General features: G+C 39.8%; 6 protein-coding genes across 10 annotated transcripts; 3 read left to right on the top strand and 3 right to left on the bottom strand.

Annotated features, from left to right (window-relative positions):
• Window positions 1-23,914: 23,914 nt before the first annotated feature.
• vri (nuclear factor interleukin-3-regulated vrille) lies at window positions 23,915-34,110 on the top strand. The gene is made up of 2 exons (XM_028319970.1): window positions 23,915-24,155; window positions 31,898-34,110. The coding sequence occupies exon 2, from the start codon at window positions 31,943-31,945 to the stop codon at window positions 33,029-33,031; it is 1,089 nt and encodes a 362-aa protein (XP_028175771.1). The 5' UTR covers window positions 23,915-24,155; window positions 31,898-31,942; the 3' UTR covers window positions 33,032-34,110.
• Window positions 34,111-38,979: 4,869 nt separating this feature from the next.
• Window positions 38,980-49,372, bottom strand: LOC114364022 (protein THEM6). The gene is made up of 5 exons (XM_028320001.1): window positions 49,197-49,372; window positions 45,471-45,637; window positions 43,404-43,618; window positions 42,820-43,008; window positions 38,980-39,887 (listed from the first exon to the last, which is right to left on the bottom strand). Exons 2-5 carry the CDS (start codon window positions 45,634-45,636, stop codon window positions 39,759-39,761), a joined length of 699 nt encoding a protein of 232 aa, XP_028175802.1. The 5' UTR covers window position 45,637; window positions 49,197-49,372; the 3' UTR covers window positions 38,980-39,758.
• A 1,972-nt stretch (window positions 49,373-51,344) lies between these two features.
• On the top strand, window positions 51,345-54,450 carry LOC114363986 (uncharacterized). Its single transcript, XM_028319959.1, has 2 exons — window positions 51,345-51,607; window positions 52,522-54,450. The coding sequence occupies exons 1-2, from the start codon at window positions 51,424-51,426 to the stop codon at window positions 53,070-53,072; spliced, it is 735 nt and encodes a 244-aa protein (XP_028175760.1). The 5' UTR covers window positions 51,345-51,423; the 3' UTR covers window positions 53,073-54,450.
• On the bottom strand, window positions 53,761-96,304 carry LOC114363984 (uncharacterized). 4 transcript variants are annotated; one of them, XM_028319958.1, is made up of 18 exons: window positions 96,168-96,304; window positions 93,947-94,111; window positions 92,429-92,516; window positions 91,881-92,018; window positions 91,056-91,226; window positions 88,174-88,322; window positions 87,654-87,779; window positions 86,719-86,907; window positions 84,707-84,805; window positions 83,480-83,659; window positions 80,804-81,051; window positions 78,920-79,086; window positions 61,410-78,172; window positions 58,695-58,799; window positions 57,894-58,032; window positions 56,945-57,171; window positions 55,475-56,457; window positions 53,761-55,131 (listed from the first exon to the last, which is right to left on the bottom strand). In XM_028319958.1, exons 1-17 carry the CDS (start codon window positions 96,252-96,254, stop codon window positions 55,489-55,491), a joined length of 20,010 nt encoding a protein of 6,669 aa, XP_028175759.1. In that variant the 5' UTR covers window positions 96,255-96,304; the 3' UTR covers window positions 53,761-55,131; window positions 55,475-55,488. The 4 variants fall into 4 exon arrangements, with proteins under 4 accessions (XP_028175759.1, XP_028175757.1, XP_028175756.1 ...); XM_028319956.1 differs by lacking the exons at window positions 91,056-91,226; window positions 91,881-92,018; window positions 92,429-92,516; window positions 93,947-94,111; window positions 96,168-96,304 and adding an exon at window positions 89,855-90,023 and having other exon boundaries at window positions 61,410-72,263; window positions 72,357-78,172; XM_028319955.1 differs by lacking the exons at window positions 91,056-91,226; window positions 91,881-92,018; window positions 92,429-92,516; window positions 93,947-94,111; window positions 96,168-96,304 and adding an exon at window positions 89,855-90,023.
• A 2,130-nt stretch (window positions 96,305-98,434) lies between these two features.
• On the top strand, window positions 98,435-113,875 carry LOC114364006 (rho GTPase-activating protein 190-like). Its single transcript, XM_028319982.1, has 15 exons — window positions 98,435-98,456; window positions 98,790-99,001; window positions 102,371-102,483; window positions 105,138-105,282; window positions 105,699-105,904; window positions 108,493-108,735; window positions 109,194-109,294; window positions 109,478-109,565; window positions 110,658-110,785; window positions 111,515-111,680; window positions 112,347-112,456; window positions 112,865-113,051; window positions 113,199-113,315; window positions 113,551-113,694; window positions 113,822-113,875. Exons 2-15 carry the CDS (start codon window positions 98,938-98,940, stop codon window positions 113,873-113,875), a joined length of 1,866 nt encoding a protein of 621 aa, XP_028175783.1. The 5' UTR covers window positions 98,435-98,456; window positions 98,790-98,937.
• Window positions 113,876-118,916: 5,041 nt separating this feature from the next.
• On the bottom strand, window positions 118,917-123,782 carry LOC114364025 (uncharacterized). Of its 2 annotated transcripts, none has more exons than XM_028320005.1 (3): window positions 123,124-123,782; window positions 121,951-122,166; window positions 118,917-121,105 (listed from the first exon to the last, which is right to left on the bottom strand). In XM_028320005.1, exons 1-3 carry the CDS (start codon window positions 123,164-123,166, stop codon window positions 121,071-121,073), a joined length of 294 nt encoding a protein of 97 aa, XP_028175806.1. In that variant the 5' UTR covers window positions 123,167-123,782; the 3' UTR covers window positions 118,917-121,070. The 2 variants fall into 2 exon arrangements, with proteins under 2 accessions (XP_028175806.1, XP_028175805.1); XM_028320004.1 differs by lacking the exon at window positions 123,124-123,782 and adding an exon at window positions 122,824-123,075.
• Window positions 123,783-140,481: the final 16,699 nt, after the last annotated feature.

Here is a 140,481-nt window from a genome sequence, read left to right as displayed (position 1 = left end):
AGGATAATTTGTACTATCTGTTATTTTGTGTTCTTTGGAGCTTTATAAAATGAAACAAATGAAATGCTAAACTTTATGAAGTTTGCCTGACTTAGTATGAGTGTTAAGCTACAGCGATGGGTGCGGGTTCGAACCCCACAGGAAGCAAAGTGAGGATGCTGGAAGCATGAAGATCACAGTTATTAGAAATTAATGCCAATTTGTAGTTCAAAATCATTCAGCACCATCACCAGGTAATTTAATCCCATCTGCAGTCGACACTCTAATTTTTTTACCAGAGGCAAATGGAGGACTTCGTAGGTGAATATAAATATGAATTCCTCCATTTTCGTAGGTAGGTAGGTAGTGGGTGGTGTAGGCACCCACGATGGTCAGGGTAGGCGAGGCAATCATAACAATCTTACATTTTGTAGTTTCTCTAGCATTATTTCACTATTATCTTGACCAAGTTCTAATACTCGAGATAGCAACAAATATCAGACTATCAGCTCCCAATATTATGTAATCCTGTATCAAGGCAAAGATATAGAATATTTATATCGAAGTTTATCTGCATTACATGATTCGACAGTCTCGCGGGTGTGTATTGTGATATAATATGTAACGGAGGTAATATACAAAATATTGTATGTAAATCAATAAAATAGAGATAAGTCTATCATTACCTACAGCTAGAGTTTTACGCCTGTATTCACAAACATTACTATGAGGTCTCACAGTGCGCGTGGACGCACAGGGTGACACGAACCAATCACAGAGCTCTAATCAACGCTGTGCGTTTGATATGCTGCTTCACTTAAGCAAGCATCGTTTGTGAATAAGTACCTGAAAACCAACCATCTTGTTTATACTGTGAATTTAGTTTACTGAAAAAAAATATTGTTATTTTTAAAGTTTTAAACAATATAAGATGCCTTTATCTGAATAGATTAATTAATCAATTAATTGAATTGAGGGCGCGCTCTGCTTCTGCTGAGTAAACCTTTGTAAACGTTGTTTTTTCTTGTACATAAAAATAAGTCTTAAGCTAATCTGTACATAGTATTTTGATCTATAGTTATCTTACATTCCTAAAAGTTTATGTAAAATGGTAATCAAACGGCTGAAACAATTCTTATCAATTATTGATGAGAACCTGTGGGGACTTCCCCATTCAAAAGTCGCAAATCTTATCTGGGTTATATCATTTATCATTTTGAATTCAATGCCGGTTTGATTTTTCTAGTAACAAACAAGGTTACATCAAGTTAATCTTGTGACCTCCTTTTTCCTCAAGGATAATTACATTTTTTTTTTTTTTTTATGCTAGACAAGGCAGGTATTTGACCGCAATCGCACCTGGTGTTAAGTGAGATGCAGTCTAGGATGGTACATATCTGCCCTGTAAGTGCCTATTCACTCTCGCCTTGAAAACGCCCGGATTATAGTGTTCAGGAAATACAGCAGCATACATACAGGTACTTTTCTAGTTGTGAGAGCCTACATACTCTCCTACCTATGTAGCCTTCCACTAGGTGGACTGACGCTCTGGTGGAGGTCACGGCAAGCACCTGGATGCGGGCAGCGCTGGAGCGGCCGTTGTGGAACTCCTTGAGGAAGGCCTTTGTCCAGCAGTGGACGTCATTTGGCTGAAACGTTATAGCGAAAGACTTATTTAAGATAATGGTAGCTAACCTGGTGCCTTAACCAAACCAAGCCGAAAATTTTGCCATAGTTCGTTCTTTCGTTTGTTCGTTTCAGCCAAATGACGTCTATTGCTGAACAAAGGCCCCCTCCAAGGATTTCCACAACGATCACTTAGAGTTTGGAGGAAATGTCTTTAAAGAAATCCAATACTTACCTCAAAAAAACTTTAATAAAAAAATTAAGCTGAAATTAGTAACTGCCTTTTCCTTGAAGTCGCACAATTAAGTCCGAATCGTACGGATCACGTTTTTCTTTTACAAAACCCTCGATTATATAAGGCCCATCGAATATAGCCCGAAAACTCCGACTTATATAACTTGAAAGGTCTCCCGGTGTGTTAGTTGGATAACAATTAAAAATACATTTTCATAAACGTATTGTACATTATTCTTTCAACTTTGAGCGCCCTTTGTGGAGGAAACGTGACCGTTATATCATGGTAATGCAACGTTATTTTTGCTTAAAAACGTGTTAATTATAATAAGGGTAAAAAGTTTTGAGCTAAATTGTGTCGGGTCTAACTTTTTGTTTCTTAGAATTGTTAGTTTTAGCATGGAAATAAGAAGGTTGGGTAGAGACCCGTTTGTGGCAACTTTACCTTTTTTTATCACTTAAGGCTGATTTACACGTGTTAATAGTTAACTAAATTTTAAATCTGTGTCAAAACATATTACAATAGTCAAGCTCTTGCTTAGTATTAAACTGCTTGCCAAAACGTGTCAAGTAACAAGCCCCTTGTTACTTGATACGTTTTGGGGCAACTTACCCGAAAAATGTAGTTAAATACTTACGCAACTTAACTACTTAATACGTGTATTTATGGTTGAAAGGAAGAGTTGTGGCGAAGTGTAAGCCAAGTGCTAAGACATGATCAAAGTCAAAGTCAAAACTTTTATTCAGCATTTAGGCCCTTTCCAATGCTTATACACGTCCCAAATATAGCTTGCCCTACCACCGCTTCGGGACAACATATGGGCTGGTGCTGAGAAGAAGTGGCGGAAGAAACTCAGTCACCTTTGATCGTTTAAAAACCCAACCAGTGCTGGCCAAGTTTGTCTTAAGAAACAATGTTTTCTTTTGAGTTACCTATGTATGGATTTTGAATGTAGTAGCTACCTATGCGAAAGAAGAAAGATAAGAAGCACACATCTCGTAATCACTTAGGTACTTATATGTGAGGTAAGTAAATAAATATTATTCACTTAGAATTAAATGAAACTTACTTAGGTACATGACATATCATTTTCATTACATAATATCGTAAACAGCTGTGCTATTGTTTGATTCACCTCTAGGTATCTGTTTTCTTGCAAAATGATCTTGAATTTATTACCGCGTTATAATGAAACAGTGTCGAGTAGCATTAGCATTTCTAGGTATATTACGTAAGTATTTACATACAAGTTTTTACTAGTGGATATGCTTGCTTATCTGTAAGTTTCGATAACTCATTCATGATGCGAACATCTAGGGCATTGGTTCCCAAAGTGGGGGGCTCGAGGCCCAAAGACCTTTATTAAAGGGGGGCGCGGGCCGTCTGTGTACTTAAGTATAAAAAACCTGCGACCGCTGAGAGAATGCATTCCACACTGCTCGATACGAACAATAAATAATCTTGACTGAAGGAGGGGGGCGCGGAAATTTTTGTATGGTCGAAAGGGGGCGCGTCTCAAATAAATTTGGGAACCAATGATCTAGGGACTGGAATTCGTTGCCTGCTGCTGCTACCCTCGCTCCTGAACACTATAGTCCGGGCCTTTTCAAGGCGAAAGGGAACAGGCACTTACAGAGCAGATGTACTCGTACCATCCTAGACTGCAACTCACTTTAAATCAGGTGCGTTTGCGGTCAAATAAACACTACGAAAACAATACCTGCCTTGTTCTGCATAAAAAAAGATTCCAGTGTCGTGATATCCATAATCACGACCTGTGAAACCAAAAATTCTAGTTTAACAGATAAATTCCTTCGACTGTCTAAAACTATATTATGTCCTATTTTATTTACTAAAGTAACATTTCCGTATTTATGTTTTCAGCTACCTACTTTTGAAACATAGATTCCGCAAAATCTGATATGCTTACAAATGGAAAATAAGTATGAGTTGTAAAAATATAATTAAGAATTGCTAATTTCATTGTGACTCGCAAAATAAACGAAATTTAATGCGTAAATTGTAAACAAATTCGATAAGTTTACCTACTCCTTAGGTAAGTGTGAGAAAACTCGGCATTTAATACAAAAAAAAAACTTAAAAACTAAGTACATTTAAATTTTTTCGCTAAATTAAAGTTGTAGGAAGGAGCCAATATTTCAATAGACTCTCTCTAGCCTAGGCGCAGACCACCGATTTTTGTCGGCCGATAGTTTAGCCAGGCAGTTAATCAGTATAGGCATTGGGCATGTATGAAAGTGCGCACACTACACCGATTAATTCTTCATAAGGGAGAGTCCGGTAATTTGGACCAGTTTTTTTCAATCCCATTTTACACATAGTTTTCTTTTGTTTTTGCTAATGTTCATGGTATATAATTAAAGAGAAATTATTCAACTTACTATTTCATAGGTATTAATCAACACAATTGTTGTATATTTAGCACAAATCTACAAAATACGAGTTCAGAGCTTCGGTCCAATTTAGCCAACCGGTTCGATAATTTGTACCACAGGGTTACTAAATTGAATTTCAATAAATTTCAAGCCTATAAAAAAGTATGGCAAAATATTATACGATACATTCTTAACAAATTGGGTAACGAAAAGGAACAGTAGTTAATAACATAAACAATCGATATTGTTTTACACGTTATCACGATTTTGAGTAAAAGTTTTGTAATTTCAATTATCGTAACTCACACTTGTACCTAATCTACTTTGCCAGTCTTTTGCTTTCATTTATTGTAAGTCAAACATAACTACGCTATTATAACTTCAAAATATGATTTACTAAAAAAAATTTCAAAATCCTTTGGTAAAGTTCCATACAACTTGATGTGGTACAATTTAGCCGACTAGGTGATAGTGCTTTTAAAAAATCGGTAAAAAATATAGCTTATAAATATCGAAAAATGTTTCAAATAATCGTAATCCACACTAATTTACGCTCCCAAATAATATATTAGAAACACCCTGTGATTAAATTTAACAAAATTACAAACTAAACATGCATTGTCAAAAGTTACTTGAAAACAATGAAAAAATACTTTTCAAAAAAAAACACACGTGTTCGTTGTCACGGAAAAAACCACATGGCCGATATTAATTGAATTTAGTTGTGTATCGCTGAGTGTTACAATTACAGACATTCAATAAATACTTTACGAAATATGAGGGTGGTACAATTTACCCGTCGGTACAATATACCGAACTCTCCCCTACAAATTTAAATCGGGCCCAACTATCTAACTAAAAATCGGTGGTCTGTGCCTAGGCTAAACATCTTTAGATTTGACTAAATATTATTAAAAACAGCCTGTCTGAACATGAGACTACGCGAAAGGACCACAAAATCTAGACGGTTAGGGCAAGCCATTGTCCAATAGCCATTTTCAATATCTTCGTTAATGACCTTCCGTATTGTTTTATGTATTCTACGGCATACATGTTTGCTGATGATCTTAAGATATCGAGAAGGATTGATACCCTTAATGATGCTCTACTATGCAGAATGACATAAATAAGCTCTTAGAGTGGTGCACAAATAATGATATGGAGCTCAATATTAAGAAATGTTCACAGATAACTTTTACCCGTAAAGCTAATCCTATCAATTTAAATTATTCTATGAATGGCTCCTGTTTAAGGGTAGGTGGACTGCGTCCGAGATTTGGGAGTTCTTATTGACAAAAAATTAACATTTGTCCCTCACATTGACTCAATTATCCAAAGAGCATCTAAATCTCTAGGCTTCATTATAAGGAATACAAAATCTTTTCGAAAAGCAGAAACCAAGGTTTTACTCTATAACTGTTTGGTACGCAGTATACTTGAGTATTTGATGCTGTATGGCGACCACATTTTGCAACTCACAGCCTTCGAATAGAACGCATCCAGAAACGGTTTTTATATCATCTAGTGTACTCCTCGGGTGTGGCCAGGAGGATTAAGGGATATACGTCACGACTTAAACACTTTAAGGTCAAAAGTTTAGAAAACAGAAGAACCGCACTGGATTTACTGTTTCTATACAAAATTCCAAGCGGTAACATTGACTGTCCTGAATTGCTGTCGAAATTTAATTTTAGAATTCCCTTCAGATACCCAAGGAAACCTATAAACCTATTAAGTCCTCCTTTCCGAAAATCCGTGCTAGGTTCGAATTCCCCGGTTTCGAGACTCTGTAAGCTTCATAATAAATACTGCGACCAACTATCCCTATTTTGCACATCTATCCACAAAATTAAGCGTCAGATACATCAGTTAGAGTTTGCTTAATTTAATCCCTATATTTTCCATATCATAAAAAAAAAATATTCACTATTAATTGTTGCATTAAAATTTACTTAGATACCTACACTCTTTAACAACTCACTTATGCATGTGGTGTTTACCTACTTATAGTTGTACACTTAGTCCTAATAATTGTATTTGATAAACTAAAATGTATTAGTGTAACAATGTATTGGTGAACCAAATAAATAAATAAATAAATAGTGGACGTCATTTGGATAAAACCACAGATCACAGAAACTAAAGGGAGATGTAACAAGGGGGCGGGGCCGGTTTCGCAGCAATATGCCCAAACTGGCCGTCATAATGTAAACAGTTTATAGCCTGACCAGGAACATAAAAACCCTCGCCATGTTGCGGAAAACTAATGGTACTAATTTCTTTTAATGGCAACAGTAACTGAAAACTTCATTGATATGTCACCTTGCATGTCAGTCTATTGTTGTCAAAGTGTAAACAAACTTTATTTTAAATGTGTGCAATTGATTTTGTGAATTAAATTGCTAAAATATTTTTATAGTCGTGAAAGAAAAGTGGTTCACGATGTGTTAATGTATTTGTCGAAGAGAAATACTAAGGGTTCGGACAATATTTTCATTGAATAATGTTTCCGACAAAGGTTGTCAAATTGACTGACATGTTTATCGTATGGTACAGTCCACTATGAAAATTAGCTGTAGTCTGTTTCAACTACCTATTTTAAAGTTTTTTTGTCACTTTCTAAGTTTTGAATTTTATGGAATTGGGAAAGAAGTACCGAGTTTGAAGCGTTCATGAGCAGACATTGCAGTTGAATATTCATGTTCTGAATTTGATTATTGATTTTGATTACTTTGTGTGTGTCAATTTCTAATGCGACTCAGCGCATTAGTTGGCATCTCTCTATATCTCTATGGTTAAAAATAACGAATGATTTTACGTATAAAATCTAGATAAACATCTTAAGATTTGACTAGAAATTATTAGAAACAGCCTGCGGTCTGAACTTGAGAATACGCGGAAGGATCACAAAAACAGCCAGAACTAGACGGTTACGTAACCAAGGTCGCGTTGCGCAACCGAAACGTGCGCGCGCGCACGTGTTCTGAGCACGCGGCGTGCTTGTCTGGTGGATGCATTGTTTATCTCTAGCGAGCTGTTATTGGGTAGAGGTCCAGGGTTCGATTCCCATGTGTAGCACAAGCTGATCCTGGCTACACAGGAGTTGCAGCGGTGGGAATAGTCCCTTAAATTATGTGTAGCACTCAATTAATATAAAAAATTATGAGGAACATTGAGCTGTAGATGTCTCTACCTAAAAAGAACTCAAATGATTATATTTTGTGTTATTTTATCTCTAACGAGATGCAGTCTGTTCTATGGTCCTGGGTTTGAGTTCCAGGTGAGGCAAAATTAATGTAGTGGAAAGATTGTGGCTGACTGGCTGTAGGGTAGGTGTAAAAATACTTCGGAAAATCAAAAAAGTATGGAAAACTTAAATTAACTATTTTATGTTTTTTAACATTCAATAAGTAAGGGTAAACTTAAGTCTTCGTCGCTTTAGAATATTTATGCTATTTTTTAGCTTTGGATTTTGAAAATACCTACTTGCAAATATAATATCATTCTGTATGTACATTCTTGTTATTGCCCGTGTACAGAATGACTATCAGGAATAATGGTTCAATTCAAACGTAAATAAATTATACTTCCAGAACGTTCTTGGAACCGAATACGTAAGCTTATGTAAGAAATTAAAGTAAACATATTATTGTTATAAAATATTCAACGAAAGAAGCATAGAAGTAATCAATAGTTATTACGTAATAAGTGGAACGTCGACAAGGTGGACAGACGGCTTCTTATAGGTAACAGGAAGGCGCTGAATGCCGGTCGCTACCAACCGGCCCATCTGCAATTAATTGTGGGAGGCTTATCTTCCGCAGTGGACGTCCTGTGGCTGAAATGATGATGAATAAATGGAACGTAAGCTATCTTCAGGCTGGTTTTGAAGTCAAGAGCACCTCTTCAGCAAAAAAGAGTTTCCATCAAAAAACCTGTTTTTGGCAGAGTAGAAAAGGACGAGCATTGTACCTGCGAATCTCGTAAAAGGCGACTGAGGGACAAATATACGAACAACAGGCTTTTCCAGCCCGTCTGGCCAGCTTGGGGAGTGTAGGCCAAATCCTTCATAACCTTAATTTGCCTCTTGTAAATTTGAGAGGGTCGTTCTCCTGCAAGGGAGACTTCTTCTTCTTATTCGTTACGCTCTTGGCAGAGCGGTCGTAGTCACGTTGAGGCGTTGTTCACATCGGTTGTAGAGGCGGATACAACTCTCCGCACGATCTCCCGCCATCTCTCTCTATTGGCAGACTGTCTGGTGCAGTCACATACGCCGTCTCTCACTGCTGATTTCATTAAACTTGTGACCTGCCACGCGATCAATGGAGACTAAATGGCCTAATAATGATAATGTAGTGCGTTTTCTCTCTTCAAATCTACCTCCACGTTTTTTCCCTATACTTTAAATGTATTCAGAAATTATTTTCAGTATTCAGCGTTTACCGACATAAACAAGGTCGAACAAGGATTTTTTATAGAAACATTCGTTTTCCTAGACTCACATGGCCAGAGTTTCATGTTTCTGAATTCACGTGAAAAACACATTTGCAGAGGCCATTCTCAAGGAATTCGTTTATGTAACTTGAATACAGGATGCAGTATTGATACTGGACACTTAAAATTAGTTTAGGTTTTTATTTAGTAATAGTGGTAAATATCTGCACGCGTTTCATTTATACCTTACGTAGGTACAAATAATATTGTAAAAAACGTAACACAATAGTGTCCGACCGAAACTAGTTTTACGACCGAAACCGAAACCGAAAACGAATTTCGGCAACGGTGTCTATTTCGGCCGAAACCGAAACCGAAACTTCCTTACAAGGCTCATATTTTGAGGGAAAAGTAAAGAAAACGTTATTATAATCAGACAGTCTTTATTGTTTTCTCTTTAAAATGCATTAAAATTGAACTTATAAAGCGCCTTTTTACTCTAAAAGGTATCAAATTATGTTTTAAAAAAGAAAAAGAAGGATTTATAGTCTAGATTTTTTTTAATTACCTACCCGCAATATTCAGGACATCTACATAACCCGTCCCATGGTCGAGTCTTTTACCTTAATAATTTCTCAAAACAAAATTGGTAGTACCAGACTGTCTGACTTGTGTGATACTAACTTACGTAAAATGAACTTTGAAACTCTGAATCCATAATATTATCACCATGAAATGCACTATAGTCATTACTAACTACCTAACTAATGTTTGTTTACGTATAGCATTTGCGAACCAAAAAAAAATTTGTAGGTTAGATTAAACTTGATTAAACTTCTATCAGTCATATTGATATTTTTTTTATGTTTACTGCTCTTATGTTATAACGACATAAAACGAGATAAAACTTACCAAATTCAAAATAAATCACTCGAAAACTCGCCACCACAACAAAACTAACAGCAAACAAACAAGCGAGCGAATCACGACATTGGCTCTGATCGAATTTATTCACTCATTCAACGCGCCGAACATGACCGATAACAGTGCGGAAACTCCCGAATGCACATTCGGTTTCGGTCGTAGTTTCGGCAAGTTTGCCGCCGAAAACGAAACTAAACCGAAACTCGTGTTTTTACCGAAACTCAACCGAAAACGAAACCGAAACCGAACATTCGGTCGGACACTATAACACAACTTTCAAAAAAGATAAACTGAAAATCCGTGTAAGTACATCATTCGTTTCAGCCAAATATCGTCCACTGCTGGACATAAGCCTCCCCCAAAGATTTCCATTGTCCTGCGCTGCCCGCTTTCCGGTTCTTCCCGTGACTTTCACCAGATCGTCGGTCCACCCAGTGAGAGGCCTGCCCACGCTACGTTAAGTCTTCCGGCCCGTGGTCGCCACTCGAGAACTTTTCTGCCCCAACGACCATCGTCTCTACGAGCTATGTGCCCCGCCCACTGCCACTTGATTTTAGCAATTCTGCGAGTAAGTACATAGCTGGAAGAATTAATGATTTGTGCACTATAAATATTTTATTCAATATTATTTTTATTATCAAAAGAAAATAGCACAAACACAACACCGATAAAGGATTTTCTTTACCCAGAACTCCTTATCATCTATGATTTAATATGTCTGCAAAAACAAGCTGTTATTCTGCACCTTATTTCGAAGCAATAAGGGCTACAACAAAAGGCTGCTTTTGCGCAACTTGAAAACTATTGCGACATTGTTTCCATAGAATTGTATGGACCACGTGTCCTTATCATTTTATCAAGGTAACGTCTGTACTAACATAAAATGAAATAAACGTTTTGCAAAATAGGCAAAGTACCTCAACTTCGAACTCTTATGTTATTCTGATTAATTTCGTTGCGCGTCCAATGACAGTTTAACTCTCCCCCGGGACAAACTTGACCTTCACTGGTTGGGTTTTTATTGGCGGTCAAGCTGTAGATCCTGGCTACACAGGAGTTGCAGTTGGGAAAAGTCCCGATGCAAAATGGTTCTAAGTGACAAATTAATGAGTTCAAAGAACATTTAATTTTCTTTTTTGTTTTATTTAAATAAGTTATTTTTTAGATTCTTTGTGGGAACACGGATCCTTAATGGGAAGGCCATTACAAAATGGTAAAAATACTTGTACCTATCTATGAATTTTTGCTACTTCCTGATACAGAGTATCTTATAAAATATTCTACGATTATAAATATTATAATAATACAAGATGACGTAAAAGCCTACAAAATGACAAAGTATGACAGACAACACGAACAGCGTTTTTTACCCGACTACGCGATTTTTTTTGTCATACTGTTTAAAGCAGTGTCTTTAAAATACATTAAAATATCAAACCTTGAAATAAATAATAATTTTACTATTGTCTTCCTTTACAAGCGGCAAAAACACATCATTATTTACATTATTAATTATGCTGTAATTACAATATTAACTGCATTAAATAACTTATTTCTCTCAATTACAACGATAACAATTAATAAGCTCCAAATGTAACTTTTGGCCTTTTAGTGCAAATTATTACTACAATAAGTCAATCAACAAAAAAATTTAATGTTCATTCCAAAACTTAAAGAAAAATAGCAGCTTATTTAATTTTAATAACTACTTCCCAAGTAAAAGTTATTAGTGAAAATTGCAACACATCGAAATTGTTACGAAATAATATTAGCTACTATCGGTTAGAATGTGATAAAAGAAAACATGTTTATCAGTTACTCATGCGATTATCGAAGGTCGAAAAATAACTTGTCATTTGTTGTCTGATGCCCACAACCTTTGTTATCACATTACCTGTAGGTATTTTAAGTAATAATTACCTATTCCGTTATCCGCTACTGGTGGATAACCATATACCCCATTTTGCGGGCATTGGGAAAAACAATTGCGTTATCCGGGAAATCCAGCGCTACTAAAATGTTGCTGAAGTCGCTGACATAGCCCGGATAAGCTAACGGGACTATTCCCACCTCTCGTTCCCACCGCTGCAACTCCTGTGTAGCCAGGATCTATAGCTTGAGCGCCAATAAAAACCCAACCAGTTGGATAAGCTAGCTGAAGTGGCAATGGGCACATAGAGCGCAGAAATGACGGCCGATGAGGCTGCAAGGGTTTGGAGTGGACGACTTCACATAAAGGTAGCAGGAAGTCGCTGGATGCACGCCGTTACCAACCAGTCCATCTGGAAATCATGAGGGAGGCCTATGTTCAGCAGTGGACGTGGCTGAAATGATGATGGTGAAAATGTTGATGTTAGCTTTTATAGTGGACACTGGAAAGAAATAAATTGCTCACTATTTCCCTCAATGATGAATCGAAAAAAAAGTAGTTGATCATACAAAAGTGACTAGTAGATACTGCCCGCGACTTCACAAGCACAGATAACTAATAATATGCTACTGTACAAGTGAAAATAGTTTGAATATTTTTTCCAGTTTTACCAACATTTTTCTTTGATGCTCGGCTTGTAACTACAACTCTAGCTTTTTAGTTGGAAGAAAATCCGATAAATAAAAAATACAGTAGTCGAATGACTCAAATCGCAAACAAAATAATCCAATTTTCAAGGTCAATATTTAACTAAAGAAAGTCCTGAGTCACAGTAAACAAGCATTTTCCTCGGAAATATCTCAATTTGTATTGATTCACACATTTTTGCTTCCGTTTCTAGCAATTTCGCGTGACTCATCGGCTTGGCGCCAAAACTAACGCGACGTATGAATCGCCATGTTGTTTATTTTTAACTGACTGCAAAAGCGAGGAGGTTCTAGAATCTAGATCCACTATGTTTTTTATAGTTTCTACATCGTTCTTAGATACTACAATGTTAGACCAATTTTCACACCTGGCAGCCCCAAAGTAAACAATATGAAAGCATTTTCTATGAAATTCGAAAATATTGAAAACTTACCTACTCAAATGCTCGCTATACGTGATTGTCGCCACGAATTATATTTTCAATTCTTTTTTCGAAAAATATTACGATTAAAAATAATTACGATAAATTTATATTGAATTTATGTAATATTGTTCTATACATTTTATTACAATTTTTGGCAACTGTTTGCAATTTTTACCTTGTAGGTAGTCTGGATTAAAAACTCTTCAAACTCGATAACTAAACCTATTCAAACAAAGAATAAATTCAGGGAAATAACCGACTTATGATATGGATAATAGAGCAAACAATACAATAATGTATGCGTATTACGTGAACATATCTTTTAATCTTTACCGCGTATTGTTATGACCTTATTCATAGTAGGTACATGTTCGTACTTGTAGTAATATCGGTGTTTATTACTTACTACTTACTTTAAAATGATGCAATTTTATTTAGTCACTAGCTGTGCCCGCGACTTCGTACGCGTGAAAACCCGTTTTCGCAACATTTTTCATTGTTGTTCTGCTCCTATTCATCGTAGCGTGATGTTGTATAGCATATAGACTTCTTCGATAAATGGGCTATCTAACACTAAAATAATTTTTCAAATCGGACCCGTAGATCCGGAGATTAGCGCGTTCAAGTAAACAAACAAACTCTTCAGCTTTATAATATTAGTATAGATTTTTTTTACACGTTGATAAGGTAGAAAAGACAGTGACTTTCAGCTGGTGCAATGGCAGTCCAAGACTGCACTCACTTGACTTTCTTATTGTGCTACCCTTTCGATTCGATCCCTCTGGGTGGTATTATATGGTGAGACGACACATAAAACTATCCCCTAGCTAGACAAATAACAGTAACGTCGAAATCGCTTCATTAAGCTTTTTCTAAAAGAAGCGATCCCGAAATTATACCCCCTTAATAATAAAAAGCAGCCAATCTAGTTAATTGACATATTTATAATGATCTGTAAAAACGTGACTTTCCCAACTAGAATCGCTACTTGACCGCCTATAAGTACGTAGCATGAAGGCGCTGGATGCAGGCCGCTACCAACCGGTCATCATGGAATCATTGGGGGAGGCCTATGTTCAGCAGTGGCCGTCCTGTAGCTAAAATGATGATGATGACGACATAAGATTTGTCAATGTTTACGTTGAAGTATTGTCGCCTGTAAGTAAGACTTAAAAAGTACCTTTAAATTATTTAACATACCACCTGTGAGTTATTCAATACATTTTTTATTGTTCAGACCTCATTAGTATTACTAACTAGCTTTCCGCCCGCGGCTTCGCCCGCGTGGAATTTTGTCTGTCACAGAAAAACTTTATCGCGCGCGTCCCTGTTTCAAAAACCGGGATAAAAACCATCCTATGTTCTTTCCCGGGACTCAAACTATCTCTATGCCAAATTTCATCAAAATCGGTTGCGAGGTTTAAGCGGGAAAGCGTAACAGACAGACAGACAGACAGACAGACAGACAGACAGACAGACAGACAGACAGACAGACAGAGTTACTTTCGCATTTATAATATTAGTTGGGATTAACGGTGTTTTGTGTAAGGAAAATTATATTTTCCTTGTTGTGTACACCTTTTATCATATTAGGTAGCTACATAACAGATTTTATGTTTAGACAATTGGCTAATAAATTATACATAATATTACTAAGTTAATATTGTAAATGCGAAAATTTGTGAGTATGACTGGATGTTTCGCAGGTAAGTACTCATCCAAAAATGAAGGATCGGATTTTGGTGAAACTTTGCAATGTTACCGATTAAAATAAGCACATGGCGTGTTGTCTATTGTACCCATATAAAAGTAATATTTTTCACCAAAAATACCTCTTCAAGTAATTTAGAAAATCACATAGATTCTTATTAGGTGTTTTTTGTCGACACCCACGTAGACAAAGTCGCGGGCAAAAACTAGTTATCTGATAAACCAATACAATTATCCTGTTTACGCTAAAACACGGCAAATTAATTAGTGAGCCCATTTGATTGCCAAATCATGGCACAAAATAATAATTATGTATTATACAATAATACTGTGCTAAGTATTTACTTGTAAAATACCTACTATACCTACATAATATTCAAGTTTTAAAGTAGTACATCTAACTGAAAATAGTGAATTTAATAAATATTTGTCTATTATATAGGTACAAAGTATCAGCCGTATTGGAGCTCAAAAAAATTATAACCGCTGAAACAGCGGTGCCTGAAGTTTCAGATACCTATCTGATGAATAACGCTATCTAACAAATAAAATAATATGCCGTATATGGTGACTTATCTACTAGATATCTCTATCCAAAGCAAGTGAAACCAAATGTGCGATAGTTGAAAACAATCAAAAAGCCGTTATTTGTCATTGAATTAAAAATGTTTCCAGTTTGTAATTTATTAAAATGATTACTCATAATTATCAACATCATTAATTATGTAAGAGTACATACAGCGTATTACATAAACCGATTCACTTCGTATCAAAGTTTGTTTTAATGATTTATACATAAGTCATTATGTATTTAGCCGCTATCTACTAACAAAACAAATAATGTATAAATAGCTATCATTAAGTACATAATATAATAAGTTGCATAAGTTTCAAAATAGGTAGGAAACAGACATTTTGTATGGACAGTTACATTTTCTGTATTATTTTTTTTAATTATTAGGAATAATAAATCTAAATTTTCATCATGAAGCAGGAGGGCGCTGGACGCAGGCCGCTACCAACCGGGCAACATGGAAAGCATTGGGGGAGGCCTATTTTCAGCAGTGGACGTCCTATGGCTGAGATGATGATGATGATAATTATGTAAATTTTATAATAATGATGTTAATAATGATGTTCTAGTTTTATTTAAAAGTAGGTATATTAAAGATTTCTGTTGAGTATACATTGTATGCACGATAGTTTTCTATATGCTTTTTGCAGGTTAAAAATCTATCTAAAAAGATTGTACACTCTACAATAATAATGAATAAATAACGTATAAACATTTATGTACTGAAACTCGATTATCACACAAAAATTTGTCCGCAGCGAGCATCGAATCCACTACCAAGCTAAACTTATTCATGCAATTGGCATGCACGGTACTTCATTTATCAGTGCAGCCAAATTGTACATGTTGTGAAACCTACTGTAATCAGTGGTGACGTAATACACCAAAATAGATTCTGACAATGAAAAATTGTATTACAATAACAACATTGTTTATCCAAGAATTACGCGTCTGGATTTTATTGCACTTTTATATTTATTTTGTTGTTACAGTTATGTAACGGATGAAATTATTGTCTCGCAGAAAAAGGCGGTTCGTAGAAAAATATTTACTATACCTGTTTTTGCGTAAATACGAAGATTTTTAATTTCATCTTGATTACCGTTAGAAATACGCCTTTTCCCAATAATTCGGTTTCTTTAAGAAATAATGTAGAGTCATCAGACCATCATCATAGGTGTGATAATGTAGGTACTTACTTATTTTTGTATATTATCTAAGCACTATAGAAGCGTGGAACATCCACCTACAAGATGGACAGACCTCATAAAGGTAGCGGGTACGCGCTGGATGCAGGCCGCTACCAACCGGTCAATATGTAAATCATTGGGGGAGGCCTATGTTCAGCATTGGACGTCCTATGGCTGAAATGATGATGATAATACACCTACACCTTGAATGGTGTCACCCTAACAGAAGTTAAGGAAGTCAGAGACTTAGGCGTGATACTTGACAGCAAATTGAAACTCACTGCTCATACGGAGAAAGCAATAAGAAGCGCGGCTCGTATGCTCGGTTTTCTGAAAAGAAATGCGAGAAGTTTCAGAAATATTCAAACTAAAAAGATTCTTTTCAATACCCTTGTGCGTAGCCATCTGGAATTCGCAAGCGTCGCCTGGAACCCAGTCTATAGTGCGCCATCCCAGAGCATTTTTTTTTAAATCTTTGGACAATTTCACACAGCGCCAGCTAGCCCCAAAGTAAGCAACTTAATGCTTGTGTTATGGGTTTTGAATTAGAACATTGAATCTATACAACGAGCATTCACGCGCTATCTTGCCTTTTCAACTCCAGGTATATCCTTCAGGAGCCCCTACAACCAACGGCTATCATTCTTCGAAATGACAACTCTGAAGAACCGACACGCGAAGGCAGACCTTATGTTCCTTCACAAAATTTTAAGCAACAAACTTAAAAACACTAATCTTCTTGGCCAAATTAAAATCAATGTCCCTCACAGATATCCTCGATACCCTATACGCAAGTTGTTCAGCATACCGAAGCACAAGACTAATCTTGGAGTACACTATCCCATAGCCAGAATATGTAACCTGTACAACGAAACGAAAAACATAATACCAGATATTGACATTTTCAACGATTCCTCTACCAAATTCAAAACCAAATTAAACAATCATTTTCAGCCTTTCAGTACACTCGTGATAGGAAAACTTTATTGCTTGACTCGTTGGTTGTAAAATTCTTAGTGTTTTGTATACACAAATAATATATTTAATAAGCTGCAATGTTTTGGAAATTGTTGTGTATACCTGTAATTGGCAAACATATTTAAACTAAAACCCTAATATGTGTTGTATACTGTGAATGTCTTAAATGTGTATTGCTGTTGGTGTACCTTTATCAATAAATAAATAAATAAATAATGATGTCCTACTATAGATAGGCGAACTCTTCCTATATTCTAAAAAAAAAAAAAAAAAAAGTATATAAGTAGTATATCCGTTAAGCTAGCACCCATAACACAAGCATTAAGTTGCTTACTTTGGGGCTAGCTGGCGCTGTGTGAAATTGTCCAAAGATTCATTTATTATTATTTATTATTTATTCTTCTGATTACTTTCGTTCGTCCAATGACAGCTTAATTTTTTCCCGAGACAAAGTTGATCTTCACTGGTTGGGTTTTATTGGCGGTCAAGCTGTAGATCCTGGCTACAAAGGAGTTGCAGCGGTGGGAACAAGTGGTGGGAATAGTCCCGTGACCCAATAGGTCGTTTTGATCGAATACCCTGCTTTTCGGGTACTATACTAGGTAGGTACTACACCGATCTACATGATTACGTACCAATCCTAGCTATCTTGTAAACAATTTCGTGATGTACCGACCGACATTCCACATAATATTCGAGTGAGATAAAATGTTCTGAGACAAAAAACATTCCTTTAGCGGCATGCAAACAAACCAAATGTTTACTAAATCACGGTCTTTGTCTAACTCATCTATTCACCTATTGCTGTTGACCTAACAAACAACATTGTATCATTGTTACGGTCAGGGCTGTGGAAAATGAATAGCTAAAAACATGAATAATATTTTTTTAATACTAATCCCTATGTGATTGGTTTAAATCCAAGCACAATCAAAAATATTTGTGTATTTTCACTTAGTTTCAGATATGGTATGTCTGGTACGTTATTTTTATGGAAATACCGACGTTAGACGTCATAAATCTTGTTTTTCAAAGTCAACCGACCCCTGATGTTTTTAAGACTAATATTGTGTGGTGGTTACCTGAGAGTGGGTTACTATAATATTATGGTACGATGTCCTGTTACATTGATTTTTGTAGCGTCATTTAAATAAATATTAATGTCAAATGACAATATCCTATTAATCTCTACTTCAAAGAGTTAATTTTTATAAATAACTCGATAAAAATACGTTTACTATCTGGTTAATTACCAAGAGATAACCCTGCGTTCTATTCTCGCTGCATTGTTATCCACTACTAGGTCCTAGCCCTATTGTGTAAGCCCTAGTACCAAGGGTTATTCAAGATCTGTAACGATCTGGTTCATGCTACGATCCGCTAGTAAACTATTACACTATTGTCCTGCGTAGATAATGCAAGTATGTATGTCATGTATATTTGTATATTTCATCATCAGGAGGAGGAGACAGAGTTATAAAGGATAGAGAAGCTATCGTAAGCCAAATTCTTTCTCCATATTTTGGTAAGAACGCTTACAAAGTATATTTTTCTCGCGTCCAAACCATACCACAACGGCAAAGTAAGGTGTACGGATTGCAGTATAGTTCAGTTGAACAGGTCTAATGTGTAGTTTCTACATATTATTGATGGGGGGAGATGACAAAATAACCTGACCTGACTGAAAACCTAACCTTGACTCTGGTAAATACTTAGTAGAGGGTCTTGTCATGTACCCATGTCGTCACGGTTGTAAATACATGAAAACTATTTTCATAACTTTGAAAAGAATATTATTATTCCTATTTTAGTTAAGATAACAGATTTTTCATGTTCCCTTTGCTAAAAAATCTTAATAACATTAGTAAGTACCTATTGCTCTATATCTATGACATCAACTGTTAAATCATTACTAGCCGCTTAAAAATCTATTTTTCCTCAAACCAGTTAAACAATTAACGATTCTGCTATGACCTTTACTTAGTTATGTAACCGAACAAAGATATTATAAATTGCGTCAAATACCTGTTTTGTTGGAATCACGTGTGTCTAATGGCAAAACACATTAAATAGCTCACGTGTCTCGTGTTTATATACATATCCCAACTAATCCCAACTAATATTATAAATGCGAAAGTAACTCTGTCTGTCTGTCTGTCTGTCTGTCTGTTACGCTTTCCCGCTTAAACCTCGCAACCGATTTTGATGAAATTTGGCATAGAAATAGTTTGAGTCCCGGGAAAGAACATAGGATAGTTTTTATCCCGGTTTTTGAAACAGGGACGCGCGCGATAAAGTTTTTTTCTGTGACAGACAAAATTCCACGCGGGCGAAGCCGCGGGCGGAAAGCTAGTACATATTATATGTTAACCGTGTTATTATGTTGCACTAATTAAGATAACGATGTAATAGGGGGCTTTATGTATCCCAAAATCGTAAATGGACAGAGAAACTGCATTCAGGAGGATTTGATGAGTGCTACTGACAACGTCACTCTTGTGGCAGAGTTTTGGGCTGACACTGTGTAGGTTTATTGTCGACACGAAAAGAAGAAGAAGAGAAAATAATGTATGTGCCATTTTACTCGTACCTATATTTATTTAGTTTTATTATTTACCTACACAATGCCAGCATCATGTTCTGTAGAACATGATAAATTCTGAGCAAGAGCCATTTTGGTTCAATAAAATAAGTAAATTATTTTATGTTTGCTTAAACTATTTTTCTTTCTTTCTTTCTATTTAATTTTAACGTATATATATATAGGTACTTTATTGATAAGATGGGCTTTCAGACGATCTTAATCAAATTATGTGATTGCATGTTTGGATGAATACACTTTATGTAATCTAAAATTCTTTACAAATACTTGGAACGATTTGATTTATCATGGAATTACCATACAAGTGTATTACATTCGTGTCACATCATATTAGCCGTGTTGTTCCAAAATATGACCACTACTACCCTTCCCCTCTTCCCGTGAGTATTATAAGAGGCGGCTATGGGAAAAATATGGGACAGTTTAACTTTCCCCCGGGACAAACTTGACCTACACTGGTTGGGTTTTATCGGCGGTCAAGCTGTAGATCCTGGCTACACAGCAGTTGCAGTGGTGGGAACGACAGGTGGGAATAGTCCCGTTTTTGTGGGACAAACATGTGAACACCACACCTATCCATCTGGCTGGAATGGAGAGTGTAAACCATATCCTTCATTTGGCACTGGAAAATTGTAGAGTCGTATTCCTGGTTTGGAGACTAAATAATGATTTTATGATGATGATATCGAAAAATATGTTCCAGGATGAAAGTAATGGTGCTCCACAAAATGTAACTGCGGTATAGATGCAGCATAAGTTACAAAAGTTGCTCCGAATTAAGCATTGTACAGTCAAGTCAAGTCAATCCCATCAAAAACAATACTTGGCCTGGACTTGGTATTACATGGATCTCACAACTTTTTACCGTAGAACAACTGAGTTGCGAGACTTGGTTTTTTTGACAAGTATTGTTTTTGATGGGATCTCATTTCTTTTTGTATTTTGTAGACAGCAGTTATGTATCTAGAAAACTGGACCGAAATTGAAAAATTTTGCTCGACTTGGCGGTTGCACTACCGTGCCCCCAAATATTTTAGTTTTTCCTTGATTCATACCACAAACACTACTTATATTCCAAATTTGAAGCTTCTAGGTCTGCTAGAAGTGCCTTAGAATTTTGATGATCGGTGAGTCAGTCAGTCAGTCAGTCAGTCAGTCAGTGAGTGACAAAATTAAGTAACTTTGACCCGTTATAATTCTTAAACTACTGGTTCAAATTGAATGAAATTTTAAATATACCGTGTCTTTACAATGCCTGCATAGCTAATGAAAATTCAGCCTTCTAGTTTTATCCACAACGAAGTTACAGGCGGTCGAAAATGGCCTGAATTGCTTCGAGAAAAGGATGGTACGGCCGTGCCGCTTTTTTGCTCGACTTGGTGGGGGCACTGCCATGCCCCCAGATAGTTCATGACACCCAAAGTAGCCAAAAAGTTGACAACACAACCTTATTCCAATTGTAACAAAAACGTGTTGCGAACTTTCTGGCTGCTTTGAATGTCACAAACTACATAATATTTGACGGTGACTGTACTCTTATAGCACGTTTCTAAACCAATTAAACAAAAATAAGCTTAATTTCAATCCACGAAACACTAATGATTAGACAGATTACGTTGAACACACGTTTCTGTCTAAAACTGTAATCTAATTATGGTCTTATAGATAAGTTGTCGTCTTACGTAATACAGCTATTATAGGACTATAAGCTGTACAAAAATAACCTGTTTGTATTAAAGTTGATATCATTATGTAACTAAGAATAATTAATGATGACTTGGAAATGGAGTAAGTAAAATTCATCTCTAAGATGCTTTCAAAAGGATCGATTTCTGTTTGATAGAGCCTAAAGACTAATTTTAGTTTAAGTTGTAAAGATAAGTGTACTGTGCTTGCTAAAAATAAATATTTTATACAGAAATCTATACCTACGTATCCATAAATAAGATATTTTTAAATTCGAAATAAAAACAGATTTAAAAAAAAGATATTTTTAGAAACATGTCAAGCTAAGTCGTCGTAGGTTACTTCTTTTAGTACTGAATATTTTGCATATAAATATATTAATTAGTATGGGATGTCGTCTGTATATATTTTTGTAGAGTCCCATCCAAATCACCTGATAAAAGGTTACCACTGTGAAACTACCTCCAAATGAAAGAATTTAACCATTAGGGCCTTACTATAAAAAAGTTAAAGACATGTTGATTTATATAATTTAAACAAGTGTTAAACGGGCGTTTTACTTTTATAAGCCCCTTATTGTTACCATGAGGGATTGACGGGATTTTGCAAAATGTCGTAATGGCCGTAAAAGTACCAATAGTTATTTACGTTTGGAAGTAATGAAATTATTTTCACAAATCTCTAAAAATATTATGCCACCAACGTCAAAAAAACAACGGTGCAAGTAAATCAAAAACCTTTATCTTTAATCACGATCTATTGCTGAAAACCGCATTAAAATCCATAACATAGTTTAAAAGATAAGCACACAGACAAACGACTTTGTTTCATGTAGAGAAGATACTAAAGCCAGCTGAAAACTCTACCGCGGTAGCACGCGAACATTATATCCGTAGCCTCTTAAACAGCTAACGCCATCTGTTGGCAACCATTTTAGACAACGCTCGTAGTATGAAAACTGAAGCGTAGCAGTTTATCCTTTATTGTTGAAACATGTTGCTGTATTTGAGTATTTTAAGACTTATTTTTAGAAAAATATTGCTAAATGCGCATGAAACATCGAAAACATCAATATTTAATTTAAAAACTGTGTGTATGTTTTAATACACGCAATAAAACCTAAAAAAGGTCTTAATCAAACAAAAGAACTACACCAATATTTGTTTTTTTAATTCGCTGAATGACGTCAGAGCCAAATAATATATAATTAATACAAAGTGACCTTTGAACAGGCATTCGCACTCCAAAATGAGTCAGATTATAGTTTTTACATAACGTTACGTTCTGCTTTGGATCATTATAGTAAGTTGTCTATGACTCACTCTGGTATAGTTTGTTTCTTCGTAACAATTATATCCGGTCTCCCCGTTCATATGGGAATCACCTCACCCCTTTTGTTATGGTTTTCATGGTATTGTAGAGTCACTACTAAAATTTGTGGATTTTTGGCACCGTCAGTTGTTTATTGATAAAATCATTAGTCGTTAATGTTGTTATGGTGAATCTATAGCAGGTTCGATTCCCAAATGAGGTCATTTAGATGATTGCTATAGAAGTTATGCTAACAGCTGAATTTCAATAAAGTAGAGCGCTTTTTTGCTACATTGTAATTTAAGTATTTTTTCATAAATATAAAAAAAAATATTGATACTGAATTACGGAATTTCAGGAGTCTTCACTTAAAAGTTCTAGGGTTAATCTTTAACCACATACCAAAATATACGACCTACTTTTTTTCAAGGTATCAATAAAAGCTACTACGTCAAAATCGCGAAACCACATCGTAATATCGCAAAAAGTATTGCAATATCCACAAATTAATATCCCAATAATGAAACTGTTGCGCGTGTCGTATCTATTACGGCGCGATACGCAACGCTGTGGCGGGCGTTACGATATCGGTTGCCAATTTCCAAAATTTGCTAACTTGGTACACACGCTATATATATATTTGCAATAAATAAGTCCTTGGTAAATGCAATATTCTTACTAGGTGGACCGACGATCTGGTAAAGGAGCCTGGATGCGGACAGCGCAGAACCGTTCATTGTGAAAACCTTGGGGGAGGCCTTTGTCCAGCAATGGACGTCATTTGACTGAAACGAACGAAATTCAAGTTTAGCCCAAAACTAGAGAAAGAGGGCAATGACCTTTGTAACAATAAAAAATAGGTAATAGTTGATATTACGTTAATCAATAACCAAAAGCATTAAAGAAAACCCCACCTTTGCGAAAAACCCCTGAAACAAAACAATTTGCGCAAAAAAAAACAAAAGATAACAACTAAAAGAGACAAAATAACAAAAACACACCGAAATTAAAACATTGCGCCATCAAAAAAGCTGTTATCAATCAATATCATTCGGGGAACACAAAGCGACAAACACATGACTCAATTGCGAATTAGCTAAAAAATCGGACGCTACATTGAGTCAATATGCTCGTGATTACACGAAGTCGGGGTAAGTTACGTAAATACATTACTCACACCACTAAACTCACGCACACATCAGCAAACACTCACACCTAGACGTTTCTGCGCGTGTGTGAGCACCGATCCGCGAGTCAGTCGACCCCACTACAAAATTCAGTCGCAAGCTATCCTTAGCTCCGTGCAGACGTGCCCAACCAACCATTGGATATTCAATTGTGATAGTGAATTTCGACACGTGAAGTGGGAGTGAAACTATTATTTCTTAAACTATTGTGAACTACACCTGGAACGGTTATTGTGAATTTTTTGATTAAGTGATTATGACATTGTACCCACTATTTGGATAATTCCGGATAAGGAGTACATAAACACCGCAAATATTTTCGTAAGTATCCACAATTGTTTGGATTTTTTTACTATCACGTGTGTAAATAATAATGGAAAATATTATAAATGAAAAGAAGAAAAATTATCTTGTAAGAAATGAGACGGTTGCAAAAACTTTGAAAAATGAAAAAATCAAAATAGGATTGTAGATAAAGCAAAAATAATACATTTAAATTCAAATCTATTCCCATAGCATAAATGATGCTGGAATGCGCATAGTAAAATTTTAATTTGAATTTTGAAATAGGAATAGCGAAGGCATTTCTTTTTAAAATTCAAAAGTTCTGATTCCATTGACCGCTGAATATCTGGCTGGAAATAAATTTCAATGAGTGACGAATTTGTTGAATCAGTCGTCCTATCGTGAACCATCTTTGTGCAGTTCAAAGAATTGTTTTTTCACTCGCACATGTCATTGACTTCTTTCGTCAAATTGTGTTTACTCATGTCTTCGGGTCTCGTGCCAAAAATTCGTGCTATCATCATTATATTTGTTTAACTTCATGAATGTTCACGTTGCGTCTCGAAGTCGCAATTCTTTGTTTTCCTTTTACGCCTTGTTTATGCAGAATTTTGTTGTTTACGAATAAATTGATTTCAGTAAAAATTCCTTCATGATAAGATTGTAATTTTTAAACAAAGACAACCCGGTTACGTTCAGGATTATCAGATACGTTGGCAATTGTTTATCGGGCGTTATGTCACGATGATTACATTTTTATTTTCGGCCAGACAGTCATTAAACGATAAAAAGTTTAGTTTTTAAAATTGGAATTTTCGAATGTCCGGGCTTCGCAATTTGAATTTGAAATATTGGTTCGGTTTAATTGGCTCGTGTCGTAAGCAGAGGCTGGTACGGGCCAGTCTGTCGCAAACAATCGGTTGCTCAAGCCCCAAGTGGTTCAAGGTTCGACGTCGGCGTGCATTCGCCCGCGGATGTGCGGAAACTACGCTACTGGAAATTGGAGTTTATTCACCTGGTAGACATTTATGGATATTTGCCGAACTTAAAAATGTAGAGTTAAAAATTTCGCATTACGAACAGAAAAATATTTTCTTAACAATTTAAGGAAGAAATTTTTAATTGACAATCTAGAAAAACTTTCAAAAACGATGCATTAAAATCTGCTTTTAAAAATTCCTAAAGTTAATAAAATGTTTTTTTTTTTATTTGTCCAAATTAAAATAACAGAAGATATAATTTTAGAATTGTTGATATTTAAACAATTTCCGACTGATAAGAGTATGAACGTTTGTACTTTGTTCTTACATAAAAACTTATTATATCACGAAATGTTTTCGCAGAATTATGATATAATTTTACGTCTGAACAATATTTTTTCGCTTGCATTTTTATAGCTAAAATCGCAATAAACAAAATAAAAGTAGAAGACAAAAATAAAATCTACTTTACTATTGAAAAAATTATTTCGATGGTTTAAAAACTTAATTAAAAAACTAAAACCCATAGACCAAAGAAATTTAGAAACTTAACTTTTCTCGAAGCCCCGTATATCTAGAAGATTTGCCCTTTAAACCTCTCCAAAACCTTAAACTAATCTAAGAACTGCGCAGTCAACATAAAAGAACTTAAATATTTAACAACGTACCATCCTATAAAAGTATCTCCCAACTGTAGCATCTCCATCAATTGTAATAAGGTCTTATTTTGCAACACAATGTACTCTGAAGAACTGACGCTGTACGCCGCGTTACAGTTCAAAACAAATGCCGAGCGGGCGTGCACAATCGATCGCCCTGCAAAGGTCAGTCTATGTCAACGTATGACGCAACGCGTTGCGCAACGGACTGCAACTACCCACATTATCGAACTACCCGCCAAGGCCACTTCCGTGTAAAATTCAACAAAGCACAAGAAATGCATAGATGATGTAATACAGGAACCGCCTCAAGGCTGTCCGGAAGGTAGTAAGGCCGTATGCATTTCGAATCATGCATGGCGGAATTCTCGCTACCATCGTGACCCTGGTTCAGATGCACGCAGATCACGAAGATGAAGTCAGATGCACCTGCTTAATAACGTAGAATTTAACTGCGAGTATTTATTTGACTTCGAAAAACGGACTATTGTTAATCAGACAAAGAATTTTCTACAGCTTTACGCTCTTATCCTTTGTATACTTGTAACGCAACACACACGCTACGTTACGTAACGTTTACGCGCAATACGTTTTCATCGAGGACAAGTAAAGATAACTTGACCCATTTTTTTATCTCGCCCGCGTTACTGTAACCTACTTACAGCGTGTGTGCTCAACCAATTGGGTGGAAGTGGGCCGACGTGGCCCTAACTGTACTTTGACAGATAATGCTAAACCAAATATGACTGTGTGACGCAACATCAAACCAATCGATATTGATTATCTTCATGGTTATACTCGTATAGCAATCGATAATTCCAACACTAGACAAACAGATATGAAATATATTAATTACGGGTACAGTTATTGCGATAACATAAATATAACTGGGCAATCCCAAATGAGTCATTTACTGAAAAATCTAAAAACAAGCAGGAATGCGACGCAAATCCTGTTTACGAAGACTTCCTAGAACTAAAACAATGTATTTACGTAACAGAGCTAAATTGAAACTAGAGCAAACAAAATAGGTTAAGTGTTTCTTAATAATTTTGTAATTAGCAGGTATGGAGCAAGGTCGGCAAAGTGGAGCTGTCATTGTTTAACGATTACACATGTTTATCAGTTTAATGCAGAGAAAACCTTAGAGAAAGAGGAAGGGCCTTGACACGTTTTGTTGATCCACGCGGAGTTACAAAACGAGACCTTGACACCAAAGCATTATCGCGGCGACCGATAGAGGCCGCCCCAAAATAAACACATCCCGTTAATTAGGTCTTACGCTCAACGCGAGCGAAAAATCGGTCAAGTATACAAAAATTACAGCAAAAACGCTTGAAACGCTTCCAGAAATGTTGACCTTAGCCAAGCTAACCTTCCGAGACAAAATATTACACAAGGAAGGAACGCGTCAACGCATCTAAGACAAAACATTTGCCGGCGCGACTAAGTTTTCAAAACATTCGCATCTTTACATAATCCATAGACAATGAGCATTTGGCGCCAACCTACAACTGTCAGGTGAAGAGTGACGAGGCGGCAAACTTGTTATGACAAACTGCGCGTCGCTGCGCATATATTATGAGATGAATGGCTAAAGCTAAACTACTTGTTCCACTGAAACCTTTGCTGGCCAAATGTCAAATCAAAGATGGCGCCGGCCTGCTTTTCCCGCGAATAACGCCGGCGGCGTGCGTGGAAAGTTACCGCTGTACTACTTTCTCTACTTTTTCCAATATGGCCGCCGGCTTATACATTACTATTTGTAGAAAGGTCAAGAGCATTGCAACTGCAACGGTATAAGCATAATCGCTTAACATACAGCGCGGTGTCATCGATTGCCTTCGAATTTAAAATTCAGCACCCGCTGATAATTTAAATAGCTTCATTATACAACGTACACTATTCAAAACATTTCCGTTTAATACCGCAAACGTCCGATGGACGAAAACATGTATTTTTAGACTATGAAGCAAACCTATGACCTAATCTGACCGTTTCGCTGTAATCTTTAGAATTCCAAGCACAAAAAGAAATCCTTAAAATTTATCACCAGAAGCATTATCTTCTTGCATTCTTGACGACATTATTGCATCTCTCGCGAATGATACAGAAATTGATGGGGTTATGTATAAATAGACAACAATCGGTCAAGGGCACGTCGATTACCGTTGATTGTCAATTAAATTTCACGTTCTAGATCACGTTGTGGTTATATAAAGGGGCGGGGGGGATGGGGGAACGTGCTCGCGTGTTACGCAAGCCAACGTGATGGGGGCACGTGTGGGCCGCCGCGTGACGCCAGCACGTGGACTGCAGGACGAGCCGAAGGTCACGGACGCACGGTCTAGCCTAGAATCTGCTGATAGCACAGACTACAGGTGGCTTTTTGAGAAGGTCAATCAACGGATCGACTGTACCTATTTGGAAAAAGATCCTGGCCCCCTTAGACAAAACGCACTTTTTGATCGAATCGAAAATCGAATCCGTCAAAACTCCATACAAAAAAGGGGCTTTGCGACCACTTTTCGACTGGTTTGCGATTATAATTTGCACTTTGTCTAGACCCACTGATGATGTGTCAAATAAATCCTCTAAGGATTGCCAGACAAAAATTACAACAAACACACCATCATTTGTTTATGGAATAAATGACTATGGAAGAATAGTCATAGTCATAGGACTATCATCGTGTTTTTATCATACTGTTAAGAATCATAATTAGTTTTATCAACAAATCGGGAATCCGGTTTTGTAAATCACCAATCTGAAGTGTTTCAACAACGATTCGTAACATTTCAAATATGTGCTATTCAAACGCGTTTATCAGCAAAATGAGTCAATGGCAAGCAACCTGATAACAGGTGTAACGTAAGCTACTACATTTTTATGAGAACGATATAATTCCGACAGAAATTATATTTTCAACAATACAGTTCTATTCTTGGTTATCTTATGTTTAATAATAATAACTAAGTATAGCGTTACCTAAACAGGCCTAAAAGGGTACACGAAACTTGGAACAACTCTGAACAAGTTTCTCGCAATTTGGACTCTTATAAGGCTTCTGATTATAAGGCAGGCAGATTGTTACGCGACGTCACGTGGACCTGAAATGGTAAAAAGGCATCTAATTATAGTGCCGGTCGCAAGGATTGAACACGTGGCCCGAGCACTCGACCCATCACGTGTAGTTACACATTAATGCACATAAATACATCTTTACATGTGAGAACAACACATGCTATTCGTAATACAATTTGTTATTGATTTGCTACAGAGAAATCTCGAGTGAGTGTTGCAATGTGATCGAAATCTAGTTTCGAGCTGAATTTAGGAATCGATTAAGCAATACTTAGTTTTGAAATATATGCAATAGCGTTCTCAGCTATTGAGAAATGGTGTCTTGCAAGGAGCACTATTTAGACCACTATAACAATTAATGAAGACAGTAAAACGACTCGTTCTATTAATTATTGTGTTTAAGCTATCAAAACGTTTGGCATATTACACAAATGTGTATAACAGTAACATTACTAAAACAAACCGATCAATTGGAAAGTAAATAGAGCTTAAAAACCAGTTAATCCATTACAAAGATTACACACATCTTAACCTTGAACGGGCAAATAGCTAACTGCTAAAACGGTGACGAAACATTAATAGCTGTTTCGTAACAGTATTACGGGTTTTGGACGCAAGTGATGAGCGTCAAAAACGGTTTTTCGGATACCGTACGGTCCCAGATTTCGGGTAACGGTAGGCGAGAGTACCTACGATGATTAGTGATAACTGTCGATCGTCAGAGCTGTGATTGTGCAACCGTTAGCTATCGACATTGGCCGTCGAGTGGGTCAAGTCTGCTAGAAATAGTTTGTAATGACTCACTCATATTGAGCTTTGCTCTATGATAATCTAATTGAAGCTTCCAACTCTAGTTTCAACAACATTGTCCTAGGAATAGCAATCAGTTTTCCTGTTCCAAGAATTATGCAGCAGATTGTCTATGGTTATCGCTGATGCTAACCGTTCGAATTAACCGGTGTTCAACTGTCTGTTCCGCGAAGCGTCACACCGTAACGGACCGGTGTTTTTAATCAATTGCAAACAAAGCATGAGCAAATCGCTTTGCTTTTAAAAAAAGAACAATTCTGTCATATACCGATTTTTTTTATAGACAGTCAAGAAAATTCCCAAAATTTTTTATCGAACATCAGTCAACCCACACAAAGATGGCATAAAAAACATACTTGAAGAGATGTTAATAAGCAACGGTACATCATGGTAATATCAATGTAACGGAGTCCATTTAACTGTTATGCTGTTTCAATGTGACGTATTCCATAATTTATACAAAGACGTCATCTTTATTGATTCTCAATAACGAAACGTTGGTACCTTCTTATTAGTATGACATCTCAACGTCAATATCTTTAGAGTCAATGAGGGCTATCGTTTTAGCGCTCACCAGTTGGCGCCACTGTAGAGTAAGGTCCTGTCACTTGCTAGTAGCGAAGACAGTGGCGCCAACTGGTAAGCGCTAAAGTGGTAGGAGGACTATCGCATTTGCACTCATCAAGATGGCGCAACTGTAGAGTAAGGTCCTGTCAATCGCCAGGGGTGCCAACTGTTAAGTATAAAAACGATAGCCCTCATTAATTGTTTGCTTTTTTTTATCGCTACGCGCCTTTCCCAGAATTTCCATGTTACCACGTTGCGGTACCCGATCTCGCATCGGTGTCAGTGGGGCGGAGCGCCCGTTACGCTAACTGTTCGAACCGCGGTTAATTGCGCGCGCGAAATGTCAGTGGAGCTTCAATTAAATGTTTAGAGGCCACGGCGACGGATCCAACAGTTCCACATTTGAAAACTGACATGTGAACCATAGACAAAGAGTTCCACGTTTGAAAATTTCACATGTAACAATAGACTTCAATTGACTGATTGCTTTTTTTTTCATAGAAAGCGACAGTAGAATATTAAAGGGTTAAAAAGTGAACTCAAGAAAAAATCTACACAAATTAGAATTCACAATAGGAAATGGCGCGCAAATATGTATTTACAATGCGAAACCGAAAAACAATTTAAAAATCGTCACAGCCTCCTAAATACCTCCTTCGAATTTCATATCGAGGTATTCGTGAATAATCTCGTATAATTTGGCCGGTCACGTTTGTCTATGGCGGTTTAACGACCAAAAATAAATGCAAATCTGATCTTAAAAGTATAAACTCAAATTTAGAAAGAACTCTCACGTTGTTCGCATGCGCACCGCGTGTAGAGGAACGTGATCGCTTTTTTTATGCACTAGTCACTGGCCAGTGCTGACATTGTTTAAAAAAAATTAAGAAAAAGTGCATTCGAATCGGTTATCGCTGCAACAATGGCCGCTTTATTAGTGATTCTTCCATTGTTTTTTCGCGGATAACGACTTGATTTCGATGCTTTTCGCTTCCAACTTCCTGCCGTTGTTTGACACAACCTGTAATTGCTAGCTGAATTAACACAACTTTACTTAACCATTGCCAATTAACGAAGACAACTTACGTAACTGAGGTTAACGACATAGTTTAAATCTATCGATTGGCAATCGAATTAAATGTTGCTAACGTCAATCTGATGTTTCAGCACGTCAGGCACCACGTTAGGTTCCACGTGAGCTCGTTGCGAAATACCAGCTCTGAAACTATGTGGATTGTTAACTAGTACGATTGTTAATATTTACAAATGCTAGCACCAATAGTCCAAATACCAAACTTATAACAATAAAATTTTGAACTACCAGTAACATCCTTCGATTGCAAATAATTATTTAAGTGAGCAGCCAAGCGCTAACTTACTAATAGGAAGTTACTTTTGTAACGGAAGAAATCCGGTGTAACCTTAAAATTGCATTTGTGTAACTGCTAAAGGTTAGGAAATATTTATTAATGAGTTTAGCAAACATGAAGGGAGTAAAAAGCGTTTAATGTGGCAATATGGTTTCACAAAGGTTATCCACGTGCTTGCAGCACTGCGCTGCAGCGGGATGTTGCGCCAGCGTTTTTGCAACCGTCTCGTTTTGTAATCGCGACATCATTTAGACAACTGCAACCGTTGCGTTTTTCTGTAACGCTAATGTTACGTTTCGTTGTTACAGAACCACGGTGAAGAGTCGTGCGGACCCGGAGTCGTCCGCCGCAACATGGTCGCCGAGTTCATCCTGAGCCAGCAGCAGCTGCTGGGCGCCGGCGGAGCCCCCCTCGGGCCCGCGCCCGCCCCCTCCCGCGCGCCGCCGCCCCCCCGCGGCCGCCTGTCCGTCTCCCCGCACTTCCCCATGGACCAACCGCCCATGAACGGAGGCCCCAACGACCCGGACTACAACTTTGACTTCTCCAAGCGCAAGGAGTTCTTCGGCCAGCGCAAACAGCGCGAGTTCATCCCCGACAACAAGAAAGATGACGGCTACTGGGACCGCCGCCGGCGGAACAATGAAGCCGCCAAGCGCTCCCGCGAAAAGCGTCGCTTCAACGACATGGTCCTCGAGCAACGCGTCGTGGAACTCTCCAAGGAGAACCACGTTCTCAAAGCCCAGCTGGATGCCATCAAGGAGAAGTACGGCATTTGCGGCGAGACCCTGATCAGCATCGACCAGGTGTTGGCTACCCTGCCCACGTGCGACCAGGTCTTATGCGTCACAAAGAGGAGTAAACTCTCCAGCAATGCGCTGTTCCCGCCTGCGCCGCCCCCGCCACCACCGCCGCCGGCGTCCCCTCCTTCCCCTCCGCCGCAACGAGCGCCTGAACCCTACCCTGAAAGGCTGCCCGCACCCGAGGCGTACTACCCTCATCCAGCGCACTATGAGCCTCCTGGTTCGGTGCTCAACCTGTCCCGCTCGCGGCGCGCGCCCTCGCCCTACGAGCTGTCCTCCCTCTCCGGCTCCGGTGACGAGACGGCCGAGCAGTACGCGCCCGAGAACAACTGCCTGCCCCTCAAGCTGCGCCACAAGTCCCATCTCGGCGACAAGGACGTCGCCAGCGCCCTCCTCTCGCTCCAACACATCAAGCAGGAGCCCGGGCCTCGGTCGTCGCCGTCCTGGGACGGTGAGGGGTCCAGCGATGAGCGGGACTCTGGTATCTCCCTGGGCGCTGAATACAGGCCGCAGCGACCCGATGACAGGATGGTGGAGGAGGACGATGCACATTTGAAGGCGGAGCTGGCGCGGCTGGCGACGGAGGTGGCGACGCTGAAGAACATGATGCACCAGAACAAGGCGCGCGCGCACGAGCACTGAGCGGCCGCGCCGGCGCCCGGAGTCAGCCGACAGCGCACCCGCGCCCCCCGCACGCCGCGCCCCGCGCCCGCCGCGGATTGATGACGTGCCGATCTTGTTCGTACAAACTGTCTCCTACCCCTCCCAGTAGAGTTACCACGTTGTAAAGAGAAGATATATTGTAACATATTGTGCAGCTGTAAGCGGCTAAGTCGCAACGCCTATTGTAATCCTTCCTAGTAGTTGTATGTGGTCGATGTTGTAGGGTAGAAGATGGCAGACGGACCCTGTTTGATATGAGACTAATTTCGTTCGGTTTAAAGACTTTTCGAGCAGATAAAACTTGTCTACTCAGTGATAGATTTAAAAAAATGCATTTTTAGTGATGAGCTATGTATGTATATGTATAAGCAAGTAGATCTGTTTCATCTATTCGAAGACTCGTTAGTGAAAATCGATGGCTAAAGACTACGTTCTTATAAGTTTAGATTAAGCTCGCTGTAAGTAAACATAAGTCCAACATAGATTATTTATAAAAATTAATGTATAGTATTTCTCGATCAGATTGCCCGTTAAGTTCCAAACCAAAAAAAGTAAGGATAGGTCCTTTTAAACTTGAAATCGCATAGTTGAACATGTAACGCAGATTTTATTGACTAATAATCAGGATAAGATACCAGTGCCTTTGACAATACATACCTACCTATTAATAGCTACCTAAAGGAATATTTTTGTACATTTATTATAAAAGATGGCGATTTCATTGAATGGATACCATGTAAATAAGTCAGTCTTCGCTGTGTATCGGCGAGCTCTCAGCGCGCTAGCTAGAAGTTCTGAGCGCGTGTCACTTAGTGACTTGTGCACATAGTAAGCGCGCCAATGCACAGCGGGCGTTTAAATGTATTGAATCCTAAGAAGGCTAGTTCGGAAGTATTTAAGTAACTCCTTGACACCCCTAAAGGGCATGTGATAGGACTGAAGGGAGTTTAACTAAGTATTTATTTATTATTCGGACCGAGAATGAGGATTTTACAATTTATTATCTTTGTATAAGAAACACTATACGATATGAATAAATTGTGTACATTACAATTAAACATGAATTTTATTTCCCGATTCCCTTCAACTAAGTTCACTTTAGTAACTAAGATATCACAATACTACCTATTTAATCTTTTAAACAAGTAAACTTTTTATTAGTTACAAATATCTGAAATCTGAATATTAAAATTACACTAAAGTGAACTTAGTTTCTGAATAGGTACACATTTTCCTACTCACTCAGAATTTAAAAAAATCTCACTCAGAATTAAAAAACAATTTAGACCTAAAAACACAATTTTCATCAAGTGGTGACAAACCTGGTGTCAAACTTAATGAGCCGCTATAGGCGTCAGATAATGGCTCAATTTGCCCACTAGCTTAACGTGCATCCATGGCACCAAGCCTAAAACTATTATAGGTACAAACGATGGCACCTCAACCTAAGCACTGTGGCGGCATCGTTCAAGTAGAAAACCTTACTATGTAGGATCAAAAATTGATATTCTCATGTGCTGTCGACTGTATTGACCAGAATATGAACAATTGCTTAGTAGTACAGAGTGAGTACCATTCAAGATCGAACCCAGAACCACTAACTCGATAGTCTAATATTGATTGGTAGAGACAAACACAAACTTTATTAGTATACTTCATACCAATGAACAATAAAAAAAATTGACTACCTAACTTATCGTGCTAAAGAAGAATCATCAGGTAAAAGTCTGACGGAGCACGACCCTCTCCAATTTACCACAGGCAAATGGAGGATTCCTATGGCAGAAATGATGATGATGATGATGAATGGAGGATTTGGCCTGCACTCTCCAGGCTGGCCAGGGATTAGGGAAGTCTGATGTGTATATACTTGTCTTCAACCTTAGCTAAAAGAAGTAAACTATTGAAATAAATAATACGATCTAATACCTACACGTGTAGATTCAAAATCAGGCGATTATTGCTAACCGAGCTCGGAAAATGTAGAACAATAATTCTAGACATGATAATCAAATTATCTGTAAGGTGTGAATGATTCACCCTCTTATCGAATGCACGTATGAGATTATGGGATCACATAATATTTATCGGCAGTACATCAGACTTAAAATGCCTTTTGCAAAATATAAATATTGCAAAATTCCAGTAACTATACAAGATACCACAATATTTAGCTTGAAGTATTTGTAGTATGTTTAAAACCCGCCATCAACATCTCCAACCCGCCTGCCAAGCGTGGAGATTATGGCAAATCCCTCCACCATAGTGGAGGAGGCTCATAGTCCAGCAGTGGACTGTAAAGGGCTGTTGATGATGATGATGATGATTTGTAGTATGTAGAATATCATAATACCTTCTCACATCTGCAAAAAAAGATTCTTATTATATTTTAAAGGAGCTGTATGCAGGCGCTGCTACCGCTACCAACCGATCATTATGGAAATCATTGGGGGAGGCCTATGTTCAGCCGTGGACGTCCTATGGCGGAAATGATGCCCTTTTCAGGGCACATTCTTAGTCCCAAATACATTTTGCTCTACCATCACTTTGAGACAATATATCAGCTGAAATGCTGACTCAACACTGCTGATAAGAAATATCGGAAGAAACTTATTTACAAACGATTCTTGCTTCTTCTTGAGTGAGCAAATCGAACAGCGTTGAATAAGTAGAGCTCTGTGATTGGTTCGTGTGAGACCCTGTGCGTCCACGCGCACTGTGAGACCTCATAGTAATGTTTGTGAATAGGGGCGTAAGTCACCTTTGTCAACCTTTTGTGTCATCTTTTTAACTTGGATCACCTACCACAGATAATATAATAACTAATTTAATACGGAACCATTGGTGTGTGAGTCCAAATCGCTCTTGACCATTTTTTCTTAGTAGTCTGGTCCACCTAACGGTTGTTAAGAAAGTACCTACATCTTTTATCACACACAATGCCCACATCTGCCGTGAAGTGGCAGACCAGTATGTTTTAAGTAGGTGAATTTGACTGAAATGAAGCTTGCTATTACTTAAAGACTTATACTCAATACTGTCTATTCTTGAAAAATATCTGTAAATATAGTATTAAAATCATAAACATAATGCATTTTGTATGGTAACGGACACTCTTTCATTGTAGTTTTCGTGGCAGGTCGTTCATAACAGTTTAACTATCGACCGGGACAAACTTGACCTTCATTGGTTGGGTTTTTATTGGCGGTCAAGCTGTAGATCCTGGCTACACAGAAGTTGCAGCAGTGGAAAAGGTGCCGTAATGTTCTATTATAGTCTGAACGTTGACAAAGTTGTTAGTTAGGTAGGACACTCTTTAAAATACCCTAATGACTGTGCGGCTAAACTTATAAACCAAATTGGTTAACCATAGGGTTGCCAGAATCTGAAATAAAAATCTAGTATCCATTACTAAGCCGTGTGGTGACGGCAGAGTAGAATACATTTGACACCAATTCTTCCTGCGGCGCGCGGGTGTCCTAAGAGGCGACTTAGGGACTACACTTCAAACAGAAAAAACATCAATATTTTAAAATGCGATCTCCAACCTGCTTGCCTAGTGTGGGGATTATGGAAAACCCTCCACTATAGTGGAGGAAGCTCATAGTCCAGCAGTGGACTGTAAAGGGCTGCTGATGATGATCCATTAGGTACTACATAAGTAGGCACAGCAAAAAACTGATAATATTTTTTACAAAACAGAGCTCTCTATTCCTCAGTCTATAAACCAGTCACAACAAAGTTTTACATAATTATGTAAGTACCTGTCTGTGAACAGATAATATTTTTATCGACTTAATTTATCCGTAGTATAGAAGTAGTTATCGATTCTTGTAAGTAATCGAGTCAATTAAACGTTAATCGGTTACAAACAGATTACAAGTATCTTCAATATCATAATCCGTTTCCTGTAATGTCCAAGAGTTATCCAACTGAGGCCTTGACAGTCTTACACAGATATTACATCACAAATAATAATTTAAATAAACATTTTAAAAAGACTGAAAAAGTCAAGACAAGTGTAAGTGATCTATGACCCATGTATAACTGATTCTGCATGACCCACTAATGAAAGAGAAACAGCCATGTCCGAGCAAATCCGGACGTGTGGCAGCCCTAAAGACAAAGCTATCACTATGAAGAACTAGCGCAGGCAAACACATCAGATGTATTTTATCATGATCCGGTCACGAAATGGAAGTTCAAAATTCCGGACATGTCCGAGCAAACCCGGACGTGTGGCAGCCCTAACCACAGAGCTAGCACAATGAAGAACTAGCACAGGTAAACGCATCAGATGTATTTCTGTCTTGACCCGGTTAAAAAGAGATTTGTCACCTGCTATTTTTATGAAAGAATTCGCATCACCTCAGCAATATCGCCAGTTAAAAATACACTAGGTAGGTTATTTTTAAACCGATCACGCAGTCTTCTCCCACGAGTCATTTAACGAATAAAATAAATCTTCGTATACCTCGGACACTATCAAAAGTAATTCCTTGAAAGTTAATAATTAGAAAACGTCCATTTTAAATTAAAAACGAAAAGATCTTTTCTTTTGTTTGTTGTATTATCTTTTTACTTTCGAAAAAAATTAGTTAAGATTTATTCGTTCTGGGTTTTTTTGTGTCTTAGAAAAATTCTAAAATCTTTACTTATTTAAATTAAATATAAGATTAAAGACTTCAGTTAAATTATGGTTTTCAAAGAATCCCTATTTTAGTACATGATTAAAGCTTCAATATCCTAAGAGCTTTTTAAGAAATCAGTACAATCAAACTAAAATAAAATTCCTCATAACTTGTTTAAACTTTATTACATTAATAATTAAATACAATGTTACACATTTATAGTTATATACAGTAATCGTCATACGCATCACAATTTATACATTTTTGTCAGATTATCAACTAAAATAATTTCATAATTACTCACACAAAGAATCATTTCCAAATTATTTGTGAGATGATGAAACAAAATATTTGTTACGGCAATACTTTTTTGGTGCCAAAAATCTCCGATGTTATTTTGTGAGTCAGTTTAACTACGAGTAAGTAGGTATGTTGAACATGCCCGGAAATTTTAGTAATATAGTAATTAATAAACAGCAAATGAAAAAGCATAAAAGCTGAATTTTGTCGTCAACACAGACTTCACATGTTTTTTCAAAGTCACTCACACCTATTACTAATCAATGCTTGTATTCCCACCTGTGCCATTAGCTTTGCTCTGGAGGAAACCTTAACTTCGAACTCCTACGTTCTTCTTATTATTTTCGTTGTGGGTCCAATGACAGTTCAACTTTCCCCCGGGACAAACTTGACCTTCACTGTTTGGATTTTAGTGGCGGTCAAGCTGCAGATCCTGGCTACACAGGAGTTGCAGCGGTGGGAACGAGAGGTGGGAATAGTCCCGATTTTATTTATAATCAAAATCCAGCTTATGCACGGAAAAAACTGACATTGACAAAGCTTCACGATCTTAATTAAGTATACTGCATAAGCCATGTAAGTAATTGAGTATTTCTTTCTTCTAACTGTCGTGACCGAAAAATAGATTGATACAAAAAAAACAGACTGAATCTATGCTTTGTTTCTTCACCGTTCATACGAATAAATCATTTACTATTTTGTTACTCATTTTTATCATTATAGATCAAACAATTAGTTTTGTGCTGTATCATTTTGTTCTTGGTTTAATTTTAGAAAATAAAAAAATATCACACTTTAATGTTCTCGAAATCACTGTGACACACAAGTGTTATTATTCACAAGATGTTTTTAGTGATTACATATACATATTCATGTTTTTTTTTAAATTTTTTTTTATGCATAACAAGGCAGGTATTTGACCACAATCGCACCTGATGTTAAGTGGGATGCAGTCTAGGATGGTACATATCTGCCCTGAAGTGCTTATTCACTCTCGCCTTGAAGAGGCCCGGATTATAGTTTTCGGGAAAGACAGCAGATTCACAATCTGCATCTTTTACAGAAAATTCTTATCATTATTTTTAGAGAAAAATCATTAATGTCATACGTAGGTACTTTTTCAGATAAAAATAACCAAAAATTAATGGAAATAAGATGCAATTGTAAATAAGTAAAATAAAAAAATAAAAAGCACAATAAAGTATTAAGCAAAAACACACCAACAACATTAAACAACGATGTATAAATAAATAGGTTTCACTAGAATCATGGTATAGGCACATTGGGATAGTACTCATGTCATTACGAGATATAAAAATAACATGATAATAATTGATTAGAACTAGAGAGATGAAAATCGATACTTAATGATATAACATACAAGATAAACGTTATTTCTGTATCGACATCAAAATTATCATTACTAGTACTAGTAATAATTTAACCGAATGATCACACCACCTAGCTATCTAATCAAGGCATCATAAAACCAGGATGTAAGACTTTGTACCCACTTTGATAACTATTGTAATTTTGTAAACGACCTTGTACTTTGAGCTTAGAACACCTATAAAGTCACACATAAGCCACTTGGTTATTTATGTAGCTTTGATGTCGATACAGTCAGAGCACGACCGTTCGCGTCGCCGTCTACATTTCGACTAACAAAAAACTCACTGCCCTAGCGCGGACACCCTCGTGCTATCTCACTCGCTCTCGCGTGCGTTGGACGCGCGAGTGCGAGAGCGGAGATCGCTGGGGCAGTGAGGGTACTCTCACTCGGTCACCGAGGTGGGGATGACCTCGCCGCAGCTGAGGGGGTGGGATTGGAGAGTGGGGAGGGGGGCGTTGGTCGCGCGAAGTTTGGCCGAACTGAGCTCGTTGCTTTGCACCCAGAGTTCCAGCTGAAATGAGAGAAAGATACACTTGTTATACTTTAGTAAACTTCAATGAAGAAGTTTTACGCGACATATGAGCCTTAAATAAACTGCAAGCGGGTCATTCCACCGGCCAAGAAAATCACGTGTCCGGGGCCAAAAAGTACCCGAATATCATAATATTTTAGTAACAAATATTTTTATCTAATAGTATAACTTTGGTTCTTGTTGTTAAACCACAGAGATAGTTAATAAAAGTTAATTAAGTAATTTAAAAAAAATCGTAAGTCGTCAAAAATTGATTACCACGACGTGTCCGCGCTCCCGATTTCAGAACAAATTTGCTCGTATAAATTAATCCGTTATTATTACCGCTTTCAATGCTTATGTAATCGATTACTGATTAAATAAACATTGATAAATTAAATACGATATAACTATATGACTAAAAGGTTTTGTAAAATAACTATTTGAAGTTGTGTCCGGGCGTTAACCGTGATTACCCCGACACGTCACTAATATGCGCCTACGTCCCTAGCTACGCAATTTAGAAACGAGCTCTATCCTCCCCCGTGAACCTTTAGTGGTGGCCTGCGTGCCGAGGTGATCGGTAATGCAACTCGTCGCAGGATTTCGGAGTTATCGAGATAAGAATATGATTACCCCGACCTTGGTTCAGTGCACGATTGATTTAATCTATCCTATTTTTTTAGGTTTCTTTACATGGAAAGTTCTTGAGAATGTACAGGAATAATGGTCCATGTAACCGCATTTTTGTGTATTAAAACATATGGGATTCAAGTTACAGATTGGGCAGGGCTCAGGATAAACCTTAATTTTTTGACTACCCCGACCTTGATTACCCCGACTTTTGTCACCGAGTAATCAATAATACTGTAATTTTACTAATGAATGATTAACTAAATAACGTTTAATAAGCAAAATTACCCTTTACTAAAATGAAATCCTATCTCCTATTAGGGTGAATATCCCAAACACGTTTTTTACGCGGCGGAGCTGAGAATCGATGGGAGAAATGTAACTAGAGCGATGATTTTTTTTCTGTTTATAGTTTATACAGCGTTTTACACGATAGCAAAGTCTTCAGGACAATAGGTAGTTATTTTATGTACTAAAAAAATTTTCAAAGACCAAAAATCTAATAGCGGTGGCGCGTCCTAACTCTATTTCTACTCATAAATTGTGTTATTCCTTCTTTCTCGGGGATTCTAGTAATTTAAAAATAGTATAGCCATAAAATACATTAAATAAGACTTCCAAATGATATGAAAGAAATGTGATATTTCATATTTTAAGTGTTTTAAATAGCCTTTCAAAACTGTCCCACGAAAAAAAGCAATTACAGTGGCTCAATTTCGACACTCTCTTACTTCTCCAAAGAAGCTTTGAGAGACGTAGAGTTCTTCTTCCCTGCATCACTCAACTGTGTCCTCCTGATCGGGCTATAAAGACTTGCGACTTGTGGTATTGTTTTTCCAGCAGACCCGTAAATATTAGTATCAGCGGCACAGGAATACAAAATTTTTCAATTTCGCTGGCAAGTGTATGAGTGAAAGCTACTTACTTAGATGCTAAACGACGAACTTTTGGGACGCTGCCACGAAATACCGATCTTTCAGCAGAATAAACGCTGCAAGTGGAACTGGATCGGCCACACTCTCCGAAGGGACCCCGATCACATCCCCAAGCAGGCTCTAGATTGGAACCCCCAGGGAAAATGCAAACGTGGTCGCGCCAAAAAAACATAGCGGCGCACTGTTAAGACCTGGAGCGAGATCAAACACGAAGCTCAAGACCGAATGCGATGGAGGACTGTTGTGGACGCCTTCTGTCCCATATCGGAGACATAGGACATTGAGTCACTAATATTATATGTATAATGTATATGTATGTTTTTTACTCTTTTACGCAACAACTACTTAACAGACTTTGTTGAAACTTTACAGTATTGTCGTTTATACATCAAAATAACAAATGGCTAGTTAATATAACATTTATTTTACCATAACTTAAAAAAATCCTTAGAAAATAAAATATTTTGATTTATTTTTGATTACTCTGACTCCCAACTTTGATTACCCCGACCATGAAAATTTTGATGTCGCATAACTTTTTATTCCTGCTTGCTACAGATGGGCCAATATAAAAAATATGCTCGTAATAATGTCTATTTTGAAATGTTTTACCTAAACTTACTCTAAATTCAAAAATAAAAAAGGTCGGGGTAATCAACAAAATAATCCAGATCCGGAGAATGACCGAATTGCACATTCCTCAGTTGAAAATCAAGAACCCAGCCATTATAACCTAACAGTTTCATGACGCCCTAGAGGAGGCGCTAGGGTGCTGGCGTTGGTTTCGGGCCATAAGAACCGTAAATAAACTTCACGCAAGTTCACACGCATGCAAATGTTTCTTAAACCACCAGATTCTAGCCTCACAGTTCCCTACAGCCGTAAGGAACGTAGGTTTTACCTCAAGAGGCATCTCAAAGAGGACCTGGCCTGGATGCCCCCGCACATTGCAACTACAGATGATCCACGATCGCCGCTAGCTACTGCTGCTAGAGCCTTAAAAACTGCTGGCACATACCTCAGAAGAAAATCCAATAGCCCCCAGTATTCTAACCCCAAATCACTTATATCTCACCATGCCCAAAAGGAACTACGTCTTACCTCAGGAGGCATCTTCCCAGGTGCCGGCCTGCATGCTCCCGCGCAGTGGATTCCAGAAGAAACTAGGTTTTACCTCAGGTGGTAACTTTCCTAAAGCCAGCTTGCATAGCTTTCACACAGTGCAACTGCAGCAGCAATGATGCGATGCTAGAACCTTAAATGAACTGCTGGCACAACCTCACGAAACAACTTATGAAGCCAGCTTTCTAGCCTCAACATAAGATCTCCAGGACGTCAGGTCCTGTACTAAGACTAGGCTTTACCTCAGGAGGCATCTTCCCAGGAGCCGGCCTGCATGCACCAGCGCAGTGTAGTTGAAGAAGCAACTCAGCAATGGCCGCCGCCGACGTGTCGATGACGCGCTGCCGGCACACCGCCACCGCGTGCACGAACCCGCCGGGGCCTATGAACTCGTGCTCCATGAAGACTGTCTTGTCGTCCCAGTATATTGCCTGGAAAGGCATGAAGATGGTTGATATCATAACCACAGTAACTGCCAGTTGTCTGTCTCCTGTCAGGCCCTTGCTAGAAGAAAGACGGGCTGCAGCTTCAAAATTATACTGTTTAGTTTCCCAAATTGTTTTGAGAGTTCAGCTTTCATCTGGGACTATGATATTGGCCCTGGTGGTCAAATTATAAATTGTATCAAGTAGCAGTGGTGAGAACGAGAAGTGGTACTTAGTGTACCGTAGCCCCTCGGTAGACCGACGATCTGGTGAGGGTCGAGGGTAGCGGCTAGATGAGGCCAGCTTAAGACCTGGAGATCCTGGAAGATATTTCATCTAGTCCTCATTTAAGATTTACAAGATACTCAAGAATTTAGAACTTCAGTAGTCTGGACACTTACCCTGGAAGTAATGGTGAACCTGGTGAACGGTTTCAAGTACCGCCGGTATCTGATGGTAGCCGCTGCTTGCACCACAGCGCCCCCTGCCGCCTTGATGTTGGCATAGAGACCAGTTCTCTCATAGAAGTCCGCACGTGCGAAGTCCAACTCTCGCAAGTAACGCGCGTTGTTCATGTGGTAGAGTAACGTGTCGATGTCGTTAAGGAGACACCACGCTGGAAGAATTCAAATTCAAATTAAAAAAAATTATTGCATATTAAGTGTTAATATGCAATATTTTTTTAAAAAGCACTTTTAAGGGCAGGCCTCCTACTAGGTGGACCGACTCCGTGCATAGTAGAAAACCTTGGGGGAGGCCTTTGTCCAGCTGTGAACGAAGTGTTTACGATTGGGTCTTAATCTAATGAGATTAAGAAGATGGTGCTGGTTGAGTTTAAGAGAATAAATATTTAATAAATGCAAGTGGTAACCCATCAGGCCTGCAAAGGAATGTAGGCCAAATGCTACATTTACCTCTCGTAAATCGGAATAGTAGTTCTGTAGTAGAGACTACATGACCCGAGGATGATGTTGATGAAGTTGCAATAACCTAAAGTATTTTCTGCCAATCTGCACTGGTTACTGGATAGGCTGATAGCGTGTTCAAATGTAAGTCATTGCTTACAAATAGATGGAGGGAGACCAATCCTACTAGATGGGATGACACGATTATTAATATTTAATCGAGAGGGTTTTTTCTATAAACGACCCGTGATTAGTGTGTGAAAGGTGTGATTCTGGTGCCGAAATACAACATCTTTTTGTATAGAAATAACGTGAATAGCCCAATGATGTCAGGTTCGAGGATTGTTACTTCGAATATCATCACCTTTTTAACGAGAGGGTTTGTCCTCTCGTGATGTCCTACAGTCAGCGTCAAATAGTTCGTGACACCCAAAGTGGTCAAAAAGTTGATAACCCAACCTGATTTCAACTGTAACAAAGACGGGTTGCGAACTTTTTGGCTCCTTTGGGTGTCACGAAATATTTGACGGTGACTGTACCTAACCCTAGCAGTTACTTATTTAGAAGACCAATAAACAGTAACTAAGGATAAACAATAATATAAAAAAAATGATAATAATCAAGCCATCCGTAAATAAATAAACAATAATAGGAAACTATACCAGTCTTTATTTACGTCGTTATCGTCGACGTGTAGTCTTCGTGTATTATCATTTTGTAATGGCTATGAAGAAACACAACACAATAGTTGTAATAGTAGTGAACTAATAACACCTTCATACAACAAAAACATTACAAAAGCGGGCTAACGACTTGTCTAATTAAAACTGTGGCACAATAAGTATGTAGGCAGGCATATGTCAAGGTTGTGTTTAATACAGATTAGTGTAATCGGTGTGTTATCCAAAAATTTTAAACCATTACTTGCTTAACCTACAACGTTTGTTACAGGTATTTAGTTAGTCACATCTTATTTATTTATTTATTGAGGAATACCAACAACATTACATACACAAAGTAAGCACTTAATTATAGGAAAATCTATAGAATCCACTTGCGATTTTTTTAAATCGGCCATAAGCATAATTTCATGATTCGGAACAACCTGTTTCTAAGGCTTGTTCATCGAAAAGTAGCTAAAGACTAAAAGAATCGTAGTACCTATAGGTATTATAAATTATACCTAAATAAAAATAGTAATAGTTTCTCCTAAAGCAAAAAAAACCTAGAAAATCAGAGCAGGAATTTGAACTTAGGGTCCTCCACTGTTCTAGACAAATCAACGCGCCATCACACAATTTGCAACCCTAAACAATTAAAAATAATCATCAATATCATCATCATCAGTTTATTAAACGTCCCCTACAGCTGCTCAACCATCTCTAATTTACCAGGCGCAAAAGAAACATTTTGCTTGACAGGCAGGCTAAAGATCGCAGTAAAAAATCATCATCATTTCAGCCATAGGACGTCCACTGCTGAACATAGGCCACAAAGGCCGGTTGGTAGCGGCCCGCATCCAGCACCTTCCTGCTACCTTTATGTAGTACATAAAATACTCACAGTGAACCTCAGTAGTGTCCAGAATGCAGGCCTTCTTCCTGAAGTACCTGGCCTTAGCCACGGTGTACATCATCCGAGCGAAGTAGGCAACGTCCACGGTTCCGTAGAGTAATAGGGCCCCCGCAGCCACGGCGGCACCCCATCCTGGCACGCATACGGTCCACATTCTGTTGGAGATACGACAAATGAAGTAACAAAACAAAGCTAAAGGCTGTGTCTGTGTTGCTCTTACTTAGGTACTTTAACTATAACTAATCTCAAAAATTTGTCAAACTCCATACAAAAAACACCGGTTATTGATAATTACGGTTAAAGACAGGTGGTGCAACTCAACCTAAGTCTCTATGGCCCGGTTTTCACGGAACTAGTTCCAAGTTCATACTGGCAATCATTGCGTTCACGCAATCCTTTTCAAAGGATGGAAACAAGATGTTTTAATGTTCGAACTTCGGTCTAAATCATCATCATTTTAGGCACAGTCTCAGGATGTCCACTGCTGAACATAGGCCTCCCCCGATGATTTCTATCGCGCGGTTGGTAGCGGCCTGCATCCAGCGCCTTCCTGCTACCATTAAGTAGTCTGTCCGCCTTCAGTCTAAATATTTGTGACAAATTAAATAAAGTTCACCACTTTCTGTCACTGAATACATACGAGAAATAATATTAAAATATTGCTTTGAACTCTACCAAAATTAGAACCTAGAGCTCTTGACTGGAACTTTACGAGTACATAATAATTAAACACTGACCCCCCAGAGTTTCATAAAGTTCACTTCAAAACTTTCTTCACAACACTGTTTCTCTGGTAGAAGGCAGAATATTATTATATTTTATGAAAATACAGTTTCAGCAACCTTTCGTAACGCAAAACTAATTCGCGCGTAGGTTTTGTATGTACTGCTGAAGTTTGGGACTGGCATTTAGTCTACAAGCGAACGGAGTTAGGTTTAAGTTTGATTGGGGGCATAATTATTACTAAATGAATTACAAATTGATGTGATGTGATACATAAATAACTTTAAAATGATGTGACATTTAGTAAAGTAGGATGCGGGTCTAGAAAAGAGCGATTTTTTTATTTTTTGTCACTTAAATCCCCATTTGTAGAGTCAAAACACGGCGTAGTTTTAGATGTTACGTTATTTCTTAAAAAAAAATATCGAAACTTTCCCGAGATACTAATATCCATAATTATGAATAAATAAATCTAATCTCAGGAAAATATTTAGGCATTTTTATACCATTTTTAAACCTAATTTCGACTCTGGTGATTTTCCGACCGTAACGATCACACGTGCTGAACGTCTGTTACAATTTTACTTAAAACCGAACCCGAGAAAGTCCTTGAATGTTCTAGACTGACTGAAAATTTTCCTACTTAACCGATGCTCCTTCACTGGGAAAATTTGTTTGTAATATTATGCTTAACCAATCTAATTCAGCAAGACGGATCAGCAAGCTGAAGTGGCAGTGGGCAGGGCACATAGTACGCAGAACTGACGGCAAGCAATTCCAGCAAGGTTCTGGAATGGAGGCCACGTACCGGAAAACGCAGTGTGGGACGTCCACCCACAAGGTGGACCGACGACCTGATAAAGGTAGCGGGAAAGCGCTGGATGCAGGCCGCTACCAACCGTGCGATGTGGAAGTCATTGGGGGAGGCCTATGTTCAGCAGTGGACGTCCTGTGGCTGAAATGATGATGATGAATCTAATTCAAGTATACCTACATCAGTGACCTAAGTACCGAGCATACCTACAGTAGGGCAGTATTACAGGTCCAATAGTATTTTTTTATTACATACACATCTTGTTCCGGAAAATACCTAAAAAGTGATTGTTCTTGAAGTGTTACTTCTACATTTGTGACTTTACCAGAAATAGCATCTTTGTCTTGTGAAAAGCCACCGAAATTTTCCGACCAAGCAAGTAGAGTTTTGGATTCATTTGTTGCGTCATAGTTTCGTCCTTTTACGTCACGACTTTGAATCCTTACACCATGTTACATACAGAACTACGAAACGAGTTAATAGGCGTGCTATTTAGCAACAAAACTAGGTAGTTCATAATATTTATTGGAGTTTAGTTTAAGTTATAATATTCCATTTAGACTTCAAACCCAAATTTTATGAGGATTAGATCAAATTTTTTATCGAGATCTTCGTCTCTACGTCATCATTTCCATTTTAACTGAACTTTAGACCGCATGACGTTATATTAAATTGGGATTTCATTCAATGTCAAAAGTCACTATCCTGACTCCAAGCCTCAGACTACGTCATCGAAGTGGTCAGTGGGGTTTTTGCTACGTCATCAATCAATTGAACTTTAGACTCTACATTTATGTTACGTAACGGACTTTGATTTTTCCAGTAGTTATTAGTTATGGACTTTGAACTTTGAAGCATTGTTTTGTATGATTAAAGGATTATTGCGATATTTTTATTGTTTTTCCGCAACTTTGAATTCGTGGAAATAATTTTCAAGCAAGTCATTTAGTCAACGAAAAGCTCTAGGCTTTTATGAGACAGCGACCAGTAGGGATTTATTTTGTAAGGTGAAGCTATAAGTCAGTATTCAGCATAATTTCTTACAAAATCCACGTAAATTAAAACATAAGATAAGAAATTCCCTTTACGTTCTATCCACGGATCTCCTTACAGTGTTATTCATATAGTGATACGATCTATTATTCAAAATGTACCTACGCAATTAGTCATGGAATACTACTATAGCGCGCACCATCAGGTCATGACGTCATGGCTTAGAAAAGCAGTTGATGATGCAACCCATGTCATTCAGTCTTCTAACGGACCGTGTCAAGGGCAGGAAAAACCAATCGATAATGAGTATTCATGAGTTATTTGTAAGAAAGGTGGAAAAATATTCATTCAAGGTATTTGAACCTCATACGATGATCCTACGTCAGATGGTTCTCATCTCTATCATTGAAGTTAAGTACTCTATCACCAGGATATACGGTTTTTTCGAGTAGAGGAAAATACCTGCTGCAGCTGCTTTAACTTGCTATGATGCTGGAGACGACAGCATAATTATGGGTCTCTCTTGACAATTAATAGCTCTATCATGAACATTATTTATACTTACTCTACATTTTCAGGCTATCAATTAATCTAGGAGGACCTACTATGATGATTTACGATTTTTCTATTCAGTTTCCAATTTGAAGAAAGGAACCACATTAACTTACGATGTCGCAGATTTTTTATTTATTGATGCTTCTCTGGGCGACGGTAGATTTTGATTACAATATTAAAGTATTATATACATTATCTTTAAAAAAAAATATTTAATACATCTTCCATAATATACCTATTGTATGTAGGTACTATTACGCGCAATATTTCAGACAGAAATCTTTGCTTACTCTATTTGTGAAGGAGCTAAGGAACTATCGCCAATCATTCAACTGAATTAATTCCCTTATGAGGAGAAGTTAATAATAGCAATCCTCCTTGAAATGTAACATTGTTATTTATTCGCCCTTGAAATTTGTAATAAATAACATTCGTAATCTGTGAGGGCATTATTGATTAGGTACTTTCTTCTACCAAACACTTTGCTTGCTATTTCAATAGGATGCCCCCGTTTTATAGCACCTGGGTATTAACTACCATTAGAAATTACCTTTAATGTTATTAACTTACGTAGGTACAATGTATTTGAATAAAGATTGAAAGAAAAAATAATAATAATTCTGCATTACCTGCGGTCGTCAAGCCGGCACTTCCTCGAATAAAAACTACACTAACATGGCACAAATTTCAATTAAAAATCATGCGATATTCAGTTATAGATGTTAAAAAGTGTTTAACCAGTTCAAAAAGAGTTAAAATTAACTCAATATCTAAAAATATAACCTCGAAGAGTGTGTCAATGTGATTTTTCTCACTCACAAAACAGATGACAGGAAGGCAATGCGCGCGCAGCAGGATCAATAGAAAATATAAGGCTAGGTGCTCAATACTCATAGAAGACATTAAGGCTGCATGGGCACTACGCGCTTAATCGTAACTATGGTCGTAACTGAGCCCCGATTACGGTAACTTTTATAACGTCTACAATCCAGACGCGTTTCTGATTCTGCGATACGATTGGTCAAAACAGCTGACGTACGCTGTTGAACGACCAGTCGTATCGCAGAATCGAGAAGCGTGTCTGGATTGTTGACGTTAAAAATTACCGTAATCGGGGCTCAGGTCATAACAGTCACCAGCCCCGAGTCTCGTTTGCCGAGACGTGCGGTCAGACTCAGAAACGCTATGTTTGTAAAATATCAGGCGCTTAATCAGGTAGCAATCGAAATACAGCGTTTTTGGGCGCCATGATGGCACATAGCTAAAGATAGGAAATGGCGAAACAATTTTAATAGCCACGCCACGGTAGCCGAGCGGTCAAGAGGTCGGACTGGCCGACTCGAGATCCGAGGAACGCGGGTTCGAATCCCACCGCCGCTCGACTAAGTATTGTGGTGAGCCCACTCGTAACATAAACTTATTTAGCTTAAGACGAGGGGCTAATGGGACTATTAGTAATTTGGGCAATACAAATTGCTAATAATCTTTAAAAAAAAAATGTTGAAAGCCAGTGAAAACTTTCCGAAAAAAGTGGACATCCTATTCGATATCATCAAAGATATAATATAATGAAATCTTGGTGCATTTTTAGTGTAATTTCTGCTGCATGAACGACAAAACAAAGATTATGCCTGATGGTGCTGGTCTGGTACTGATCTCCGCATACAAAATTTTTGAATTTGTTTGCCCTATTGCCTATACAATGCCTTATCCCAAAGAGTCTTCTAGGGAAAACTCGCTCACGGTTTTTACATAGGGTAAACCGATAGTCATTGGACACTGCCAGTCATTGGACAAAACAACTCTTGAATTTTCTTAAAATGAGTATTCCTTCAAATACAATAGATTTATGACTAAGACTATGACTAAAATAAATAAGTATTCCTTCAAAAAAACGCGCTTTTATATCCATCAGTCCAGTAGCGGCGTAAGGGGGGGGGGGGGCGGTGGGGGCGGTCCGCCCCGGGTGCCAAGCATCAGGGGGTGACACAAGTCGCGCAGATTAGTACCTACTCACTGGCACATCTGCATGGCAAATTTGCGGTGTAGACGGTTTGCGATTGTCATCTTCGAATCAGTAGGTAACCCCCAAAATCCTGGGGGGTACCAGAGGGTGCCTTAGGACTTATAACGGGGGGGTTTGGTCATCGCCCCGGGTGCCAACCCATGCTACGCCGCCACTGCAGCAGTCGGAATCTCTCAGTTGTTGAAATAGAAATGCTATTTTTAATTCAGTAATAACTGTCCAATAAGTGTCCAATGACTGGCAGTTTACCCTACCTTTAACACTAATTTAACAACTCATTATCTAAGTTTAGTGCCCTTTATTAAAATATGCGTAAGTAGGCCTACATAAATTCTCCTGCAGCTGATGGAGCCTACTTATTCATAAACAAAATTTATGTTGACGATTAACTTAGTGCATAATTTGAAAATAATAAGCTATTATTTTATTTGCCTTCATAATTAGGAACCAATCTAAACAATTAACCAAGTGTGATCATTTTGGATTAAAAGTATACAACCTCACTGCCGACACGAATTCATTCACAGACGATGGAACGTTTATAACCAAACCAAATTAGGCTGACCTCTCCAGCTCAACAGAAAGCAAGAAAACAATGGCAGAGGGAAGCTCAAGTTATTTTGGTCGCACGTCACGGCACCCGAGACGCTAAAATGTCGGTGACCTCGCACGCGAGTTTTTGTCTCTGTCTTTTTCTATACAAGCAGCGAGGCAGCATTATCACATCCGATCCGACACTACGAATACGATTGGCGTCAGTGACGTGTCGACTTGAGCAGTGTAAACAGTGTGGAAATAAGTTGTTTACGATTTTATAAACAGTTTTAAGTATGAAAGAGTTCAAATACGACGTTAAAACACTAATTCAAGGCGTAAGGGACCGTCCGTGCCTTTGGAATAAGAGCTTGGAAGTGTACAAAGACCGTTTGGAAAGGCGCAATGCGTGGGAAGAAATATTCAACTTGATGGACGAGAGTTACGAGATGCTTCCTCCGGAGGAAAAACGGCTGACAGGTTAGTGAAAACAGTTTTTTAACCTAATTTTAATTAATAGCTTATAAGTAAGGCTGCAATATAAACATGTATTACATTTCAATGTTTCTTTCCATGATTGAATGTGTCTCTTGTTGTCCGTTTTGCAACGTCACGATTTTTTCCCTGCCTGCGTAAGGTCACTCTTGCGGCAGTGTCCACAGTCCACACGGCTTTTGTTGTTTTATGGGCTAACAACGCTAACAAGGGGCTCTCAAACTAGACGCGTATCACATCTCTTGCTTAGCATTCTGTGTATTTTAGGAAAAGTTACTTCTTGATTATGTTGTAACTACTCGTACTTAGTTGTTGCATGTGTTTTATTTATTAGTACCTACTACCGTCCCCACTGATGGGATTAATAAATTAATTAAAATTTATATTTACGGGAATAAGAAACATTTTTTTTAAATTCTTTTTTATCTAAGAGAAGACTTGCAGGAAGAAGGGATGTAGGTACACACACCGGCAGATTTAGCGGAACGCAAAAAAAAGTATGAAAATAAGGAAAATTACTACTGATCTATGAAATATTTATTATACAAAATAAAGAGATAATTAAAATAAAATAAAATAACATATATTTTTTAAATATTTAGTCGTTTTTATTTAATAAAAAATCATCGAAACGAAATTTCAATTTTTCAGTTTTGAACAAAAATTAGAAATTGTGGCCAGATTAAAAATTAGGGTAGCTTATCACTATCCAAATGAATGAATTAATGATGGGTATTTCCCCCTCTTGCTCTGATGATGGTTTCCATTCATCTGAGCATGCTGCAGTTAATGATATGAAGGGTATTTTGGGGCAATGTCTGCCATTCCTCTAGTAACGTACTACTAATGCGGTTACCTTTGCATTCGATCCTTATATAATTTGTGCCTCTTAATTCCAGGCGAGCACATCGTCAACAAATGGACGAACATTCGCGACACGTTCGTGAAAAGCCTCCGAGCGAAGATGGGCAAGTCGAAGCGACGGTACATTTACTACGACCTCCTCAAATTCCTTATCAGTGAGATCCGAGGAGAGGACCATGAGGAAGAAGAATTCGTTGAGGAAGTCAACGTGCCTTATATGAAAGAAGAAAACCCGAGTGAGGGAGAAATTGAACCCCGAAAAAGGTCGAAAAGACTGGAAAAAAGCGACGACTCGTGTACCCCAGTACAAGAGACTAGCTTTAAAGAACATATCACGAGAAAGAGATCTAAAAAGAAGGAGACGGCAGAACAGACGAAGGTTTACGAATCTAGTAACGACATAGATTTCGTAGAGGTTGAGGATAGTGACCCCCGGTTGATGAATGAGGATGAGGCGTTCTTCGCGTCCTTATTGCCGACTGTAGTGAAGTACAATGAGGATGAGCGACTGGAGTTTAGGATAGAGGTTCTGAACGTCATGAAGAAACTGAAGGAGAATAGAAGATGGAGTAATGGTGACCCATAGACAATTTTAAGCACTATTTTTAGACTAGGAATATTTTTTTATGTGATTGACAAAAGACTATAAAGCTGGCTGAAAGGAGCAATAAATCCAAAACAATGTGATTGTTTATATTCTTGTATCATTTATTATCCAGAACATCACGTGTTTCTCATACAATTTTTAAATTCAATATTTAAACTACAAGTGTGTATATTTACAAGAATATTATATCTACCCGCAAAAACCAACAAGACAAACGATGCCGGACTGAGCCCGGCAACGAAGGAAACTAATAGTGAACATATAAATAAAAACATGACTTTTTAAAAGATACATTTTAATGATCATTTTCGTCTGCAGCAGTTTTAAAAATAAGTTTACATAAACAAGAAAACATCAGGTTCAATTAATAAAAAAAAATGATGAAACTTCCTAAAGATTAGTTTTCTTTACAGCTAATAAGTTCTAAGTGAAAAGTTTAACAAAAACGCATTGAATACTGTATGTTTGATAGTAATATCGGAGGTAAATTCACCTACAATGTTTCGAACGATAACAACATCATATTGGATTATATAAAAATTGAATCTTACGTTAAAAGATGGCAGAAAATTACTATCCAAAACGGAACAATTTACATCGAGTTGTCGATAAAATACAATAATCATTACACTGGATTGATTAGTGCCTTCGTCTTCTTTCCCTAATACTCCTATCTTACAGCTACATGAATTTCTGAAATATTGTTTATTCGCCAACCCATTGAGTGCATTTCAGTTACAATTTTCACTATAATACGTCCGCCCACTAAATTCACTAATTTTAAACACCCCTCTCTCTATATACAATTCGGAATGAGTCGCCCTTAACCGCGAAATTAGATTTTCGCTGATAAATGTCGCGACGTGAATCGATACATGGGCATTTTATATACATAAGCGATAAAATACTGCGTGAAATAAACTGTATACGGCTCAGAGCCAAACAAAGCCGTGGGCAAAAGTACACCACTGGGCTCCTCGGTATCATAGATAAACACTATTATATCGGTACTATAGTGACTAGAGACCCCCTTGAACAACGCGGGGACGAAGTATATATTTACATGGATATCAAATTCACACTAGCTTAACACATCGCTACTATAAAATGTTAATAATTTCTATAATAATATAGCGACAACGCCCTTTGGAACAAGCGCAGAAAACCGCGACAAACTCGCATTGGCACGGATATTAACCACGAATAATGTTTACCAAAAAGGAAATCTCAAAAATAACACGCATGAAGTTTAAACTTTAAAGCTCCCGTCGTCTTTGAATCTTTCAATTTGTGCAGTTCTCGTGGAAGTTGCTTAACAACTAAAGCTAAGCGTTAATACAGTACCAAAACGAAACAAGTACAAAACGTTGGCGCCCAACGCGTGGCTACGCTAACCGAACGACAACATCAGTCTAGCATCATTAATATGAAGAGCTATGATTCAACTAAATACATTATCACTATACCGCTAAAAGACGATTAAATTCACATTTGAGTATGGCCTGTATTCACTAACGGAAACGCTTACTTCTATAATGGAGGTAACCTATAGAAATACATTTTTATACAGTTACATATCAATACAATATGTATATGGATATATTACAAGAAGTAAAGTTTTAACAATCATTAAAAAACTTATCTCGATCCGCAAGAAACAAATTTGAACTTATAGGTGACACTTTAGTAAAAACTTAGCGAAAAATAACACCTAAAAGGAACTACTAACTCGAACGTAAGTAAACATTAACAAAATACATCGCATAGTATCCGACGCGAACTTAGCTACCGGTAGTTACATATAAAATTATATACAAAACAATTTCAACAATTTTATTACCTAAAGAAGTGTAACCTCATCAGTAAAGAGATCGCAGTTCAGTCTGGGGGGCGTCTGGCGCCCGAAGTACAAATAGATCACATAGGGCCTTATTACAAAAAAGTTCCCGGGACGAACGGAACTCTTGTTTAAAATGTTATTTCCATAGTGAATGGCAATTTAAACCAGGGTTAAAACCGAGTCTAACTTTTTGTAATATTTTTTTTTTATCCACAACGAGGAAGCTCTTGGCCTGTATCTCACCTGATGGTAAGTGACGATCAGACCGAAGGTGGAAGCGAGCTTCACCCGGAATCCTCAACCACGGAGGAACTGGCTATCTTACCTCTAACTGTCGGAACACAATAATGCTGTTAACATTGTTGTTATGGCGACAGACTTAGGTAAGATGGTGGTAGCTAGCCAGGCGGACTTAGAACAAGCCCTACCACCAACCAAACCGAACAGAAAAATCTGTCCCCACTGGGAATCGAACCCGGGACCTCTGCGTCTGAAGCAGGTGGTCTTACCACAAGACCACAGAGGCGGTTGTATTGTAATAAGGGGGATTAAGTCTTAATTCGTCGTGAAGTCAATGGTTGGTTTTCGCTGTCGCGATTTCTTGGGGCGGGAGGGGGCAGGGGAGCCGTTGCAGCAATGGCAGCCGCGTTTGACCACGCCGCGTCCGGACGCTCGGCGCCGGCTGTCCGGATCGCCCGGAGATCTTTCCCCGGCCCGGGTCTTTCCGGACAGGCTACGCTCCATATCCCCGTCGATTGGATGGTAAGTTCTTTTAGGCGGGTACGTGCGAAGCGGCGGGTGGTTATCATCAGCGGAGGACCCGTCAGCGCTGCCAATGCGTTCCATCCCCCTCGCGTCTTTGATGACCGAATCCAATCTCATATGGGTGCCGACCCCGCTGGAATCAGTCGAGTTTGTTTCATCGTACGACGGACTCTTGCAGCATTTCTCGCTGTCACTACTGAAGTCGAGAGGCCGTCTGCCGTCTGACCGTTCTGACGCGGAATTCGACTCCCAAAACAATTCCGCGTGGCGTTCCGGCGAGGACCTGTCATCTTCTACATCCGCCATCGACTGCAGAGTCTCGTCGCGGCTGTCTTCTCCGATCATCTTTGCGTCATCTCCAGCTATCAAAGCTTCAGGTTCATCCATGAGGAATCGTTTGTCGTCTTCGTAGCACACTCGCCTGATGACTTGCGTCGCGTTTCCCGCAGAGTGTACTATAGTTGACGCTGTATTCGATAGGTGTAGTTCTCTGGTGTCGTTGAGTAGATCAAACCTGGTAAGGCCTTCGTCTTTGACGAGGACCGAGGATAGATTGATATTCCCGTTGTGGGAAGGTATGGTATGTATCATGTTGTCTAAAGTATCATACTTGACGGTGTGACCAGCGTCAGGCGGCGCTTGGGATATGACGGTGGTCTGAGGAGCCGCCATAAGAACGGTGGCGGGCGCGCGTGTGGCGTGGAATATAGTGGACGTGATATGACGCGCCTTCAGCCCGCTTATCGTAAATTGCTGTACCTGGAAGTAGATAAAATAGGTTAGTAACCACTTGAATAATAAGATACATTTAGTTTTAGTTTTCATTTGCTTTCAACCCGTGTAAATCTTTCGTCTTAGTGTCTGAAAGCTCAAATGGAATATAATAATATGTAGTATTTTCAAGTAAACATAACACCTCAGTCACTCACAGACAAGTAGATAATTAATTTACAGATTCATCTTTTTATGCAGAACAAGGCAGCTATGTTAGAATAACGCTTAGTGCGAGCCGGTGGAATGTCGACACTGTATTATGACATCGTAATAGTGTCTTAATTAATGTCTAGACTTCTCATTTACCATTTCCCTTTAATGCTAATGCTCGTTTTCACCATCAATCCCTAATTTTTAAGTGACCCCTATGGTAACACATAACAGGAATTTTGTTTTCATAGGGGTCATTTAAAAATTAGGGATTGATGGTGAAAACGGGCATAAGCCACTCAAACAATCCTCTATAGCTCACCTCGCCATCATCCGTGGGCTCGCTGTGGAAAGTCGTATTAGGGTGTGCTCTAGCAAACTCCTCCGCATCCAGAGGCGCTGGCAACGGTGTCCCGACCACATCCTCCAGACCTATCGGGATCTCCTGCTGGTCGTCCGGGATATCCTCCCGGGATAGTAACTGGTCGGTGGCTATCTGGTCGTCCATGTCTGGTTGCGGGATGCTAGCTTGGATGTGGTTTGGTTGCGCTGGAAGGTGGAAAGATTTGATTAGCGGTCACCAGTTGATACTACAATAAGGTCTTGGCATTCAGGTAGTGCTTACAGTATTAGAAGTATTGCAATTTGTTACTTGAAAGTTACGTTAAAAGTTCGCTACACTTTTTCTATTCTTCTTTTCTTGTCGACAACAAACCTACACAATGTCAGCCCAAAACTCCGCCACAAGAGTGGCGTTGTCAGAAGCACTCATCAAATCCTCCTGGGTGCAGTTGCTTGGGCACTCAGGGCACGACATCAGGTGCCTTTTCTATTTCTAATTGGCTTTTTAAACATTGACAACAATTGATTGGAAATTCCTAAAATTCAGCCAGTCTAGTGTTTTTGCTGTAGCTAGTAGCTGTAGCTCTTAAAGTACTTCCCTCTTTCCTCTGTCTGTCCTAATAATCCAGCAATGAAATTGTTTTTCGAAATTTTTCTATGCTCTTCTGATTAATTTCGTTGCAGATCTAGTGTAACTTTTCCCCGGGGTTTTTAAACCAGTATCTACAGCTTGTCCCGGAGAAAAGTTACGCACGAGTTACTCTCTTGATTGTGGTCGTGCGCAGGAGACTCGGCGAACAACAACTCTGACTCGGCGCGCGACGAGCGTGTTTTATTGAAAGTACTGTCTTCTTGGTCTCTTCGCCGCATCTCGCAAAGTCTATGCTGGCCCTAAAACTTATTCTATAAAACAAAAATGAATTACTTACGTGTGTGCGAATGATGCCCCTGCTCTTGGTTGTGATCGTGCGCAGGCGACGCGGCGAACAACAACTCCGCTTCAGGGAACAGCTCCGACGCAGACGGCGAGTCCACGCCTAAGTCTTCGCACTCCTCCGATAGTGATTTCTGAGGGAAACAAAGTTTATATATTGATGAGGCCACAAACAGCCGAATCTGGTATATTATAAAATCATCACCCTTTAGGCCCAGAACACAACAGTTCAAACCGCTTTCAAACTGGTCGCGTCATGTGTAGTCTCTCAACGGACGCTATGGCAGAAACTTAGAAGCAACTCAAAAGTAACCAGAAGTTGCAGTTTCGTTTCAATTGCGTTTCACCGTGTGTTCTGAGCCTAACTTGATGATATGGGTGCGACGTTTCTTTTTATAACTAGCCAAATTTTAATTTTGACCGACTTCGGAAATATCAATCATGATGGTAAATTAACTAAAGTTGTGTATTTAAATTATTATTTAGTAACTTAACTTTTCTACCACTTCAAAAGGGAGGGATCAACCTCATATCTGTTACGAATGACAGAGTTCTAATGTAAGAAACATACAAAAAAGCATGTAACCGAATTGACAATCTGTAACATTTTTGAAGTCTTAAAAATTGGAGTATTTTTTATATTACCTGTAAGCTCAAAAACTGAACTCCGAGGCGAAGGCGAATATCCTTTGTCTGAGTAGTGTAGTGTCGAAGTAAAGTCATGTCGATATTAAGAAGTGTCGGAGTAACGTAATGTCGAAGTAACGTTTGTCTGAGTTTACTTAGGTAGCCTTACCTGTAGCCTCAATTCGTGCTCCAGTATAGCGTATTTGTGCCTCAACGCGGCGGCTGAGACGTGGGTGAGCCGATGTTGTCTGGTCCCGTCTCTCCTCTGCACCACCTGTGCGTAGACTTTATCAGTTATAATGGACATCTACAGGGTTGGTCGACACTTGCATCAATGGGGAATATGTGTGTAATGTTTATCAATTGAGGAACATGTTTGGTCTAATAACATTACAGACTTTTTTTTTCTTTCATCTTTGACGTCAGTTTGAAGTCATAAGTTTGAAGAAATTGGACCAAATATAATTCTATCAAAATTGATATCTATTCTGTATCAGAACCTTTTTACTAGACTTCTTTTAGAAGGTATATTTTCATTAAATGCATTTACAACTAAATGTTTAGATTACACGATATTTACTTAACCTAGATGCGGGTAAAGCCCATCAAGAAAGGGTGACATTTTGTTTTGGAAGGAATAGGCCAATTAGCCTTATATTTCTGGCAGACAGGAAATAACGGTCTGAATAAAGACGCTATTATGTAACGCATAGGGTTCAAATGGGCGTATTCCCTGGCTAGATATAGGGGTACAAAATTGACGCAAGTGTAGACCTAAAAATTGTCAATAAACTGTAAACGAAAACAATGAGATTCAAGAAAGTAACTATAACCAAGAGTTTAATAATATTAATAACACATTTATGGCAAGCATAAAGCCACCTGGATGATTTATAAAAGCCTAATAATGACTTGATGTAACAAAAAACTGTGATCCATACGGAAAAGCGGTACATCTTGAGATTATACCAGGTCTGTCTCACCCCTTAGTGTAAGGAGTTTCGGAATCAAACGGTGCTTTTGTTAGTAAATGTATAAGAAACTCTCGCGCATATTGTTATGTGAAAAATGTTTTTATTCAGTTAAGGATTATTTGACATGTAAATTACAATAAACAATTTGACATCTAATTTAATTTATTGAAGTAAGATTATTATAATTAATATTATTGAATAACTAATTGAATTATTGACATAGCTATATAATAATTATAATTGTAATTTATAATAATGATTTTTTATGCACAAATTCACATGCCAGCTACGCTGGTGAGATAAGCTGCACCTCTTTTTAATTTAAGACCACATATTTTATTGTACCACATTATCTCGGTGAATAAATAATCTTTGAATCTTTGAATCTTTGAATCATACTAATTAGGTTCATTATCGTTTAAACATAGGCTATATATTAGGCAACTTCTGTATCTACTCCACGAGACTTATGAATAAACGTCTCTATCTACACGAAGTAGAGTAGCTTTTTCTTTAAAATTTCTAAGGAGTGAGACTTCTGAAAATCTATTTAATCTGTGACAACACGTTTAGTTTATAAGTACATCGCTTTATTTAATAAAACATTTTAAGAACATCAACTAATGAAGATAACTATTCAATAACAATGATATTCGTATGAAAGGGACATGCACGACTAAATGCAGGAGTATACTCGACAATGACTGGGGAATAATTCCTCATGCACAATTAAAATTTAAAAAATCTAACCAGCTAAACAATGATTAGAAAGAAAAGACTCCCGAAGAACTTTGGGTGATGTGAAATCATAAATGAAAAGACTCAAATGAAGAAGGGGCAATTAATATAAGACCTAGAACACGTCCGTGAAATCGTTTGTGGTAAATGCCAGCAATATAGAGGCGACATTATTGTGTTATTGTAGCAATTAACACAGATTTAACGCAAAATAAGAAGCATTGAAGCCTTGCGTTGTTGTCTATGTTTTACAGTCAAGTTGTTATGCTTTGGTTTAATAATATTTTTGTTCAAAGCTCCTGAGTAACTTCAATTGATATCTCTCTCTCGCTCTCTATCTTTAGACTATTTAGTTTGACAGAAGACATTTTTTAAACGCCTATTAGTATTTTTTATTCAATGTAATTTAAATAAAAAGTGTAAAATTTTTGAAGGATGTAAATCTCTCAGTAATCCATCGAAACTAAGTATATTACTGTGGTTATATTGTCGCGTCTACATTGGGTGAAGATAAAAGGCATCAGCACATAACGATGGCCTTTATTCATAAACAACATACCGTGATGTTTCAATTCTCAACAATTTTAGTGTAGTCTGTCATCAAAGTATGAAGTTATGAATAAGGCGTTCCGGACAAAAAAAATCGAGGCGTGCACGTTCTACAAAATAGGCATACTAGTTGAACGGGCAGCGCCAACACTACGACATTATCACCTGGTGATGATAGGGCTTATCATCGCAATCGGACGCGTCAATGTCATAAACGCAACGCGGCGAATCGCCCAAGTACGACTTTTTCGACTCAACGTCGAACATCTTATCAAATATCCTTTGCGCCTCCATATCTGGACTGTATCGATCTTGGATCGGGTCCTGAAGCGTCAAAATGTGTCAGAGCCACGTTATAAGTGTGTAAGAACCATCAAGTATTTAGATATAGTATTAAAAACAAGCATATTTCGATACTACAAGTTTACGCTTAGGATAAAATGAATCGCATGTGACATTACTTCTCGGTATAACCAACATTCGACAAAATGTGGAAATTGGAAGTGAATAAAAGACAAATCATTGCGAGTCCATTTTAAACAGCGTAACTCTTGTAATAAATAAGTGACATATAAATTGATGGTTCCACAAACAAGTACTAAATACAAGTAAATAATACTTACCAGCACTGTCCTTCCGAGGTTGTCCGCCCGAACTGTCTCTTCGTAAGAATAGTCGTGGGGTTCACCAGTGGGCAGGTGCCACGGTTCTGACCCTTCCGGGCTCGAACCTCGCTCCGGCTTCACGTCGCTCCCGTCCCGGTCAGTCCACGGCGAACTGTTCGCCCGAGTGTCCACTAGTTCGGGAGGAGTCGGCGCCGGCGCCGGTGACGCGGTGCTATCGGGAGGCTGGGCAGCCGTAGCAGTAGCCAAGTTGAAAGCTTGAAGGTTATGCAGCGCTGCTGTCGGGAGCCTGACATGACGAACTCCTGGCCTTGTCAAAACCGGCTTCAACCCAGCCGGGCCAATCAGCCGTTGCAGCAAAAGCGCATTTGTAGCCCCACCTTCACCCCCGCTAACAGTCAGCAACTTCGGCCCGCGGTTCGTGACTATAGCGATCTGTTGACCCCCTTTGACCATAGACACTGGTAGGATGTAATTAGCTGGCATCAGAACGGCTGTCGCTGGTTTTCCTGCTGTACCACGCGCTACGGTGATCGTCTGGCCGTCAGCGACGATGACGTTTCGCTGCGGCTGCGGCCGCGGTTGTTGTTGCGGAGGAATCTCGTGCTCGAACGACAGTTTGCGGACCACTTTCCGCGGACTATCTTGAGGCGAATGGCTATCTAAGCAGCTTTCGTTGCAGTCCCCTTGAGATGTACCACAGCTGCTGTCTTCAGAGCCCATTGTTCTACACGTGTCGTCTCCGATCGGACTGAGCTCACGACCGTGGCGTCTTGATCCACTTGAACTCTTCTTGCGCTTGTGAGAACCAGAGGGATTCGAAGGAGGATTAGTCCTCCTCCTCGGTGCTGGTTTATCTTTATCAGGTGAGTTTTCTACCTGCTCTTTATACTCTGCCAAGATATAAAGTATCCTTTGTGTAGTTTGTTCGTCTTCGAGCGGTTTCTGAGTAGATGTTTTTGGTGGAACGGTAATCTTCATTGTGTTAGGCGGATGGGATGACGCCTTAGGCCGCGATTTTGATTTAGAACTTTTCGGCTTAGGTTGAGGTGGTGTTTCCGAGTGTGATGGTTCTGACGTCACCGTGTGTGGTATTTGAGAGTGAGTCGAAGACGTGGGAGAATCTACCATCCCAGATGAGTCCGGTGATCTGACATAAGATGTGCTTGGTGTCGATGCAGATGCTTTTCGATTAACGTATGCTACATTCAATTGCTGGTGGTTGTTGCCAATCGAATATAACACCTGTTGCGTAGCCTCTGTTGGTGACGATGAGCTCGCAGACGATGACCCGTCAGTTGTATCCGAAGTCTGTGGTGTGTGCATTTTGGGAAACGTAGTACTCGAGTTTGAGTTCGGAGGAACACTGCTTCTCTCTTTCACTTGCTCTAGAACCATGTCGAATTCTCTCAGCTGCTCCAGAGTAGACGAACTCATCTGCGATTCTGGTGACGACTGGTTTTCATTCGGGACTTTGACTTGTCGACTTGTCTGAGTTTGCGGAAGCCTAATAGTTTGGCCAAGGGGAGGGGCCGCTGTCAATACTAGCTGCTGATAAACAGGTTGGTTAGCGCCCCCAATCACGTTCCTTTGAATCTGGAAAAAGGACGGTCTTACTACTCTCCCACCGGACACCATTTGGGGCGTCTTACTGAGCATCGGGAGCTTTATACGCATTTGAGTTAAAACCGGCTGTGGTTGAGGTTGTGGATTTGGATTACTTTCATTTTGCCCATTCATTTGCGCGTTCCCATCTTCAGAAGATCCCTCGCTGCCAGATGCTTTTTGAGGCACAATTTTTATGATCGGCGACTCAATTTCATTTTGGGTGCTTGCTTGCTGCTGTTTTTGACCAGATTCATCAACTAATTCAGTACTCGGCACGGTAATTAAATTGATAGTCTGTCCCCCGCCGATGTTAACGGGAATTTGTCTGGTGTATATCACTCCTCCGTGCATTGTTTGCAAGTTAACTGGAGTCATCGACTGTTTTATTTGTTGTACTAAGTTCGCTTGAGGTTGAGATGTTGGCGCGGATTTTCGTAACAACAATGGTGGACTGCCGATCTGGCCAATATGATCAAGATTCATGGCATTTTCTGATGACTGGCATTCGCCTTCGGAATTTGTGTTCACAGATAAATGAGTATTGTTAGCATTTATATCGTTCGGTTTTTCGCTGCCATCTTGGAACACTGGTTTTCCAAAGGCTTGATTAAATTTCGGCAGGCTGGTAGATTTTTCCGGTACTGTGGTTTTAGTAGAGGAGTTCTGAATGAATTGGGCGTAGTTTTCTTCATATACCGAGCGTGACTTAATTTCTTGATTGGCATCGGCAGAAGTGGGACTCAAGTCCTGGTTCTCAGCTGGTTTAGGTGTATTTTGAACATTGTTTTGAACATTCGGAGTTTCTATTGGTTGCAGTCTTAGCACCATGCTTCGCTGATGAGGCGCATTCAGCTGAATAGCTTTGCCGTCTTTACACACGAACTGTACCATTTTCTGTTCATTCGAACCCTGGACATTCGCGAGGTTTGTCAACAAGTTTACTCTCTTCAAAAGTTGTCCAGTCGCATTGCTGTTCTTTTGGTTTCCTGTATTAACGATATGGAGTAGTTGGTTGCCGCCTTGTTGTAAGCCCGCGTCTACAAGGGATATGCCACTGAAGGAATTAGTTTGTTGTGTAGTAGCACCGTTAGAAGTAGCACCAGTAGTACCAGACTTATTTTGCACGATGTGTAACACAGGCGTAGCGTTAGGTCCATTGATAACTGATGGTTGTGAGTTATCAACTAAAGTAATTTGGTTTCCAGAAGCGTTTTTCCCTTGAACGATGTGTAACACTTGTGGGGTGGCCGACGCGTTTTGGTTTTGCTGATTATTTTCGGTGGAATTTGTCTGATTTAATGGCGGTGGCAGGATTTGCGCCAAGGCCTGCTGTAATGCTACTGCGCTTATAGGTGTCGCTTTAGCGAAGTTATTTGTAGTCAACTTTTGTGATAGAATATTAACAAGGGCTTGAGCTCTTGTATTCGCAATAGTCTCAGCTGTGGCACTAATACCCGCTGCACTCATAGCACACGCAATTTGGTCTGTCTTCTCAGGCAAACCATTTTGTTGCTTTGTTTGTTCTTGTATTGGGTTTTCTTCTTGCGCTGGATGTTCTTGTATTGGTTGTTCTTGTGGCGTTGAATTATCTTTTTGCGTTGGTTGATCTTGTGTTGACATTTCTTGTTGTAATTCCGGTTCTTGTTGTGTTTGGTTTTCTTGTTGTTGTTGTGTTGAATATTTTTCCTGGGTTGGTGGTTCTTGTTGTATTGAATAATCTTGTCTTGTTGAGTAATCCTGTTTTGTAGAGTAATCCTGTTTTGTAGAGTAATCTTCTTTTGTAGAGTAATTTTCTTTCATTGCGTAATTTTGTATTGAATAATCTTGTTCTTCTGAGAATTCTTCTACTGGCGTCGGATATTCTTCTGGTGTTGGGTATTTATCTCGTGGCGAGTAGTCATCGTTTGTGGCGTATTTTTCTTGCGTTGGGTATTCTTCTTGACGCGAGAATTTTTCCTGTGGCGGATATTCTTCTTGTGGCGCGTATTCTTCTTGTTGGGGGTATTTTTCTTCTGATGGATATTCTTCTGGTGTCGGGTATTGTTCTTGTGGCGGATATTCTCCTTGTGAACGGTATTCTTCTTGTGAACGATATTCTTCTTGTGGCCGGTATTCTTCCTGCGGTCGGTATTCTTCTTGCGGCCGATATTCTTCTTGCGGCCGGTATTCTTCATGTGGCTGGTATTCTACTTGTGGCGGGTATTCGGTCTGTGGTGGGTATTCTTCTTGAGTTGGATACTCATCTTGTGTTGGGTATTCTTCTTTTGTTGTGTATTCCCCTTGTGTTGAGAATTCTTGTTGAGCTCGGTATTCTTCTCTGGTTGGGTATTCTTGCTGCGGGTATTCTGGTTGTGTTGCGAGTTCTTGTAGTGTCGGTTGCACTGGTGTTGGGTACTGCAATTGAGTTGGGTATGTATCATGCTTTGAATTATAAAAAGCTTGATAGTCCTGATCAGTCTGCAAAACAGGAGTGGCATTAGGAGCATGAGGAGCAAACGAGTAATCCACGTCGTTTAAATATTGATTGTCCATACTCGGAGAGTGGTTGTTATCATACGTGTCACATTGTTCTTCCTTCACTTCTGTTTCTTCCATTAGCTCTATCTTAATTTCAGTTTCAATCGGAATATTTTCCAGAGTCGAGAGATGTGGAACACGGTCATGGTCATGTTCCGCCGCGTAGTTTTGCATTAAAGGTAAAGTCAATTCCGCTGTAGTCAATTCTGTGTATTCCGTTTTGATCGTTGGCTGATCATCTTGAGGGCTATTTTCTGCAGAGCATTGTGGGGGACTGGCGTCTGACACTTGAGTGACCCGAGGGTCGCAAGTCACCGGATTTTGAGCTGCAGCACTAACTGGCAGCTGTCCCACTTGAACAACTTGTACAGACACATTAACTGGGGGTATCTCCAAAAAATCTGTCGCATTATAAAGCTCAAATGGAAAACTTGTCAGCTCCCTGCCTTCAGTATTATCCAACTTCTTGTCTTTCTTCAGCCAATCATATTTCAATTCAGCTGTTGTTTTCTTGAAGAACGACCGCACTTTTTCTCTCATTTCAATGTAAGTGATATAACGCCTTAACTGCTTTATTTGTTCTTCCCTTGTTGTATTACTGGTTTCTATTTGATTGGTTTCATAATCTTCGGACAGTAAAAACGGCTGAGGTTGTTTTACGTCCGACAGAGTCGCAGCCGAAAATTTTGAATCGTCACCTACATCTTCCAAATTTTGTATGACTCTGTCGGACCTCTCACCAAAACCCATATTGAAATTGGTTTCGGTGACACTACTATTGGGCAGATCCGATTCTGTGTATTCTGCGCATAGTTCTTCAGCCAGTGTTTGTTGCATTGGGTCTAATGTGAAATCATATTGTTGGATATCCAAATCACAAAACAGTAGATCGTTGCTCTCAATTTGATCTTGAAAATCACTTACGCATTCTCCTTTTAGAGGCCAATCTTTTACAATCTCCTCAACATCTACAAACTCTTTGTGAAACGGCTGCGAATATGAAAACTTTAACGAGCTGCAGTAATCAAATATTCCCTTGTACTCTCTGCTGTAAGCCGTATCTAAAATGGCCGAAGCGGTGGTCCTTGGGTAATCAATATTTTTGGATTTCCTATATCTTTTCCTGCCGATTCTAATGTCTGACATATCAATTTTGCGCTTGAGTGATCTTTTGAACAATTTGGAGTCCTTCCTGGACATATTGGAGTACGTATGTTTAGGTATGATCAGTTTCAGGAATGGTTCTTCGACGCCAATTTCTTTAGTTTCTATCACATTGTCAACACTACCATCTTCACAGATTTCTTGTGTTACTTGGATTATTTCTTCCGGGCTGTCATTATAAATGTCGCTGTCATAAGATGCACTAGATTCGGCAATGGGGAAAACATAGCAGGTGCCTACATCTGGAAATTCGTATTCTATGCCATTTAGAATGACTTCGTTATTATCTTTTTCGTCATCGCTATGTATTGGGCTTATGTCACAAAATTCAGAAACTTCTGTCTCAATGACCGTTGTACATTCTCTGTTAAAAGGCGAATCAATGAAGGCATAGCCGTGATCTAAAAGTTGTATGTTTTGGGTCTTGTCGTAATCACATTCAGTTTCGCTCTCATCTTTGGCATCGGTACTTTGTGAATACGGGCTATTCACTTCTTCTGCTTTGGTTATTCTGCTTACATCTTCTATAGTTACCATTTGTGGCAAGATAATAGAATCTTGACAATCGTTTGCATCGGCATTAGCATCTACGTCACTAATGACAATTTCTTTTTCGACATCCGAGTTGTTCAATATGACAGGGCTAATTTTGTTAGGCTCATTCACTATAGAACTGTTGTCTACAGATTCTTCAGAATAGTGTTCAACTTCAATTTGGTACTCGAAGCTAATGGGAGGTGTTGGGGCACATGTATCTTGCTTATCAGGTAGATCATGAGTATCTTTACCCGGTATTTCAACTTCAATGTTTATTTCACCATGATTGTCGAATGTCTCTTGACTTTCATTTTTTCCAGGTGAAGCTAGCTTTCGATCATTTGAAAGTTCTTCAGGCTTTTTAGTTTCTTCTTCCATTGAGCTTTCCGTTAGTTCTTCAGACGCAATATCCTCTTCTACCTTCCTATTTCTATGTTCAGCGTCAACATTTTCAGTATTATTATCACAGCTTGTCTCTCTAACACTTGTGCATAGCTCTTGGCTGTTATTATTCTGTTGTAGTGTAATAACGTCCTCATCAGGTAATTTGTCCATGCTCACAATATCGGTGATGTCGGTGGTACTAACGGTTAAATCGCAATCATTACTTTGCTGGATTTGGTTCTTATTGCATTCACCTAGATCTGTTTTAATCATGTCACAAGATGTTCGTTGTGATATTTCATTTGTGTTATTTAATTCGTTGTTATTTTGACTGGGAATTGTGTCGTTAAGAACCAGTTCTGTATTTGAGTCTGTATTACTGTCACAATTTTCTGGTAGAACTTCAGTCAACGTCTCATCATAATCTGGCGTATTATTATTGGAATTATTTTCCAAATCTTCATTTTCAGAAGGTAAATCAACTGTTTCTTTGCATATTTCAGGGGACTCTTCCGACACCGAATATGGCGATTCAGACACTTCTACAATCTGTTCTTGTGTGTCATTCATGAGGTTACAATCAGTTTGATGATTTTCCTGACTAACTATTGAGTCAACTATTTCGTCAATAACAGTTTTAGAAATTTGTAATGGCTCTGGAATACTATCTGTAAATGTTTGAACAACTTCTTGAGAATCGATTGGACTATTTTCACATACAACTTTAGAATCTACTCCTTCGCAAACAATCATTGATTCTACTTTTGGCGTTTTATTTTGGTCTTCCACAATATTGGCAGAGTTTGAAGTTTCTTGTGTCTTTCCATCACAATTTGGTATTTGAACTGTTTCGTTACCAGTCGAATGACTTTCTTCGAAACTACAATCCGTTGATATCGTTGTTTCCTCGACATACTCTTGAACATGTTCGATTGTATTCATTCGATAATTATCAGTTGTCGGGGCAATTTTATCATCGCCTGCAGCTTCTGAAACTTCATTTGTATCAACCGTTTCTACACGTGAAGTTTCTGGCTCGTCAGGCATTTCTTCAAGATGTTCTGGTGTGTGGGTTTCCCTGGATATTTCTTCAGTTTCATTCAAAACTTGCATTGGTTCTACAATGTGTTGCTCTTCTGCCACATTTTGTTCAATTTCATGAGTTTTTGGAATTTCAACGCACACTTCTTCAGGATCAGGTGTATTCTCATCTTCAATTTGAGTAGATTTGTTGGCATCAGCGGCCTGAATTTCCATTTCAGTGTTGGATGGTGTGATTTCTTGATAATCCAAATTAGATATTTGGGAATCTGGACTATCGCAATCATGTATTGGTGTAATTTCGAGGGTATCTGATAGGTTCTCCTCATTATTTTTGATATCAACTACTTCGTCGCTAATTTCGTTCATTGATTCTGAAACAGCCGGCACCTGATTAACATAAGTTTGTGTTTCTACAGTTTGTTCAGAGTCTACGGTATGGATTTCACTGTGTATTTCTTCATTTTTCAAGCTAGTCTCGTCTTTCGAGTTTGTTGTTTCATCGCATACTGTTTCTGTGACGTCTGGTAATTTATCAATGTAATTTTGTGTACCAAACACTCGTTGATTTTCTTTGACATTTTCTGTATCATTACTTTCTGCCTCAATGCCAGTTTTCGAGATTGTACTTCCATTGGTCAAAGTTTCTGAATCATTTGGCAATTCCTCAGCATACTTTTGACCAAGTTCTTCAGTACTGGACATTTGACTGTCACAAATATTTTCGCCATCTTTATTTGTATTCTCAATTTTCAAATCCACTTCTTGGCAAACAGTTTCTGAGACATCTACTTGTTGACTTTCACTAAGATTGTCTGCAATTTTGACTTCAATCTCACTATTATTATCCAAATTCACTACTTCATCAAGCAAAGATATCGAAATATCTGACGTGTCGTCAACATCATTGTGTGTAGTTTCAGTCTCTTCGTAATCTACTTGTACATTTTCACTGACCCTTTCTATATTTTTTACGTCTGAAGTATTTATTTCTCTAATTGAGTCATTGATTAGGTCGTCATTTGTTGAATGATCCTTTTGGATGTCATCAAATAACTTTTCAGTCTTGTGTTCTTCGTCTTGATGAACTGTATTATCAATGGTTTCAGATGAATCAAGATTGTGGTCGACATTTAAGTCACTTGCTGTTTCATCGAACTCAATATCCTTTGAGTAATTTGTTTGGTCTTCGACGGCATTTTCTAATAATTGAACTGCAGGTTGGCAGTGATCTTGAGCCGACTCTTCTGTGTCTATAAGGCTATCATCGTGTAAATCAGACTCAACTTCTTTTGACTTTTGAACACCTTGCGGCGGTACAAGCAGGTTAGTATTGTCATCTGGAGCCTTACTAGTAATGGTACCCTTAGATACATCAATGCATTCGCTTAATTTTGATGGAATGTTAATCACAACCTTCAATAATTTATTGGCAACACCCCTCTCATCAGCATTGCGTAGTTTCCTTTTTAAGTTGTAAGGCCTTAGTCGGTTTAGAATTTGATCAGTTAAGAACAATTTTGAAGTAAGCGTCTTCAGCGTTGGAACAACTTCTGTAGTCAGCTCAGAAGATTGATCGACGGGAGTGGAAGTCTCGGGAATCGTAGCAAGCGAGTTATCTCCAGTCTCAGCAGAGATATCTGAATATTTGATTACAATAGCTTCAATTCTTTCACCGGCCAAGTGTAGATCACGCTTTGTAATGTACCATTCACAGCAACAATCCAATTTTTGTAGAACCATGTCTTTAGTAGATGTTGCGTCGAGAAGTTTTTGATAAGATGCAATCGTTTCGAAAACCTCCATCACGGGTGAAGATCTGTCATATTCATAGATGTCAGAAGACATCTCATCCAACTTTTCATTTAAATCATTCGTAGTTGAGTGTTGCAATCTTTTCAAAGCAGCTATAGTGTCAAAAACATCCATTACAGGCGAACTCCTGCCATATTCACAAGATGACTCAACTTTTTCGTCAATATAATCTGGGAATGTTTCTAATAAGGAGAATGACCCACTTCTAGATCTCCTCCTAGGTTCAGAATCAGAATTAAAACTACTATTAGCATCTACAGCTTCTAAATCTATTAAATCATCTGAACAATTTTCTACGGAATCATTATCTTCAGTAGCATCAACCGATGACATAGAAATTAAATCATCACATCTAATGAGATCAACCACAACCTTTTGCTTGATTATTCTTTTCTTTTCATATTCGTCAGCTAATGCATCGCAGTTTTCCAGCCTCACGAAGCATTCTTTAGTTTCTATTGGGGCTTTTTGGTCTCCTTTTAAATCTTCCATCACCGCAGGTTCATCAGAAGACTCAACATTTTCTTGTTTATCTTCTACATTAGAAACATCAACGCCAAGATCTTTTAATAGTAGCTTCTTCAATTCGTCTATATCTTCGTCCTGAATTTTAAGAGCTTCGTTCGAGCAACTAGGTATTTGTGGTAATGGTAGTTGCAATGCAGTCTCAACTACCTTGTTTATTTCATTTTCAGAAATGACTGTGTCAGTTTCTGGAGCATTTATGCTGTCATTAGAAGAATCGTCAATTTCTATGACATCCGGTATTAGCACTTTAGCCATTGGAATGGGCGGCGCAATAGGTTCATCCTTATCATCGTCGTCTATTACAATAGGACTGCTTACGCTTAGGTTTAATTTACTACTGAGCGATACATTCGGTAAATCTACTTTAGCAGCAGTATCCATGGATCTCTTAATTTTGTCAATAACACGAAAGTCGTGCGTAACCTTCGGTAGATTCGGCAGCTTTTCGTTGGGAGTACTTGAGACAGGAGGTTTCACAACTTTATGTGGACTATTCACGACTTCCAACCCATCTAAGTCGCAAGGGAGAAGTTGCGGAAGCTCTTCATCAGAAGAGCTGGTGTTAGGACGTTCCATAATCTTATCCAGAATGCCCACTTCTACCATCTCATCCAAGTCGTGAGGCAATAAGTTAGTGAGTTCTTCATTACCAATACTTGATTCAGGTTCATTCAATTTGGTTAGTTTTACAAAACATTTCGTTTTTAATTTGTTTTGATGCTTTTTGTAGTCATTTACATCTATGGCTACTGCCTTGTGTTCGCCAAACTCCGTTTTATAAATCTGCATCTTACCGGATTTATTGTCCTCTTCATCGTCGCTCAATAAGTTAACAGTTTCTATGGGTACTTTCTCTCTGGTTTGTATATTGACCTCTTCTATGTGTGCCTCAACAATCTTCCTAGGGTTGTCTTTGGCAGTCGTCGAGACTTGCTTTATATTCACAGTGTATCGTTTAGTTTCGTTCAAGTTTGTCAGCAAAGTCGATTTGAGCGCTGGATCTGAAAATATGGACTCGAAACTGACATGCATCTTGCCGAATATAGTAGCTTTGAAAGTCTTGCCGTTTGGTAGCTTGATGCGAACGCATTTCTTTGTTGGATCGTTTGGAGGTGGTGGCAATTCTTCAATTGAGATCTTATCCTTTAAATCCATGAAAGAATCATGAGTTTCGGATGTAGTTTTTCCAGGAGATTTTTCTTCAATTGTTTCTCGTGTGATGTTGTTTGGTACTGCGTTTTGTGACAGTGGCGATACGACCTTCGGCTGAACGCTTTTTCCAGGAGATTTTTCTTCAATTGTTTCTCGTGTGATGTTGTTTGGTACTGCGTTTTGTGACAGTGGCGATACTACCTTCGGCTGAACGCTATCATTGGTAACGGTGACCAAATTCGTATCTATATTCAATGCAGTGGTTATCGGTGTCAAAGTTTGCTGGACCGGTGCTACTTCTTTGGTAGCCTTTTTCTGCTTAGAAATTTTCGGCGAGATATTACTCTCATTTGTAACACTTTCTGTCAAGGGTGTCGCAACGCTAACACCTGTGAAAGTTAGAGATGGCACGTCACTAGAAACACTAGCAATTTCCGAGTTATTTTGTGGAGTATCTACGTTATTAATGATTTCTGAATTTAATTCAGTCTGATGAATCTCTTTTGATTTTGATCGCCTAGTTTTTATGCCACTATGAGAATTTACAACTTTTTCACTGTTGGACCTTGCTTCAGCATGAGTTATCGTTTCGGGTGGAACATTATCTGTAGTACCGGACGATACTGGCGCTTGCTTTTTATGTGATTTTTTGACTTTGATAACGCGACCTTCATGCTGTGTCGTCTCAGTGTCATTAACTACTTCAGATGTTTCAGGTAAGTTATCAGCAATATTTGTAGGTTCTGATGTTTTTGAATTTTGTTTCTTCTTTGTATTTTTGATCCTCTTAGGACGTGCTGATTGCACTACAGGTTTAATTGGCGAATTAATCAATTTGATGCCAAATCTAGTCTTTCCTTTACCTTTCTTGCTTCTTATTATTGATATGGTAACGCCAGTCTTTCCTGGTTCCTTATCAGACGGTGATATACTGTCGTTTACTTGTTGGGACTCATCATTAAGGTTATCTGAGGATGCTGTCAAACTATCATCATCTTCGGTTATTTGATCACTGAACTTCCTAGGCTTCCTCTTTCTCCTGACCGGACGAGCTATTTTTACGTCAGGCTCTGGAGTACTATCAGCCTCGTTTTTTGAAATATATTCGGTAATGAGGCTTGGTATCTTTGGTATTTTTGATCCTAATAACGCGGCTTCTATGTCCATGTCATATCCATTATCAGTAATATCACACGTATCAGTATCTATTACACTAGGTTGAATTTCTTGAGTTTTTACGGTTTTGTCCGATGGTGGAGCGACAATCGCGTTTTCCACCACCGTTTCTTGTTGTATATTTTCTTTGATCTCCTCTGGTGCAACAATGACTTGTTTTTTTGCTTTCAGTATTTTCTTTTTACGTTTTTTAGTTTGAATTGGGGTTGATTCAGTAGTATTTTTAGCAGTATCTTCGACTATTTCATCTTTTTGGGAAGCTTCACTTTTTTTATTAAGTATTCTCTTAGATATGCGTTTTGGTGAATCAATGTCTTTCTCCTTGACATCTTTGTCATTTGCATTTTTTTGTCCTGCATCCTTATTTTCTGTTACTGTCTCTGATTTGAGTCTCACTTTGGTTTTTCGACCTACCGGATTGCGCTGATCTTGAAGATTTGATGTTGTAATCGCTTTGAGATCGTTAGACGAACGAAGGAGTATGCGTCGACACGGTATTTTATTGTCACTTTCTTTGCTACTTTCACTGGCTTTTTGTGTGGTAACAATTTCGGTATTAAGTACTGTTTCAGCATTTGCTTTATCGTTGACGATGGTTTCGTTACTTAAATCAGGAATAGTTACAGGAAGATCAGTTTTCTCTTGGCTTAAAACGCGCACCTCTTCCTGAGGCGGATTTAACGGTGCATAGCCCAGTGGAATGGCAGGCGCATTTGATCGATGTAATATTTGCCTATCAATAATTGACAAACGCTTGACCATTATCCTTGCGAGCTCTTCATCGTCATTAGGTTTTTCGCTATCCTCTTCCACACGATTGTATAAAATTGGCTGGATTTGAGTTTGTAACACAATCTGAGTTTCATATCTTTGTTTCGGGTCATTTATAGTTTTGGAAAGATTGACCGGTTGAGTATCTTGCACTTCGCAGTTATTATTGTAATTGTAGTCTAGATTAGTCTTGGCGTGTAATTCAGAGTTGACGTCTGGTTGTGGTTTAGGAGCTTGAAGAAGTTGGTCGACATTCGTCTCATTTATTAGGTTCGTATAACCTTCATCATAATTTGTAGTGTCTAGGCTCACATTCGAGCTATTTTGTGGTAAATCGTGGGGTACAGGGAACTCAAAATGACTAGTAGATTTAGCTTGCGTCTGGTTAGGTGACAGCATGGTTTGTGCAGGTTCTGCTGATGGCATAGTCATAGTATTGCCGATGATTACCGGGTTAACTACCGGCGCTGCGTACTGCGTCGTTTGATAAATCTTGATGTTGGGCGAAGTCGTATTCAGTGCGACGTACGGAGTCTGATTGATATTACATAAGCCAGTTTGTATTGGCGTTTGTACTGCCACATAAGGATTGTACAGTACTTCAGACCCAAGCACTACCACTTTGGGCGTAGCTGGCTTAGTTGCGACAGGCGTGGTCGTGACTGGTTTGTTAGCAGCCGGCTTAGGCGCTGTGATCAATATATTCCTCGCGTCAACGATGTTGATGTGAGCCCTCGTATTCTTAGTGCTGTCGTAAGCCTGGGGCTCCACAGTTTGGGGCTGAGAATGCACGGTGGTCGCAGGTGCCTGTACTTTGAGAAGTGATTGTTTATTTGGTTTTATGTCAATTTTGTGTTTGGTATTGACGATGTTCATTGGTTGTTCTGATGATTTTGTTGTGTTGTTCTTTTTGGCCGTTTCGTAAGTCTTGATTATTCGCCTGTTACTTTGAATGATAGACTCGCGAGCGTTTTGATTCACATTGGAAGTGCCACATCGCGGTTCAACGCATTGCATATCCTTGGGTGGTACACTTTTGATCACATTAGTATACTTTGCACTGGGGGCCATTTTAATGACCTTTGTACTGCTAGCCGCTGGTGTTTTGTATGTGTCATCATCTGACGACAGCTCACCTATTTCTTTTCTAAGTTCGTCATCCATCAACTCCTCTAGGAGATCGTAGTCTGAGTTAGGTATGCCAGATATGAACGGGTCTTTTTCTTTGAAAGCTGGGCACGGGTATGTCTTTTGAATCTCGGAGGATCCTTTTGGTTCCACTGGTGCTTTGCTGTCATTCGGCGCTGTCTTCTTCATACTCAAGTCAGTCACTGTTGTCTGCTCTGCTGGGCCATCGTTTGTAACCGTCGACGTAACTGCTTCGCTATGCGCTGGTTCCTGCGTTTTAGGTGGGTCTTTATGCATAAACTGCAGTTCTTTCTTTCTTATGATCCTCTGATTTCGCAAGGCGGTTTTTGCATAGCTGTCTTTTTTCAACGCCACGGCAAGGGCATTGGGTCCTAAACTAGGAGTCTTATGTGATAAGAGTGCATCCATAACACTCTCCCAATCCTGTGGTTCAGTTTTATTCGGACTCGGTTCGGGATGATGATACAGATGTTTAGTGTCACATTTAGCAACTGGTATGCTAGATTTCTTTGAAGATCCAGAAGATTTTGAAGATTTTTTACTATTCTTTGGTTTTTTATTTTCTACACTCTGTGGCATACTATCAGGCGATTTGTCATTCGGACTCAAACTGATGTCTGTCTCCTCCGGAAGCGTAATATTCAGCGCTTTGCTTATTGTAGCATCTATTTTCTTGCTAATCGTGGTCTTACTAAAGTTACATGATTTACTGTCTGTGGGTTTGGTACGCGTATCCGGTGAGGATTCACAGTGCATAATTCTGCAACCTTCATATTGTTGAACACTAGTACTTTTTCTTTCTGTTGACGGACTTCTGATAACTGACTTACTGACAAGTGGTACTTGATTGTGGTTCTGAGAGGTGCTATGACTGGTACTAGCAATTTTAGGGTACTGCGGATTATTCACGATCGGCGAACGATCTGAGCTCATGTAAGAAGCAGGGCTATTTAGTTTGCTCTGCTGCCGTAGCAAAAGCAGCAAATCGTTCTGGTCTTTCTCCGAGAGTGCAGAGTCTTTAGCTACAGGTTTTTCAGACTGATATGGAAAACTCCTAACTGGGGTCTCGTTTTTGGGTTTGGTTGGAGTCACATACTTTCCCTGCAGCACACTTGATATGACAGGGTGATCTTTTGTAATCGACGATGGCTTCTCTGCTTTTCGCATGGTAATTTGAATTTCGTCTTTCGGCGGAACATGCGTTTGGCCAACTCTCAGTATCGATATGTCACCTTTGGCTTGTAGGTACTTGATTTTTTGCTCGTCAGAACGACGGGCCGCTGCTTGATATTCGGGATAGCCTAATTCAGCTAATTGTTTATATAGTCTCATATCACTTTGTTTGTTTCTATGCATGTAGCTGAGTCGCGCGAACGTATTCAGCTGGTTGTCAACTTTCTTAGTCGACTGAATTGTTGATTTGGCACATTGAGATGAGGTTCCAGGTTCCGTTCTGGATAAATGTGGAGAGATTGGCGTCACCCTACTAACGGGTTTCACGTCTTTCCTTACTCGGGGTTTTTTGGGAGGGGTAGTCTTTTTGCCAGCCGCTGTACCGGCGTTTATCGACTCCTGCAACTCCCTAAGGAAATCTTGAAAATTCTTTTGGAGTTCTTTCTCATCGTCCAATGGGTTGGGAACATTCTCACTGGACCTGGTCGGACTGATTCCGTATTTTGAATATTGTGGACAATACTGCTGTGATGACTCATGACTAGGTTGTACAGTTGACTTGTTAGCGTAGTGGATGACTGGATTTTTTGAGTATTGGGCGTGCAGCATCGAGTCGACTTCATGTTTGAGCTCTTTCAGTGTCTCAGCCTGCTTTTTGTTAATGTAAGCTTTGGGTATTTCCGGGACTTCCACAGCCTTAGGACTGAACACAGTCGGTTCGGGACACTCGTGGCGAATTATCGCGTTAGGAGACTTAATTATTGAAGCACTATTATCACTGTTTGGTTTCACAATCGGACTAGATTTGGGCGATGCACTTTTATCACTGTACGAGGACATGGCCGGACTTGCTGCTAGAGACTTTAAGATCTGTGTCTCTTCAAGAAGCGACTTCTGGCGTCTGAATTCAATGAGCCTCGATATACTTTTCTTGACTTCTTCTCTAATGGCTGCGTTGTCAGGCGAGTTGAGATCTTGTGTCGTATTTGCAGTACTGGGGCCGGTTTTTAGCCTGTATTGGTTATTAGATGTAGTGTTGAAAGCAACCCGACCATTGGCGACACTCATCTCGCTGTTGGAGAATGTGTTTCTAAGGGCCAACGGGTCGCCTTTCTCCGGCGACTTGTAGTCTTCCATATTGTATAGTCCATCGAATAGTACATCGGGGTCGTTGCCCTCAGAGTTCAGAGACGCTAGGGAGGACTTCCCTTGACTGTCATAGTCGCTATCAGTGAAACAAGGCGCGGAAACTCTTGTCATGTCTGGCAGATTTCTGTATTTTCCTTCAGGTAATTTGACTTTAGACACTTTCATGCCGATGAGGCTGGACAAAGAGCCAGGTTTGCAATCGACCATGGGAAATTCTTCTTTGATCTTCTTCTTCCGTGGTTTTCTCTCTTTCTTCTCTTTGGGGTCTGTTTCATCTTTCCGCCTCTCGCGACTGGTTTCTTTCTTCTCTGAGCCGTCTTTGGATTTGGGTTTCTTTTTGGTCTCCTTTCTCTCTTTACTTCTCTCTTTGCTGTGGGGCCGTTCTGTCTTTTTCTCGGTGCGTTTCGCTTCGGCGACTAGACTTAATGGGTCAGAATCTTCTTCTGAGGATAGTACTGGGACTTTCTTCTTCTTCTTCTTTTTGACTGAGGTTTGGACGACCTCGAAGCCCGAGCTTGCGCTCTCGGTCCTCTCGGCGTCAGAGAAAGCGTCCTGCCATATTTCTTCTTGCTCTTGAACTTCGACTAGATGTTCGTAGCCTGTTTATAAACAAAATTACCATTTTAATAAAATGTAGTTTCAACAAATTGACTTACTATTTACAGAAACCAAGGCAGTTGTTAAAAATCAGTTAAGGAGAAAACAATACACAGAAAGTTGTATGACAACTGTCTTGAAATAGCAATGTCAAGTTCCAACAGTTAGGCTGGATTGAACCATTTTACTGTAAGTTTAACAAACGTCAAAAGTCTGTCAAACTCCATACAAAAACACCGGTAGTTACAGTTAAAATAAGGTGGCGCAAATCAGCCTTGCCGGCCAGCCGCCACCAACCGGCCATTGTGGAAATCATTGGGGGAGGCCTATGTTCAGCAGTGGACGTCTTATGGCTGAAATGATGATGATGATGAAATCAGCCTTAGTGTGCCGTATTGCAAACGTTTTGCTCAAAACATCTAATTTGAAATATCTCTTATTCCAATTCTGTTTTGTCATCAATACAGGGTGTTAGGTATATGGGTATATGAGCCGACACTAGCCCATGTTAACATGGTCATATAAATGGTATGGTGAAGTCAGAAAATGGATATCTTTATTTTAATTATTTTAATTTTCATACAAATCGGATTTTATAAAATGTATTTTGTGTGAAAATTAAAAAAAAATAAAATGACAATATCAAATTTCTGACTTCACCATACCATTTATATGCCCATGTTAACCTGGGCTAGTATCGGCTCATATACCCATTTACCTAACACCCTGTATAAATAAGAAGTTCATACCTTTCTCAATCCCGTAGAAGGCGTCGTTCTCAGCAGAGTCGTCTTCCTCTGGCAAGTGCATATACGAGCTCGGGTCGAGGTTGAGGTACTTGAGCTCAGTCGTCAACGCTCGGGTGCCTCCGTGGGTTCGCTCCATGTACGCCCGGCAGTTTTCTATGAGGGCCTCCCTGGAAACGAGAGAATAGACAAAACTTAACATAATTGCCCATCAAATAACTCATAACGTAGGCAATGTAGGCATGAGCGTACGGTGTGACAAGAAAAGGCAGCTGCCATGGAAGTTCACTAAAAAGTGAGAGTTGCTCCCCTCCTACCGTTTCAGGCAAGAATCCCTACCCCCTTCTTGACCAGAATGCCCCATCCATGACCTGAAATCCGCCCCTTCCGGACCAAAATGAAAATACCCACTTCCAGGCCTGAATACCGTCGGTTTGTCGGCCGTTTGGTGTAGTGGTTCGAAACGGACTACTATTCCGGAGGTAGCGGGTTCGATTCCCGCACAGTACAAAAAATTGTGTGCATGAACATATTTGTTTGTATTGGACTGGGTGTTTTCTATGTATAATAAGTATGTATTTACAAAAAAAAAAGTATTTAAGTATGTTTATATCCGTTGTCTAGTACCCATAGTACAAGTTTTGCTTAGTTTGGGACTAGAAGCGCAGTGTAAAATGTCCAAGGATATTTATTTATTTATTTATTTATTATACACATTCCTCCTCTCCCTCCCGACCAAAATGCCTCCCTCCAGCTTAACCCTAAAGTCGGATACCCCTATACCCGTAACTACAAGTTTCTTTGTAGAACACCTGTTTTAATTTGACAAAACTTGCTCAAGTTTAGCCACATAAAGCAAATCTATATCTGGGTTTTCATATCGATTTATCTTTTCACATCGATATCACATCTTGATAGCATTGGACCTTACCTACCGAGGTGTTCACGGAAACCTGGAAACATATTTCTTATACATTAATTAATGCATCTCAAAATTATTGTAGTTAATATGTACCTACTAAAGTCTGTTCGCCGAGAGTTGATAAAAAAAATTAAATATCAGAGGTTCTAAACTCATTATAAATTGCGGCCCGCTAATTATTTTTGTCGATATAACGAAAAAGTTGGTACATTATCATTATTATCTCTTTTAAATTTACGGGAATTATTCTGGTTAGGGCATACGTGGGGATACGGATCAAACACGTGGCGTCCATGTGTTGGATAAAAAGTATTTAATTATTATCAAGTGGCTTATAATGTATCCCAATGTTGGGCAAAGCCCTACCCACTGTCGTACAATTCATTTCGGTCTTATCCCAACTAATATTATAAATGCGAAAGTAACTCTGTCTGTCTGTCTGTCTGTCTGTCGTCTGTTACGCTTTCCCGCTTAAACCTCGCAACCGATTTTGATGAAATTTGGCATAGAGATAGTTTGAGTCCCGGGAAAGAACATAGGATAGTTTTTATCCCGGTTTTTGAAACAGGGACGCGCGCGATAAAGTTTTTCTGTGACAGACAAAATTCCACGCGGGCGAAGCCGCGGGCGGAAAGCTAGTGTAAAATAAATCTATTCCGTTTCACACATTGCGGCCCGCCGGCCGAGGCGCTTGACGACAACTGCGTGGCTCGTACCATGGTACTCAGTGGGCGTTGTGACAAACGACTCCCGCCATACAGAATGCGATAATTAAGCGACAGTCGCTATTGCAAGACATTTCATAATATTTATTAACTCTCGGCGAACAGACTTTATATTACTTAATTTCCAAGTTATCATGTAATAAAAAAAAATAAGCAAACTTTTAAGTTAAAGAGACATAGTTCAAAGTTTTCAAGGCTATAAACACATGAAAATAACATGAAATTACTACAAAACCCCACCTGTCCATATCCCACGAAAGCGTCTTCACTCTAGGCCCGGACAGCAGCACGGCCAGGTCCTGGCAGAGCTCCGGACTGAGCCCTAGGGCTTCGCCCTCCGTTAGTATGGCCGTGGACAGCACGTTGCCTTGGTGCTGCGTGTGCTTGATGTTGAGCGTCTCGGACGTTTTGACTAGGTTGGACTGAGTCCGGCTGTCGGTGGCCCAACTGCCGAATTCGGATGTGGTTTCCTCTTTCACGTCTTGCTCCTGAAGTTATAAAAATGATAATTTAATAATGGTGCGATCAATTATGTGTTATAGAATAACTACATACTACTATTAACTACAGGGTATGTAAGCTAGCAGCGTAAAGAAATGAAGAAGTCGGTGTCGAAATCCATTTTTCAAACCATTTGACGCAACGCGCGTTCGGCTCCAAAACTAACTGCATGCGAACGGCGGTGGACAGTATGCGGTGACACTACACAACTGTAACCGACCGCGCGAAGTTGAAGGCACTACTGCAACAGTTGATATTGACTTCACTCGTCTGCAGCCGACCGCGTGCAGTTGATAACATGACTGCACAAAGTCGAACGTACTACTGCATGCAGTTAAATATATCGACCGCGCGCGGTAGCTGCGATGCAGTCCGTGTGATGTCAGACTAACGCGACACCGTCACTGCCAAATCAGCGCGCGCAATGATTGACGTCACGAGACACCAGCACCGCAGGATGAGCGCGTACGTGGATGGTCTACCGCGGTGAAGCTATCTGTCTGCGCTCGGGACGTGACGTCGCTGTGGTCACACAGGGGCGCTTATGACGTCACCCAGGGGCGTTTATGACGTCATCCAGGGGCGTTTATGACGTCACTCAGGGGAGCTTATGTAAATATCTTTCGACAAAAAATCAAAAAAAATCAATCAAAAATCTAAAATATTTATTCAGTTTAGACCACAAGTGGCACTTATGAACGTCAATAGAAAATAATAAAAAAAGAAAAGGTAGCCCTTATGGGGCACTTTACATGTCTCCTTATCTTTTGGGCCCTACCAGCGCTTCGAGACAAACATATGGCAAGTGCTGAGAAGAAACGGCGGAACAAACTCAGTCACCACTTATTGCCAGGAATTATCTAACGGTAAGAATAGTCAAATTTAAGTACATCAAATATGTGCAGACTGAACTGACCACACATCCTTGTCATCAATGTGGGAGTGTGAAACGGAACGCAAGGGAGTGAGTGAGACGGAGTGAATGAGTGAGGAAGTNAAGTTCAATTTATTGACAACAACGCGATAACTACGGCGAGTCTTATTGATACGGGCAGCGAGGTGAATCTCATGACGGAAGACGTGTACAAAACTATCGGCTCCCCAAAATACGACGACGGAAGATGTTTGACGTTGAGTGGACTCGGACAGACCGAAGTTGTCCCGTTGGAAAAAGATGATCAAGTTGTAGTACACGACATAGACGACTCTAGACACATGACTGAAATTGAGAAAATATTAGAAGACTGCAAGCCTACAGATGAAATAAAGAAAAGTAACGACTGTCAGATTGAACACCGACCTGTATCACGTATGAAACAAGCCAACGTCCTAAGCTGTTTAGTACTTACCGAGACGACTGCACGACTGAAGAAAGCACAAGATGAAGACGAACATATTCAGATACTGAAAGAATCCTACCAGAATGACATGTTGTACCAAGAAAGAGATGAAGATGAATTATTATTTGTAGTACCGGAGAAGACGCAGAACGAAATTATAAGAGATAATCACGAGGGAGGGAAAGAAGGACTGTTTAACCGGATTAATAAAGGAGATGATGAACTTGTTAAGATGCTAGAAGAGGAAAACGTAGAAAGAATGAACGAGACAAGACCAGAGTTAAGAGAAAAGGCAAGAGAATGTGTGGAGACAATTCAAGATGGAAGTGTTAGAGTTTATAACAAGAAAAGAAAGAAAGCTAGAACATACGAGAAAGATGATTATAAGAATTGTATTAAACAAGATTAGTTATAAGACGCTTTAATGTAAAGTTTTGAAATGAAACAGTCCGAGGGCGGACTGTACGCAGGATGGCCGAGTGTGGGAGTGTGAAACGGAACGCAAGGGAGTGAGTGAGACGGAGTGAATGAGTGAGGAAGTAAGAACGAGGGGATTTAAACAGAAGACGATTAGTATTAAGACGGTTCTAAGACGTTCCTATTTTTTGTGGTTTATCCTGGATTAAATACAAATACAGCTGAAGAAATACAACCTGGGTTTCAATTCCTACATCAATATAGTCTCGAACCTTGTAGTACCCTTTGGACATAAGGGTATTTTTTATATGTATCTTAAATTTGTTTATTGGCAATTCGACAAGGTTGTGTGTATTTTGTTAAATATGGTAATACATTTCCCCAATAAATGTCTTTCGACAATTTCACACAGCGCTATCTAGCCCCAAAGTAAGCAATTAATATGCTTGTGTTATGGGTGCTAGTTTAACGGATATACTACATATATACTTTTTAAATACATACATATTATACATAGTAACACCCAGACCCGTCACAGAAATTAAAATTCATCATTTCATTTTCTGCCCGGCCGGGAATCGAACCCGGGACCTCTCGGCATAGTAGTCAGTTTTAGAACCACTACACCAAACGGCCGACAAATTATGTCGTCACTCACCGCGTGCAGTCGGGGCAGCGCCGGCGCCTGTTGTATGAGCGCATACATAGCAGGCGCGGGATGCACGCTGAAAGCTGTCAACGCGCACTCGCAGCGAAGACGCGAGCTGTCAGCCAGGAGCGACCCCAGCTGAGTGAACCACGTCGCCAACATCTGTTCTTGGAGACGCGCTTCGGCTTGCTGAAACAGAAACACACATAACAGGATTCTATAAAAAATAAACATGAATGCAAGATTTACAGGGCACCGTAAGGCCAAAAAACACTGGCACAGTAAGGCCAAGCACAACTACTAAAAGAAGTTGAATGCTGTGACGACACATTTAATTTTTTTTAATACCTACCTCTCTCTGTAAAAGACAATGCCGGAAATTGGCGTCTTTTTTTTTTCGCGCGGCCATCGACCAAACTTTGTTTTTTGATTACAAAATAGTGTAATAAACCAAACTTACTATGACATGTATACCTCTAAACTCAGTCTGAACTGAGTTACGAGCATTAGAAGTTTGATGATTTTCATACTAGATTTGCTTTTTGCGCGCAAAGTTTTGTAAGAAATTGCAACAAAATAGTGAGATTGTATGTGTAAACAAACAATATCATCCATTAAAGGCTCCAGACATCAATATGGAGCAGAATCAGCGCAATAAAAAATAGCGCAATATTTTGTTGCAATTTCTTACAAAACTTGCGCACAAAAAGCAAATATAGTATGAAAATCATCAAACTTCTAATGCTCGTAACTCAGTTCAGACTGAGTTTAGAGGTATACATGCCATAGTAAGTTTGGTTAATTATACTATTTTGTAATCAAAAAACAAAGTTTGGTCGATGGCCGCGCGAAAAAAAAAAGACGCCACTTTCCATACAAAATCTGGCATTGCCATTTGAAACGACTTCTGACAAGTTGGACACCAATAGTCAAAGCCGAATAAATGAAACCAAAATCTTGAAATACATATTAAATCAATGAGGGTTTTCGCGAAAGAAAGATCCGCTAGATGGCGGGACGTGGATGTGGGGTCAGACTGCTGCGTGATTGGTGGATTTTGACATATCTGACAATGTCATGTCAAAAATAACCAATCATGCAGCATTTGGACCTCGCGTCTACGTATTGCCATCTGGCGGATTTTTCATTCGCGAAAACCCGCATTCTAGTGAAACATAAAATGAGCACAAAACAGGGACAATTAAATACTGGAGGTGATTAAAAGTATTATATTACCTTTTCCTTATTTAACTTGAGCCTCTCCAGTTCATTCATGCCGGCTGTTATGGCACGCACGTACAGTTCACACACAAAAGGTTTCATGTCCGATGGGCACTGGAATAAAATACTTTTGTTAGGTTTCGTTCTTTCTTACATATTGAGTTCATTAATTAAAGTGGAGGTAGGCCACGGGAAACACACGTGCTCAAGATATCAAACTATTATGTTTGCAAATCGAACCTATTCCAAGCACGATATAGATAGCGACGAGCACGTACAGTCACCTATGCGCTAGCATTTGACGGTACGTGTTCGTTGCAATGCGCCAGCGCATCAGAGACGGTATGTATTCGTTGCAAATTCACCCCTACTCGAAATACATAAGATCTAGGGATCTTACCTGAGCCTACGTAGCTGCATAAGATGCTGGCTGCGGCTACGCAGGCAGCCAGCGTGTGCAAATGCCGCGTAGTAGCGGCGGTCGCGAGGCGCGGGAGACAGCTGTCATTACAAACTCAGCCCTATTCCAGCTACATAAGACTAAATATCTGCGCCCGGATGGCACGGCGGCGGCTGTCAGTGCAATCTCGCCCTTATTCCAGCTACACAAGGTACCTGCGCCAGTGTAGACACTGCAAGGGTAAGTGCGAGACGCGTCAGGTGATACAAGTTTACTGCAAACTCGCCATTACTGCGCCGGGGCGCGGTGTTGCAATCTCATCCTTACTTCCAGCCACATAAGAACTTTACCTGCGCTTGCGTCGCCTAGTCGCGAGGCGCGCGGCGGGCAGCTGTACAGCTACAAAAGGATCACACTTGCGCCCGAGTGGCGCGGTGGGCGTGGCTACCGCTGTCATTGCAAACCCGACCCTATTCTAGCTACATAAGGTCCTTACCTGTGCCTGCGTAGCCGCAGCCAGCGTATGTAAGTGCCGCGCAGCGGCGGCAGATGCGAGACTCGGTGCGGGCAGCTTTTGCAAACTCGCTCCTATTCCGGCTACACAACGCTCAGTACTAACGCCTGCGTGGCGCGGAAGGTCATTATCGTTGCAAACCCGACCCTATTCTAGCTGTATAAGGTCCTTACCTGTGCCTGTGTCGCCGCAGCCAGCGTATGCAAGTGCCTCGCAGTGGCAGCGGGGGCTGCTAACGCGGCGGCGGCGGGCGCGAGGCGCGCGGCGGGCAGCAGGCGCGCCAGCGAGCGCGCGCAGCAGTACAGCGCCGTGCGAGCTGTGTTGCTGCACACGACACTAAAGCCTGGTCCGTGAGCACGTAGAATTTTGTCCAATGACCCCAAGCTACCCATCCTTATCGCTCGCGCGTAATTATATTGCTGCCGCGACTGTGCGACGCGCGCCCGCAGTGAGTGTGCGAGCGCAAGTAAGCAAGTGGAGCGGTGGGCGTGGCGGCGGCTGTCATTGCAATTTCGCTCTTACTCCCACTACATAAGATGCTGGCTGCGGCTACGCAGGCAGCCAGCGTATGCAAGTGCCGCGTAGTAGTGGCGGGCACGAGACGCGGGAGACAGCTGTCATTACAAACTCGGCCCTATTCCGGCTACATAAGGTTGAATACCTGCGCCCGAGTGGCGCGGTGGGCGTTTCGGCGGCTGTCAATGCAATCTCGCCCTTACTCCAGCTACACAAGGTACCTGCGCCTGCGTCGCCGCAGCCAGCGTATGTAAGTGCCGCGCAGCGGCGGCGAGACTCGGTGTGGGCAGCTGTCATTGCAAACTCGCTCCTATTCCGGCTGCATAAGGCTAAGTATCTGCGTCTGAGTCGCCCACAGCTGTCATTGCAAACTCGCCCTTAATGCGACTATACTAGGGTCCCTACCTGCGCCTGCGTAGCGGCAGCGGGCGCGGCGAGCGCGGCGGCCGCGGGAGCGAGGCGCGCGGCGCGCATACATTGCAATCTAACCTTTATTACAGCTACAAAAGGATCATACTTGCGCCCGAGTAGCGCGGTGGGCGTGGCTACCGCTGTCATTGCAAACCCGATCCTATTCTAGCTACATAAGGTCCTTACCTGCGCCTGCGTGGCCGCAGCCAGCGTGTGCAGATGCCTCGCAGTGGCAGCGGGCGCTGCTAAGGCGGCGGCGGCGGGCGCGAGGCGCGCGGCGGGCAGCAGGCGCGCCAGCGAGCGCGCGCAGCAGTACAGCGCCGTGCGAGCTGTGTTGCTGCACACTGGTACTACCATGCAACGCGCTATCACCACCTGGTGAGAATATTTTGAGTTACGAAAGTACTTCTGATTCATTTCTTTGCATGTTCAATGACAGTTTCAACTTTCACTTAGGACAAAGGCCCATAACAGACGGTGAAACGCAACTGCAACGAAACTGCAACTTTGTGATGATTCTGATGAATGAAACTGAAAGTTTCAAACTGGTCGCGTCATGTGTGGTCTCTCAACGGACGCTATGGCAGAAACTTAGATGCAACTCAAAAGTAACTAGCAGTTGCGTTTCACCGTCTGTTCTGGGCCAAACCCAACCAGTGAAAGTCAAGATCGCCAATGCGATCAAGCTGTAGGTCCTAGCTACAGGAGTTGTAGCGGAGTGAACTAGAGATGGGAATAGTCTTGAATATACTGAGTTAGGGTATATTCACGAACCTACACCACATCGCAGCGACAAAAGGTGGTACCGACTGAAAAAGTTGCTGAGGCTTGGTGCAGTTTTATAGTGGTAAAAAACCACCAAATTGTCGACGTGCTTTCGTTGGTGTCATTGTTTGAGGCTAGTGTTTGTAGTCAAATTAGTTCCAACATTCGTTGAGGAAACACCACTTGATTAAACTAACTCATAGAATTCAAAGAGAAATCGTTGTTGTTGCTATCCCTGGATTTTTATTAAAAATTCAAAAAACAGATTCAAAGATAATCCTGTTGGAAAGAGGTTGAACTATCATACCACTAGACTACAAAAACAACAGGTGCTAACAGTTTGAAAGACTTCTTACCTGAGAAATCAGTGTGGCGACTTCTTTGGCATTCTTCCACAGCTTCTTCTCGCGGGGCGAAGTCTCCAGGCGGCCTTGCAGCCTCTCCACCAGCTGATAGCCGTTGCGGAGAGGAGTCTGCTTGGCCTGGTGAAGAAACAGCTTTCGTTATAAAGGCTCCTTTTTCTGCAGTAGTTTCTTTAGGTCTCATACCGAAATTAATCGCAATTCTTTGTAAACGATCTTTAAATGACTTTGTATTTTATGCTGCATATCGTCGCCTTAGAGAAAACGTCAAGAATGCTTTTTTCTCATATTTATGCATTTCGGTCAATTTTAGTAAGTCGTCTTTGCTTACAGGGCCATACACGGAAAATCGTTTGACTAGGCGTTGGGAGTAAAAATGACAACTACCAACATTCAGTATGCGGTCTTGTAGAGGCAAGATTTAAGTCTAACAAACGCAAACAACGAATTTTTAATTTATTAACAACGTTTAATATTCAATTTTGTAGCTGTTTATTATGATGTTAGCACTTACCAAGTCTATACATTTGGAGCGTTTGTCGCCCTTGTGTAGAAGCACAAACTCAATGTCGGTAAGTAGCTCCCAAACGTCAACCGTAAAACCGGCGTCTGACGTCAGGATGTCGGCAAACGTCGGCTTCTCATTCGGCGGCTTGGGTTTGTCTGTCGGACAAAATTGAGCGTTAGAAAAACGTCATATGCCCTTATGACAACAAAATTCCTGTTATTTGTTACCATATGGGTACTTAAAAATTAGGGATTGATAGTGAAATTGGGCAATAGTTTTATATTCAGTACTTAGGCCCTTTCCAGCCGCGATAGGATGCGCGCCGTGAAATACTTTATCGACGTCAAAATGTATGAGCAAAATCGATAAAATGACGTGATAATCGCTTATCGCGGAGTGGAGTATCCTAGGCCTACAGGGCACTAATACACGTCCCAAATAGCTTGCCCTACCACCAAAGATATATGAAGAAGGAATATCTGAAACTGGAATCTCCTTCTGAACATTCCTCTAAAAAACGGGCGATGAAGTCTCAGAGCGAATCTTTTTGGCTACCAGCTTGAGCTAGGTTCTGGAATTAACCACACAGGCCATCCCCGTCATAATGGCAATATTTTTGATAAACAGCAAGCAAAAGGAGAAGTGTCTGTAGAATGACTATAGAAATCCAATATAATAAGTGTCTTATTTGTCACATGAATAGTGTGTAAGTACCATCTCTTCAAGACAACATAAATGACAAAATTTTGATATGAAATCTTTCAAATATTCAGTCTGTTTACTAATAACTTTAGTGTCTAGTCTAGAGAAGCTAATAATACCGTTGATTAAGCATCATAAATAATTACATGTTGGGTTGCATCCAAAACATCAATATCAGTCCAAACGTACTAAAATAGCCAAGAAATAAAAAAGCAAGTATTTTTACAGTTTCTATATACTTCAGACCAAACTTTTAGAGCTGGATAGATTGGGCACTAGGCCAGGAGCCCGAGGACAAAACAAATAACCTACATTGTTTAGGGCTTTTTATGGTTATCGTTATTACATCGCGTATAAACTCTTTTGATATTCGTAAGAGTGTTTGTAACAGAGACACGTATTAGCCGTCAATCTGTTTTGTTACGTGTGTAAGCAATAGAAAGAAAGAAAATACATTTATTTGGCACACTAGAACAACAAATTACAGAAATTAATACGATAAAAAAATTAATTTAAAAATAATGCCAATATAGTGTGGTCCATTATGTGCCTAATCTCTCTTGCCTTTTCAGTTGACCTGACTGATGGCGGGACACAGTACAGCCTAGTGGAACGATTGCCATCTTCTTTGGCGTTCCTTGAAGGAGGGTACAAGACACACTTCAAGATTTAGATTATTAAAACATCTGGCAGAGATTGGCTCTCCTTACATCTGCAACTGGCGTATTATCTCTGGTATTTTCGCTCTGCTAGCTGTCAGGTAATGTAAATGACGGCAACGTCTGTTCACTTGGACTCTTTAGCCCGTCTTGGGAGAGGGTTACATCAATTAACGACCTGCATCAGGTTGTAACACATTACTTCTTGGCTCCTCGCACTTGTCACTATGAGGTGACCTTAATGACAGCGAAGTACTTGGACTGTTTAGAGTTCCTTGGGTGAGGGTTACATCGATCAATGACCTGCATCAGGCTGTAACACATACCTCTGGGCTCCTCGCTTTGCTCGCTGTCGGTCGCAAGCTCGACGCCGGCCCGCACGCGGTCCATGACGGCCGTGACGAGTATGACGGCCAAGTTGGCGCATTTTGACTGCTGTACCACCTGTAGAGACCTGAAACTGGCTGCGACATACCTCATCCTCGCTATCAGGTGACCTAGACGACGGGACTCCTTGGCGCTCCATAAGGGAGGGTTACATCCAGCAGAGCAATACAACTGACTGCAATATACTTCTGAGCTCCAGGTCAGATGACATAGATGACAGCAAGGTATTTGAAAGTTTTTGGCGCTGCACATACCTCTGGGCTCTTCGCTCCTCTGCTCGCTGTCATCTGCTGACTCGCTGTCAGGTGGCCTAGATGACCGCGAGGTACTTGGGACTCTTTGGCGCTCCATGAGGGAGGGTTTACATCTAGTAAAGCCCGGTCTGCGTAATTATATTGCTGTCGCGACTGTACGACGGGCGCCCGCAGTGAGTGTGCAAGCGCGACAGTAACATAATTACGCGCGAGCGATAAGGATGGGTATCTTGGGGTCATTGGACAAAATTCTACGTGCTCGCAGACCAGACTATAGTGCCACATACCTCTGGGCTCCTCGCTTTGCTCGCTGTCGGTGGCTAGCTCGACGCCGGCCCGCACGCGGTCCATGACGGCCGTGACGAGTATGACGGCCAAGTCGACGCATTTTGACTGCTGTACCACCTGTAGAGACCTGAAACTGGCTGCGACATACCTCATCCTCGCTATCAGGTGACCTAGACGACGGGACTCCTTGGCGCTCCATAAGGGAGGGTTACATCCAGCAGAGCAATACAACTGACTGAAATATAATTCTGAGCTCCAGGTCAGATGACATAGATGACAGCAAGGTATTTGAAAGTTTTTGGCGCTGCACATACCTCTGGGCTCTTCGCTCTGCTCGCTGTCATCTGCTGACTCGCTGTCAGGTGGCCTAGATGACCGCGAGGTACTTGGGACTCTTTGGCGCTCCATGAGGGCGGGTTTACATCTAGTAAAGCCCGGTCTGCGTAATTATATTGCTGTCGCGACTGTACGACGGGCGCCCGCAGTGAGTGTGCAAGCGCGACAGCAACATAATTACGCGCGAGCGATAAGGATAGGTATCTTGGGGTCATTGGACAAAATTCTACGTGCTCGCAGACCAGATTATAGTGCCACATACCTCTGGGCTCCTCGCTTTGCTCGCTGTCGGTGGCCAGCTCGACGCCGGCCCGAACGCGGTCCATGACGGCCGTGACGAGTATGACGGCCAAGTCGGCGCATTTTGACGTGGCGAGCTGACGCAGCCGCGTCACGAACATCACGCCGCGCTCCTCCTTCAGCCATTCTAGAACTGAGGATGAAATTGAGGATTAGAAAGAGAGGAATGGAAGTTTGTTTGTTATAGACGACATCGTTCATACCAAGTTGGAATCAGTTAAATGGCACACAAAATGTAGATCAAATCAAACAGGTATACAAAAGGAAAGAGTACTAAAAGGGTCCCGGACTCAGGATAAGTCGTGACTGTTAAAAAATGTCACGACTTATGTACCGACAACAAAATACTAATATTTTCATAGGCCTCCCCCAATGATTTCCAGATTGTCCAGTTTGAAGCATCCTGCATCCAGCGCCTTTACAACCTTTGAAAGGTCATCTATCCACCTTATATCCCACGCCGGTAAGTGACCTCCATTTCAAAATCTTGCTGCCCCATCGGCCGTCATTTTTGTTAGCTATATGCCCTGCCAATTACAACTTCAGCTCACGAATCCTGCTATCTTGTTCTAGCGATCTATCTTCAGCCTACCACCACCTGCCCATTGTCATTTCTGCTTGCTAATCCTGCTTTATTTCTGCCGCGATGCTAGAGTCCACCAGAAACTCACTGTCGTCATCCGTCGGCTGTGGAGCACAGGGTGCTCCCAAGGGGTAGGAAACATTCGCTAGAACCACTGCCCGCTGTAGCTGTCTCCACGATGCTAGTCTAACACCAGACACTCACTCTCGTCATCCGTCGGCTGCGTGGACTTCGGGTCCAACAGGATGCGTAGTACGGGGTGCCCCCAGGGGTTGGACAGCACCCGCTTGAACCACTGCCCCCTCTGCAGTAGCTGTGTCTCCCACGGCGGGCTGACGCCATCTTGAATACAATAAACACGAGTTAGAACATACAGAAATGTGGGCCAAATTATAAACCTGAACATACTTGAAGATATATTATTGTAACGCTGCTCTTAAAAGTCATTTCTGTATTATCAGATCATTCAGCAATTATATGCCTGTGAAGGTTTTAGGCACCAGTGTGAGTGAGGTGAAGCTAATTTTCATTATGGCAACCGAGTCGCTAATGGACTACGTCTCATCATGGCCACTTCTCATTTTAGCTACTTCTGATTAGGGCTACTTCTCACTGAACATGACATGATAGAAAACTTAAACTTGAGAGTTTTAAAATAAGATGCGGAATAATTATATCTTATCGAAGAATGTTACATGACAATCATATGCAGATACATCATGCAAGATACAATGAAAAGAGGAACTAAATACCTTTGCAGGCGCGCCCTGTCTTTGTCTCTTCGATGAACTCATTTATCGCCTCCTCGAGGCTGTCCTGTTGTTCTTTACTCCATTTTGTCTGTCAAAAGAATAATATTTATTAGAATGCAAGTTGTAGTAAATAGAAGTACCTAATTCATACAGCATTGTCAGTAAGGAAAGACAGATTACGTCGGCCATTGCGTAATTATTATACCTAGCGGAATAGAGCAACAAAGAACTGAGCGAAGCGTGATAAAGAGATGCGTGAAGCCATCGCCGTCACGTCAAACGGAACCGTTTTTTGCAGATTTTCAGATTTTACGCAAGTGTAAATATTGTTTCAGAAACGTGGTGACTCGTTCAGTAATTGATTTATTATACAAAGCAGTGAAATAATCCTGACACTGACACACAAATGATATCAAGTGTCATACAAAATCGGTTTCGTTTGACAGCTCGTGGTTGTTGTTGTAACTTTATGATCTCACAGGTGTGGAAAGCAAGAGAGCACGGATCGCCAACCCGCTGGATAGACGCCATCACAAAGACTACTGAGACCACCATGGTCCAGTGTACTCGCGACGCCTCGTAACCGTCAGAAATGAAAGCACATCGCCAGGAGAGCTACCCTCGGAGATGATATCACCCCACCGTGTACTTCGTCAGCGCAACCACGACCACTCTGACAAGAGTGCCCGACTAAGAAGATCTTACCTGCAGTAAAGTGCGGAGCAGAGGTGTCGTGACGTCACACACGCAAGCTGTGCACGCGGCGCCACGCCTCGCAGAGGAGTGACGTCAGCCGCGTGACGGGGTCTCACCTGCAGTACGGTGCGGGCAGTGTGTCGCTGCAGCCAGCTGAGCAGATGCGGCTGTGTGGCGGGCGCGGAATGCTGGCACAGGCTGTGCACGCGGCGCCACGCCTCGCTGCTGTCGTGACGTCAGCTGCGTGACGTCAGGGTCTCACCTGCAGTACGGTGCGGGCCGTGTGTCGCTGCAGCCAGCTGAGCAGGTGCGGGTGTGTGGCGGGCGCGGAGTGCTGGCACAAGCTGTGCACGCGGCGCCACGCCTCGCTGCTGTCGTGACGTCAGCCGCGTGACGTCAGGGTCTCACCTGCAGTACGGTGCGGGCCGTATGCCGCTGCAGCCAGCTGAGCAGGTGCGGGTGTGTGGCGGGCGCGGAGTGCTGGCACAAGCTGTGCACGCGGCGCCACGCCTCGCTGGTGTCGTGACGTCAGCTGCGTGACGTCAGGACCTCACCTGCAGTACAGTGCGGGCCGTATGCCGCTGCAGCCAGCTGAGCAGAGGTGTCGTGACGTCACACACACAAGCTGTGCACGCGGCACCACGCCTCGCTGGTGTCGTGACGTCAGCTGCGTGACGTCAGGGTCTCACCTGCAGTACGGTGCGGGCAGTGTGTCGCTGCAGGCAGCTGAGCAGAAGTGTCGTGACGTCACACACAAGCTGTGCACGCGGCGCCACGCCTCGCTGGTGTCGTGACGTCAGCTGCGTGACGTCAGGGTCTCACCTGCAGTACGGTGCGGGCAGTATGCCGCTGCAGCCAGCTGAGCAGGTGCGGGTGTGTGGCGGGCGCGGAGTGCTGGCACAGGCTGTGCACGCGGCGCCACGCCTCGCAGAGGTGTTGTGTGCGCTCGCCGAGCGAGCAGTCGCCGCTCAGCCGCGCATCGAGGGACTGCGGGCGAAAGAGACAGGTTTATTCGTCACACTATCTTATTAACTTCACTTTCAATGTTTTTTATGCATAACAGGGCAGGTATTTGACCACAATCGCACCTTTACGTTTTATACACAATGTTTTTAATTTCCAAATACCCATGTATGTTATTTATCATAACTAAACAACACAACAAATAATGATAAGTGGTGACAGAATAGTAAACTATTATTTATATGTTTGTTATGGTGAATCATTGGCTGTGACAAATTATAAGGAAAAACCTATCAAACAAATCTCAGAGAGCCTAATAATTTCGTTATTAATTATACCTCATCAAATAAATTACACATGTTAGAGATTTCATAATATTATTTTGAAAGTAAGATTTGTCACATAATAATATTATTATTATTTTTCAACTATAATTTATTATTATAATAGTACAAATGGTTCTCCTAGGTTCTACAAGCTGAAATATTGAAGTAAATTAAATTAAAAAATGATATGAAAGGTAAATAGGGAAAAAAGTGGAATATTACATATCTTCCAAATTGATCACACACTGTAGAAGTTGGAGGATTTACTAAACAAGACTGTATTGTGGAAACAGAAATGAAACGGCATAACATTGCCATGATTTACCTAGTTTTCATTAACATTAACAAAGGTCCTGACGACCTACCTCTACCTTCGCACTCACAGCTTTCTGCATAACCCAGGGGTCGACTGGCTGAGAATGCTTTAATAGCATTAAGTCCACCTTTTGTACTATTTTATTGTGCAATAAAGTTTTATAATTATAATTAGTTATAATGTGCACTTTAGTAAAAAGTATAGAAATTATGTACTGACTTGAATTAAATACAGAAAATGTTACAATGACAGTACTATAAAAATACAAGTTTATTAAAAAAAATACAAGTTGTAAACCCCAAAGTTGTTCTTCCAACAATAATAATTATTTATGAATAACCTTTTTTATACCTGTAAATCGATCATTTCAAGAAAATATAGATCAACGAACAATATTCTATACAGTGTGGCCGAAGTGAGAGTTGAATATTTCATAAAGTTATCAAATAAATTAACTTTTCACTGACAATAGGTACTTAATATGTTATAAATAGTGCTTCTTTATATGAATTTCAGAACCTACTATGATAAAAAGATTTCAATACATATTAAAGTGATGACCGAAAATTGTTCCCGGGTTCAAGTATAAGTCTTCCCGTCATGACCTAATTAAAGCTTGTAGATAAGAGTATTGTAAACAAAAAAATTGGATGTGCTTACGGAACATAATTATAAATTACCTTTATCTTTATACAAAATTACAAACGAAGTATGTAGCTACACAAAGTATTTGATAATTTAATTTTACAACTTAGAAATATTAGGTTACCTAACCTAATATAGGTATAGGATCACCATAATCATTTTGAGCTAGTGCATTGATTTTCAACAATGTTCATTCTATAAAATTCAATCACTGGACATTTTATTTTTTAGTAAGAAAATAGTGATTGGTTTGCTTAGCATAGTTTTATGTTTCTAGGATAGTATTTTTTTAATGGGACATACATTAATACTTCTAAGTGTAGGTAAATACGGCGAAGGTGTACGTGACTTTTGGATGTACTAAGTATGGCTGTCATACCAAGATCACACATGGTGACTTCAGTGAACACAAACCATACATACAGTAATATGTACAATTATCTCCAACATCCACGTAAAAACTCAGCGTTTCACATTTACCCTTTGAAATAGTCGTAAAACAAAAATATTTAGACTTACGAACATGAAAATAAAGGGAATTCCGATGGTCAAATTGTCGTAACATCGCACATATGTTACACTCCGTATCACTGGTAAAAGTCGAACAAGAGCCTAAATAATAATTCTAACCACGTAATTGCACCACATTTTGATGAATTAACAGAGAAATAAACTTAAATACATGAAAACAAGAGATGAAGAAGACAAATATGGCGGCCATAGTGAACATCTAGGAGTACAACGGCGTCTCATGTTATACGACGAATTTACGCGAAATAAAAAACAAACTCACCTTGTAAAGTTCAATATAATATGATTTGCCTTTTTGGCCACTCGTTTGATTACTTTTCACGTCTTTTCCATCATTCGTAGAAGTCATTTCTCAAGGAAATATCGCGGGGAGACATTTATGCGCTTGTGTTTTCGTAATGGTGCTGTCAAAATCTGTGTTGCAATATTAAAATATTATCTAAGTCACAGAACGCAACGATAACGTTAATTGCTAATAAAAAAAAATATTTGCAAAGATCTGCAAAAAAGAGTAAGCCTGTGGGTCTAGTTTCTTCTTCTTCTTCTTTTTTGTTCTTGGCAATGCTCGTCGAGGCCGATTTGATTTGTGCCATTTTCATGTGAGTATGGGACGAGTTATGAAGTGGGACTGCTGTGGGACCAAGTGGGATGGAATTGGGAACTAGTGATAAGTAGTATGCCGCTTACTTTTACACTACGCGGCAATTAGCCAAGTCAAGTCAATGTGATGTGAATGGGGATGAAATTCATCTCCACCCCACTGTTCGGTGTGTCAAAAGCAGCAGTAGCACTTTTTGATCGAATCAAAAATCTAATCCGTTTAAACTCAATACAAAAAAAAGGCATTTCGATCATGTTTTAACATAAACACAGTCATATTTTGCAATAAATTTGTCTAGGGGGCTGACAGCTCTCAGTTTCAAGTTCAACCTAAACAACGAAGTCAATGTGGCTTGGTTAGTGACTTGACTTACTTAACGTAAGGTCCTATGTCCCCTAGATGGGGCAGAGGGCGTCCACAACAGTCCTCCATCGCGTTCGGTCTTGAGCTATGTGTTTGATCTCGCTCCAAGTCTTGCCGATCTTCTTCGCCTCGTCTGCCACAGGCCACAGTGCGCCGCCAAGTTTGCTTGGGGCGACCACGTTTGCGTTTTCCTTGGGGGTTCCAATCCAGAGCCTGCTTGGGGATGTGATCGGGATCCCTTCGGAGAGTGTGGCCAATCCAGTTCCGCTTGCGGCGCTTGATCTGCTGGTCGATCGGAATTTCGTGGCAGCGTTCCAATAGCTTGACGTTGGAGATTTTCTCAGGCCAGTATATGCCGAGAATTCGGCGAAGGCAGCGGTTGACGAAGACCTGCAGCTGGTGCGAGGTGACCTTGGTGACCTTCCACGTTTCACACCCATAGAGCAGCACGGATTTAACGTTGGACCCGAAAATTTTGATCTTGACCCTTCGGGTCAGTTTCCGTGACTGCCATACGGGGCGAAGTTGTGCGAGGGTGGCTCTAGCATTGGAAATGCGCGAAGTGATGTCCTCTTCGGTACCTCCAGTCTCTGACACGACGCTCCCGAGGTAGGTAAAATTGTGGACACGTTCCACATCCTCTGCACCAATCCGTAATGGTGTGCAATTCCTCACTCCAGATCGCATCTCTTGAGTCTTCCGGCATTTAATTTTGAGCCCCGTGATGCCCGCCTCTCGATGTAGGTCATCAATTTTGGATTGCATATCGTGATGCGTGTGGCTCAGCAAACAAAGGTCATCGGCATAATCTAAGTCTTCTAAGAGTCCGATTATACCCCACTCTATTCCACGCCGTTGGTTTTGATATGCACGACATTTGGTTCATTAAATTGTATTATACTTAATAGAAATAATTTTCATCATCGCGTGTGTTTCTCTAAAGGAGCACGATTTTGTTTAGTAAAATTAGATTTTATCTAGCTAGAGGATAGATTTGGCTTATAATATGGACTTACATTCAAATGCGAAAACTTAAAATCTTATGAAGTTATGGTGATAGAAAAGTTTTCTGCTGGACAAAGGTCTCTTTTAGGGACTTTATTTTCTAAGCTTATGTTGAAGTTATTTTCATTTAAAAGATTGTAACGTTTATCTGTAAATAAACAAGCTTCTATAAGAAAATAATATACGTCCGACCTGTGGGAATTTCAGGGGAATTTTATTATAGACTTTTAAACATTGTTTTAATTTCAATTTAAACTTTTTCATGTTAACTTCATTGAAACTTTTTCTCGTTTGGATACACAATCAAAATTTGGATTTGTACCGGTTATTTCAGTAAATAAACGGTATTGTCTATGAATGAAATGGCATTTTATTTAATTATGTTGGCGACACTGATTTCAGTACAAAGCAAAAGCGACTTGTGTCAAGAATTATTGCTTTTTCTCGTAAAATAATCTCATCAAAGTGTACTAAAATGTAAATCATACCATCGGAAGAATGTTTTATTACTAGGTGAATGAAGTGGCTTGTTGAATTAGTAGATTTTGCTGAAATATCCTGTCTATTTTCTACTTTGATTTGGTGTGTCAGAGTGTCGGGGTCTCGGAGCACAATAAATTATTGCCTTCTTATCCCTATTTGATAATGTGTTCTGTCTTATTCTTATCATTTTCTTGTCGTAATTGAAATGTAATTTGTATTTAGTATTGTAATCAGGCCTGGGAAGGTGTGGCATAGCCTGGACGTCTGCACATCTGGCGATGGTATCGTGCCCTACCACTGCCTACTTTAACCATCGAAAGCAGTTCCATGCGTTCCCTAAACATTACGACATTCTAACTTGTTTTACGGTTCAGTTAAATTAATGATAAGGCGAAGTAATACCTACTTTTTAATAACATTCTCTGGGTACAGGATATTCGCAGAATTTGCTCAATAAATAGGCTGCCGTGTGAGTTGTAGTGTCTTCAAAACATAGTGAACATTTTCGTGTGTTGTGATGAGTTTTATAAGTGATTTTGCAGTTTTTATTTACATACGTCGATAGTGTTAAGTGTTAAAAATGGCTAAAAAGTCGGAGAACACTGGCGGCAAGCTAGTCACCGTGTCAGTGGTCGGACTTTCTGGTAAGAATCTTCCGAAAATTACTTTATTCCAAACTTCTATCCAATAAGAATGAATCCTGTATAACCTGTATCAGAATGATAATAAGCCTTGGTCCTGATAAATTGCATGGATATGTTAACTAAATCAATAATAATAATGTATGACTAGGTATATCAAAAACAATGAAGTAGTCTGAAATACTAAATAGTGCTAAGATGGTAGTGATAAAAAAATCAATAACATCTTAAGAAAACAGTCATACATAAGTAAAAACAATATCCCACTACACAACAGAATAATATCTCTATAGTTATAAAAATATAATTATCAAAATCATAGTAAATTATTGTGATTCAAATTACAATATCTTTTACCACTAGTTATCATAATAATGACAATAAAGTTGACCAATGTAAAAAAATTACTGAGCAAATAACAACAACAAATTATTTGCTGAAAAACAAAACTAAATATTACATTTTTGCTATTTCATAAAATAAAGTGGCATAGCCACACATAGGTAATTCTAGAATCAATTGTCTACATTTTATTTACAAATTACCTATTTACAGACAGCAGAATGTATTAAAAAATTTAAATTGTCATGCAAAGTATCATCGAAGTGAATATCAAAAACATCTGTACAGCATTCCTCGTTTATCACACTATAGAGTTGAGAATTTGAGTCACAATTTTTGCTATAAATAGATTAGACCCTGGAGTTCTTTAGTGACACTCGTAAATTGAAATGTCACTGTATTACTGTAACACATTGTTTGTTAAATAGTTATGCTTAAATGGAGCTTTTAGAATCATATTTATTTATTTTTTCTATTATTTAATGGCGATATTTATGTTTTACTGCCAGTTAACATAAATAATGTTTTAATTGAGAACAAAATATTGACAAGAAACCTGTATCTTTTATAACAGTCAATTAGTTATACATTAACTAGCTAGCTCTACATTTAATTCAATCTAATCCAATCTTATACAATGAAGAAGGAAGGTTGTAAAGTATTTTATTATGATATGGTTCATTTTCTGCTATGCTATGTTGTTTATTTACGTTCAATTGTAATCCAGTAAGATTTTATTGTTTTATCCCTGAAAAAATTGAGGTTCCCTAGTATCTGATGCTATTAGCTACCATAGGCATCTGAAATAGTTCAATTCATTTGCAAAAACATGTAATATCATTATATTCAACCCAGTGCCTTCATTTCACAACTTTCTAAACGTCACAATTGACTGAATACCAAGCAATTGAGGCAGAGGAAGCCAGTCTCTATTGGAGCGTCTCGAACTACAATTGTGAATGGACACCAAACTATTGTTATCTGTTCTATTTCCTGCTATCTGTGTGTAGGTGTTAATGATGTTTACAATGTGAGAGAAAGTTGATAAACTATAAACTATCAATTGGGCTTACACAATATGTTATATTAGATAGATAACTAACTGAAAAAAGTTGTTATTATTACTCAATAATTGAATGACATGATACAACTTTCAGTATTTAATCATTTTAGAGTATTATTGTGTGTTTTATGAACATATCTCATTATATTAAATGCTAACACTTAAACTAATTAGAAGGCCTAATTAATTGCCGCCTAGCTGAGCTATTTAGCCCAACCCAGCCTTCTATTCTTGTCTAGATTTCTTTCATCTTAGAAATTCCAACTAGTCAAGTTTAATTATTATGGGCAATGGCCATATCAACGAGTAAACAAATATACATTAACCTTTAACTGGTGACCTGCCCGTCTCTCAGACACCGCGTTTCGTTTTTTTTATTTATCTCCCCGCCTTTTTGTCGCTTCTCCCCGTGCGTTTTGGTACCTTCCGCGTTTGCCATACACCTTCGCTCAGTAGGAGGCGCACGAGCTCAGGGTCTCCTGTGTTGCCTGTGTGGAGCTTTCGCCGTCTCACAGACGTCAGGTCAGTGCTAATGTGTATTTTACCTATGTGTCTGTTGTTCGTCACCTCACAGTTAGTTTACACAACTTCATAGTGTTTGAGGGACGTCACAGCGGTGGTAATGTATTGTTATTATCTTTTATAGAATGTCTCACGATAAACAAAAGAGGTCTGCCAAAAGAAGAAGGGTTCTTAGTCAGCGAGGTATAACACAGGAGCTTCTAAGAGAGAACGACGACGATTATAGTAGTTTTGACGACGATATAGGCGATCCTGACTTCGTTTTAGAAAGTCTGCATGTTACCCAATCTGAGCAATCTGGAGATGAAATCAACACCTCCACCATTGAATAACAGTGTCCTGACGAAATAGGAGGGGTTGATGGATGAGATGGAATAAAGTGTTTCAACTATTCAACATCCTTATTGGCCTATGTATAATCATATTCTATAGCTTAGCTCAGTCGATATTTTTCAGGAATAAATTCTTACGTCTTAAACAGTGATTGCGACAATACTAACAAATTAACTAGGGGCAGCTTCTTATTATCATTGGATAGCTCTTTAGTTATACCTCAATTGAAACTCGTGGCTTATAATGACTACCCTACTCCGCGAGCTGCGTTCAGTTGGTGTTGATGAATTACCACCTAGACCGACTTCTGCCTCGTCCCAAAACCATCCTGGGGTTAAAAGAACATGTGCCGTTTGTCTTAGCCATGTAATAAAATGTACTAGGTTCACTAGAACTTATTATGATAAACCTATGTGCCTAAATTGCTGCAAGAAAAATTGTGATGTCTGTAGACGTGAACGTTTCTAGTAAGTGATGTTTGATGATTGTAGTTTTTTTAATTTCTTATCTTAGGATAGCTTTACCTGCTGAGTTTTGTTGATTAGTATCTAAACTATCTAAAAATGATGATTAGGAAGGTCCCAAAGTGTATTTCTGGGGACTAGTATGCCCATTTTAGGTGTCTAACTTTTTTTTTAATGAAAAGTACCTTGCTCAAATTAAGACTGATTTTGTACCAAAAACTAATGTTTTTTTAAACCATGTTTTTATATTATTTGGACAACTATATAAGTTACTAAATTCTTACCCTCAAACTTATTTTACGTTAGCCAATTTTATTGTACATTAATTTTTCTTTGACGTCTCTTAAACGTCACCTCACCAAATACGCACTGTTGACTTCAGGTCACCAGTTAAAGGTTAAACAGTAAAAACATTATCTTATTTTTTGCACAAAACTGTTTTTTGCAAGTTACTATGTATTTAAAATCTTTATCTTTATTAATGCACACGGAACTGTCATAGTTGTATAATTTTGGGGTAAAACCAAGATAAACCGTATAAATAAAGTCAACACAGAGCCTTTTAATGTGTGTTTTGTTTTCAGGCAAAAAAAAGACAAAAAATGTATGCAAATTCCTAATAATGTTTATTTTTTGTTTTCTTTTCAGGCACAGAGAAAGACAAAGGGCAGCTTGGAGTGGGCAAGTCGTGTTTATGCAACAGATTCGTACGGACTCACGCAGATGACTACAATGTCGACCACATCTCTGTGTTGAGTCAGGTAGGTACTTTAATTGAACAGGTGTGTACTGCTTTTGATTCCCACACTGGTGAGGGTCAGTTGTGACCGGCAACAGTCAATTTTACCGAATGCGAATAGTTGAAAACCGGGAAGTGTCGAGCTGATTGCCGTCATCTGACGCTGCTTGGCGTCTATATTTATTTATTTCCACGACGACCTGTAGGGTTACTCCGGAAATTCGAATGTTGCCATCCCTCTCACGCAAAGCGAGAAGCCAGCGTGAGCGACGGTAACAGATAGATTCGAAAACTACGTAAACAAACAGGGTTCCGGAGTAGCCCTCCTATAAAAAACTCATTTATTTCTGCAAATAGGCTTTAAAAAAGCACTTTTACTACGATCCACCGAGTCCCACTCCTTGGCCTATCTTTCGTCAAATCCGTGGTCCCCGCTTGTGAACTTTTCTGCCCCAATAGCTCACTTGTACGAATAACCACTTGAGAACTTTTCTGCCCTTCTTCAACGACCTAAGTATATGCCCACACGAAACGTCATCATTACCTATTTCTCCAATAAAGTTTGCAACAAAACTACTTACGATGTAGTTACTAATAACTTACGCCTATTTCTGAAGTACCATCAACAGAGTTTCTTTCGTATTTTATCTTGGGAACTTTGTATTACAATAATGATCTAAACATATTTATATTTTTGTTAAAAAAAATACAATGGAGTTTTTAACTCGGTCCCGCGACAGTCTTTTTGTCACAGATCGAAATCCATACGGCGAATTCTCGGGCAATTAGCGAACTCCCAGCTAATAATTACCACCAGATCTTAGTTAGTTAACAGACGAGTTAATTAATATTGAGGTGGTAATACTGTAGTTAACTAAAATATGCCCGCATTACCTGTGTAATGAGGAGGTGAGATCATTCCAACGTCATATCACCTGACGGCGGTGTTATGCAGATTACAAGATAAGTGGGTAAATAATTACTTGAGAGTACCAAGATGACTGTATACTTGAATGAGTTTGTTTTTCTCTAAATAACCTTATAGACCGCGGTAATGAATGTTTGCAGTTTTGTGAACAAATTGAGCTGACGAACATTGACGCTGAATATTCTATGTCCCTTGTAATTCGAATAAAGTAATATACATTGGCTATTGAAATAATCGAGAGAGTGAAATCGAGCTTATCTACAGTACATTTTGACCGTCAATGTCTATGGGTTATTTTTTAAAAAAGTTGGACAGATGACCTTATGAAGGTAGCAGAAAGGCGCTGGATGGAGGTCGTTACGTTACCGGCCAATCTGTAAATCATTAGAGTGGACGTCCTGTGGCTAAAATGATGATGATAAAAAATACCAGTCCTACCACCATTATAATCTCATTTCAATATCAATTTAACACTAATCAGTTGGTTATATGCATTTTAAAATTAAATGCTGGAAAACTGAACTTAATCAAGCATTACTTCTTGTCATATTATACTTTTTGCAATCTTTATTTACGATTACACAGTTTTTGTGATGTCTCATGTTTTGAGGCTATTCAACCATGGTAACACAAAGGGCAAAAAATTAACAGTTCATCATTATTCGCTGAAGTTCCCGGCATTATATTAGCTACTAGATGACCCGGCGAACTTCGTACCGCCTAAAATATGCCTATGTTCATCAGAAATAATGTAGAATTCTAATGGTGAAAGTATTTAAAACGATCCAGGAGTTTCGGGGCCTATTCAATTCAATACGTAAATAAACAAACAATAAAATCTTTCTTCTGTCTTAGTTATATTAATAAAGCCTAGATGGATAGCCTTCATACAAACGCTTCGTCAAAAGTGAGGCAAAAATCTTATGGCATTAGTGTCAATTTTGTTGGGGAGTGTGGACAGTGAAGGCGATTTCCCTGAAAGTAGGGAAATTTAAGTTTATTGACCGTAAGAAAAAAAAAGAAGCCAACATGAGCGACATTGACAGATAGGCCTGAAACTACGCAGCTACGTAAACAGCGTTTCCCAGTAGTCCTACAGATCCTCTCGGCTTTGATGAGATGAAAGCTCAACCCTAAAGGTCACAATGGTACACCTATCAACCCGGAAAGGGATCAACACCGTAAGGCCGGGTTCCCACTATGCCGGACCGGCAGATCTCCCGGTCCGGCAAAAGCGCCGGAAGGCCTAGCGGAGGTACAAATTGTATGAAGCTGTTCACATTATCCCGGATCCGGCATTTTCGCCGAGCCCGGCATTTTTACCGAGCGTTTTGTCGCTACTTAATGCCGGCAAAATCACCGGACCGGAGTAATGTGAACGAGTTGCGGCCCACCCCGCCGCGCCCGTGCTTCCCGCCCCGCCCCGCCCGTGCTCCCCGCACTTCGGATCCGGTGATCCGGTGTAATGTGAACACCCTTGTCCGGTGTCCGGTTTCCGGCAGAAATGCCGGTCCGGCATAGTGGGAACCCAGCCTAAGTATCGCCATTCGCCGCGCTGTCAACCGCGAGTCGAGGTTGACAGGTCGTTACGGTGCGGATAAGAGTGCGTTGCAGTACAGAGTTTCATACAAAGAATACTGACCGCCTTGAGTTGATACAGTTACGAATGTTTACGATCCGTTTCCGAGTTGATAAGTGTGGTTTGTCCTTAAAAATACCCAGCATTCACAACGTAACTTCTATTCCAGTCGGACTTCAGCGGTCGCGTGGTGAACAACGACCACTTTCTGTACTGGGGCAGCGTTCAGAAGGAGAATGATGATCAGGAGTACAGGTTCGAGATCGTGGAGCAGACGGAGTTTGTGGACGACGCCTGCTTTCAGCCGTTTAAAGGTATTTATTCATATTTGGCTAGAAATACAGCCTTTTTTCTCACTAGTTTTCCATCTTAGTGGAGAAGAGAAGAAAGGAACCATGATATTTATAACTAACTAATAGAATTTCGTCATTATGTGTTGAGCAGTAGAAGTGGTTGTGCAGAACTCAGCTCCGTTTTGATGGAAATAATCTACCCTCAGTTGCTCGTCTTGTCCCCGCTTTGGTGGGAAACTGTTTTAGGGAACTTTTCTAACCGCTGAAAAAGCGCTTAATAAATATTTTACCATTCAAGGAACGGCCGCTTATATCTCCATTTCTTTTATTTTATTGATACAGTTGGTTTTGTACTTTTTTTGAGCAAGAAAACAGTCGACATATTCGATAATATGTCATTTCAGTACAGTACTTAACCCATAAATCTATTCTTTTAGCTGTCGGCAAAACCGAAACATACATCAAACGCTGCGTGGCCACCAAGCTCCAATCCGCTGAGAAACTGATGTACGTCTGCAAGAACCAGCTGGGCATAGAAAAGGAGTACGAACAGAAGACCATGCCTGATGGGAAGCTGAGTGTAGACGGGTTCCTGTGCGTCTATGACGTCAGCCTGGTTCCTGGGAGGAGCTGGGAGAAGCAGGTGAGCTTAGAGATATCAAGGGATACAGCTGATGTATCTACTATCTATACAAGATCCAAATTGGCTTAGAGAAGGAACGAAGGAAGAAGGAAGGAAGTCACGAGCAGAAGACGATGCCTGATGGGAAGCTGAGCGTCGACGGGTTCCTGTGCGTCTATGACGTCAGCCTGGTTCCTGGGAGGAGCTGGGAGAAGCAGGTGAGCTTAGAGATATCAAGGGATACAGCTGATGTATCTACTATCTATACAAGATCCAAATTGGCTTAGAGAAGGAACGAAGGAAGAAGGAAGGAAGTCACGAACAGAAGACGATGCCTGACGGGAAGCTGAGTGTAGACGGGTTCCTGTGTGTCTATGACGTCAGCCTGGTTCCCGGGAGGAGCTGGGAGAAACAGGTGAGCTTAGAGATACCAAGGGATACAACTGATGTCACTAGCTGGGCTTAGAGGAGTGAGAACTGAAGACGATGCTTGATGGGAAGCTGAGTGTAGACGGGTTCCTGTGCGTCTGTGACGTCAGTCTAGTTCCAGGGAGGAGCTGGGAGAAGCAGGTGAGAGAGATACCAAGGGATACAACTGATGTCACTAGCTGGGCTTAGAGGAGTGAGAACTGAAGACGATGCTTGATGGGAAGCTGAGTGTAGACGGGTTCCTGTGCGTCTGTGACGTCAGCCTGATTCCTGGGAGGAGCTGGGAGAAGCAGGTGAGTTTGGATACCAAGGGATACAATTGATGTGTCACCAGCTCGGCATAGAGGAGTGAGAACTGAAGACGATGCCTGACGGCAAGCTGAGCGTCGACGGGTTCCTGTGCGTCTATGACGTCAGCCTGGTTCCAGGGAGGAGCTGGGAGAAGCAGGTGAGTTTGGATACCAAGGGATACAACTTGTGTTACCAGCTGGGCTTCGAGGAGTGAGAACTGAAGACGATGCTTGATGGGAAGCTGAGTGTAGACGGGTTCCTGTGCGTCTCTGACGTCAGCCTGGTTCCTGGGAGGAGCTGGGAGAAGCAGGTGAGAGATATACCAAGGGATACAACTGATGCGTCATTATTTCTGCATAGAGGAGTGAGAACAGAAGACGATGCCTGATGGGAAGCTGAGTGTAGACGGGTTCCTGTGCGTCTATGACGTCAGCCTGGTTCCTGAGAGGAGCTGGGAGAAGCAGGTGAGTTTGGATACCAAGGTATACAATTGATGTGTCACCAGCTTGGCATAGAGGAGTGAGAACTGAAGACGATGCTTGATGGGAAGCTGAGTGTAGACGGGTTCCTGTGCGTCTATGACGTCAGTCTAGTTCCAGGGAGGAGCTGGGAGAAGCAGGTGAGCTTAGAGATATCAAGGGATACAACTTGTGTTACCAGCTGGGCTTAGAGGAGTGAGAACTGAAGACGATGCCTGACGGCAAGCTGAGCGTCGACGGGTCCTGTGCGTCTATGACGTCAGCCTGGTTCCTGGGAGGAGCTGGGAAAAGCAGGTGAGTTTGGATACCAAGGGATACAACTGATATGTCACCTGCTCGGTAAACAGGAGTATGAGCAGAAGACCATGTCTGATGGGAAGCTGAGTGTCGACGGGTTCCTGTGCGTCTATGACGTCAGCCTGGTTCCTGGGAGGAGCTGGGAAAAGCAGGTGAGTTTGGATACCAAGGGATACAGCTGATGTATCTATACAAGATCCAAATTGGCATAGAGAAGAAATACCAGAAGACCTTGCCTGATGGGAAGCTGAGTGTAGACGGGTTCCTGTGCGTCTATGACGTCAGTCTAGTTCCAGGGAGGAGCTGGGAGAAGCAGGTGAGCTTGGATACCAAAGGATACAACTTGTGTCACCAGCTGGGCTTAGAGGAGTGAGAACTGAAGACGATGCTTGATGGGAAGCTGAGTGTAGACGGGTTCCTGTGCGTCTATGACGTCAGCCTGGTTCCTGGGAGGAGCTGGGAGAAGCAGGTGAGAGAGATACCAAGGGATACAATTAATGTGTCACCAGCTCGACATAGAGGAGTGAGAACAGAAGACGATGCTGCCTGATGGGAAGCTGAAGACGTAGTGTGGACAGGCCTTCCACTTGGTGAATCGAGGATCTGGTGAAGGTCGCGGGAAGTACCTGGATGCGGGCAGCGCAGGACCGGTTGTTGTGGAAATCCTTGGGGGAGGCCTTTCTCCAGCAGTGGACGTCTTTGTCCTAAGTGAATATGTTTCATGCGCTAGGGCAGCGGTTCCCAAAGTTATTTAGTCTACTGCCCACTTTGAGAATTAATTATTTTTTAGCGCCCCCCATTTTTGTAGTCAAGAGTCGAGCTCAGTCGATGTCTAAAGAGTCCTCCTAGTAGATGACGCCTCCTAAACCTCTACACAACGTCCGTTTTTTTCTGGGTCTCTTACCGCCCCCCTTTAAGCCTGCAGCGCCCACAAGGGGGCGTTATCGCCCACTTTGGGAAAGACTGCGCTAGGGTGTCAATACTCAATACTTTATTGCATTTCACAGCGTTGTTCCCTAAACTAGTCTTAGATCACCACAGTTTTAGAAATCGTCCGACCTACAGTTTAAGAACTACTAAGTCAAAGTAACATCTACTTCTGTTTAATTCCAGAACGAGATCCTAGCGGCAATCCTCCAAAACATAGTCAAGCTCAAAAAGCCCGTTGTCCTCGTCACATCCAAGAACGACGAAGCATGCGAGCAAGGTGTTCGTGAAGCCGAGCGGTTGGTTCAGAGGAAGGAGTTCAAAGGCTGCATACCCATCGTGGAGACGTCCAGCCATGATAATGTCAACGTGGATCAAGCCTTTGTGCTGCTAGCACAGATGGTGGACAAATCTAAAGCTAGGATTAAGGTGAGAACAAGACTAATCTCCTTTAATTCCAATGAGGGTATCGTTTTTATACTTAACAGTTGGCACCCCTGGCGATTGACAGGACCTTACTCTACAGTGGCGCCATCTTGATGAGTGCAAATGCGATAGTCCTCCTACCACTTTAGCGCTCACCAGCTGGTGCCACTGTCTTCGCTACTAGCAAGTGACAGGACCTTACTCTACAGTGGCGCTAACTGGTGAGCGCTAAAACGATAGCCCTCATTATGTACAGCCAGGAGTTCAAGTAGGGACATTAAGCCATGACATCCTATACAGCCAGGAGTTTAAGTCGAGATGGCTAGCAATGACATCGTCAATGTAGACCAGACTTTTGTAGCGTAGATGGTGGACAAGTCTAAAGAAGCTTACCTAAATCTTAGGTATATTATTCTGGCGACTGTACAATATTGTTAATGGTATTTTTATGTGATCAACAGGTAGCTAACTATGCAGAAGCGCTGAGGATAAGGAGGGAGACCCTGGACTTCGTTACGGAGGCCTTCACGCAGCTCATTCGGATACACGTCCAAGATCATAAGTGAGAAAACTTTAATTATTTCTTTTGTATGAAATCATGGTCATCGAATGTTGCCCAATAATCTTAGAAAATGTTTCAAAAATAACTCAAATATCTTACAATTCATAATGCTTCATACCCATTTTATGTTTTAGAGGAGAACTCGATTAATAAATGACCTAAAATGTATTATGTTTGTTACAGAGAGATGTGGTCAGCAGCTAGCAAGAGATTGTGTCACTACGCAGAGTGGATTAAATTCGTCCAGCAGTTTGGGAATGACGGGACACAGGTAAATTATATTTATTTTATTTATTTTGTTTTATTCATACCAACCACCAGGTACCAGAATTCAGAAAACAAACAGCTTACAAATATATAAATTGCATAGATACAATGTATTTGGTCAAAGCCTATTAGTCCAGTCATTATAGTAAGTTCACCTCGGAATTCGAGATACCCAGCTGTAAGTCTGTAAATACGTGTATATTGACACCCTAAAAGTTGTCTCAAAACCTACATATGGTAGGGTGTAAGCAACTATTAAATTTCAAGGTCAACGGTCACAAAAATAGGTTTTTTGCGCTTTTATTAGAAATATCTCATTTCCTGTGGGTTTTTTGCTATTTGTATTTATTATCAATATTGTAGAATACTAAATTCTCTACAAATTTTGTTTAAAAACTTTTTTTATACGGTGAACCGTTTTCGAGATAGAGGGCGGAGAGCGCGCGGTCACTGCATCACTTCAGGTCTACTTAAGCGGTTTAGATTTTTCATACAAAAGGATTTTCCCGCTAATTCCTGTGGGAATTTCGGGAATTCCTTGTTGTAACTAAGCTTTGAGTTTACTAAGGTACCTACATGCCAAATTTCAAGCGTCTTGTTTTTTTCTAATTAAATCCATTCTTACTCCCTTAAAATGTATGAAACTTGTATCTGTTTTCTACTTCTGCTAATGGATAATTTTATTGGCTATCGCATGATATAAAACTTTTGCTTATTAGTGTTAAGCTACCCACGCTTTCACTTGTTTTTGAAGGAAGAGGTGAAAACTAAACATTAAAAACTTAAATCCTCGTAATTTTGCGAGAAATGGGTCAAGCCCCAAATTTGAAGTATTTTCATCGATAAAATTGTCCATAGATTACGCCCTTAAAGTTTGATCACTACAAGCCCGGACACACTGTATAGTTTTCACCTCTATGTAACCAAGGGGTATAAAATTTAACAAATTTTAATTATATCAATTCATATTCAAGAATATATTAACTTTAACATTTGTTTTGACGACATACAGACTGAATTTCCAAAGTGGTAGCGGCCTGCATCCAGCGCCTTCCTGCGTTCATGTTTATTAATCAAAGTGCTTTTTTTCTACCAGGTGGTGTACCGGCGTCACATCAGAAGACTGAAGGAGGAGCGCTCCGCCAAGAAACTCCGCAAACAGCTGGCCAAGTTGCCCCAGGTGTTGTCCCGAATGCAGCTGCCTACTGAAGATCTGCAGGAGAAGTGAGTATAAGAGTACAGGCATAGGGAAAACTTAGTAGGTTACTTTTTTTTTATCCACAACGAGGAAGCTTTTGGCCTGTATCTCACCTGATGGTTAGTGATGATCAGGCCGAAGGTGGAAGCGAGCTTCACCCGGAATCCTTAACCACGGAGGAACTGGCTATCTTACCTTTATCTGCGGAACGCAACAATTCTGTTAACTAACATTGTTGTTATGGCGACAGACTTTAGGTAAGATGGTGGTAGCTAGCCAGGCGGACTTCTGTTATGGAGTGTGGGAGGTGTGTTTTGTTATGTGTTACTTCGATAGTGAGTGTAGTGGAAGTTTATAAATGAAAAGAGTGGACTGTATGAAATTAATTATCTATTCGGTATAAGTTTACAATGTTATCGACACCGTTTTGTGCAAAGTCGTTGAAGAGAGTGCGTCCGGATCGTCTTCTTCGATGTTCGCTCGCGAACCGAACATTGCTCGTTCGTTCGCCGAACGCTCGCCGCTCCCTCCGGTCACGCCGCCCGCGGGCAATGTCCGTGAGTAGACATTATGCCATCAAAGATATACAAGAGTCAAAGGAAATTCGGTGTCAAGTCAGTCAATCTTCTTCTTTTAATAATGGCAACCAAACTTCTGGGGTTTAATCGTGTCAATGTCAAGTGTTTAAATGTATTGGCTTGCGAAATTGCCAATATTTATTAACATAGTTTATTATTAATCTGTAATTATTCCAGCGACTGGCCCATGGTAGTCCGACAACTGCGTTCCCACCGCGATTTCTCCGTGTACTTCAGTGAGGGCCGCGCGCCCGACTCGGGCTCCGAATCCGGGTCCGACCTCGAGAGTCCGCTCGGTACGGATACTACTCTGCGAGTGGGCGAACGCGCCACTAGGTATCAGGTGAGTGAATGGATAGATAAGATAGAAAATTGAAACTGCTTTCGCAGAATACCAGCGTTATAATAATATGTACTGGGTTCTTTCTATCTTAGAGCATGATACATGCTGAGAGGTTGCCATTTTTATTTCTAACAAACAACATAATGGCAGTGGGCGGGGCACATAGCTCGAAGAGCTGATGGCCGCTGGGGCAGGAAAGTTCTTGAGTGGCGACCACGAGCTGGAAGACGTAGCGTGGGCAGGCCTCCCACTAGGTGGACCGACGATCTGGTGATGGTCGCGGGAAGTACCTGGATGCAAGCGGCGCAGGACCGGTCTTTGTGGAAATCCTTGGGGGAGGCCTTTGTCCAGCAGTGGACGTCTTTCGGCTGAAACGACGAAACAACATAAGTACTATGAGCCACAGTTCCAGCTACATATTTCCGGTCATGTAGTCTCGTTCTATCGCAAAGAATTTGATGAGAGCGAGAGAAAAAATGGAAATATTTTTCTTCTTTCTTATTTTCAAACTGAAACTAGAATGAAACTACATAAATGTTATTATCCTATTAAAAAAAAACAAACCACAAAATAATAAAAACGGGTTATTATTTCGTTAGATTATTATGATAAATTATATTTCTTTTATTTTTCAGCACCATTTTTACCAGTTTGATATTTTTACAGACTTTGGGCCAGTCCCAGAAGATACCGTACGAGATCTTAGAAACCAACGAAGCGGCTTCTGTCTTCAAGACTTACTTGCACGAGGCGCAAGAGGAACAACGAAATTACGAGTGAGTACTTTCTTTCACAAGCTAACCATTCTGCTTTGGTTTTTATTGAGCTAATTTATTTGGGTAAAAGTTAATAACAGTAACAAGAAATTTACAGGACCCTAATGGGGCTTTTAGGACGAAAATTAACTACTTTTTAGAAAAGTGTGCTGGAACTTTCCTCTATTGGTGTAAACTCTCTCTTCCTTATAAAATATGTGCTTGGAATTCGTGTCTTTACTGCTACTAATCACATTTATGTGCTTTTCAGTTGGATAAAAATTCAATTTCTATTTTCATTTTCTAGTAGAAACCTTATGTTTTTGATTTAACATTGACAGGCTTCTTCAACACAATCAGAAGTCAATCTTAAGTAGATACAAGTTAATTATTTTGTTTCTTTAATCTTGTGATTTAATTCGTAAACAGGTGGTGCCAACAATTCAAGCGTCTGCTAGAAGAAACCGGTTACGTGACCCCTGGGAAGCAGCTATCCGAAGTCCGGGTGCTTCTCATGGGAAGGGAGTGCTATGAGGCGCTCACTGAGGAGCAGCAGCAGCGGGTCTACGACCAGCACCAGAGGCAGATACAGAGGCGCGCTAAACACAACCTTCAGGTGAGGAGATAAGGAGTATTATCGTTTGTAGAATTTTAGTCAAACCAGCAGAAATTGGTCTATGAATGACCAGCGCAAAAGATAGATACAAAGGCAGGACAAACACAACCTTCAGGTGAGGGCATAGGGAGTATAGTCGCGTGGCAGTTCCGGGTGCTTCTCATGGGAAGGGAGTGCTATGAAGCGCTCAGTGAGGAGCAGCAGCAGCGGGTCTACGACCAGCACCAGAGGCAGATACAGAGGCGCGCTAAACATAACCTTCAGGTGAGGGAATAAGGAGTATTGTCGTTTGTAGGTTTATTGAGAAACCAGCAGAAATTGGTCTATGAACGACAAGCACCAAAGGTAGATACAGAGGTGGGCTGAGCACAATCTTTAGGTGAGGGGATAAGGAGTATTATTGTTTGTAGGCTTACTGAGAAACCAGCAGAAATTGGCCTATGAACGACCAGTACAAAAGATAGTTACAAAGGTAAGACAAACATGACCTTCAGGTGAGGGCATAAGGAGTATAGTCGCATGGCAAGTCCGGGTGCTTCTCATGGGAAGGGAGTGCTATGAGGCGCTCACTGAGGAGCAGCAGCAGCGGGTCTACGACCAGCACCAGAGGCAGATACAGAGGCGCGCTAAACACAACCTTCAGGTGAGAGGATAAGGAGTATTGTTGTGTGCCGATTTGTGGTGAAACCAGCTTGATCTACGACTCCGGATACAGAGGCGCGCCAAACACAACCTTCAGGTGAGAGCATAAGGAGTATTGTCGTTTGTAGGTTTATGGACAAGCCAGCAGAAATTGGCCTATGAACGACCAGTACAAAAGGTAGTTACAAAGGCAGGACAAACACAACCTTCAGGTGAGGGCATAAGGATTAGAGATGAAACGGATAGTTGTTTGGCCGGATACCGGATACCGGATATCCGGCCAGCTGCTAGGCCGGATAGCCGGATATCCGGCGGCCGGATAGTTGGCCCATTGTCTCGTTGCATGTCGTGACGATTATAGTGCCGCACAGGTGCTTCGAACGCGATCAGTGGGTCTATTAGTAGAATAGACTAGTCACACTTTTGGAAAATCGAATCCGTCCGAATAGAATGTCAGATTTTGCCACTTGTCTAGGGGGCAGATCAATTCAATTTCGGCTGCAATCGTGAGTGTGTGATTGAATAGCGAAAATTTAACTATACTGGTCATCACAAAAATCGGCCCACCTACGTTTTACAGGAAAACTCGTTTCTACTGATACAGTCATGGTGCCCTAACAATATTGGTGTTATTTGAAAGCCCAATAAATATCCTTAAAGAAAAACACATTATATTCTTAATAAACGGGTAACATAAACGCGATATACAATAAATGTGACTTGAAAAAAGACCTCACTTTGGACTCACCTCTGGGATCAACTAGACCAATTTTTATGGTTATAACACCAAATAATGATCACACGTGTCCTCTTTAACAGATGGATAGCGATTAATCCCAACTTAACAGTTTTATAGTCATAAAAGTCGGCTCAAGCGTAACTACCTATTTTTTGAAGAAGTGACCCTGGATTCTTCTACAGACACATTTTTGGGGTAAAACCCTTTCCTTTAATGAAATGAAGTTTAGAACTAGGCTTTTAAATGGTTTTCGCCCCTTCTCTTTCTGGTTGTCTTGGATGGAGTCGTGAATCGCGCATATCAAGACCAACGGCGTGAAATAGAGTGGGGTATAACCGGAGTCTTAGAAGACTTAGATTATGCCGATGACCTCTGTTTGCTGAGCCACACGCATCACGATATGCAGTCCAAACTTGATGACCTACATCGAGAAGCGGGTATCACAAGGCTCAAAATTAACTGCCGGAAGACCCAAGAGATGCGATCTGATGTGAGAAATTGCACGCCATTACGGATTGGTGCAGAGGATGTAGCACGAGTCCACAATTTCACCTACCTCGGGAGCGTCGTGTCAGAAACTGGAGGTACTGAAGAGGACATCACTTCGCGCATTGCCAAGGCCAGAGCTACTTTCGCACAACTTCGCCCCATATGGCAGTCACGGAAATTGACCCGAAGGGTCAAGATCAAAATATTCGGGTCCAACGTTAAATCCATTCTGCTTTATGGGTGTGAAACGTCGAAGGTCACCAAGGTTATCTCGCACCAGCTGCAGGTCTTCATCAACCGCTGCCTTCGCCGAATTCTCGGCATATACTGGCCCGAGAAAATCTCCAACGTCGAGCTATTGGAACGCTGCCACGAAATTCCGATCGACCAGCAGATCAAGCGCCGCAAGTGGAACTGGATCGGCCACACTCTCCGAAGGGACCCCGATCACATCCCTAAGCAGGCTCTGGATTGGAATCCCCAAGGAAAACGCAAACGTGGTCGACCCAGGCAAACTTGGCGGCGCACTGTAGCGGACGAGGCGAAGAGGATCGGCAAAACCTGGAGCGAGATCAAGCGAGAAGCTCAAGACCGAACTAGATGGAGGACTGTTGTGGACGCCCTCTGCCCCATCTAGGGGACATAGGACCATAAGTCAAGTAAGTCAAGTTTTAAAGGATGCCAATATTGGTGGGAAGTGGGGATGCATACGTTTGAAAGTGCTTGTCGCGGGAGGGTCGATCTTTGTGATGACCAGTGTAGTTGCATCATGTCATAAGACCATCAGTGAAAAAAAATTGCCTATTTTTTTGGCAATATTTCAACATTAACAGATATTTACTATTTATCTATGTATTCGTCATTAGAGTGTCATTAGAGCCCAGAAAAATAAATTAGTTTTGAAAGGCCTTAATATGGCTTTTTGTAACTTTTTGGACTTTAAATAAAAGCCGTCATTATTGTAAGCCATTTTATTGATATTTACCTCAAAGATTATTGTATTTCATTTTATTAATAGGAAATAGTCGTTTTTTTTTAATATCCGGTATCCGGCCGGATAGTGAGTTACTATCCGGTATCCGGCCGGATAGTAAATTAGGGCCGGATATCCGGCCTACCGGATAGTTGCCGGATATCCGTTTCATCTCTAATAAGGATCATAGTCACGTGGCAAGTCAGAGTGCTTCTCATGGGAAGGGAGTGCTATGAAGCGCTCACTGAGGAGCAACAGCAGCGGGTCTACGACCAGCACCAGAGGCAGATACAGAGGCGCGCTAAACACAACCTTCAGGTAAGAGAATAGGGAGTATTATTGTTTGTAAGTTTATGGTCAAGCCAGCAGAAATTGGTCTATGAACGACCAGCACAAAATGCAAATACAGAGGTGGGCTAAACACAACCTTATGGTTAGAGGATAAGGGAGTATAATTGTGTGTAGATTTGTGGTGAAACCAGCAGCAATTGGTCTATGAACGACCAGCCTAAAAGATAAATACAAAGGCAGGACAAACATAACCTTCAGGTGAGGGCATAAGGATCATAGTCGCGTGGCAAGTCAGAGTGCTTCTCATGGGAAGGGAGTGCTATGAGGCACTCACTGAGGAACAACAGCAGCGGGTCTACAACCAGCACCAGAGGCAGATACAGAGCCGCGCTAAACACAACCTTAAGGTTAGAGGATAAGGAGTATAATTGTTTGTAGGCTTACTGAGAAACCAGCAGAAATTGGTCTATGAACGACTAGCACAAAGGGTAGTTACAGAGGCGCGCTAAACATAACCTTCAGGTGAGGGGATAGGGAGTATTATTGGGTAGCGCATTTTCTTACATAACTTTTCAATTCCTATCATTGGAGGTCCGAAAATATTTCTCATACAATTTGATACCATAATGATCATTCTTCATAAAAAATTTAAAACCTACATATTTAAAAACATAATCATTGATATTCATAATATCACTAATCATACACTTAGTTTTTACTAATATTTGTTTTCATATATTTTTCTATACTAATGATCGAAACTCATAATCATTCGAATAAATAACTATAATATTCATAAATGTGATGTATCCTAATATTTGTTTTCATAAATTTATTACTCATAAGTGTATTTATCCATATTATTGAAAATCATGATGTCTATATTCGTATTAATATCTGTTCATAGGTTAACAATTGTGATTGTAACACTCTTTTTAAGTGGTATTTAGTGCTCTTCACTGCAGCCTCTGCAAGTCCCGCAAATGTAGGCGAGTAGGCCGGAACAAAATGAAAGTTTATGCCTTGATTGGCAGCAAATTGACATACTTTATTTTGGTGACTACCAGATGCCTGCAGTGAATAGAGCTCAGCTAATTGGTTCCGTGCGCCTTTAAAGGTGCTAGCATTGTCAGAGTAGATTTCCCTGGGCAACCCTCTTCTAGAGATAAGTCGTTTGAGGCACGCTAGATAGGTTTCTGTGGTAAGATCTGATGCGAGTTCAAGATGAACCGCTTTTGTAGCAAAGCATACAAATACGCAGATATAGCCTTTACCCACCAGGGATCGTCTCACGCGCGAAAGTTTTACATTTATAGGCCCAGCAAAATCCACTCCAACCTTTTCAAAGGGGCGACTCATAGCGGTCACTCTATCGGCTGGCAAGGAACCCATCAACTGCTTGGAGGCACTAGCCTTGTGTCTGAAACATAATACACAATCCTTAGTTAATTTCTTAACATACATTAAACCGTTTGTAATCCAAAATTTTTGATTTAAATTACACAATAATAGCTTCGGTCCCGCATGTAACAGTCTTTCATGCTCAGACTTTATAATACAATCAGTAATATGACATTTTTTGGGCAAAATAACCTGATGCTTATGTGCATATGGAATATTAGAATGGTGTAGTCTGCCGCCAACACGCAAAATGCCTTTACAATCTAAAAATGGGCATAGACTTTGCAAGGGACCCTTAACACCTTTGCTGCGGCAGTAACTTTCTAATACTTTCCATTCCTTCGGTACAAGGTCAGTAAACCTGGTATTAAAACTTACATTGTGGCGGCACAAGGCTTAAAGACCTTGTAATATTTAAGATATATTAATTTTATTTTTGGCTTCATGTTAATAGATATTGTGTTTTTTTTCTTTGAATATTAATAATAATGCATTTATTGATATACACCTAAAGGCGTTCGTGAATAACTTGTTTAGTATAAAAATTATAGCTATATTCAAAATACAAGGCTTATGCACCTTGTGCCGCACTGAAGTAGGGAATTCTGGTGGGTATTCTAGGGATGTGAAATACAAATATCGATAGTTTAAATTAAGTTTTAATAAAATTTTTAAAAAGTAACAAACAAACATGTTTTAATAATTTAGTCTAAATATTTTATAAATAAGACATACGTGCATAAATACTTAAATAAGCTATATTTGAAGAAAACATATTATTTGATAACATTTAGTTACAACTTCAAATGTTTGTCACCAAAAACATTATTTAAATTAGCAATAAATCGTGTAGCAAATTAAATTATAATCAATTTGCAGTTTTGATTTTGTTTGTTTCTCTTGACGCCATGTCGACATGTGCGTTTCTTACGAATGCGAGGCAACACTGGCTGCACGAAGCTAGCGTGGGGTGCGGTACCAGGTGCGCGGGGTACAAGGTGCTTCGACCTGGTTTCGCATTGTGAAGACATTTTATTACTTCCGTGCGGTACCAGGTCTAAAAACCTGGTATTAAGGTAGGTACATCATTGGATTCTATTTTAAGAATACATCATAGATATATATTCATCACTTTCCTACACCGGACCCAATTGAAGTTATGCCCTTCGCACGACAAGGAAGACTATAATTTTCTTAGCCGCACGGTAAGCGAGACGTACACAAGGTCTATAGACCTGGTTTCGCACTCAACGTGTTAACAGGTTTATTATTTGTTAAACATGAAATTTCGTCCTTAAAATATAATTCTTGTTCATTCTTAATTATCAACAATAAAGCATTATTCAATTCAGAAGATGACAAATAATTGTAAGATATTTTGTCACCTTTTATGTTGTTTACAAACCGCAATACATAAGCCAACGTACGTACCATCTTGTGTATGCTAGAATAATTACGTAAATGATCAAAAATGTCACCCGTGTATGTGGAGAGTTGACTGGTAGAGAATGCTGACCCGGACTTGGTCTCAGGTAAGTTTGCAGGTAAATCTATTTCAGAGTCAAAATTGTATTTATTATCGAGCAAAATTTCAGGCCCATCCCACCACATGCGACAATCGTGAAGCTCACTGGGTGAAACGCCCCTACTTACATAGTCCGCAGGATTGTTTTCAGTGTTTACATAAAGCCAGCGACAAACAGATAGATTTTTGGTGATCGCTTTAACCCTGTTCGCGACGTATGCATTAAGTTTCATGGGTTCTGCGTGCAACCATGCGAGTACAATTTTTGAATCAGTAAAACAGTAAACATTGTTTATATTATGTATTAATTTTAGCGTGCAATAGACCTTTGACATAAGAATAGAGAGTAGCAGGGCTGCGTTAAGCTCTAAGCGCGGCACAGTCTTGTTTTTGTCCTGAAGCGGATTGATGCGCGATTTTGAACATAGCAAGTGCATTTTTACATTACCATTAATATCTGTAACTCGCATGTACACGCAGCATCCATATGCCGTAGAACTGGATGCATCTGAGAATCCTATCAATTCAATTTTATCTGTATTATTAACATGTATATTTCTAGGAATATAAATTGGCTCCATCATAGCTAATGCAGCGGAAAACTCATGCCACGCATGCCTAATGTCATCATCAGGCGTGGAATCCCAGGCGGTTTTAGAAGCCCATAACCTTTGCATGATAGCCTTTGCTTGCACAATTATAGGACTAACAAATCCCATGGGATCATACATTTTCCCAATATATGAAAGAATGTCTCTTTTTGTGCAATTATTATTATTACATGGCTCTGGACAAGACATTTCGAACTTGTCATCTTTAACTATTAATTTCAAACCTAACGTCTTTAACAGGCAGTTGTCTTGCTGAAGCTCTATATCATCAAAGTGGCGTTCAGCTGAGGGAATGTCAGTCAGTACCCTATTATCATTGGATGACCATTTATGTGTGTGAAAACTACCTAAGCTTAGGAGCTTGCGAAGTTGTGATTTTGCCTCTAGGATAATATCTAAATTATTATTTGCATACAGGATATCATCAACATATGTGCAGTTCTCTATAATAAATGAAGCCAGAGGATAGGTATGCTTATGTTGCATTGCTAATTCTTTTAGACAGCGAGTTGCTAAATAGTTTGAACTTTTTAACCCATAAGTAACCGTGTCTAATCGTATACACTTAATAGGTTCATCAGGGCTATCCCTCCATAGTATGTTTTGCAAACTAGCATGCTCCGGTATAATACGCACATTTCGAAACATTTGTTTTATGTCGGAAGTAAAGTTAAAATCGCCAAAACGAAACAGTAATAAAATTTCAAACAAATCTCTTTGTACAGTCGGCCCATTTAAAAGCAAATCATTTAAAGACACCTTTTTGTTAGTCTTCATGGAACCGTCAAAAACTGTACGCAATTTAGTAGTTTTACTGTCAGGCTTTAAAACTGCATGATGAGGCAAGAAATAAACTGCATTTTTATTCAATTCATACAGTTCAATATCTACATATTGGCCATGTTGCAAGTTAATATAATCATGAATAAATTTTTGGTACTCAATAAAAAGATATGGATCATTATGCAGCCTTTTCTCTAAGTTTAAAAATCTTTTTAAAGCAAAATTAAAGGAATCACCTAGCGCATCATTGATTTCCTCAAGAGGTAATTTTAAAGGTAAAGAGACTTCAAAACAATTTTCTTTTATCTGAACAGTACTTTTAAAAATATACTCGCAGAGCTCTTGCTCTGATGACCTTTCATCATAGATCTGAGGAACGCTTTCTGTTTTCCAAAATTTACTTAAGGTTTCATTAATGTCAGACTCGCAAGTAGTACACTTTAACGTTACCTTGTTGCAGACCTTAGATGAAATATGTGGTAGGGTACCTCCAATTATGTATCCAAAATAAGTGTTGATAAGACGTGGTTGCGGAGTGCCGGCCTCTGATGCAGACTGCTGGCGCTCAGGCAGCACCGGCAGCTCTGTAGGCAGCAGCACCTGAAAAAATACGTCCGCTCCCATTAATACATCAATCTCAGCTGGTATATTAAATTGATCATCAGCCAATTTAATATTTTTAGGTATCAATATGTCAGATGCACTGAATTTGTGTTGAGGTAAATTGCATGTGATTTGATCAACAACGTGACAAGTGGCTGAAATTTTATATGGACAAGTTATTGAGTAAATCTCTAAAGGTAAGCAATGCTTTAACTTTGTCTGTGTTGAAGTTATGCCCACTACTTTGACATTGCTATCGGTGAGGTCCAGATCAAGCAGCCTTACTGCCTTTTGTGAGATAAAGGACAGCTGGGACCCACTGTCTAGTAGGGCTCTTAAGTAAACTTCGGTACCATCTCGAGCAATAAGTTTGACTTTAGCTGTGGGTAAAAGTACATCATTATTATTATTATTGCTTGCTGCTAGGGAAGCAGTGGATGATGATGCCGTATGAGTTTTATCTGAGTTATTACTCTTNTGATCCTCATTCCCACTGTCTAGTAGGGCTCTTAAGTAAACTTCGGTACCATCTCGAGCAATAAGTTTGACTTTAGCTGTGGGTAAAAGTACATCATTATTATTATTATTGCTTGCTGCTAGGGAAGCAGTGGATGATGAGGCCGTATGAGTTTTTTCTGAGTTATTACTCTTATGTGCGCTGCAATGCAGCAATGTGTTGTGGGCCTCTTTACATTCTGCACACCGAAAATGATATTTGCATTTTCCGGTGTGAGCCCCCAAACAAATATTACACAGGTCTTTATTTTTGGCAAATTTAATTCTATCATTTGCATGCAGTAATTTAAAACTGTTACATAAATAAAGTTTGTGTTTCAACTTACAGTATAAGCATGTAGGCTCCTGCGCAGCTGTGTAGGCTACCATCCTACCAACGGTATTGCCTTGCTCCTTTTGCGGCTGGCGTTGCTGCCCGTGGAAGCCCGGATCAGCATTCTCAAGCGCCAGCGCTCTCTTATCCAAGTATTCAAGGAAGGTGTTGATAGTTGGCTCCTTCGTGGCATCTCTTTCCATATGAAATGCGCGTGACGTGTATGCATCTAATAAATAAATAAATAAATATCCTTGGACATTTTACACTGCGCCGCTAGCCCCAAACTAAGCAAAGCTTGTACTATGGGTACTAGACAACGGATATAAACATACTTAAATACTTTTTTTTTTGTGAATACATACATATTATACATAGAAAACACCCAGACCCGTCACAGAAATTAAAATTCATCATTTCAATTTCTGCTCGTCCGGGAATCGAACCCGGGACCTCTCGGCATAGTAGTCCGTTCTGAACCACTACACCAAACGGCCGACAAATTTGCGGTACAAAATACATAATATTATAGCATCCCAAAATGATACGTTTGGCTCCAAATTACTTAAAGCAGATATTTGTTGTTTTACATTGGACACAAATTCTCTTAAATTAACTGCCGTGGATTTTGTGATTGGCTTAAGATCCAACAATAAACAAATATGCTCATTAACGAGTTTGTGTTTGTTGTTGTATCTGTCTTCAATAATTTTAATTGCTTGACTGTAACTTTCACTAGTCAAGGGTAAGTTTTTTACAAGATCTAATGGCTCATTTTTTAAATATGATCGAAGGTAATACAGTTTTTGAACATTGTCAATGGAATCGTTTTGATCTATTAATGAGTGGAATAAGTTTTTAAATGGTACATAATCCGAGAACTTACCACTAAATATTGGTACATCAATTGGTGGTAAATGCAATTTGGACATTGGAGCTGAGTGATTCCTATTTTCACGGCTGTTAAGTTCTTGGTCAATTACTGAAATGATGTTGTAATAGTTTTCCTCAAAGAGTTCGACATTCTCCTTGTCCTCTGGTTGGATAGTTAAGATCTTTATATTTAGCTTTTCGTATTGACTAAAGGAGTCTATCAATTTTTGCCTCTTAGCCATTAAGTTTTCTTTAGACAAGTTTTTAACTGACTGCAGTGTCGAAACAAGTGAAGTTAATCGTGTAACCGTACCTTTTACGTAGCCTCGCGCGGCTATTAGCTCGTTCAGCTCCATTGTCAAAACTTGTCAGACAATAAAATACAAATTCTATAAATCACTATGTGGCTTAAAATTATACACTACGAGTATCACTGCACGAGTTATGTCTTTCGACTTAAAAACAATAGCACTGCACACTGTAAGCAAATGGCGTCGGCGGTAAACAGCGTTGACCGATGGCAGCGGAAACAGCCGAAGCAGCAGCGAACAAGTGAACGATGACCGACGAGAGAACGAACGATGTTGTGCGTTGGCCAATCCTCGATGCGCGCGCGAACTTCAGGCAGCGCGAAGATGGATGTCACGCCCACTTCGTGAAGTAATTTGTTGCTGGCCTCGTGTTCCGGCGCCCCCCAACCCGCCGTCTTGCCGGGAATGCCGGGTTGCGTTTGATGACGTTTGATGATTGTTGCAAAACTGACTTGCTTGATATCTTGCAATTTGCTGGTTTTGCACACGATGAACGATTTCTTGCAGTATTGAGTGCGTGTTTCTTAATGCGCACTATGCATATAAATGCAAATTCCACAAAAGTAGGTAATGCAGGAGTTATATTGCGCGATGATGCGGCTCCCGTTGTTGTATTATGTGTGAATTGCAGGAGTTCTGTTGCGCGATGATGCGGCTCCCGTTGTATTTTGAGTGCGATTTCTTGATGCGCACTATATGAATGCAATTTCCACTGTATTTTTGTAGATATAATTGCAGGAGTTCTGTTGCGCGATGATGCGGCTCCCGTTGTATTATGAGTGCGATTTCTTGATGCGCACTATCGGCACTATGTGAATGCAGTTTTCACGTGTATGTAGGCACAATGCAGGAGTTTTGTTGCGCGATGATGCGGCTCCTGTCCCACTTTATACACAATGGTGCAGACCAGGCAGTTCGAAGCTCGAAGGACCATGTAGGGCAGCGAAGGTTGTTGTAGTAGGTGTTGTTATTGAAAGGCCGTGGTTTCACTAATTAAGTTTATTGCCAGGTCTGCACAGTTTAATACACACAATCACAAGTGTAATGGCCGGAGTACGAAACGCTACTGGGCGCGAAAGGCGCTCAAATACATACGTCACAAGATCGAACGAATGAAGGAATGAATGAGTTTTAGTGTTGGAACCCAACAGATACACTACATTCTATCTACGATTTTTCGATCGATATTATACGCTACACTAGTTTCTGATACATTATTTGTCACAACAAAAAAGTTATTATAATAGGAAATTTAGTAATTTCTTTTCATAAAAAAAAGTTCACTTTTTGTACAGTAAAATGAGCACGAATTTTCATACCAACCATCGTTAAAGCCTTTCAGAATATGAAATAACTTTTGTAACTTAATACTTAATCTGGAGAATTTATCACTTAAGAGACAAATTTTGTATGAATATCATATTTTGTTTTAAAGTCTGCTGGAATAAAATTTTATGTCGCATCATACTCACGAAATTTTAAGTGGCTCCCATAACACTGACGTACTACATAATTTAAAATTTTAGCATCCAGTAGGATCACCAAATCTTTTCTAGCAATCGGAAACCTTCAAGCTAGTCTCTAGATGAGGGAGGAAAAGACCACATAAATAAATAAAAAAAAAATCCTATAAAATCATCAATATGATATTGAGGGTGGTACTAGGTGGACCGACGATCTGGTAAAGGTCGCGGGAAGAGCCTGAATGCGGGCAGCGCAGGACCGTTCATTGTGGAAAACTTTGGGGGAGGCCTTTGTCCAGCAGTGGACGTCATTTGGCTGAGACTACGATGATATTGTAACATTATTTAAGAAGTAAGTTTGGGGCTTAACGGAACTATTCCCATCTCTCTTTTCCATCACTGAATCTCTGACATAGACAGAATCTAAGATTGTAACTAAGGTTCTAACTAAGGTCAGTTAGAACGTAAGCTTAAACTATTCAACTTAAAGGCAAAGAAAGGCAGAATAAAAATTTGTACCTCCTTTTATCAAAATAATGAGGGTAATTTGCGCAAAAAGCTGATTACAAAGATACTCGACGGCTAACGAGTACACTAAGCCAAAAAGCCGTCATTCCTTCAGCCGCTTAAACGTCTCAGGCCTAGTTATTATTCATTTGCGCCCTACGCCTGATAAATGTAAGTGCATTATGGGAACATGAAACTTTTACGATCGTCCGTGACGTTATAATGTCGTCGACGTAATGATGCGCAATTTAATAAAGCACCCGCCTGAACAGCGTTTTTAAACTTTTAATGGATCGACGGTTGAAGAACCAACCATTGTCTATCATTCTTGAGAGACTTTTGCCAGTATCCGGCATCGCTTCCCGCTTTCTCGTTTTTGACGTCACCCTATTCCTCCCGAATTAGCCAGATATTCGGAGTTTGGGAAACTTATTCCCTTTTCATATTTGGGTATTGTGTTGTGCTCGGAGGATGCAATCAAAAGCTTTTTAACTTCTTTTGGTATTGTCGAGTTCTATTCACCAATTGTAATTCTTATTTAACGTAAAGAGTTTATGCTTCAGCCTTCTTTGTATTGAATTTTGACTGTATTAGCTGTCTAAATGCTTAGTGCCTTGTACCAATTCGGTATACAGAAATATGGCTCGGTAATCTTAATTGAAAATCTTCAACCCACTTCCATTGAATGTTTAGAGAAGTTTGAAGACAATTTTATGTAACGCCATTTTCTTGTGTTGTTTCTTTAACAAAGTTCTGGCGGCTGAAAATCCGGTATTCCCAGATTCGTTGTGAGCCGGATACATTTCGGGATATAATAAAAGTTTTGATCGATTCCCATCGGTCACGAAGTGGTAAGGTTTGTATCAAATCCCAAATGACACTTCTGTTTCAAGAGACGTTCGGATGGGGCAAAATTACTTTTTCCTGCTAAAAGTAAAACTAAAAAGATTTCGTGAAAGTTTTCCTTTCACAATTCGGAGAAGTAGGTACTCGATTACTGAATCGATACTGAAAGATAACACCACATAGTTGTTTCTTCTATTAAGATGATTTTTGGAACCAACTACATACTCGTATCGTGACATTTTGATAAGTAGGTAATCTAAATACATTGAATTACAAATCGGTGGCATTAAATTTTAAAGGTGTTATTACATTTTTATTAACTTAAAACATTGAAAATAGCACGTCGATAAATAAGTCATACGTTTAGTTCTGTCCACCTTCGCCTAGCCTAACCGCATAGCACCGTGGCATAGCGTACTTAGTTATTTATCAAATCGATCATGTCAACTTCACCAGGAGTTCCAATTAGCATTTTTTATTTACAAGTACTTAATGGTCTTTGAATAGGTCGTTATAGTTAATTGTTTATTGATCTCAGTCGATTATCACAGTCGATTGGTAAAATAATTTTAGAGACGCAAAACGTACAGTCAAAGTTACATTAGGTCTCTCCAAGCAGTTCGTGGAAGATTAATTTGACTTTTTAACAGTGTGCTTTTCCTGAGCAATAAAATCTTAATAGAGCTCAGCATTATTGTTAAATGTAGTTTAATGGAAATCAAAGAGGGTGTACCATGTTATCATGATGATTTTAGCCACCAAATGACACAATATTTATGCAGAGTTATGAATGTCCCATGCTTTTGATAGCAAATTTAATTGTAAAATGCATTTTCAAATTTCAACGCCAGACCTACGTCATTTTATAAAAGCTGAAAGTTTGTCAGCGTATGCTCCCAATATAGGATATAATGTTGGTGAATTATGAAGTTTGGGTCATCGTGGCTTTGGCAGCTACCCTAAAAAACTGTCTGCCAAGGAGCTGGAACTGTCAAAACTGTCTGGCTGTTGGGGAAAATACTTCTAATTATTGTCCAAATATTATGTAATACATAAGAATCTTTAATCGTTAGTAGAATTACAGTTTATTGAATACTAGCTTTCCGCCCGCGGCTTCGCCCGCGTGGAATTTTGTCTGTCACAGAAAAACTTTATCGCGCGCGTCCCTGTTTCAAAAACCGGGATAAAACTATCCTATGTTCTTTCCCGGGACTCAAACTATCTCTATGCCAAATTTCATCAAAATCGGTTGCGAGGTTTAAGCGGGAAAGCGTAACAGACAGACAGACAGACAGACAGACAGACAGACAGACAGACAGACAGAGTTACTTTCGCATTTATAATATTAGTTGGGACTAGTTGGGATACAGAAAAAGCCACCGTAAAAGTTAGACTTACGCTATACCATAAAATCTGATTTTTTGATGACGTAGGTCTGGCGTTCACTAGCTCTTAGTCTATGACCGCGCACCGACTTTGACGAGTCGATCGCACTCTGCGGAATACTGCTGTTAAGGTTCGGACAAACCAACGCGATCACAGCGCGATCAGCCGGCGTGCAGCGATGGCGATCAATGCATTTAGGTCTGGTCGCCATCGCTGCACGCCGGCTGATCGCGCTGTGATCGCGTTGGTTTGTCCGAACCCTTACAGTTTTTATAGACAGGAATAGGTTTTGGTTTTTTTAATACTTAATGGACTTTTTCATACGCCTTTTTAATACTTAAAGAGTTTTTCAGACGCTGTGTAACACCTACCAATTATAAGTCGATCGCCCTCTGCGGAATAGACAGATTTTATTACCCGACTGCGCAAGAAGGCAGGTTATGATTTTTAATACTTAGGGACTTATCCACGACTATCATGTGCTTACAGAACTGTACAAAATGGTCTCATAAATTGGCTTTAATGAGCCGATCGTATGTGAGTGTTTCACTTTAGTACTTATTAAATTTAATTCTATCAAACCTACTTTTTACATGCTATGCAAAACTGCCTCAACTAAAGCGCTTGCAATATTTTAAAATAGCTCACACTGGTTACTGCGGGAATTTCAAGCAAAATATCGAGAGTTCAAATTCTACTTATGGCAGTAAATTTTTATCGTGAAAAATTACATCGTTAAGAAAGGTTAAATGAAAGTTTTCCTTACAAAATTATGTTATTTACCTATGTTCCACAAATAAACGAATTTGATTTGATTTGATTTGAAAAATTAAATTCTGAAACCACCAATTACGGAAAACAAAGCAAACACGCCGTCTGTTGCTATACAGCAATATAATAATTATAAACAGACACAGTCGTCATTACGAAACGTTATTTCACCGAATAAAGATAAAAGGCGTAGGCCGCAATTAGATCTAAAGACAAGACAGAGCTAGTTATAAAAGTAAGGTAAAATTAGTCTCAAGATTTAATATTATCGTGATATATTTAATTTTATATGATGTGGGTTAGCTACAGAAATTACGGCCCTAGAGTCAGTGTAGTAACGAATATACCATTTTGACATTCATCATCATCATAATCATTTCAGCCATAGGACGTCCACAGCTGAACATAGGCCTCCCCCAATGCTTTTCACGTTGATCGATTGGTACGGATTAGCAAGCTGAAGTGGCACTGGGCAGGGCACATAGTACGCAGAACTGACGGCCGATGGGGCAGCAAGGTTCTGGAATGGAGGCCGCGTACCGGAAAACGCAGCGTGAGACGTCCACCTACAAGGTGGACCGACGACATCGTAAAGGTAGCAGGGAAGAATTGGACGCAGGCCGCTACCAATCGATCGATTTTGACATTACCTACTCAATGAAATCTGTTACAAAATCTCCTCATTAAGAGAGTTTAACTCTATAACTATAGGATCAGGGTAGCGTAATGATAAGAAATTTAAATAAATCGACGTCACATCAAAATAAGATAAAGCGCTTTAAAAAAACAACCGTAACCTCCACTTTCAGGCGGCTTTCTTACAGACCTACATTTTAAAGCAGTCGCTAGAATGGTTCGTCGCCGTAGGCACGTGTATACGACATTTTTCTACACAACTGAGCTTACATACTTTTACTTCGCCCAACAACGTCGCAACTCCAAGCCATACCGAAAATTACTCGCCACTTTGACGTATTGTTACTGAAATTCGATTAAAAGTTCCGCAAAATGGATTTCGGATCGTGATAAGACGCGGTGAAGTAATATTCGTATAATAATAATAGCTATAAGTTTCCGTTAATGACTAAAGTTGGATGTATTGAAAGTGTTAAGGTTCCGTTGTTGGAGCGGTTAGCGGTGTAGTTACCCTTTTCGTGGCGAAACTTATTATAGTAATTGATTGGGAAGTTCTCATATTGAATTACGTATAACGATAAATATATCACAGAATAAAACTTGTCGGAAACTAGTATATAATCTATAGAAATTAGGCAATCAAAACAGTACCTATGGTTTAGTTATGCGACTGCTGATCTGAGGTCATTCCAGTTCGAACCCCGTCAACCACTGGATTGTGGTAAACTCTGCTTATTCCACTATTCCCCGTTATATTAGGATTTTATTTTTAACATTATAAGCTCCAATTGGTGTTAACGGGGAATAGTGAACACAAGGTTCACTGGGATTGTCAATGGGGAATAGTGGAATAAGCCGTAAACTCCAACACAAGGATAGTTGGCTTGCATAATAAAAATATTTTTACCAGGTTACCATACCATAATAACCATAATTTGTTTATCATAATAATCGAATGATATTTTAGACGAGTCAAAAAATTGCTCTCGGCATTGACTTTCTCAGTGGAGTTCGAACTTTCATGTGGCGTTTGGTATGTAACCCACCAGCTCAAGGCTTCGTATAAATAAATGTCTAAATGCAAGCTTATTTTTACAGACCATAATTCTAAAATTGCATTGCCATCTAAATTGGCTTAAAATTATTAATTATTTCAAATTAAAATACCAATTAAGCGGTTGATCACGATAGAGCACGAGGTTTGTAACAAAACAAAAGAGGAACAATCATTCATCTTTGTTAATTAAAAGGTCATATTGCATCATTGTTTATTAAAAAAAAAAAATCCGTATGTTATTGTGAATGAATCATCATCATCATCATATTAGCCAAAGAACGTCCACTGCTGAACATAGGCCTCCCCCAATGATTTCCGTAATGATCGGTTGGTAGCGCCTTCCTGCTACCATAACGAGGTCGTCAGTCCACCATAAGGACGTCCTACGCTGCGCTTTTCGGTAAGTGGCCTCGACTCCAGAACTTGTGAATGAATGGCTTTCAATAATTAATTTAGGCATATTATTTACATGAATAACTTAATGTAATTCGATTGCGAGTAAAGTAACTAACTTATGTAAATTAGAATAAATATCAAACCGAATCCTACTTAAGCAAACCGTATTATAATAATCTGATTAAGGTTTGTTTATCCGAATTTCAAATCAAGATTATCTAAATATATAAAAGGAGAAACTGACTGACTGACTGACAGATCAACGCACAGCCTAAACGGCTAAACGTAGGCACTTGAAATTTGGAAGGGACGTAGCTTAGGTACCGGAGAGGTGCACTAAGAAAGGAATTTCCGAAATTCCCACGGGAACGGGAATTAGCGGGAAAAACGGGATTCACGCGTACGAAGTCGCGGGCGGCCGCTAGTGTAATTATAAGCCCAGTTTAACACTGTCGAATAAAAATTACACTATGTGAGATTTTACGGGTATTAGGTTTACTATTAAAAAAACGCTCGTCACGAGTAGGATGGGTTGCACCATCTTACTTTAACTTTGACAAACGTCAAAAATCTTTCAAACTCCATACAAGAAACACCGGTTATCGTTAAAGTTACGGTCAAATATAGGTGGTGCAACATCTTTAACATCAAGGCGACAGGAGCGCGACAGCAGCGCGACAGTAGCGGATACCTGCCTTCATATTATAATAATACTGCTCTTGTCGTATCTCGTTTTAACCAAATGACCAAATGAGGAGGTTCTGCGCCGCTCGTGACCTCTCTTAAGGATTTTCATATCGACAGGTTTTGCGCCACCCGCATCCTCGAACCTCCCGCGACATTCACCAGATCGTGGAGTGGGTGGCCTGCCTATGCTAAGTACGTCTTTCGGCCCGTGGTCGCTACTTGAGAACTTTTCTGCCCCAAAGGCCGTCAGCTCTACGAGCTATGTGCCCCGCTCACTGCCACTTGATTTTAGCAATTCTGCGGGCTATGTCCGTCACCTTGGTTTTCCTATGGATCTCTTCATTTCTGATTCGATCTCATAAATCGATATAGTTGTATGATATGAAGATAATATCAGCAGTATGACTGTCGCGCTACTAAAGTCACTAAAATTTGAAAGTGCTGTTATAGTCACTTCAATTAACCGCCCTCTGGTGGCGAACGGTGGGGAAACTTGGATTACCGCACAAAATATTAACAGCCCTGAAGGTAGGGCTTATTAATTTTTACGATAACGACTTCCAAAGACATCAAGCGTTCCATTAATTGTGTGAAGTTACAGGTTTTGCTCATCGAAGTTTGGTACCGTTTTCTTCATATTAATGGTCACTCTAGTTTATGTTTAATGGAGCCGTAAAATACTAACTAGATTTGGTGATCCTCGTAAAGTTTCCATCAAAAGGGATGGATACAATTTAGATATTCTTTGATGATGGTTTACAGCCGTTGGGATAGTAAAAACTTCTAATACTACATTGGGCAAGCTGCTCAGCAGCGGTGGTTATCTAAAAAAACTAAACATTATGCAGTTGTTATTTTATTATGTTACACTGTTACAAATACTTACCTACTCCTATAATTTGTCGTAATTTAAAAATGGTGCAGTGCGCAAACTTCATTTACTTTTTAAATCTCTAAATTATCTTGAATTAGATAAAACAATAGAATCTCATATTTACAAACGATTATCATATACCCATCAAAATCTGTAAAAATGTCATGAACCTAATTACTCTGTTGTAGGTATATTAACACCAACATTAGATTTAATTAGGAATACATTTTTCTTAGCCTAATGTGACGGTATCTGTACGTGTTCTTTTAAAAAGAAATAGAAAATGTCCGTGAATTTTAAAGAACACAAAATTAAATGCATACCAGATTCCTCGTCCACAACAAATTACGGAGGCGAATAAGGAAAATGTTTGGACTTGTTTTAAGTAGCGGTATTTTCTAGACACACGAAACGTTATCACAAAAGTTTTAAAGTCGAACAAACAACATGCATAAACAATTTATATTACGATTCATTTCGGACTGTAAACATATTTCTTTGCTAGTTGTATTAACGCCCGTATTCCCAAACATTACTATGAGGTCTCACAGTGCACGTGGACGCACAGGGTCACACACGAACCAATCACAAAGCTCTATTCAACGCTGTACGTTCGATTTGCTGCTTAACATAAGCAAGCATCGTTTGTGTATACGGTTGTTAGTATATCTGAAGAAATAAATAGATAAAGATTTCAATTTCGATATAGCGCTGTGACAATACATTCTCGTGGCTAGTTGATGAAGTTAATTTCGAATTCTATAAAGAGTAAAGTATTCTGGGACAATTGCTAAAGATACTTCGGTAAACTCGTTTAATAGATACAAAATAACAAAATTCAAGGTGAAACAAACAACAGCATCTCATTAACATTTCAGAAAGTCTTATTTCAAAGTTTAAATGAGAAAATTATCTGACAAACTCAATAATGGCAATCAATTAAAATTAATTCAGTCAACTTGCGAGTTGAAGTTGACACAATGCTCACACAGTCAAGTTGTCGAGTAACTTCGTACATTAATTAGTGACAAATAAGCATGTTGCTTGGTATGTCATGACCGAAATATTGAACGTTAACCAAGTTTTGGTGTAATTAAGCACTTGGTAAATGCTTTAGCTTGGCAACTGGCAGTGTTATGGTAGTTTTAGAAAAATACCTTAATAATTGAGTAGCTAAAAGCTCTCGATATACTCGTAGGTTCCTATAGTAAGTGCTTAGTGTTCACTGTGATTTGACAATAATAATTGTCCCTCACAGACTGCCACAGTGGTAACATGTTTAGCCTGTAGCTTGAATGAGCCACTGTTAGTGTTATAGCAGGGTTAACCTGGCTCAGACTGCACGCTGTGTATAAGCAACGTGTAATTTTTGTTAGCAGATGAATTAGCAAGCTGAGGTACGCAAAACTGACGGCCGATGGGGCAGCAAGGTTTATGGGAAAGCATTGCAGGAGGCCTATGTTCAGCAGTGGACGTCGCAGATGATGATGATGATGAATTTTTGTTTTTAACAAAAACCTATTGTCTTCATTGACTGAAAGATCTAACTCCAAGGACCTCACAAACGAAGACTAAAACGTCCCGATCTTTAATTCTAAAATGGTTATAGGCAAGAATTACTGCGAACCGATTAAAATGGAAAGCAAGCTGTTCTTGCCTGGGCACACACCGTTAAACTTACTTTATGTCCAGGAACCGCACAGAGGTGACGATCGGCAATAAAATCGGAATGGAGGAATTTTACTCTGGTCATAAATATTGCCATGGTTCAGGTCATACGAACAATAGGCTACCTGCGATGCGCTTTAACACTAATGTTGTTTGAAATAGCTTATTATCAGTAGGTATGTCTAGCTTATTGTTGGAACTTCTGTAACATCGCGAAGTGAATAAATGAATATGAATATGAATCAGTAGCTTTTTATTTTCGAATTGGACATATTATCATGATTACAGTTTTTCTACTATGTAATAAACCATAGTGCAATAAGCTCGACTATCTAGTAAAGCGCAAAATCATGTTTCTTATTCAGGCTATGGATTGTAGAACGGATTATGATTACTAAAATTACATAGATATAAAATAGTTATATAAAATTACTTTACATCCAAGTTTACTTTAAGATTGACACAATTGCCTCCCTAGTCTAGAGGTAGGTATGCGACAAAACATTAATAACCTACAAAAGTACCTTCAAAGGGCGCTTAAATTTATTAACTTCTAATATTTAAAATAGTCTTCCACAATAGCTCAGAAACAAAAGTTCATTTAGTGTATTTTAGGAATTAGCCGTTACCAAAACTTCTTGCTTTAAGATTTTGGTGTTGAGCTTATCAAAAAGTGTTTAAACTTTACCAAAATACCAACAAATCATGATTGAACCTCAATGCATTTCTCAGTTCCAGATAAGCACGTTCTTAAGACTTTTGTTTATGTAAGAATGAACTAGACTCAAGCTCAACACGAAGGTGAAACGCCATACACGTCCTGACTCTCGTTGTGGACATTAAACGGGAACAAGCCACTGTTTCACAGTCCCATAAAACGGTTTATGTCACACATTTAGACTTTGTTTTACACAATGCGATAAGGCCTCAAAATTTTATATAATTCTGTACCCCCAGTGAAAAGGGATATATCTCGACTCTACACGATTTTACACGTTGTGAATCTCTGAAAATTTTGCTATTTTTGTATTTAAACGTATTTAATAAACGGTGTTTTTACGACTTATAGGCATTTGTCCAGAAGTGGACATCTTTCAGCTGAAACGAAAGAATTATAGAGATGATTATTCATTATTATTATATACTAAGGCTGAGTTGCACCACTGAACTTTGACCGTAACTTTAACGATAACCGGTGTTTATTGTATGGAGTTTGACAGATTTTTACTATTTGTCATCATCATCGTTATCAGTCATGTTTCGTCTCCATTGCAGGAGGCTGACTCCCTCCAATTTATTAGAGGGTATCTCTAATTAACACTTTCCCGGACAGTAACCCAGACACAATAGAAGTTTAATTGTTATGACGGCTATAGCAGTTCACTGTCCAGGAATGTGTTCAAGAAAAGTTCTCGAGTGGTGACCACGAGCCGGAAGACGTAGTGTGGGCAGCCTCCCACTAGGTGGACCGAACATCTGGTGAAGGTCGCGGGAGGTGCCCGGATGCTAGCGGTGCAGGACCGGTCTTTGTGGAAATATTTGGGGGAGGCCTTTGTCCAGCTGTGGACGCCATTAAGCTGAAACGAACGGAACGAATGTATCATTTATGTACGAATTTATCATTTATGTAAGCATAAATGTCACAATAGGTAGGTACGCTTTAGATTTATAAACAAGTTCGGTAAAATTTTAGTACCTATCTGACGGGCTAAATCTAATGTCATAACTTGCAAAGCAGAAAGAGAAAGCACCTTTCTTATCGGAAGAATAACCTAAGATCCAAAAGCGAAAACAACGAATTTCCCACAAAATTCAAAGACCACCATAAAAGCTGTTTGGTCACATAAAATATCTCGCTCGACGATCTATATTTACAACCATAGTTTCGATCGGCTTCAAAATAAACATTATTTTTCAGCATTATCTGAGTTTTGACATCGGCGCGGTGGACGGCGTAAAGGTAAATTGTATCAAAATCAAAATCAAAAATCAAAAAAATATTTATTCAGTTTAGACCACAAGTGGCACTTATGAACGTCAATAGAAAATAATAAAAAAAGAAAAAGGTAGCCCTTATGGGGCACTTTACATGTCTCCTTATCTTTTGGGCCCTACCAGCGCTTCGAGACAAACATATGGCAAGTGCTGAGAAGAAACGCCGGAACAAACTCAGTCACCACTTATTGCCAGGAATTATCTAAAGGTAAGAATAGTCAAATTTAAGTACATCAAATATGTGCAGACTGAACTGACCACGCATCCTTGTCATCAATATAGTCTCGAACCTTGTAGTACCCTTTGGACATAAGGGTATTTTTTATATGTATCTTAAATTTGTTTATTGGCAATTCGACAAGGTTGTGTGGTATTTTGTTAAATATGGTAATACATTTCCCCAAGAATGAATTACCTATCTTATGCAACCTAAATGATGGAACAGCAAGTTTATTCTTATGTCTCGTGTTAAATGAGTGGACGTCACTTTTCTTAGTAAATAAATGTATATGTTTACGGACATACATAATGTTATCAAATATGTATTGCGAAGCCACAGTCAATATATTGATTTCTTTAAAAACTTCTCTAAGTGAGTCACGTGGTTTAAGACCGTATATTGCCCGAACAGCTCTTTTCTGTAAAATGAATGTATGTCTCTTAAAGTATGCTATCTGATTATATTCAGGCACTATCGCCTTCGGTGACCGACGACATCATAAAGGTAGCAGGAAAGCACTGGACGAAAGCCTCTACCAACCGGGTAACATGGAAAGCATTGGGGGAGGCCTATGTTCAGCAGTAGACGTCCTATGGCTGAGATGATGATGATGATGATGATGATGATGACTATCGTCTTTATTTTAAACTTACGCCCGTATTCACAAACATTACTATGAGGTCTTACAGTGCGCGTGAACGCACAGGGTGATATATCAACCAATAAAAGAGCTCTATTCAACGCTGTGCGTTCGATTTTCTTCTTCACTTAAGTAAACCCTTGGGATAGAATTCAAATGCAAGAAAAAATGACATAGATATAAAACAGGTTGATTAATTTATTTGTTCCCGTAACGTTTGACAACTTACTTTAACTTTAACAAACGTCAAAAATATTTAAAACTCCATACAAAAATACCGGATAATGTAATAGTCACGGTTAAACTAAGTTGGTGGAAATCAGCCTTAGTTTAAGCAAAGGGCAACATAACAATTCACAATTATTTTAATATTTTGCTCATCTACTTCGACCTTAAAGAGACAATGATTGACAATAGAGCTCCCATGAATTCATCGAGCTTCAAAACCGGTGTATTTGACGACTCTATTATAACATCGATATGACAATGGACTCGATACAAATCGTTCAGTATCGATTACCGAAGCGAAACAAAGGAAAGTATAGATAAGTTATTATTCGGACACAAAGGTCAATGTGAAAGTAATAAGAAGTAAATAATATAGCAGGCTAACCTTCAAAGTTAGCGTATAAATTGATGGGTTTATTATAGAAAGATGTTTTTATTTTCTATATATATGTTACGGCTAAAGATAGATGCGAACATAAACTTAAGATTAGCCGGCTAAACTTGAGTTTATCTTCGACGAGGTGTTAATGTTAGTTTCTTCTATCTTTAGCCGGCTAAACTTAAGTGTAACCGCAGGCCCTTGGCTAAAAATGTAGAAGGAAATGGAAAAGGAAACAATGTAATAATATTTACTATTTGGACACGAAAACTTTATTAATTAATAATCACTTTCATTACACATACTTTTATGTACCTATGTAGGTATTCAAAATTACAATTATTACAATAACAAAATATTAATTACTTAAAACAATATCTAGGTACCTATCATTAAAATAAAATAATAAGGAACCATTTGGTCATTACAGAATCTTCTGTAGGTAGGTATTTAAAATTACAAAATAAAACAAAATAAAACTTCTTCAGTGTTAATTACTTAAAACAATATCTAGTCACAATAGGCTAGTTGCCTAAAAAAATTTTTTTAGTCCCTAATGTTTAATATCAAAAAATATTGGACACATATATTTTTATTTGTCAATCTAACAAATAATTACATAGGTAGTTATGGTGCGTTGAAGTTGCGCACGACGTCACAACGTGCGGCATTTTTAAGCAAGCGTTGACGTCACGGGCCTCTTCTTATGAACTTTGGGGCGCTTTATCTCTTTAAATTTTCATTAGTTTGAAAAAGTGAAAAATACGTGTAGAGTATTTTTTTATAAGTTAACTGACGGACTAATTAAAACTCTTGCTTTTTGACCCAGGCAACATCCCCATTGTTAAATAATATGGAGCTATTCGTTGTCTCCCCACCGCCCCCTCAAGCCCTCCGCCGGCCTGGCGCGCCCATCGAATACATTTTTATCCGTTTCGTTTTGGCTAATGTGCACATTAGCCGGCTAAAGATGGAACATCACGACACAAACTAACATGTTATCGTACTTTAGCTGCTTCTCGAAGATAAACTTAAGTTTAGCCGGCTAATCTTAAGTTTATGTTCATACCTATCTTTAGCCGTAACATATATAAAAGAAAGTCGTGTTAGTTACTCCACTTATAACTCAAGAACGGCTGAACCGATTTAGCTGAAAATTGTCAGGGAGGTAGTTTAGAGCCAGGAGAAGGACATAGGATACTTTTTATCCCGTTCGAAATTAAAAAAAGTCTGCTTATTTATTGCCATTAAGGCGGAACAAAGTTCGCCGGGTCAGCTAGTTTTCTATATATATAAAAGAAAGTCGTGTTAGTTACTCCACTTATAACTCAAGAACGGCTGAACCGATTTAGCTGAAAATTGACAGGGAGGTAGTTTAGAGCCAGGAGAAGGACATAGGATACTTTTTATTGCCATTAAGGCGGAACAAAGTTCGCCGGGTCAGCTAGTTTATTATAAAATTATAGTAAATAATTTATAAATATTGTATCAGAAAATACAATAACTCTTCGATTACCTATTCCAAGTATTAGATACTCGTATAGTACGAAGTATCTATAAAAAAAAAATATTCATTTTATTTATTTTTATTTTATTTTATTTTATTGTTTTATTGTTTACAAATATCTTTCGTGCATGAATCAAATTGGAAGAGACCGTCATCCAATCTGACTCAACCAGCTTCGAATCTGCGACGCGTTAAGGTAATTTTACACACCACCACACTATGAAGCCGACAACAATCCCATAAGTTGTGCTTTTACATAATCAAATCAGTAATTCAAGAGCGTTTCATTCCAAAAATACGATGTTCATATTTATTTACCCGAGGGCCTAGTGAGCGCGTTAAAAATGACATTAAATGTATGACGGATTGTACAGCGCCCCTAGCGGGAAACGTTTAAAAACTAAAATTTTCATACATTTTTTGTTTGATGTAAACTCACACTCCGCCCACAGCTCACCAGACTATATTTTTGTATTAAAAAATAGCTCTTATTTCAATTAAATAGGATGCCACAGTGTACAACTATACCTTCATTATATTGTCACATAAACAAACGTTTTAATGTAGGTGAGACCCGTAGATGAGCCGGTGAGTCGCTTATGGCGGCCATAAAATCTGTCGCTAAAGCCTACGCCGTAAGCCCGTGTTGTTAAACTTGCTGTAGAGTTTAATCTGATGGTAATCTAAAGTAGATAATAATAAACTCTACTTGGATTTCATATTTAATGAGTTGCCGGTTAATTTCGTCCTCGCTTAAATTTAAATTTGAGTTTTGTGATAGTAAGGCTGGGTTGCACCATCTAACTTTAACTTTGACAAATGTCAAAAATCTGTCAAACTCCATACAAAAAGCACCAGTTATCGTTATAGTTAGGCAATAGACTTTTTTCTCCGTTTATAACGCTGGCGCATCTTCTTCTATATCCGATTTTGAGATGACCACTAATTCAACATGCAGAGCTGACAGACTCGCTCTTACGACAAGGATTTGACTTTGAAATATGGTGAGAACTATATATAATACATAATCATGAAATCTTTTCCTATGACAATGGTTCCAAAAAAAAAGTTCAAAATCATCCATAATATTATCATGGCCATTTTCGGAATTCTGTCTTATTAAAAACATTTTCTTAGTTCCGCATTAAGGTCCTTAGACAACAAAGATCATTTTTAGTGTACTTATCTGATAAGTACATGAAACCTGCCCATAACTTGTGTACCGCTTAATTCTTGGAAGAGATAAGCTGAAAGGGTCCTTTGGTCCATAATAACCCGTTCTGCTATACATAATCCACGCTAAGTTACATCCTGAAGGTCCTTATGTATATTGCGAGTATTATTTTAGGAAATTTCATAGTTAACACCCTAATACGGCAGTGGAGAGCTAGTTCACAAACTATGTTAATGATCCACATGCACCTTGATACTGAAACGAGTATGTACAATGTACATCTATACTTATAATAAATCTGTAGAGAGGTAAATTCTTTTCATGAAATATATTTTCAAAATAACTATCAGGGGGTGATTAGTGATCAATACTGATGCCAAAAATGCAATCAATAAAATTTTTGTCTGCCTATCTGTATGTTCCTAATAGAAAAAAAACTGCTCGACGGATTTTAACGAAACTTGGTACAATTATTTTTCATACTCCTGGGCAGGTTATAGTATACTTAGGAATTCCCACGGGAACGGGAAAATCCTTTTGAATGAAAAATCTAAAGTGCTTAAGTTAGACGCTTGAAATTTGGCATGCAGGTACCTTAGTAAACTCAAAGCTTAGTTACAACAGGATATTGCAAAATTCCCTCGGGAACAGGAGTTAGCGGGAAAAAACATTTGTATGAAAAAGTCTAAACCGCGTAAGATAGATGAAGGGGGTAAAACGGGATCCACGCGTACGAAGTCGCGGGCGGCCGCTAGTAATACATAATAATGATGCTCAAATAAAATATGTTATATTGAAAATATTGAAATCATATCCAATTCAATTAAATACAAATATATTTTTAGTCAGGCAACAGTGGTATCCTTCATCAAAATTCACCTAGGCTGTAAACAAGTGTTGTTGTTTCTTTTAGATATCGAATTTTA

This window comes from Ostrinia furnacalis, unplaced genomic scaffold (genome assembly GCF_004193835.3).
Source record: "Ostrinia furnacalis isolate ACB-3 unplaced genomic scaffold, ASM419383v2 OfSCF7340, whole genome shotgun sequence".
NCBI lineage: Eukaryota > Metazoa > Arthropoda > Insecta > Lepidoptera > Crambidae > Ostrinia > Ostrinia furnacalis.
Note: the sequence above shows the minus strand (reverse complement) of the source record. Positions and strands in the feature narration are given on the sequence as shown.

Bases quoted from the DNA above. Each gene is read 5' to 3' on its own strand.
- vri (XM_028319970.1), top strand. From the start codon at position 31,943: ATGGTCGCCGAGTTCATCCTGAGCCAGCAGCAGCTGCTGGGCGCCGGC.
- LOC114364022 (XM_028320001.1), bottom strand. From the start codon at position 45,636: ATGTGGACCGTATGCGTGCCAGGATGGGGTGCCGCCGTGGCTGCGGGG. The intron at 43,619-45,470 runs GTGAGTATTTTA...GAATTCTTCCAG, and splicing joins GGACACTACTGAGGTTCACT to CGTGGTGTCTCCTTAACGAC. The intron at 43,009-43,403 runs GTAAGTGTCCAG...ATGCCTTTCCAG, and splicing joins GGTTCACCATTACTTCCAGG to GCAATATACTGGGACGACAA.
- LOC114364006 (XM_028319982.1), top strand. From the start codon at position 98,938: ATGGCTAAAAAGTCGGAGAACACTGGCGGCAAGCTAGTCACCGTGTCA. The intron at 108,736-109,193 runs GTGAGAACAAGA...TGTGATCAACAG, and splicing joins AATCTAAAGCTAGGATTAAG to GTAGCTAACTATGCAGAAGC. The intron at 111,681-112,346 runs GTGAGTGAATGG...ATATTTTTACAG, and splicing joins AACGCGCCACTAGGTATCAG to ACTTTGGGCCAGTCCCAGAA.
- LOC114364025 (XM_028320004.1), bottom strand. From the start codon at position 123,052: ATGGCTAAGAGGCAAAAATTGATAGACTCCTTTAGTCAATACGAAAAG. The intron at 122,167-122,823 runs GTAAGTTCTCGG...TTTATTTATTAG, and splicing joins TGATGTACCAATATTTAGTG to ATGCATACACGTCACGCGCA. The intron at 121,106-121,950 runs GTAAGTTGAAAC...GTATTTTTTCAG, and splicing joins GGAGCCTACATGCTTATACT to GTGCTGCTGCCTACAGAGCT.
- LOC114363986 (XM_028319959.1), top strand. From the start codon at position 51,424: ATGAAAGAGTTCAAATACGACGTTAAAACACTAATTCAAGGCGTAAGG. The intron at 51,608-52,521 runs GTTAGTGAAAAC...TCTTAATTCCAG, and splicing joins GGAGGAAAAACGGCTGACAG to GCGAGCACATCGTCAACAAA.
- LOC114363984 (XM_028319958.1), bottom strand. From the start codon at position 96,254: ATGACTTCTACGAATGATGGAAAAGACGTGAAAAGTAATCAAACGAGT. The intron at 88,323-91,055 runs GTATGTGGCACT...TTTGTCCGACAG, and splicing joins GCAAAGCGAGGAGCCCAGAG to ACAAACCCAAGCCGCCGAAT. The intron at 79,087-80,803 runs GTGGGGTTTTGT...TCTCGTTTCCAG, and splicing joins CTTTCGTGGGATATGGACAG to GGAGGCCCTCATAGAAAACT.